The following is a 121,896-nucleotide window of genomic DNA, read 5'->3' as shown; positions in this document are numbered from 1 at the left end:
TGTCTTCATCAACCGCATATCTGGGCACATTGTCTCTCCTCTCACGGTCCAAACACAAGCAGGTTTGGTGCACTTGGAAACTGCCTGAGGTTAGTGAAGTCAATTAATTTTAATGAGTCAAGACCAGTTTTAGTAGTTACATACTGCAGCCTTTATGTGCGTGTGTGTGTGTTCTGTTCTCTCCCTGCACCAATGTGCCAGCAGGCATCTCACAGCATTAGAACTAAGTGGAATACTGATGACTACGGTTTGGATTTTCTACACACTTTGAATCAATTTCTGTAGCATTTCAAGGTTCGCTATTATACTTTTCTACACTATATTTGAACTAGTGTAACCCCACATGGACCTGGGATAAATACACCTGTATCTGTTGTAGTGAATAAACCAATAAATGCATGTATATAAACGAAGGAAATGCCTTTATTGCAGCTCAGTCCATCTCATCCAGGGTCCCTCTGATTGGGGGGGACGGAGAGGCTGATGCGGGTGTGGAGGATGTAGTGGGTTCGAGATGAGAAAGATAATCCGCCTGAGATTCCTCCGCACTATCACAGACCACGTGAGCGGAATACTCAGTGACGGTCCCCGACACAGCTCAGGTCCTCGGTTTATTCGCGCTGCCTCCCCTCCGAACGCTGCCATGGACTCCCGGACCCTCCTCATCCTCTCTCAGCTTCCTTAAAACAAGCATGGATGGTGACGCCCCGAATGTACCCTCTGATCTCTGCCCCCTTTTCTGTTCTATTTTTGTTTTGTTTAGTTTGAGTTAACCGCAGGGGTTTCTTTTTTAAGTGAAACAGTTAAGTAATGGCTTGGCCGTGTATCAGCAGAGTCTGCTGCTTGGCTCGGTTCTGGAATCAGTTCGACAAGTCGGATCTGTCTGTACCGCTCACCATCCAGAACTATTCGGATATCGGGGATCAGGAGGTGCGATCGGTCACCAAACAGGTTTCCACTTCGGAGCGGAATCACTACTCCACCCCCCCGGACCACCGCGCCGGAGCCCAGTCGGCGCTGCACGCAGACGCGCCGTGGAACCGTGGATCTCTCAAGGGGCGGAAGGAGCCCAGTTACAAGCCCCGGGAGGACTACCACCCGCCCGGCGTGCCTTTCACCAGCGTGACCCAGTACAAGCAAGATTTTAAACCCTGGCCCATTCCCAGGAAGGAGAGTTTCCCATGGATTAGTAACGGAGGTGGCAGGGCTGGGAGCGGGTCAGACAGCCCGGGGAACAGTCACACGCAGGACGGCCGGGGGGAGCGAGAGGAGCGGGGCCGGGGGCAGAGGGACCAGCAGGGGACAGAGGAGGTCAAGACCAGCTCGTACAGGTAAGAGGATGTTCCCGCAGCACTTTACTGACCACTGCATGAATCAGACACGTTTATGAATAATTTATCGATTTCCAGAGTGGATTCATGTGAGATAGGGTTCATTAATAATGCTCTTATGAAGTGCTGACGAATGTATAAGCAGTGGAGTTTGCGACATTTGATGTAGGAGGAAGAGATAGATAAAAAGCAAGAAAATGTACTCCAGTGTCAAAGAGAAATGAGTGTGTTTAATGATATGATATAATAAAGAGCCCATTTGGACATACAGAGACATTCAGTGGGCAGGATCAGGATGAAACTAGAGCATGAGGGAGGAAGAATAGGAATGACTAAGAAAAGGAAGGCAAAAAGAAAAAGAAAAGAAATGAGAAAAGCAGGAGAAAGACGAACAGAAGAGAGGAAATAAAAGAAACACTATGTAGTAACGATGTGTATGAATTGTACTTGCACAAGTTATTTTCTATTATTAACCTTTGGTGATTAAGTTTTTGGTGCTGACAGACATTGTCAACTTAAGTCTCATCCTCATTCCTTCATTTTAACATCATCCATGCCACCAAAAAAGCATTAAAAAACACAAAAAACTCCAATATAAACATCTGCACCTCCAAACCACAACCCACAAGCTCTCCTCACTGTCCCTCCACCTTTTCTCCCTGCAGGCAGGAGTACCGGGCATGGACGGGGGCCAGGCCAGCTAAAAGCGCCCGGAAAACTCCTCCGGCTCCCTACGCCAGCCCCGGAACGACGGCCACTACCCACATCTCCCCAGAGACCAGCTACCGGGCTGCTTACAGTGGAGAACATAGCATCCCCTCTGCTGCCTCTAACATCTCCAGCCCCTCTAGCCTGCAGAGCAGCCTGCCCGAGAGGCCCGAGCTCCCCAGAGCAACCAAAAGCGAGGTGAGCTCAGCTACTTCTTAACGCAAAAGGCGGAAATCTTTCATTTTTGAGCCAACAAAGAGGCTTCAAGCTACAGCAGGGACTAAGAATTGATACTCAACACTGCAAATTGCTCCTTTAAAGTAGTTTTCAAGCAAGAGAGCCGACACAAATCTTTTGTCTAGAGGAGCCACGCTGCTCTACTCACCGCACAACAGAGCTGGAGGTTCAAAGAGTTCACAGAAGGAGCCACGGGTTAATACTGCAGCACCGCCCCCCCCCCGAAAGTCATCTCCACTCATCTCCCAGGTGGTGTGTAGCTGCTGGGAGCACCTCAGAGGAATGATACAGCATTATGTCCCCCAAAAATCAGCTCAAAGTGACCCAGCTCTCATAAAAACAGGCCGTGTAGGGTTGCTGTGACCCCAATAGGGCGGCAGCAACCAGAACAAAGGAGTTAGCATCCACATGAGAACCAGACCGAGCAAAAATGCATGAAAATGGGAGCTTTTATTCATGTTTCCCCCCTTTGTCCTGCAAATTTAGTCACAATTTCAAAGAGTGTATATTGATGAAAGAGCCATAACAGCCCTTATCGTCCTATGTGCAGGTTTTGCAGGTCAAATTTATTGGAGGACATAGACTCTATTAATAACATTGGCCCAGTTGGAGTGAGAAGCCAACGTGTTAACAGTTACAGGATAGTTTCTTCCACCTCAGTCATCACCGGCACAGGAGAAGTGAAGCAGAAAGCACCGGCTGTATCCAATTGTATAAGACTAATGATCAGATTTAATGGCCAAGTCTGATATATAGTATTTAAGCTGCTGAAGTCAAAATCAATCTGCTCTCAATGATGAAAGCGTTCAGGCAGCTATGAAAGCCTCCTTATTGCTCAAATCAATCGGTTAAATTGTGCGCTCGTCCACTTTTAACAAACAATCAAATCCACCCCCAGCAGATAAAAGCCTCCTGATTGCATAACACATCGCAAACAATCCACTGATCACAATCCTCCCATCTTCATTTTAATCTTCTGAGATGGTCAAAATGATAGCAAGCTGTCAAGAAAGTGAAATTCCCAGTTTGTCGTCGCTGTACCAATGAAAGCAATCCACAGGGGTGTAACGTTATGAATACGACAACCCGAGGAAAAGGGATTTGCGAGGATGGGCCGTGTAATCCTGCAGTCTGCATCAGGGACAAGCGAGGCAAAATCGTTGACGGGGGAACACGTTTAGCATGCAGAATGTAAACTAGAGCACGCATCCGCCATCCATTGGCAGAATCTTGGTTGTTTTGCAGTCAGCTCAAAGGAAAGATTCCCCCTCGAGAACCCTAACCCTCCCAGGCAACTCTACTTTTCTTAGCTTCTAATTTGAATACAATGTAACAGCAGTGCTGCGCTGTCACAAAGCACAAGACCAAACGCAGAGCAGAGCAGAGCAGAGGAAAAAGATGCTTTGAACTACATAAGGAGGCTTAGACAGTCTGCAGGGAATGGATTCTGAAATTCACATTCCTTCACACTTTTACCTCTTGTTTCTCACTTGCACCCCTCATACACATTCTTCCCCTTCCGTCCATCTACATGCCTCAGTCCAGGCTCCTCTTCCCTTTTCCCACGCTGCCCAGCACCACAGCAGGAGGGCTCCGGTGCTAGGCTGGCAGGGAGGAAAGGGTTCATATGGAGAGCATGAAGGGTGAGAGCGAAGAGAAACAACATGATGAAGTGGAGGGTGATGGAGAACAAAAGAGGGCACGGGGCAGTGAGGATAATTTGATGGATTATATCAGTTAAAAGCATCATGTTCTTCTTTGGGAGAGGCCAGAGGAGAGCCTGTAGGAGTGGGAGGGGGTGAACAGGCAACGCACGCACGCACGCACGCACGCACGCACGCACGCACGCACGCACGCACGCACGCACGCACGCAGTTCTGCTTTAGCAGCATCTACTGAGGCTCTCATCCCACCCACAGTGCTGTATAGCCACATTCAAAGTGCTGCTGAGGCTGCAGACCAACAATCTCAAAAGAGTTCTGCTCTGATTGTCTGATGAAGGTTGCCACAATCTGCAGCAACGCAGCCAAACCGAAATAGCCTGTCCCACTTTCATAGCCACAGCCATTAATTGCTAGAATGAAAGGAAAATGGGGGACTTGTCAATGTTTCGGACCGTTTGTTTGACACAGCTCAGATAGATTGCAGGAAGAACAAAGCATGGAAGTAGTGATGGAAATCAGGCTGCTGGTTCATCCCGACAGGTTTCCTCTCATTTCATGGCTGGTGTGTGAGCCTGATCGCCTCTAAAGCTGCTGTTGACCTCATCCCAAACTAATCCACTCCGTCTCCCTGTGTTCCTTTCTCCCAGGAGCAGCTGGCGAGGACCAAACTCCCTCCGAACCCCTCAGCACTCTTTCAAAGCGGCCGGCGGGTCTTCGACATCTGACATCTGACCATTCCACTTTCGCTCAGTTAAAGGGAGCAACAGGGGAATGTTTTCAGTCCATTCCACAACACCAAATCTATGCAAGGGAATGGATTGTTCTGTTCAAGAGGTCACACACAGACAAACCCCGTTTTACAATCCTCCCTGCCGCTATTCAAAATGAAATGATGCATGTAAGCACAATCTACAGTTTTGAAACAAGCTTCTTCTTGTTTTTGTGCATTTTGTATATATGCGAGTACACTCAGTATGTGAACCCATCGACTGCAAATGATGTCGTTTCACTGAACGTAATCGCCGAGTGTGCAGAAATGACAAGGCCGTGCTTTGTTGGTGAGTGTGTATGCTTTAAGCACTTTGTTGCCCCTTGGTGTCTCTTATCAATTGAAACAGAATATATTATTTATTTTGCTGTTCAGTTAGTTCACTGTTTTGAGAAAGTATTGTCTGGCTTATTTTGTAAATCTGTTCAAGCAAAAATACATAGCAAATATATTATGTAAGTACTATGATAATAAAAGAATACTAGGTTCTTAGCTCTTGTCCTCTTTTGAAACAACAATGCATGTGTAGTGTGTATTTGTATCTGTGTCTGTGTGGGGGAGAGAGAAAGTGTGTGAGAGACAAAAACATAGTCCAGTAATTTAACCAGGCTTCCATTTTGTTTATTATAAGAATATTAATCATATTTTTTGGTTTGCACTCCAACATGAAAATACAACATTTGGGTATTTTCTGCACTGGTTTTGTTTGAACGGGACAAAAGCCGCTCTGCATCTCTCCTCTCTCCTGAGCTGAACAACGGGTCACTGCACCAACACAGCATTGTCTTGTTTGTGTCGGTCAAACAAAACTCACGTAACAGCCAATTAACTTCCATGATGGCCACATCCAGTATCCAGACAAGTTCGCACACACACACACACCACTTTTAGTTCGTTGCGCTTTGATATCGGATTAAAAAAATAAAATGGGATTTGAAGACACCATCTATTTCATACGGGTCGTGTACAGTGCACGTTACATGATAGACACGTTGTGGTGGTCAAATTCAACATTTTAAAAAACCACTTGCGGTGACTTTCAGGACCTGGTTACTGAATGAGACTTTTGACGGATGATTGGGGAGCCACAACAGATTGTTTTCTGTAGCTTATCGTGATCAGCCACCTTATCTTGCTGCCATGAGGGGAAAAAACAGGAAAGCGAATCAGGTCTGCAAACGAGAAACATGACTCAATCCCCATTATGCACAAGCTTTATGTAACAAGAGGTACCTCTGCTTGTTAATGATGAGATACTTCAAAAGGTTACTCACAATGAAAGCTCTCTGGTTGTCAGCAATGACACTTTTGGTAGAATACCACAGTTTGGCACTGACGACTGCTCGTCACATCAATGCGAACTCAGATCAACTCACCGCTGCTGGTGAACTGAGAGCCTGAACGTCCCGGGAAATCAGACAAGAGTTGTTTTCGACATACGGCGGGGACACATGTCTGATGTTGACGTTTCATCTCTGCGACTGAAACAACTTTTCCCCACTGGCTGCCTCGCTGTCTGGCCGGAAACACTTCATCATTAAAATAATCTCATTATGAGGTAAGCTCAAGCACAACAGCCTCCCCAAAATCAAATAATCCAAGTCCCCCAACGCCTCTTTGTCCACATACACAGAGAATAAGACTTATACGTTACAATAGACCCAGAGTATTGTAAACATTTGTTATCCCAGTGCTACAGAGGTTGAGTCTTCTATATGGAGTTAATAAATACAGTGTATTAGTGATTTCTACGCTGTGTCATGCTTTCTCTTCCTCTGCTGTCATGGCTAGCAGGTCAGTTATGCATCGAATCGGTTGTATTGTGCCTCAGTTGTCTTTAGTCGGGTAACCCATGTGTGTGTTGGTGAGGAAATCGCAGGTGGGGATGCTGCCGACCGCCTGGTGGACGTTCATGGCTGTGATCTCTCTCGGAGCCCTGAAAACAGTGCAACAGTATTAGGAAAGTGCGTGACTCAACGACTCGACACACCACACGCTGTAGAATATCCAGCTCTTGCTGGCGCTCTGCGGGGCTGATATTTTTGTGAAGTGGACTGCTGTCTTACATAAGTGGCACACAAAACCTCTGTAGGCAAGGACAGTAGATTTTGTTCTTGTCAAAAATAACTGGAAATGCCTGAATCTGCTAGCACATAGGTGCAGCACCAAAGCTCCTGAGAAAAAGGTTGTAAATTATTTCTCTATGCAAATGTCAAAGCATGCACAGTGTGATTCCTAATTAAGGGGTGTTATTTTGTCGTGTTTTTTTACCAAATGGCAAATGGGAGGCGCTTATGTTCTCAAAAGCAGGGAGGGTTCAATCCCCAGAAGTGCAGCTATATGATGAGATTCGTAGGTGGAGAGTGTCGATGAGACCCTGAGCTGAATCCCTGAAGCCATGCGTTTTAAAAACTATGCAGGGGGCTTGAAACTTCCAATTTGCTACACATTTGGAGCAGTGTGAAAATAAGCTGTGGCCCCATGTGTCAACTGGCTGACGGTGACAGTAAGCGTTGACATGGACAGCTTTGAGCACAGGGGATTTGTTATTACAAATCGCAGAGGAAAAAATCCATTATGTCTACAAGTAAACTTTCCTGCTCTGACAAGCAAGTTTACACTTCCTACAGTAAATGAGGTCGGGTAGTGGAAAGGTTAGGTTTACTGTCAGCATGCAGAATAGAAATACAGAGAAATATAACAAGTTATACAATTCAATTTGAACTTTTTGTTACCGATTTCTTCCAATAATCCACCCTTTTATCGGTCAAACATGGAAAAGCACCCATTATGAAAAGACCTATTCACTCACAAGAGTGGATACAAACCTTTGTGTAATTGCAGTCCTCTTCTGGTTTTGTACTTATCTATTTTATGAGCGCATTTGACATGAAAACAATGGAGCACAAAGCAGATTGCATGTCAGAAGCAAACACAAAGGGGAGTATTCCTGACCTGTTCTGAGGGGATTTGGCATAAGCCCCAGCCAGCGCCTCTCTCAGGATGTCACTGGCAAACTGTTCTGTAGCCTGCAGCATTACACACACACACACACGCACACTAGTCACAAGATGCACAGACTCTAAAAGAGTAAAAGGTGAAAATGCAATAACGTGTATACGTGTCCTAGTATACTCTATATTCATCATCAAGTCAAGGGGATGTTGAGGTAAAGACAAACTATAAGACTGAAAATGGACGACTGGTGTCTACATAGTGACTGACCTTTAAAATCATGGATTCAATCACCGGGGCATACACATTCTTCTCCACCTCGACCGGCTGGAAGGGGACCCCGATCTGAAAAGTGAAGGAATACAGAGACAGAGAGGTGTAATGACAGAAGGACTATTGGAAGTAGCATTGTAGAGGTGAGGCGATAACAATCTACTCATTATATTTGTAAGACGGAACAAAGGCTAAACTAATGCACTGAGGCTGCTTCCTGACCTGCTGAGCCGTCTCGCTGGCAAACTGGGCGGAGGGGCAGGGGCCCAGGAAGAACTTGGGCTCCGAATCTCCTTCTTGCTCCTCCTCTTTGACCTTTAGGTTCTGGCAGGGCGGGGTCACAGTGACGATGTCCACTATTTCATCGTCCGCCTCCTCCGGCTCGGTCTTCAGGAGAGCTTGCATCTGCTCCAGCCGCATCATCAGCTCCTCACAGCCACTCAGTGTTGACGGGCACTCTGTGGACACGTTTGCATGTTAATGTACTATGCAATACAAAAACGGCAAATTAGAAAGAGCACCAGAGCTTCACTCAACACAGCTCACAGCTGCATGGTGGGGACACAACTGTGGAATTTAATGGGTTTTTTAAAACTTTGGCTTAGTTTGCCTCGTCTGCAATCTGACAAGTGATATTTGTGTGTGAGAGAGACATGGTGAGAAAATGAACAGCACAGAGAGTATTGTGTTGTTGGCTCAGTCAGGTTTGTGAGTCACTGAGCTGAGCGGCCTCGTCTCTCACCCTTCAGAGACTAAAGACTGAAATAATTAGGACTCCTTGTGAATACTGGCTGTGTAGAAGACCCCTCACACACCCACCCACCCACCCACCCAAAGCTGTGCATCATCACAAACTCACCCGGTTCGCTGTCGATCTGTGTGAGGATATCCTCGATGGATTCGTCTTCGTTCCTGCGTTGAGGCTCGGGGTCAGGGGGCGTGTAGCCCCTCTGTCTGCACCACTGGACCACTTCTCTGGTCTTAGGGGGAGTGAGGGCCTGCAGACGAGGCGAGCGGTCCAACACATCCTGAACAGCCCGCTTTACTGCCACCGCTCGCTGGAGCTACACACAGAAACATACCAGCATCTATTAGATCAAACTGCACATTAGGTATGCATGTCTCAAAATCATGATCTGATTGTGTTAAGCCATTTTCTGAAATGAGTTCTCAAAATTTCTCTACATTCCAGAATAAGCTACCTATTGGACAACTTTCCTTGTCCTAAGACAGTATAAGGATGTGCCTCCAACCTCCTGTCCCCTTATCTAATTGGGTACCTGCAGATATAAATATCTATGTCTGGGCTTGTCTGAGAACCTCTTTAATCAGAAGAAAAAGTACAACAGACAACCAAGAAGTATATTGTCCTATATAGACTACTGCTGAACCCATAACAGTGATGAGAAGAGACAAACAGACACAGATACATATATGACCAGATAGACAGAAAATATAAGGCAAGCAGAAAGAGTCAGAGTCCCAGTGCTGAACACACAGACAACCAAAGTCCATACAATGTAAATGATCAATGAGTAACGAGCCTGGATAATAAGGGGCGCTAGTGCTGTCAAGGAGATACAGATGAGGGTTAAATATAACTTTCGTTGGGGGCGGCTGCTCTGCAATATGCTCAGTCCTGCTCAACACTTAGGAACCCTGGAAAAACAAGGTGACTGCTGATCCCGTTTTTCTCATATTGTAGAGCATAGACAAGGCACACGCATATACCAATGCATACATTCAACTAAGCTAGCAAGTGTGGTAAAACAGCTGTATGTATTTCCAAGGAAAAGGTAAGACGTGATCATATCAGATCGATTTTCACTATAACTGCCATGGTACATATTTGGACTATAACACCAGGGTCTGAAGCTGAGACACAGACACTTAAAGGATACATTTTAATTTTCATCATCAGGAACAAATCACAGAACATTACCTCTGATGCCCTGCGCTTGCCAATATTCCAAGAATAATACTGCTCCGTTGAAGAGGCACAGAACGGATGGGAATCTTCAGCTGAACGAGCAAACAAGCAAATAATTAAGCAGCTTGATACAGCACATTAGGATTCAGTATTTTCTAGTTTCTATGTTTCCATGGAGATGTTTGTATGCATATATTGAGTTTGTTTTTGAGCCTGGATGATCACTTACTCTTATCAGGCACAATCAGAGGGAACTTCTTCACCACAGCTGTCAGCAGCTGCATCATTGTCTCTATGTGCTCAGTGCTGAAAAGAAGAAAGAAAAGAGTCACGGATAATGCCAGACAACACTGCAATGCTGAACAGGATGAGAAACTGCTTTACAACCCTCATTCAATTTCTGGCAGCAAGACTGTTATTAAAGGGAAGCTTCACTAATCCACATGAGGAGATTAGTAAAGTGGACATGTAAGTAGAGAAGTTGTCAAATCCATAGAAGAAGGGCAACAGGACAATGATTTAACTTTCAGAAGAAACAAAGATTTTCTACACACTGCCTTTCATATTGGATTTGAATTTAAATGAAAAAATTAGACTAAATTCTTGACACTAGACAATGTGTCTCAATGAATTAAGGAAAGTGACACTATGGCTCCTCCTTACTTGATGAATTCGTGCATGGAATTATCCGCCCCCTGCTCCTGCTTGACAGTTGTCGCTACCGAGGCAATGTGGACAGAAGTGGGTATGGGAGTCATCACCGGGGGTGACGGGATGGCTGTGACAGGTGTGCCAGCACCTGGCTCTGTCTTTACTGTGGGCCCAAAGTGACAGCAGGAAGCACACATGAGAAAGATGCATTTAAGTCATATTTTCATTCTACCCTGATTTTAACTACACAATAGTGAGAAATTAAAAGGATGAACTGTGACAGGGAAGAAAGTGGAGCTTGGGAACTTGAGAGGGAGGGAAGGAGTGGGAAGGGGCTGGAGTGAGGATGGACCCCTCTCACCTTGTGCCAGAGGCAGGGCAAGGGAGAGGGAAGCCTGACTGGCAGGACTCGGGGAGGCGCCAGCTGCAGCTGCCCCTGGAGCGGTGGAGAAGGAAGGAGTGCTGGAGACTGAGCCTTTAGACAATACTATACACAGAGGAAAACACACAGGGTGGATCAATGGCTCGTAACGCAAATAAAATGAAGTGGATGAAATATGAGGGGAGGGGTTTCAGTAAAGGACAGAGAATCTCGATCTGATTTACATATTTGTTCCTCAGGAACATCTCTAAGGAACACAGCTTTGAATGCTGTGGTGGTTTGGCAGATATTCCATTTGTGTGGTGATATTACTGGTACCTTTTCCAACAGGCATAATTATGGTCTGCATTCCCCCAGACCCAGTGCCAACTCCCAGCTGTTTGAGCTGGTTGGCAGGGAAGGTCAAGACCGTCTGCTGGGAACTGGAACCTCCAGAATGGATTTTCAGCATCCCTGTACAAAAAAGAAATCCCAGATTTAGAGCACTTGTGGTTTGTTCAATGAAATTCTTGGATCCACATTCAAACCTAGAGACAACTGCACAGTGCAAATAAGGATTCCTCTCTGCCTACCTGAGAGAGTAGCATTCGTCTTCCCTCCTCCCGCCGTCATACCGCTAACTATTGAGGCAGTTGTGACCAATGATGTGCTGGAGCTTTTGGGCACACCCACCACCGTCCCCACTGCTGCTCCCTTGGACATGCTGATGACCGGCATGTTAGTGATGCCCTTGGCAACTGTTACAACAGTGCCTGTTGAACCCGCAGCGCTCTTTGTCATGGCGGCAGAGTTTCCAGCGCCTTTGACCAAAGAAGCGACAGTGCTCTTTGACAAGCTGCTGCCAGCAGCAGCACTGGCGTTCTTCGCTGCATTGATAACTGCTGCTTGGTTGGCTGCCACCAAGAGAGAATGGTGCTGAGACACAGACTTCCCACCATCAGCTGCCTGCAGAGAGCACACAAACGCATCTATCAAACATGGAACACCTGCAAATAAATGCAACCCAGTTTTCTCATCTCAATACTAACAGTGGCTTGTTTATCTCAGAGGGAGCTGCAGGCGGTATTCAGAAGACCCAGGCCGAGTCCCAATCAAAACGACTATTTTGTGAGAACTGGCACAGCTGCCTGGAGGTGTGTGCATCTGCTTCAGTGGTGATTCGTGCACAGAGTGGAGGCAGTGGCTTGTGTCATGATGTCGTGTTAGACTTGAGACATCTGCTCCCCTCTGCTAGACTGGTGGCTTACCTTCTGCTGACCACTGACTGCCTGAGGCATGCTTAATCTCCCCAGGTTGATTTTATGTTTTTGTGCAACACCATGGACAAACCTACTATAAACTCTTCTCATTAGATATAGAGAGCACAGTGGAAGAGAAAATCAACTGTGGATGCTGCTGAAGTGCCATGCCCTGCTCAGCTGCCATCAGTGCACTGATCTGGGGTCAATTTCTTTCTCGCACAGCTAGCATCATACCCTGTTTGCAAGCATTTATTCATTTGGTGCTCAGTTCGAAAAAGGAAAGGCTGTCAGCCCAAATAAGAGGAGGACTGTTTAACTGGCCTGTTGCTGGTTGGCTCCTGTGGTGGCACTGACAGCGCTGGGGGTGGAGCTAGCAGCGGTGATGACTCCGCCTGTCATTCTCAGTGTGGTCGTCCCTGGCTTGGACGAGTGACCTGCTGCTGCTGATACAGTCTTAACGGAGCCATCAGACAACTTCACCTGTGCACCCTGGGAGCCACCTACCACCTGTCAATCACAGACAAACAAAACCGAGTTTTTGATCTGAAAGTATAAAGGGAATCCACAGAAACAAGCTCACCCTGTCCAGGAAACCAGGGAGAAAAGCAAATCAATAACAAATCCAAAGTGACTTTCTACCCAGTTACTTTGACTAGCCCACACATATCCAATATAAACAACACAATGCCGTTTACCACCCATTTCATAATACCGGCTACAGTAACCCACACGAGGTGCTTAGGCAGAATGTGGAGGTCACCTGTAATCACAACTTTGCAAAAGGCCGGAGCATACTTCAGGTCAGAAACAACACCTATGCTACTGGATAAAGGGAAACAGATTGCCACCATATGAGTGTCAGCTGAGTGGGTGAGCACTTTATTGCTACTACCAGGCAGCCATTCAGCTCAACAGCCATGGTGCAGTTAGTACCGGTATGTGTGAAAGTTCGGGAAGCGATTTGGGGACACCAGATGACAATAACTTCAGCGACTACTACTTGAATAATATATGGTAGAAGTTTAAGTGCTTCCTTCCCATCTTGTAACCCACACTGACCTGAGCCAGGATGGCCGCCTTCTGTCCGGCTGTCACCCGGATGGCCTGCTGGGTGGAAGGTGCTGGAGATGATGCTGCATGACTTGCTGAACTGGACTGCTTCCCAGACCCTTGCGCTGGCTGGCCGACAAGAAATGTACCCTGGGTAAAATAAACATACAGGGTGTGGGTGATGACTAATTTACTCTTCAGTTAAATTGCGACGATCTATATCTGGCTTCGTTAACTACATTTGAGTTTAGTCATTTGGCCACAGGTCTAGTCCAGCGAGAACAACAACTGCCAGGAAGGAAAATTGAACAACCGCACATAGGTGCCAAGAGACAAATCACGAATAAGATCAGGCTCAAACTTCACAAAAACTATAATTGTGAAACATGCAAAGCGTGTGGGGAAAAACAGATGTTAACATTTTGTTTCTCTTTTCACATTGCACACCAGGAGAGTGAAGTGGAGAGCAGCTGTGTGTTCGTCTCTGGGAGCCAGTAAAGAAACAGGGGCAGACATAGAAGTGCGGGTCCTGGGGGTTTCCTCCCCGTTGTATAAGCTGATTATCAAGCTTTAGATCCAGATGGCTTTTGTAAATTTTGCCTTACAAATAGATCTAGTTACATTTGTGCATCTGAAATAGCTAACATGAACGTTGATGATGATTTGAATGGTGATGATGTGTCAGAAATGTCAAGAAAATAAAGGTTATTCTATGCACGTTGTTTGTGTTTGTTTGTCATGCAGATCTATTTAAAGTTTGTGAATATAAATAAAAAGCTTAAAAGTGTTGATTAATTGGAAAACTAAATTAAGAAAAAATTATGAATGTACTTACATTAGGCATTGGGGAATACACTGCATGTATGAATGCTCATTAAAATGACCGATCATTACTGGGAAACAGGCCACAGGTCCTTCGTGGAAATTCCGTTGTTAACATAAAGAATGTGACTTGACTCAAGGCTGTTAAATGCATGAGGGCATGTTTCCAACCGCACTGCAAGATCGATGCTGCAGTAATGAACGTGTCTACATAAGACCACACCAGACTCTCAACACAAAACACACTAATTGGATCTTCACGAAGAGATACAGATCCTTTGTAGACAGTAGAAACCCGATCACGCCAAGGGAAAAAAATCAAGACAAGCTTTTACATTAACTACAGCTATGACTATAAGAAGTATAGGTAATGTCAAAAATAAATGTTTCCTTTCCAAAACTAAAACAAACGAAACCGTACAAGTGTATATTCATCTCTAGCATGCGTTTGCATTTAAGTGTTTATGTACTGACCTGTGGGGTCTGTTTAAGGATATAGGATGTGTAGGAGAGGTTGGAGGGCAGACTGCTTGAAGAAGAGGAGGAGGTCTGGGAGCCTCCAGCGCCTGCTGATGAGCTGCTGTGGGACTGCTGACCTAAATTACAGCCACATACACCGCTCAGAAACAATTCCAATATTCGTTATCCTATACAGAAAATCCCCTTTTATTCATTAATTCAAAAAATTATAGATAAAAGTATATTCCACTTAGAAAGCAGAGGCTTACACTGAGTGACCCAAGTACTGGAGCGGAATTTACATCAACTATGCAGGATTTTGTAAAGCCTCTTTAATCTTTCATCGCTATACAATTTGACAGGATGTGAGCTCCATGGGGGATTCTACCGCACTGTGTACAGTAAGTTTACGGCAGCACAAATAGATGACCATGACTTGCTCAATGTGAAGATGTACTGCATTAGCCTAGTTTGCAACTACAACAAAAATGCCTCAAGATGTGGGATTAGTTGAGAAATTAGATTTGTCAAAGTTACTTTTTACTAACTTTATGATGATCTAAAGGCAAAAACATTCTTCACACAACTTTCTGCAACTTGAGGCACAATTCGCAATGTGATGGGAAAGGTTTTTGGCTCGACACTAAGCCAGAAAATATACTGTATGAATATCACATCTGACTTGGCAATTGGTGATGGCTGATTTCATACTGACATCCACGAAAAACAAGCTAGAATGTTTGATTCAACAGAGTTTAAAAGGGTATTTTCATCAAAACTAAGAAACAAAGCTCTTAAAGATGTATGACATGTGCAACCATAACAGCTATTTTAAAATGGCTCATAGTGTGCACATTGAAATTCATCATTGTCAGTGTGTACGTGTTGTGTCTGACCTGCACTGGAGGCCCGTAGGATTGCTCCCTGTGGGATGAGCAGCAACTTGCCCTTCCCTGATGGGTTCTTACTGTTGGTGGTCAAGTAAAGTTTGGTGCCGGGTGGCAGGTTAGCCAGATTAGCCAGGTTGTTGGCTGGCAGCTGAAGAGTTGCCATCACTGAGGATACACACACACACACACACACAAAGAAAATGTAACTTTCCACTCTTTTCTGGAAATGGAAACAATATGCTTATCTGCGTACATACATAGCATAACTTTTATGAAACATAACCTTCACTTTTCATGAAACCAAGTATGATTTACACTTTCATTTGTGTGTGAACTCTGACCTCCACTCTTGCCACTTCCTGAGCCTCCAGCTCCCTTGCTGGCCGCCTGCTGACCAGAGATGCCACTTGCTCCACTGACGATGGCTTTAGCGACTCCCTGAGCCAACACTTGCTTCCCACCCATAACTTTGGAGACGGAGGGGTTTCCCTTGGCGACCAGAATCTGTCCACTGCTGATAGCAACTTGTTTGACTGCAGACTGAAGGGTTGAGCTAACGGGAATGCCTAACATCTAAAATGGGAAGAATTTCAAAAGCAGGTTTTGAATGACAGTGACTGCATGCATTACTCTGTAAAGAATTGGTGTGCATCTGTGTGTGTAAGTGAGAAAGACAGAGAGAATGACCTTGCTAGAAGTGGTTCCTGTGGTCCCTCCTGACTGTTTCTGGGCTGACATGGAGATCATGTGACCTCCCTTCACTGCGACGAACTGGTGTGCTGCTGAAGCAGCAGGTTGCTGCTGATTGCTTACTGTGGAAACCATTTGCTGCTGTGTTGAAACTTCCCCTGGTTCTTGCTTGATAATAACCTGCACAGGAAATTCCCAGTGCTTTTAAAAAAAGGTTCTAGATAATAAAACTCACATTTATGTGTCAAAATTAAGGCCTTTGTTATCTTCTAACAGGCTTCAGAAAGCAGTGGGCAAAATTTGCTACTTTAAAAACAGATGTCATCAATGCTTTTATTCACTTCAACAGAGGAAACCAGAGAATCTAATTGAGTGTTCAACACACACACTCAATCTTCACAAAATCTGATTTAAATTTCAGTGAATGAGGATGTGGGAGGGGATTTCACAGCAGGGCTTTGAGAGACTGGGAGACTAAAACCAAATTCCCTGCAAAGCCCCTACCCTCCTGTCTTCAGAGTGATGCCCCATTTAAATGCCTTGGCACTCATGTCTGCTGAAGATAGCACCCTGGCCTACCATTAGTACCACCACACTGTAATGTAACAGACACTGTGGACGGATACAGAAAGAGCTCTTATGGTGACACCAGCAAGGTTTGACTCACCTTTACACCTGAGGAGAGGAAGGTGCCTGTGTGAACCTTTGGGGCCGGAGAGCGAGTGCCATGGGCAGCAGACTGCTTGGCTGACGAGCTTCCTGTGATGGAATTAACACAAGATCATTAAATAAACATGGAATAATGACTGCAATGGTGACAACAAGGTTATCGTGGTGTTAGGTGACAGTTTCTCAGGGTTACGCGGCATGGGTTTGGAATCAGTGCTGTGGCTGCAATGCATAACCTCAAAGTGCTTTACTTCTTTCTTACGGAAACTTGTTTTAACCCAGGACTGGTGAATCAGCCACAAGACACCCACATTAACCTCATCTAACTTGATAGACCATCATCTGATAGCTCTCTGCCAGATCCGGTTGAACAGTGCATTTATGGAGGATCTGTGGGAGTGGCTGAGTAGGCAGGAGAGTGAGCAATTCAGAGGAAAGAGCTCCTAAGTGGAAGGTGAAATCACGAAGCTACTGTGAGAGAGAGCGCCAACCGCAGCGCACTGACTCTGCTCAATGTTGTCAGAGACTAGCACAGTCAGAGTGCACCAGTGTAACTAAAGCAACTGCAAAAAGACAAAACCTGTTAAGAGGATAATTACACACAGAACCTGATACAAGCGTGGGGTCCCATCCAACCTCCACATTGGATCAAGAAATGAGGGCAGTTTGAGTCACCATGGCAACCACACAGCCATTATCTATGCTGCTGCCTCACCACACGTCATAATTTATGAGCTTTATAAGTCCGCGATAACCTGGACCTACACCCAAGCTACAAATGTAGTGGGGTAGTGTAATTAAGGGGTAGTACATTTATGTTTCTTCTTCAGTGCTTTTACAAGTACACACTTAAAACAAAGGGAGCACTATGCACATAAACAGTGGGTTCCCCCTACCCACATACACGCCACTCATATGGAAACCACACACACAATGTCGACGGATAAACAACATCTGGACCAATCAAATAGTGAATAGGCACAAATTTTACATCTAGTACAACAGCCAGTTGCAGTTAGGGAAACTAGAGCAACGCGCTTTGCTTATCACCTTCAACGAAAACGTTCATGAAAGGGGGGTAGAAGGAAGCACAGCTCAAAGACACAAGAACTTACTGCCGTGAGGTAAGAAGAACAAGAGGAAACCTGTGTGTGGCGCATCATCTGTTGTGCAACAGAAGACGTGTTTCACAGCAATCTTTCTTTTTTATGTGGGAGGCTCAGGTCAGTGTTTCTAACAAACAACGCAGCCACTGGATAGAAGATGTGTACCTGTGGAGGCAGCAGACGTGGAGGACGTGCCAATCACCTGGCCTGGCTTGTCAACAATGATGTAAGGGTTGTTGAGCACCGAAGAGCCTTGTTTGCTATGAACAGGGGTGGAGGTGGTGGGTGTGCGAGGCAGTGGGGAGTGACTAGGGGTGGAGATGGGCGACCCTGAGAGGGAAAAAGACATTGGCATTATGCAACCACAGTGACTAGTGGCTGCTGCATCAACAGTCAAGTGGACATTCAGTCAATCAATAGTGGAATAAATATCAAAAAATGACAGCTAACCAAGTGTGCAAACTATGACTGAATATTAGAAATAGAAATCCAGTCATGTATTTTGAGTCTGGGGTGATGTGGCTCTGGAAGATAGAGAGGTTGTCCAGGGATTGGGGAGGCAGTAGCTCAGTGGGTAGAGCTTCCGCTTGGGAACTGGAGGGTCGCCGGTTCGAGTCCCTGCCAAGGTGCCCCTGAGCAAGGCACCGAACCCTCAATTGCTCCCCCCTCTGCGTAGGGTGGTAATGTAATGTAAGTCGCTTTGGATAAAAGCGTCTGCCAAATGCTCGTAATGTAATGTAATGTAATGGATTGGAAGGTTCCTGGCATTTTTCCAGGCTCCTCCCAGAGAGCCTGTCAAAGTGTTGTTGAGCAAGACACTGAACCCCTGACTGCTCCTGATGTGCAGGTTGGCGCCTTGTATGGTCTGTCTCTGCCATCAATGTGTGAACGGTGTATTTGTTTTAGCAAAGATGGATGGAGAAGAATGGGTGTTTCTTAGTAGTACCTATTTCAACTTAGAATGATAAAATACAGTTAAACAAAATGTCCCATTGTGAGTGAAAAAAACAAAAACCTTTAGGAATACTGTGAAATGGCCAAAATGTACTGGCGGGAGAGAGTTACCTGAGACAATTTTACAGCTCATCGTGATTGGCTGGAATGATTTCCCAGGAGACTCAGCAGGGCTGGGTGGCTGTGCTTGGGGAACAATCTTACAGCTTGCCGTAATAGGCTGAAAGGCAGAGTTACCATGGGAACCTAAAGTGATTCGGTCACTGACTTTGGGTCGTGTCAGGGTGCGTTCGCTGGCGCCAGGAGCTGCGCTGTGTCCCCCAGCAGACCTTACTGCCTCTGCTTTAATGAGACCTGAAGGGAGACCGAGGATATTAATTAGCAAAAAACAATTAAAATCTCACCTGGGACTGAGCATTCTACATAGATAATAAGATAAATATTGACAAAATGTTTTCCTACTGTATCCCTTTTTCAACCTCTCCCTGAGTCTTTGGTGTCTCTTTTTAAGTTAGTTACTTATCTTGCAAATCATTTTTCTTTTGGAGGGGGCTATGCCATTTGTGTGACATTTTCAGGAGCTGTGCTTTCATATATTATCCTGTCATCCTGCTTTGCTTAAGAGATAGAATGGGGTTACCTAGAAACATTATATGAAAATAGTTTTACTAGTAGTAATATCATTTTAAAGCAACTAAGATGAGTTATAGATGTCATTATAAAAGACTGCACTGCATTGAAAGGTGTTTCAAAATGATGTCCAAACCATCCTTGCTTGAGGGAGACGGAATACTACTACAATAAATACTACACCTTTCAACAATTACCAGTGACTTGAATCAACTAAGATACAATGTCAACAAAAATGGAACATTATCAGCTTCATAGATTATACCGACGGCGTTATAATGGTATGTATTGGATTGTACAGGTGTACTGTATATAATAAAGTGGTCACTGAGTAAACAGTTTAAATATGACAATGTTAGTGTGTCTCTACCTTTATCTACACATGAATCGTGGGATGGGGGTGGGCTGGTGCGCCCAAACATTTCAGCCAGAGAAGCAGATGTCAGTGGGCTGGATGCTCTGTGAGAAATCTTAGACGAAGATGGTGGAAGGATGTAGTCCTCGCCTAGAGTGGTCCTATGTAGTTCCACATCCACCACCTGAAACGCACACATATCCGCATCAGAGAAAAGCTCTGGGAGCAGGTGATCACATGGAGTGAACATGCATGACTTACAGTTTCGGCGCCTAGTGTCTGCAGCCCTGTGTATGTTCTGTCCAGCTGCAGGAAAAGAGGAGAGATCAAAATGAAGACTTTTACTGAGAACAAACGATTGAACTGGATATATAAGATTAAGTCAACCAATACATTGTAAACAACTCCTCTTATGACAGTGTTCCTATACTGTATCTATACTTAAATGCATCATAATTTCATGCAACACCCTGTCAGTTGTTTTCAGGTCCTGTCTCATTCATGCATCGTCTGTAATGTGTCTGTAACAATTACTACTGTACTTACTCCTCTGTGTGTACATGGTGTGTGGGCAAATAAGTAAGTGCCGATCATTATAATTTATTGCAATTGCATTTTATGATGGCAGAAGACGTCATCACACCAACAACGCCGTGACAGAACAGGATGTCAGTCAGTCTAAAGAGGAAAACGAGCTGACTATGATGTGGCCTGACCTTTAGCTGGTGGATGATGTCAATACGTTTGTTGCGAGGGTCTTTGAAATGGATCTGTATCCTCACAGGAAACTCCCCCCAGCCTCGCCGTGTTAAATGAAATGGCGGCTCGCTGTGAAGAGATGCATTCAATAGGGATTATGTAAGAACATTAATATACAAATCCGGAAAGGATGCTTCACAATCACTTCATTAGAAATTCAAAGTTCTGACTCAGCTAGAGGTAATAAAGTCCTAAAATCAATGACTTCAAGGTTCCTCTTCGGTCTTTGAAGCTTGGGGGTTTCATCCGCACATAACAAAGACACCTATCACTGCCTGCATTTAAAAGGGTGTGCGTATGTGCATTAATGTGTGTGTTAAGTAAAGCGCGTAGTGCATTTGCTTTTCGTACACGCACTCAACCTCCGCCTTTCCAACAATGATATGACAGGAGTCAGCAAAGAGCAATGGGCCCGTTTCGGGAAGACATAATTCAGTCAGGGCAAGATTATGCTGTTACTGTTGTCAACGTGTCAGCTAATACAACTTGAAGGTCATAGGCAAAATTTAATCCACATTTAGAGCACATAAAACCTCCCACAGCCCTCAAAGCCACAAATGCTCTGTACCTGTAGATGACTTCAACATGAACTGTGCCAAAAATACTAATATACGTTTATCAACCTGAATGTGGCACAAGTCTACTGTGCTTCAGGCCAGGGGTGGGAAACCTCCGGCCCGCGAGACACTCTTTCGATGACGTCATATAAATAATTATACTGTGATTATTATACCCCCGTCACACCGAAAGATCGCAGCGCAAATTAGGAAGTGTGCACCCCCTCCTCCCCCGCCAACAAAAGTTGTGTGTTCAATCGCAGCGCTAATTTCAGTTGCCCCTTAATTTGCTGTTGGCAACATCAAAATGGCCCCCCAATAGGAAAAAGGTTCCCCACCCCTGCTTTAGGGAAAGGCCAGGCCTTTTCGACACGAGTTCTAATGAGTGACATCACCGTGTGCATGAGCTGGGTGTGTACACCCTATTAGTCATGTCTTGTTGCTGTTTAATCTGACTCATTGTGGACTAAAAACATAAGAGTTGACCTAAGTGTGTTGACAGCGTGTTTACAGTGTGCTGACTAAACACTGTGGTTTTCCATCAAAAAACAGGCCAGAGGCAAGACTTATAGAGGCAAGTAGCATCAAATATCCACAAGAGGGCCCTGTATATCACAACATTTATTCACTGCAACCTGTACTGGCACTGTCACTGCAGAGAATGTTATCTACTGGCAATGTTAATTAATTATTTATAATGGCACTTGTGTTTCTAGCAGCTGTTATCTAAAATTGCCACATTAGTCTGTTCCATTTGTTAACAAATGGTTTGATCAAACTTTATTTTAACACAAACCATCTCTCTACCTTCTACCTCTTCCTGTGGTAACCATATAAGAACAACACCTAAGCGCATGACTGACTGAGTGACTCACAAACATTAAAATGTGCACAAACAGAGAGACTGGCACAAACCTGACTTCCACCAAGTCATTAGGCTTGTAGCTGGGATGCAAGAAGAACCAGACTTTCTTCACAAAGTGGTCGATGCTGGGCTCCTTTCTACAGCCTCTGACGTAGACCATCCACTTATGGGTAGATTGGTCATTCTCTTCCCGCTTATCTGGGGGTATGTACCTAAGGGAGATGAGAGAAGAGCAGTGAGGGACAGTAGATATACTGGCTGCCAAACATGGCATAGTTAAGATTGCAAAGCAGGTCTAACTCCTTCCTTGTGTTTCACTAAAAACATTCTTGGAAGAGAAAAAATGGGGTGGAAAAAAAGACTGTGCCTGGGTCACAACAAACAATTTTATGTCAAATTGCAAAGATTATGTCAGAGATAAGCCACATGTGAGTAATTTCCAACATTGTATCTCCATTTATCTATACATGAAGTCTGTAAAGAGAATGAATTCCATTACATTATAGACTCGTTTATAGACAGTTTGAATTTGTACACATCCTGTTTTTCATGAACTGTCTACGAGACTGCACATACCACACTATACAGTAGCACAGGATTTCCCCATTTAGCCCCCACATACACTGCGCAAGAGGTATATGGTCTTTGACAGTGAAGGTTCCTGGAATACATGCCCTTTCAACATGCACTATCTATTCCACTAAACCAAATGGTTTCAAGGAATATGTATCACCTCAGGCTCGGGGGAAAGTACTTTTACACAATGAGGCATTTTCAGCTTAAGTCAAGACTGGGCTTGTAGCTAACCTGGATCTGGTCTGAAGTCAGACTTAACCACGATGGTCTATCAATGGAAAATAGAGGCTGGGCTTTAAAAACACCTGCACACACCTGCAAAAATACTGAGGGGAAATGTGACCATTAAGTGGGACCCAGGTTACAAAAAAATGCTTCCTGAGCTAAGTATCCTTAATATGGAAGGCTACATACTTGGACACATTCCCCACAACGATTGTCTTCTTTGCATAGAGTCTGGAGGACTCATCTCCAGTGGTGTGGTAGGTTACCCTCTGCTCTGCTCCTATGGGTGATGGAACACCAAATGTGTCCTGTAACAAATGGAGATTTGAAGCGGTGATAAATGGAATGAAATGATACATTTAACAACCCATCCATCAAATAATTGATATCCCATTCACGTATCAATAGAACTCACCTTGCCCGTGTTGCGCCCAGGTCTGCGTTCTTGCCTGTTGCCGTCCTCCCTCCACACTCCCTCTACATCCCTCTCTGCTCCCTCTCCTTGCTGTGAGAGAGACTCCGATTCAGAGGGCGCAAGTGAAGGTGTCTCAGAGCCCTGGTTGAGGGGAGAAGAGGAACGGGATGGGGACTCCAAGAACCGCCTGATAGCTGGATGGTTAAGCACTGCAGGGTCACTCTTAGAGGCCTGTTATGACACAAAGCAATAGTAGTTGGGACACCAGACAAAAATAAAATGAGAATGAAGGAGCGAAGTCAGACATTATATAAGGGCAGAGCAAAATAGAAAATGTGAAATTATGCAGTAACTATATCAGAAAAAGTAAAGCTTGCAGAACTTCACCTCTGGAAGCTTGGTCTGCCCCGCATTGGCATAATAATTGGCCACAATACAGGCCCTTAGCTTGTCCATCATCCTCCTGGCTTCATTGAGTCGCTACAAAACAACAGAAAAGTGATGACCCAAATTAACCTTACGGTTGGAATTTGGTTAGATACAAATAAAACAATGCATAGAGAGGAGCAGAAGACACATGTCATCTCACTACCTGGCTTATGACATCTATTTCATGCTCTTTGTTCTTCATCTCCAAAGAAAACTGCTCTCTGATGATGGTCTCAATCTTTTGTACTGTTGCCTCCCGGGCTGTTAAAGTGAGGGCAGGAGAACCAGAATGAGCAGAAGAGAACTACACAAGTAAACACAGTAATGCACAGGCAAAGGCATCATGTACTAACGTATAGCAGGCTGAAAATCACTTTACCATTATGTTCAGCCGCTTTGTTTCTCTTGCTGTCTTGAACCAGAGAGATGTCCTCATAGTCGGGATCATTCCCTTCTATTTTCCTTTTGATTCCCGACATGGCTGCCTGTAAGGAAAACAAAATAACGCTCGTTAGCTCACATACGCGTTGGAGAGCCGGCTAACTGCTAAATGAACTGACTTCAACGGCTAACGTTAGCATTGACCAGCCTGCTATGCTAACATAACACATATGCACAACAACACTTTACACTGTTTAGCATGGTTTCATTTTCAATAATGACATTTTCGAATTAAACAACAAACTATTGTACTCATTGCGTGGTGCGTTCAACCCTCGCGGTTTCTGTACCTTATGCTTGAGAGATCCGTCCGTGCTTCTCGTTCATGTAGCCGGCAGCTCTGCAGCGAGCTAACATTGGCTGCTAACTTAGCATAGTTAGCACAAACATGCAAACAGAGATGTAATTTATCCTGAAAAGCGAACTTACAAGAAAGCGCTGTGGGCCAACGTTTCTTTGTGATGCGTGTGTTTTGATTTACTAACAGCGTAGCTGTATGCAGTGTCTGTTCTACAGGTTTCGGTCTGATAAAATGCTAAATCTCGAGGTGGACATGGAAGCTAAAGCACAGAGGTTGGCCTTGCAGTTTGGTAAAATGGCCGCCAGGATCCACTGTTCTACAAAACAGACACACGGGGGAAATGAGAAGTTAGTATGGAGTCTGACTGTGACTTCCACTTGTATTCTCATCTACATAATGAAGCCCTTTAAAATATAAGCTATGGGCTTGCAGCAAATTTCCACTAAAACAACATTATTCAACAGAGTTATAAATTGTGATTAAATATACCAATTATACCATAATAATTATCATATAATTGAATGCATTTTTAAATGGAATCCCTTCTGGCTTGAGCTGCCTGGCCAAACCTTACATTATTTACTTTGTAATTGGGCCTTTTAAATGCACCAATTAATGAACTGGTTGAACTAACCACTGAAAAAGCCTTCGCCTAAGATAAGATAGAACTTTGTCTATCCAGAGGGAAATAGTTTGCTTCATAAGTAGTATTGCCAGCATAGCTTCATAAATCTTTAAGTTAATTCAACTGCTGTTAGTGCTGCTAATCAATTTATGTTGTGTGGTCTTAACTAGGAAGTGTGTGGGCGAGACCAAATCAACAAAATTAAATAGCATATGTAGCCAGTGCCAAAGGTATTTAAATGTATGCACTGACATTAAGAATTTCTGTGTTTTCCTGTCCCTCTCCTGTCTAAGGTTGTTAACATGGGAACAATCCTGCATTCTCAATGGACCCTCAGTTCTTTGTACATAGTTAATAATCAAAGACATTGTCTCCATATACATCTGTCAGAGCCAAATGTAACCTTTTCTTTGTCTGCGTGTCTACTTTCCTGTGGATAGAATAGTTGTGTTTTTCATGAAACAAAAGTATAATTTGGAACATATAACTCAAAGCATAAACACAAGGCGCCTTTGGAGTTTATGAGCAGCAAGAGTTGCCTTATAAACACTCTTCTCTCACCAACTACTTTTATATTTTGTTCAATGCAAAAACTCAAGACTTAAAACAGCAGCTGTAGCCCAATTGTAATGATTGATGTAATAAAAGAAGCAATTAAAGCAATTATAAACAGATCGTAGAACGATCTTACATTCCTTGTTGGTTAATTCATAATCTGTATAAGTGGGCGGTGAACTGTTGACACATCAGCTGTGAGTTAATCAAGAAACCTCCATTTCCTCCATTTGTCATATGGATAAATGTTTTCTATTCTGAAGTAATGTAAGCATATGAGATACTACACAAGTTTAGGACAGAAAGAAAAACTTTATTGATGCTTCTCGCACACAAGACAACCTTACAGTTCAATGTACTGTCTTATACAAATTCAAATCTTTCTCCCAGCTGGGCAAAGAGCATCAGAGAAGAAAGTGGTATAAAACATCACACACGCACATGATAGGTGAAGTTAATGTGAAAATGAGATTTCATTCGCACGTTACTTTATTCTTTCATTAAGGCACTGGGGGCAACATTCTCCAGTTACCAGGAGAGACCATGAGAATCTATTTGGCATGCATGAACAAGTTACCCATGGATGCTTTTTCAACAATATCACATTTGGAACTTAAACAAATCCACTTTGGCTTATATATGTATTAATAACAATACCCATTCATCAAATTTCCCCTCTCAGTTGTTTAATTTGAGGCATAGCATCCAGCAATCAGAATTACAACAACACTCAGTCCCACAACTCACCACAAGCAAACAAAATAAAGTCACAAGGCACAACAACAGCAACGATTAAACAATGTATGAAGATGAATTACTCAAACAGGACAGTGTCCCTGTCCCCATCGGAGGAAATTCTCAATGAAATTGCAGACACACGCACGCATTCAATCTCTCTCTCTCTCCCCCTGTCACTTTAACTCTTTCTTGCCTGTCCTCCTCCTGTTGGCCTCCGTACTCTGAGAATGTTATTCTGCAAAGGAGTGTGGGTGGGTTTCCAGGAATTTAAAAAAACAAACACAATTTCACTTTTTCAACCCAATTCTGGAGGGCATGACAGCAAGGTCATCCTAATGCTTGAAACATGGTGTAAGCCAAAACATGTGTATGTCATTGTGACTGACAGACTGAGGGGCCATCTCCACTGTTTGGTATGGCATGCTTAGACGGTAACAAACACAGATATTTAGCTTCTCTCGGTCTTCCACTCTTGTCATTATTCCCTTATAACCATCTCTCTTGTTTTTGTTAGCGAAGCAGAGGCACAGCAGGCAGCAACCAACAGGAGGGGCTGACGGGCCCTTTTAGTTCGTCTTACACAGATCGCATGAAAGCAAATAACATTTACTGATACAGTAAAAAAAGAAAAAGAAAAATCATATATACAGTCACATAATTCTACATTAAACAAAAATCTGTCAAAGTGCACATTGGGGCCCTCAGTTACAGAAAAACAAAATGTTCTACTAAGGAACAGATACATTTAAATACAGGTTGAACCTTAGGAAACAACTATATTAAGGTTAACATTTTCACAGCAATATCTCTAATCTGTCGATAACAATTGCAGTGACTTTTACCGACTGTGATCCTAATTGTCCCAAACCCTTCAGAACTGACCAGAAAATACACATACACACAAGGAGAAATCTGTGGTATCTCCAAGATATATCTTTACATGGAAGTGTAGAAGGAGATGGGCCAAGATCAGTGATGGAGAGTTGTGTTAACATTGGAATTTCTTGGGCAAATTCAATAAATTTGACAACTTCCATATAGACCCAACACATTCAGACCAAGTCGGAAAAGTCATATGCATCCATAACATACGTGTACACTGTTTAATCAGAGCAGTCTTCGAGTTTGATCTACAAAGGCTTCTCACATCTATAAAACCACCCACACACCCAATATATCAATAAACTTATCTTGATACCCAACAGACACGTAAACTAAACTATTACCTATTATACCACAAACATTAAATTATAAAAAATGTAAATACAAACAAGTATAATTTAAAAAAGTAAAAAAAACGAAATTGAAAGTATCAGTAATGTGTGTAATAATAATAATGAAGTAAATCCTAAAGCGACATCAACGTACTTTAGATTGTAAGGTGTCAGCTGATGACACCGCAGGAACAGGGATGACAGAAAACACACGGGAAGCAGACCGAGCTGATAGGTGAAGGGATGTGAAGGGAATAGGAAATACAAGGGAAAAGCTGACTGGAAAAGGAAGCAGGAAATGTGGCGTGTTCGTCCTGAGCGCGGCAGAGGACGCGATATTGTAAAATCTTTGGCTATGCTCTAATATTTGGATACAGCCTCTGCTCTTTATCTCTTAACCTCATGTGGCTCTCTTGGTAATTGGTCATGAGCATTTTGTATTTATGATCACTGATACTGTGGATGAAAAGAACAGCTTGCAGACTGTTTACACCTCATCTTTACCAGGTCATTTGTTAGAAACAAGGGGAAGAGTCAAAAAGCAGAGGGCAGTATGTTGTAGCAATTGTGGGCTTTACTATGCATGGAAATATCTGCTGTGGAGTGCAGGACTTGGAATACTTGCTGGCTAAACATCTGTCAGTCAAAGTACAAATTGATGTTCTCCAGCCAGCTCCAACCTGCTTGTTTTGCCTCAAGGCACTGTTACTGTCCAGGAGCACTGATCACTTCAGCTCATCACCAGGGGGAAATGAGATCATGACTATTTTTTCTGCACAACAATAAAAGCACATAGATAAGAAGGCCACTTAATGGTAATAATTAATAATAAAGTCCCTTTCAGTTACATTTACATTACTTTGATGTAGAAAATCCGGGACACAGAGTCATGACTTGTTATGCAGACCATTATAGGCACTTTGTTTTTTTTAAATGTGGACCATCGCTATTTATGCATAGCACATTTCTTCATGTAACAGATATGTCATGATAATTGCCGAACACCGAAAGAGCATCGTTTCCTCATTAAAGCTATAACTAGGGTACATAACAGCAAAAGATCCACACCACTATACCGAGTACCGCTACATCATGCTGAGTGAAAATAAATTTGCTACAAAAGGTACTAAATGACTTTCTGCTAATTCTAAATAACTATGTGAATGTGAGTTTATGTACTGTCCATGTGGGGGCTTGCAGAGCTGAAAGTTGTGTATTCATGCCACACTGTGCGTGTGTCTGCTCGTGTATTCATTCACGGTCACGGCTTGTAGTACTTTTCGTTGTAGCGGTGGATGGTCACGCAGCCATGGTAAGAGATTGGTCGCGGCATGGCAGCGACCCCTGTGATGATTCCTGTCGACGGGTCATAACAGATGATGGTGTCTGTGGCCTCGCCGTTCTCACCTCTGCCGCCAAGGATGAAGATCTTGCCATTACACACTGACATGCCACAGCTCTCCTTCAGGAAGGATGAGAAAGGAATCAGTGATGGCAACTGTATACAACTCCTGCATTCTTGGAGTTGAAACTAAACAGAGTCTGTTCCTAATAAAACAAGTGTGTAAGTATGTGTAATCTATTACCTGCTTGTTGAAGGTGTAAACCACGTGCATCCAGAAATCCTCTGCAGGGTCATAGCAGAATATGGACTTGGTGAGACCACCGCACACATAGATCAAGTTGTTGAGGGACACTGCTGCGATACAGCGCTTGGCGATGGGGATGTTGGCCCTGAGCAGCCAGCTATCCGTCTCTGGATCATAGCACTGAACCTGTGACATAGTGGAGTTGGTTGGTTGTGCCAAAAGAAAAGACCCAATAACATACAAAAACCAATGACAAAAATCTGTTTAGGAGAATGATACATTCCACTTAAACGTCTTTGATATGTACCATGTGGTGGAAAATATGTGGTTGTGCATCCAATTTATGCATCTTCACTCCCCTTGTTCTCCAATCAACATTCCTTTCATTGCGGCTTTTCCTCAATGTAACCACAGTGATTACAGTGTTATGAACAAAACATGTACAGACATTTAATCCAACCAACAAGGACCTTTGGGCTCAATAAAAAAATTATCTTTCAGGAGATAAACAAGTCAAGAACGGGAGTCTTGACTTTCACGTAGAGTCAACCCCCCCGCGAAGGAGACACAGATTGTTTTGCTAACCATTGTCAGCCTGTTCGCGTGTCTGCACTCACATGTTTTTCTCTGCAAACGTCATCAAACACAGGCTATTCTAAGAAACAGAGAAATCTCCTCAATCTAGACTCAGTTCCTGTGGGGGCCATTGTTTGCCATTTACTCCATCAAAGGATCATTAAATATTCCAAGGACTTTGCATGCACGCCTGCATGTTGGCACTGTTGGCGTCACTATAAATGCTAAAATCTAAGTTTCCTGAGAATGACTGATATCTACATTTCCTCCAGCATCTTGATGCTTTAGTCATTCAGCAAACAGCGTCTGTTTAATGAGATCCTCATTGTTATCTCATTGAGAGAACAAGTTTCCATCTATGACTCATCAGTGACTCAGTAAACCTGAAATATCACACGCTTCATAAACTACTGTAGCATGTGAATAATGATTAAGGATAATGACTAAGGCTGTACACCTAGATATGCCTGCTATGGATCAAACTGAAGCGGCATCATTTAGCCCCATGGTTTCAGTGTTGCCAACCGGTCTTGCTTGACTACAGTAGTATACAGTATTAATTGGCGAGGATTTGTTCCGAATAATTTACTTTTTATGTTCTCTGTTTTCCTTTAATGGACATGGGCCTACACATATTTTTAATTATATACTAAAAGCCCTTGGGGACTATATTTGCATTTTAAGCATGAGGCACTGCCATTTCTTTTTTCCATTAAAACCTATATTTGTCTTAGCCCACCAATTATTTAGATGCAGCATGAAAGCAAAGAGGAAATGCTTTGCCATTTTCTGAAGACTTAAGCTGTCATCAGAGACTGTTATAAGTCTGTCATTTGGAAGCACACATCTGTTTCCCACCTTGTCTGAACAAGTGTTGTCGTCTGGCCCTCCTCCGATCACAAAGAGCTTGCCAGCACAACTGACCACAGCTGGAGAGCTGACTGCCTCTTTCATGGGAGCCACTTCTGTCCAGCGGTTGGAGAAGGAGTCATAACATTCCACGCTGCTCAGGCGACTCTGGCCATCATAGCCACCAACAGCATAGACCTGAGAGAGGACACACAGACACGTATGGAATAGTGGATGACAAATTCGACACCTGATAGTCCCTAAAAGCTTATCACGTAAAGCTGGAGACAGTTTTTTTTAAGTCAAATTCTATTATTATTATTATTATTAATGTTATTATTAATTATAGTTATTAACTTGGAGCCAGATGGTTGAATTTAAGGTCACCATGAGTATGAAAAGTCCATTAGGTTAGAATGAAAGATGATGTATTGCTACTTAGAAGTACCACAACAACATAACAATCCACTGGCACCCTGTCCAGTTTTGGCATCCTGCTGGGGAGTATCTTGGGGTTTTACAGTGGGTCCTGCTATACGTAGACTGGTTCTTGGGACTTGCATCACATTGTCAGGTTGTAAGTCCATGTTATCAATGCAGTGTACACACATAACTGCCAAGTTGACTTCGACCCTTGCAAATGGTAGTGACTACTGGCGCGTTGATCTTGTTGACAAAAGATAGATTGACATGCTAACAATTACCTTTCAATTACACATACTACCCTCCTGGATTGTAAATGATTGCCTAGTAGTAAACACATATCGGGAGGAAGTGCTGCTAGGAATGGAATAAAAAAAAATAGGTCAAGGGAAATGAAAAATTTGACTTTACTGATTAACAAAGACTTAAAGGAGATCACGTGCAAGAAATTCACACTGGCAGTAATACTGGTTCAAATGAACACCAGACTACTGATCAACAGGCTGGTTTTATGCAACTGAATACCTTCGGGCTGTTCCTGTCTTCCTCAAAACATACAGCACAAACGTCGAGAGAGTGAGACAGAGAGACAGACAGAAAGGAGAAAAAGGAGAACAAAAATAAAGGAAGAAATGACACGAATATTTACACACTGCACCCGAGTTTGTTGGCAACACTCCCACCTTTCTTAACGGATACAGAGGGAAAACACCTCAACGAACCCATTCACTCAAATCCACAGGTGTGTTTTCAGAGACAACAGCAAACTGATCTTGCCGCCACTAGGACACTTACTCACATAATGGGAGCATAGGCATGTGGAGCAGTTGTAAACAGTTCAATTGAAAATGTTGATGCTGCAGATAAAAACCTGAATACTATGTGGCACAGAGATAAAGGAAATCAAGCGCAGACCATGTATAACAGACGTTAAAGAGAGCTGGGGGGTGTTGGCACTGAATCACGCTTTTGTTTACTTTCACTGCTCCACACTCGCATGACGAGCACACCGCATGGTCCAAATACACCACAGCAAAGCACAATGTGTGGCTATTGCACAAACGCTCATGGGGGGGGGGGGGGGGGGTTGGCATTATGACAGATGAGAACAGTTGCAAAAACAAGAACGAGCGGTGACCTAGTTTTGCTTATACTGTATGGAAAAAAGACAAGTCTAACGGGGCTTAACAGAATACATGTTTGTGTGTGAATAAAAACAAAACCAAATAGTTCTTGTGCCTACTGGGTATGCATATTAGATGAATAATTGAGTAATAGAAATCAACAGTGAGGTCTTTGTGTGCAAGCATTATCATCTGTGCATGCTCATTGCACAAAGCTTGTTGACAACAATGGGGCTTTCTTCCCCATACATGCGACTGAAGTGCGGCACATCAAAAACGGGAAATTATAGGCTGAATGAGGAAATGACTGGGTACACACCACAGCCAGTAGAGGAACGAGAAGAAAGAGGAGGAACCCCAAGAGACACAAACATGTTTAAGATAATCTCTCATCAGTTTGAAAAGTTGAGGAGAAATAGTCCGCAATGTGCTACAACTGTGACGGACAAGACAGACAAAGAGACCCCAGAGAGCTAATATCAAAAAGACTGAACACCTTCCCCTAGACAGAAAAGGTCTCCATCTGCAATAGTGCCAATCATGCCATTGGTTCCAAGTACATGATTAAGCTAAATGTGGGTCTGTCAAATAAATGGAGAGAGAAAGAATTTCAAAAAGAATAAAATAAGCGAAAGATTGAAATGCAGGAGGAGATGGCTGAAAAGCAGAGGACTATACCACATGTGTGTGATAGATAGAGGAAGTGGTCAGAGACAAGAGCTTCTCCTGGGACTTAATGGCTCCAAGGAATGTGTTTTTCAGGAAAGGGGGGGGAGAGAGAGAGAGAGAGAGAGAGAGAGAGAGAGAGAGAGAGAGAGAGAGAGAGAGAGAGAGAGAGAGAGAGAGAGAGAGAGAGAGAGAGAGAGAGAGAGAGAGAGAGAGAGAGAGAGAGAGAGAGAGAGAGAGAGACATATAGATACATTATGTACAAGCACATACAGAAATGTATATGAATAAGAGCCATAGGTACTTAAGCATTTCTGTCCTGAGGGCGTTCAACAACGCATCTTTAGGTCTTTCAAAGTAAGCCAAAGTTTGGCGAGTTCAAACTTGACAGGCTTTCTGTAACGTCCCATCACTGCAAAGCCATGCTGAACTGCAGCCAAATCAGTCTAAGTTGTTTTCAGCACACTTTGATCTATGAGTTTGAGGTTAATTACTGACTTTTCAGACAATGACAATGTTCAGCTGATAACCTCATTGTTTTTGATGATAAATATGAATTTTGTTACTGCAGCTCTATGTGCTTTTTTTGGAAGCCTCAGTCCAACACACACTAGTGTGGCCACAACAGGACTCCAGCAACCAAACAATGTTTGCACAATTGCTGCAGATGACAATGGCTCACTTGTGTCATTTCCTAACTGCAGTGAAAAGTGAATAAAGCATTGTTTTAGCGCAAGCCTCCAGCCCTACTTCTTGTGAAATTATGTCTTTTACTAGAGTGTTTTCTTATACAGATGATGGCAAATGATGACACTTGTGTGGCTGAGTGCTGTTTATGCTTTGCCTGAAAGAAAGTTGGGACACGTTCCACTTTACACTTAACTCATAACAGATATTTAAAGATCTTAAACCTTTCATGACGGATACATGCCATACTATAATCAGTGGTCAACACTTGGTTAAAAGACTATCATAATGCACATAAACACACAATCACATGACATGACTGACTTGAATATCTAGTTTGAAAATGTTACCAGACAAACACTATGTCACTAGAAAGCAGCAAACCAGAGGAAATAAAAATCTACTTTCAAGTCACTGTATCCATGTGTCAGATTATGCCAATGTGTGGATAACCCAGTGGGTGTTCACATACTCATGTAGCTATGTGCGTGATTGAGTGGAGCCAAATGAAGCACGATATGGGCTAGTGAACTGGGCTACTCCTAAACATGGAAGTGTGAGGCAATGGCACGCATCCATTAAACTCTCAAGTGACCTCAAACAGGAATGTCCACCTGGCACCATACAGGCTATGAATAGATGTTGCTGAAGAGCAGAGGAGTGATTCAAGGATCAGTGATCACGCCACATGTAGGCATAAACATTACTCCAACATTACAGACGATCTTGTGGATCAATTGTAACATATGAAAGAAGCAAACAAACAATGATTTCACTCGGCGTGCAAGTACTTAATGGGTGAATCAGCCGGACTGTTCCATTAGGTGCAGGTTTTGTTTATATGCCCGTTTTAAATATCGGCAAACTTCCTACTCGCTGTTGAAGCTTGTTCATGTGTATCCAGGATATGTGAGATGAGGTAGTACAAACCCAAGGAAACAAGGCTGTGCTTCACATACAAGGACAAAGACGTATTGCTCCATGTCACAAGGTGTCCATAAGAGCCAGTGATCAGCAGGAAGCAGACACTGAAAACTCCCACTATAATCTTCTTCTGTCACAGACAAGTAAATGATGGCTAAGACTACTGACTGTCAATCAGCATTATATATGTTGAGCTTCAGCTATGTTTGAAAACACATTCCTTTAAGCTTACAGCTTTAAGTATGAGTAACAGGGATAGAATGGGACTTAAGATTGTGAAAAGGACACAAAAAGTGCCTCTCCTTCACTATGTAAAATGTACAACCCCCAAGTCACAACAAATGTGTGCAATAACATATTGCTGCAGTGTTATGCCAGCCCCCTGTCTACAGTGTCGGTCCAGAAGGGGTTTTTGCATATGTACACACAAGCTACAATATTTGCCCAACTGTCAAACCATACTGGAAGAGTACAGTGTGTCTGTGAGAGAAGGAAATACACCTAATGGGGCCTAGGATTCATTAATATAGCTGAAAGAAATGCGACTGGTTCTGAGGTCAGTCTTTACCTTGCCGAGTAGAACCCCCATCTTGTGTCTCCAGCGGCCTTTGTTGAGAGACGCCACTCTGATCCACAGGTTGAGCTGCGAGTTATACATCCACACATCCCTGCTGTTGATGCGACCACCTATAACACAACAAAGACATGGGTTACACCACTCGCAGTTCAGTTTGAAGCCACTGAGCCGAAAATGTAAAGTAAATCAGTAAAGATTCTTCTTTTAAAATCATGATGACCTCATTAGTCTAAAAACAAACCAACCTAGATCTTGGCAAACATCCAAGTGTAACGTCTTTGGTGTGTTAGTGTCTTATCTAACTTTGACCTTAGCTTTGTCCCCAGGGATCAGAGAGTAAATATGTTTCTCTAAGTAAACACACACACACTATACTATAATTCTTCCAATGAATGCATAGACATTGTTCACAAAACACGCTTTAGGCAACTCTTAGGATACACAGATGCAGACATTCACAATCAGGATCTTAAGTTGGGAACAAAATACAGCCCTCGGCTATGTTTTGCCTCAAACACAAACAGTTTTTCTTCTTTTCCACCCTTTTTATTGCAGCTGTAGAGTGCAACAACATTCAACAGTTAGTCGGCCATTTTAACATGTGACCCAGACACATTTTTAACAAGACCCGACATGACCCCCTTTTTCAACCCTACACACAACCCTAACCCTAACCCACACACACCTGTGAGGAAAGCCAAACTAATCTTTAAAAACACAAATGGGTAAGACTGACCAAGTTTAACGTTGTAGAAGGGGGAATGTAAATACAATGTGATACAATACAGGTCAACCAAGCAAAAGCTATGTTGAAACACAGCAGTCTCAAGATTAAATGTAAAGGGGGAAAGACAGCTCAAAAACAAGGGACGAACAGAAGTGGAATATGAGCTTGTATCTGACAATAAGCTTAGAAGTGTGCTCGAGAGTGTGTTACTTGTGTGGGTGCAGCATAGATACAGACCAGACTCACACACAAACAACAAAGAGAGTGACACAGAGTGTGTTATTTCGCACAGGGACTTAAATTGATTTCACATAAATGATAATAGTTGATATAATACAAAATATGAAAATTAACAAGAGCACTCATGCCTTCAATCACACCTCCCCCTTGATCGACTCGGACTGTCTGATTGCGGAAATCAAGTAGTGTTGTTGTTGTGTTGGTGTCTGCTGTTTTCCAATTGGGTGTTTCCTTTTTACAGATCACATGTTTGATGTTTTGGAGCAACATTAAATGCATAATGAGTAATGAAGGCATAATTACAAAATTGCCAGAGCAAAGGCATCTATGTCTTTGTATTCTAATGCACACAAAGTGGAAATCGTTTCATATTTTTCAAAAAGGTAACCGATTTATGTAATAATTAATAAATAAAAAAAGACAGGAAAATTTGCTACAGTAGAGCACCTTTAAATCATATTTTATGACATACAGAATAGAGAGATAAAAGAGACATGAGAAGGATGTCTGTCTGGAAAGTCAAGGGGCCAGACAGTCTGCTTGCCTTAAGGCTTCTGCTGTTTGAGAATAGTTACATGAAAGGAGGTTGACATATAGATAAACACGCCAAAGATATCCATGCAAATATACATGTAGAATGTTTATGAAACAAACTACTACCTTCCAAAGTGGACTCGTCTCATTTTAAATTTAGTTTATCAAGTTCAACCAGCTCAATAACCATTCATAGGAACCCGGAAGAATTAACTGAAAGGTCCCAGTATGGCTTGTTTGGCAGCTTTGTGACATTTAAACACTGCCTACGTTGCAAGCAGTTTTATTGTCAATTGTAATGATCAAGTTCAATGTGCTCATTTAATTCATAACCTGTGAGGTGGCAAACACATGTTTTGCTGCTTTCAATTCATTCAGTAGAGCCAGCATAGAGCAATTTATTTCATGTTATTGTATATTCTGCCAGTATTATAAAGTAATCAAAGTCAATTCTGTCACTAGAATTCTAGATCGGACAAAGATGATGATTAAAATGTCCGGTGGCCCTGTGTCGAGACAGAAGACGCAGCTAACTGCAGCTGTGTTACAAGGGGTGAAGAGGGGAAGCAGAATGAAAATGGAGCAAAGAGGAGGATATGCCCTGAAGCAATTCCAGGTATTGTTGATACATGAGTTGAGCGTGTATGTGTCTACAGTATGGAGTGAGAGAGAGCGAGTGAGAGAGAGAGAGAGAGCTTTGTTGACTTTTCCAGAGACTGCTTGCGGGTATATTGATAGCACACGTGAGGACTTAGCAGTCCACACATGAAAAAACACACTCTTGCTCAAGGGGAAAACTGTTTTCATTAGATCCCCATATCATTTTTTCCACCTATTTCACCACTTGTTTGTCCCAGGTCTTTCCCTGTAGTCAACTTTGTCAACTTTGCCATGTAGCTAATGAAAATCATGTTGAAACATGAGCAAATCTAATAGGTACATCTTATCCTCCTGTCATATTCCTTCTTCCCTCCTCCCAGACAGCCAAATAGAAATCCATCCTACAGAAAATACATTTGTATCAATGTTTGGCATTGAGCTTTTGGCTTTGGTAGTGACCATTACCCTGCTCTCATTATTCAGCATGGATTTCTCATTCTTTTTTTACATCAAAGGGGGTTTGAGTCACATTTGGAACATGTAGTGTTAAATAAAACACTGAACAATAATGACTTGGAACCACAAATAGATGTTTTGGATGAGAGAAAGGAGATCCTAGAAAGCTCATACAGCCCGGTGACCCTGCAGAGTGGCCAATAAAAACAGAGAGAAAGTTCAACCTGGCCCGCCCTCAGTACTGAGCCAGGAGAGTGCATCCAAATGACGCATATTTTCCTTCAACTTAAGCAGGCCGTGGCTGTAACAAAATAACACCAGCCACCTCAACGCCACCATGGCCTTTCCTGCCAGTCAAGCAAAAAATGTGATTGCAAGTCAGGCACAGAGATGGATAGTGTTCTCATGTGTCCACTCCAAATGCCTTCTTTTCTAGGATGGCACAATTATACAGTGAAAAGGGTCACAGTCCGGTACAGATACATTTTAAAGATATTAACGAAGTCACACATTACCATTAAAGTGTTGCCAGGTAGTGTAGTGTGTTTCTTACCTGACACCAGTATGTCATTGCGAAGGGCGCAGACAGCATACTCTGACTTGGTGAATTCTGGCAGTTTGGCCAGTGATTTCCAATCTCCTGTGACTGGGTCATAGCATTCAGTGTAGGGCAGATTGAAGCCCCCCACCCTCTCACAGCCCCCAACCACCACAATCACCTCAGAGTAGCCCGTCGACCTGCATGGAAAGAAACAGGAAAAAGGGAGGGAGGAGGGAGGAGCGGGGAGAGAGATGGGGGAGATGCACAACACAAATAAAGCAATTGTTATTACCCAAACAAAGTAGATTCTGATATTGGAATGCACTATTGCAACTATGGGGTCTAATCAAGTAACTGTTGTAGGCCCATGCATGTAGCATGAAACCGCATTTAGTTTCTCATTAGACGTTGACATTCATGTCAGGGCTGCAACAGCAGTTTCCTCTGACAAAGGCTTACTTATCTTGAAGGCAAAGTTCAATTCTGAATAGAAGCATCAATCCACGGTACAACAATAACAAACTAGGACTAGGACTGGACTTAAGCTAAATTTCCATGTTGACAATGCTTTCCTAACAGGCTGTTCAAAACATATTCTGTGGATATGATGTCATTTCCTTTGGGGGAATCTAATGAACTGCAGCTTGATTTCTTATTATACCGATTAGAAATCCCGATACTGTATAAAGACTTGTAGCCAATTCTGTGCATGGAAATCCTAGTAAGCTCTGCATACCACTGCCAATGCAGCCCCAAAGTATGTTTTTCTGCGCTCCCACATTCCTCTGTCTGCTTATAAAACGGGATTAAATATGCGTGAGACATGGTGGGATGATCAGGACTGAGACATGTGCTTGTACAGATTTTGGCAGAACATTGCTTTATGCATGTTTGTATCTATTAAAGTGCACATGCCCATGACTGATGAGACTCTAGAGAGAAGAGGGCCCAGACGCAGACACGGAAGCGAGAGAATCAGACATCTGTTTGAAGCAGACGATGATTGGCCCTCAGGGGGAACAGGGCAGACAATGTGGTACTAACTGCCTGCCTGCCTGCCTTACCGATCTGATCAGATTTGCCTGGATACTGACACCATGTGCCTGAAAAACACGTAGCACAGCCTTACTAACTGCCACCCTGTCCTTTTTTAACTGAACCCCTGCTGCTGGTCCAACACAGAAAGAGCAGCTGCTGTTTGCACGTCACGCTGCTGTATGGTCTGTATTGTGTCTTACTCGCAGAGGTTTCAGTCAACACCAGCTTTTGTGCTACAAATATCAAATTATAAACCAGTTCTCTAACAATAAACACCTGAAATAAAAGATCTTCTAGCAATGGGTGTAAAAAAAGGTGAGTACACTAGAAGCTCAAACACACCAGCGAGGTGACTTACACTGCTGGTATGATAACAAGACTCAACACTTCATGATTGCTGCTGCTTGCATCATATTTTTTTTCTTTTCTTTCCAGCAAAAGAGTCTGAGTATGAACATGTTCTCCCTTCTTCTTAATCATACAGTTTGATTTCAGAATAGAGCTACAAAAACAACTCTCTTAGTCACAGGCAGCTTTATCTGTTTGCCAAGTTATGATCTTCTTACGCCCTCCCCTCCTCTGTTTGTCTGACACACACACACACACACACACACACACACACACACACACACACACACACACACACACACACACACACACACACACACACACACACACACACACACACACACACACACACACACACACACACACACACACACACACACACCTGCCAGAGCCATAGGGGATCAAACTGACTAAGCACTTTGAATGATGTGCTTGCTAACGTTAACCCAGTGAACTTAAAGAAGGCCAGAGGCAGATCAAACAAAATGTGTTTCCTTTTCTTCGGGGAAAAAATATCAGTTTTGGATTATATTTATATTTGGATTATTAAGAAAATATGACCGTTTTTGACCTTTTGACTGCAGCACACAAACAATTCTTCCTTTACCTAAACATTGTGTGACTTCATGTGTGTTCTGACCCTGAATTGACTCATGGGGAACTCTCATTGCCCAGCTCTGTTTTTTTGTAAATAAAGAGTTATTTATGGTTCTATCATTGAAAAGCCTCATTCAGAAGACATTTCAGTGGCAACAGATGACTCCGTTTCTTTCTTACTTCACAGAACTATAGCCTATGAATTGACTCTTCCTTGTTTTTTCTTCTTCACCACAGCCTATGATGGGGTATTGTAGTTGCCTACACTACTGTTTGACATCAACCTTTTACATCCCTCTTTCCTTTTCTCTTTCTCTCTCTTCTTTCCCCCCTCTTTTTGTATAAAAACAAATATCCAAAATGTCCAATAACTGTATGAGCACTGTAGTGTCAAATGCTTGCTTCAATAAAAAAATATACAACACTCAAAGATAAGATGGAAAAAAAGGAAGACATTTCAGTGGGTAAAAACTGATGTTACCTGCGTGGGCGGGTTCTGGGTGACATCATCTCGTTGCCCAGCACATGATAGCGCCTGGCCTCATGGAGAAGTTGGTAGCACTCGGGAGCGTTCTGGATAAGCTGGTCTCCCTCCACTGTCTGGACAAAGTAGTTGGGGTGCAACAGTGGCAGGCGCACATGGTGTAGTAGTTCCTTGAGCAAGGGCTTCCTGGGCTCCACAGTGTGGTACACCCATCGCATCACCGACTCAAACACCAACTCCTCCTTTCCAACAGACAGTTCATCGCTGCAAATGTACTCTTCCAGTTCCTCCCTGTGCAGGTCCAGGAACTCCTCATGTTGAGCCACCTCTGCGAAGTTGGCCAGGGCAAAGTTGCGGCAACGACTTGCAAGCTGCTTGAGGGAATGGGCAGCTGCAAAGCGTTGGATACCCAGACAGTTGCACGGGTCCAGCTGGTCCTCCAAGAACTTAGCACAGGCATCACGCAGTGTGTAGATCTGGAAGAGGCTGGAGGTCTCGAAGAGGAACTGGACATTCTCAGTGGTGATCTTTGCACGGCCAGTGTAAACATAGCTGAGGAAGGAGTCCATCGCCTCGGCCAGAATGCCATTTATCTCGACCAGCATCTCACGGCTCTCGCGGTGATCATTGCAGAACATTGCTCTGAAGTAGGAAGAGCATGCAGAGAGCACGGCGCGGTGGCAGGGGAACTCACGGCCCTGCACGCTGATGACCACATCAGTGAACAGGCGGCAATCACGGAACTCATTGAACACCTGGAGGATGGCGTCTGAGTGGGATGCACCAGAGCAGAAGTCCAAGACATCCTGACTGGCCAAAGTTTTGGAATCGTTCTCAAATACCTTGGAAGACAGCAACATGTAACATAAAGAGATTACTATTTGTGACTTTCTTCAGCATAGATGAAACACAGAAGCTAGAAATGCTGGTTTCCTTTGGCGGCACCTTGCGTTTGACAGCTGGTGAGTCCCGTATCCCAGAGTCTTCCCTGTTTAGCCTTCTGCCCAGAATTAAGACCATGGCTGCCACCTTCAAAGTAGATGTTCTCCCAACCTTAAGATGACCTGGGAATAGAATAGACAGCGGATAATTACTTGAAAGAACTTGAAAATGACTGATGATGAAAATGATTGATGCTAACAGTGGCACCCTATCATGTATGGTAAGAGTAAATCACCAGGAAAAGGCTTGTGAATGTAGTAAGTGGATCGTGGGAGTGGGACATGGTGAGATCAATAAATAATCCTAGACCCCACTGGGTTGTTTAAATAGCTTTTGCTGTCTTCCACCATAGTTGCGTAGAAACAATTGTTAAAAGGAATAAAATCTGAGCTGCACACACAATCTGGTCCTCCTGCTCAGTTCATGTGAAACAGTTGTGCCCTGCAGCACAATGAAATGACTGAGGGAAGATGACAAAGGGTTATTGGCGGGTAAAAGGGAAATGGGTTGAGCAACGGTTGAGGGCCGAACCTATATGTCAGTCACGTTTGTTTTGAAGAGTGGGGGAAGGGATCCTGTGAGACAACTAACTACACCATCATGGTCTGAACAACAAACTACAAAGCCAGAGCCAATGATGACCTCAACACATGTGATTAAGATAAGCAGAGCGGGATAAATTAATTTTAGCATCAAAGACATTTAAGACAGAATTCTACAAGTATCAAACTTTATGAACTGATATGATTACTATTGATTTAAAAGTAGAAGAATCACAAAGCTCTTATCTAAGGTCTCTGGGCTCATGAAAATGATGGGTTTGGCCATTGCTTAAGTGAGGAAGTGTTTTGTGATATTTTTTATCTTGGCTCAGAGGAGTCGTCCTGTTCACGTGTGTTGCAGTTTGCTGACAACAGCACCTCCTTGAAAGCAGCTCAGATATGGCAGACAGGTTTGACCAGAGGAGTCTGAGGGATGACGGAACATGTGTTTTCACCAAGAACCACGGGGCCGATCTGACTGTGATACCAATGTATAAGAATAAACAATATACAAGGCTGAAGCTGACGATTATTTTTAATTTGCTATGTGTTATTGTGTGAAGTGCAAGGGATAAATTCCTTGCATAGGCTTCCAGAGAAAAATGTGGCATATTCAAAATTATTGGCTTATTTTGACCAACAACAAACAAATACTTTTTCAGCGCTAAAAAAACAACAACATTTTGACTATTTTGTTAAAAAAATTCCATTGTTTACGTGTTTATTTTATGAGTTGAGACTGGGAATTAAACATTGTATTAGCATAGAGCAAAAAACGTATATCGTTGGCGTGTATGGACAGAAAAAAACAAAAATACAGAAAACAAGAGTGTTCCGGTTTATCAGAAAAACAATCATGCTCAAGTATGTAAGGTTCCCCAGCAACATGCTATCGTAAAATCAATATATATTTCTAAATTCAACAGGCATAATTTCTCACATCCTCTCGTGTTATGGGAAACAGTACCTTATTCAGAAGTTTCCAGATGAGGCTTCCTCTTCAGCTCCAAGTGGATAAAAGTAAAAAAAAAAAAAATAAGACCGTTAATATTAGTCGGTATTCTCTATACAATAAGGTGTCGAATTATTATGTCAAACTACGCAGGCTGTTATTCGGCACAGACATTTTGACTTTGTGGTGTTGTTGGCAAAGACAAAGAGCTCTAACTAACTGTAAACACTGACGCCGTATATACTTGTCAGGCCTGAAAATAAATCCGGCCCCTCCAGCGCAGTCAGCTGGCGGCCGTGGTGCATTCTGGGTAATGTTGTATATAAAGCCGCACTGCTCTTTACTAAGCCTAAAACTGAACATCATTTCCCATGTGCCCCGGGCTCTCCACGTGGCTGTTCTTTGTTTGCAAACAAACTCTACTTTTAGACGAGAAAAAAGTTGAAACCTGAAGTGAGAGCGATTGAGCAACACGAGCAGAGACAATAACATGTCGGTGTTTTTCGTGCACTGATAGTTATGGGCGGTTAGTTTTGAGGCGGTCTTGGCTCTACTTTACCCACAAACGTCATACTTAACACTCAAAATAACAATGAAACCACCATAGGGCATATACAGTACTCCACGTGCCAGCATGAAATGTAGTTGTTTTGTAGTTATGTGTAAAATCAGCCTGATAGTAAACAGCGTGGTATTAAACAAAGAGATGGTGTAATGTGATCCCATCGGGCACGTGAAAGAAGGACGAAACACAACATGCACACGTTTTTTTCAGGTGAGGAGGGAGGAGGAGATTGAATAAAGAATGTCCCAACTTCCTCAATAGCAAAGTATTCGTGAGATCTTTCTGAAAAGCTCCAACACGTGTTCTGTACACAGCTTTGAACTTCGTAGTTTCAGGGAGAATTATACGATTTTTGTAAAATATTTCTCTTATGGACGATCAGTAAGGGAGTATATACACACATAGGTAACAGTTAGTACACATGGCCCAACATGATACATAACCCTGAAGCCTTTTATTATCAATGTGCAAACATGTTCCACATAATGAACTTATTACCAGTTAGAATTATGAGTAAGCAAAAGCTTTCATAGATAGATAGATAGATAGATAGATAGATAGATAGATAGATAGATAGATAGATAGATCCCCTTGGGGAAATTCAGGCAGCTTGCAATCAAACAAAGCCATGTAACCAAAGAGGACACTTCACACAGTTTTTTCAGGATGATGTCAAACAGCAGTAGCTACAGATTGCATTGTAGGCTGTGGCGAAGAAAAAAAAGAAAGGCTAAACAAAGAGAAGATAATTCACCCAAAGACCTAACCCATCCCAGCAGTCACACAACCCCACATTCACACAACCCCATCCTGGCCCGCCTAGGATAGTGAGAAATAGTGAGAAAAAAAGTGAACTGTTCTGTGTTCAGGTTTTTAGTCTGACATAACCTGCAGAGCTGTAAAGTAGGAAAGAAATGGTTGCTCTGATAGAACTTATCAGTGTGACCCTTCATAGTGTACTTGAGGGAGGGGTAAGGGATTTCGATTGCAGAAGCAGGCAGTGTCTAGCAAGCAGAGAGGTGATCTTTTTTTTTTGGGCAGTGTTTATCAATATGATGAGAGGGATGAACCTGCGTTCCCAATATAGTGGACAATATGTTGAAGTAACTGGACCATTAATTGTGCAGCCTGGGGCAGAGAAATAACATGTGGCTTAGGTTGCAGTTAGGATTCGAACATCTATTACATTTGTCCTCTTCTTCTGTGTACATTTCGGCTTATCTAGATTAAGAAAAATGGACCCTGTGTACAACCTTAAACTGGATGAGAGTGCGACGAGCACAGGATGAGACAGTGTGTAGATTGCATATGACTTCGTCCCACCAGTCCATGTCTAGTTGGAGCTCAAACTTAGCCTCCCAGGCGGCCCTTGTTTTGGAATTAGACAGGTCCCCGAGGTCTAGAATGCAGCAATAGATCTTAGAGTGAATCGAGTGGTCCGTGCCAGAAGATCAACTGCCGGAGATTGCAAATGACGGTGGCCTTAAACGTTAGTTTCAAACAACTCTGCCAGTGCTGGTATAAAATCAACCCTGAATATTCTGAGATTGCCAAAAAAGCACTGAAAACCCTGCTTCCATTTCCTACATCGTATCTTTGTGAAGCGGGGTTTTTGCGGTGACAAAGTGAGTGAGTAGACTGGACATAAGGAACACACTTCGGGTGTCGTTGTCTTTCATTGATTGGACCCCCTCGTTGCAGAGACACAAGCTCAGTGCTTCCACTAATTCAGCCTAATTGTAAGTTGTATTTTTTTTAATGCACTATTAATTTTTATTTACAGTATTTATGCCAGTCATATCATTGTGTTTCTTTCTTTATCTATCAAAAATCCTTTTCAACACCGTTGTAGCTGATTCTGAGACAGGCCGGGTAAAAGACACAACAAACCTCTTCCATGCCCTGTAACTGGCTCCTGACGGCATTGAAAGCAGCCCAAGCCGGGGCTTTTCGTCGAGGAACACAGAGATCCTCACGCCCTCTCCTCTCTTTTCTAGCATTTCACTTCCTGCCCTTGTGTTCTTGCCTGCCATGCCCTGATTAGTTTCACCTGTCCTGATTAGTTTCACCTGTCCCTCATTATCCTTCCTTCCCTTGTATAATCAGTCTGTGTTCCAGTTCATCTTTATTCTCTGTATCAAGCTGTGCATTGTTATTCATGCATATGTTTGCTTTCCTGGCTTTTTTAATCTCAGACAAATGCTTCTGACGTTGCCTTTTTGTCTTCCCCCTGTTGGATTTGTTTGCATTTCTCTCGACTGATTACCTGTGTGCCGTACATCCTTTTGGCAAGTAAAGCCTGGTTGTTTAATCTAGTTCCTGTCTCTGAGTCATGCAGTTGAGTCCTTCTTTCCTGTGATTACTCCAGTCGTTACATTTCGGGCCCAATTCGGAGTTGGCAACTTCAATGGGCCTTGTAAACTGAAGAGTGAACACTTTTTGGTCAGTTTTCGAGGGTGAAAGGTCCAGTTGATAGTCATATAAAATTGCGAACATTTGCTGTGACTAAGCTCATTGGACACATAGTTGCTTCAAATTGCTCACTTAGAGCTGTTGTCTGGCACAACACTGTTCCTAAATCAAATGAGTTGATCTGTCAAACAGCTGGTATACATATCCACAACACACCTTCCTGGCTGAGTGATTCTCAGCCAGATCTCCAAGTTGTAAAGGGATTAGTTAATGATTTCCTTTGGCACTGAGTTTTAGGCAAACAAGCTTTAGGAGCAAATGGAGTTAAGTGCTTTGTTACCATGTCCATAAAACCGAAGGTATTAGTTGGGCGCTGCATAGCTTATGCATTATACAATGATATTTGATCACAAAATGATATAACAATTCTATTTTGGTTTATGGTTGCACAAAATAAGATAAGATGACATGAACTTGGAAAGCAAGAACATTCAGCATGTTCTCATTTGGACTTTGTCCCAAGACACCAAATAATCACCCAGGCATCTGCAAAGAAAACAAATACTGTAATGCCACCAAAAACAGGGAAGTGCTTATAAGAATACATCAACATAGAAGGCGGTAAGGACAGTTTCCAGGGAAGTTAAAGTCTTCCTTTTATAGTACATTTCACAACAGCCATGAGATGCACTTTGTAAGACAACAAAGAATGTAATGTACAATAAGTCTCTGAAGTGGACCAAAGAATATGCATAGAATGCATAGAATAAGATATGTTAAGTATATATGACTAAAATTCTATTGATTAAGTTGGTAAGTAAATTTTTGTTTCACTGGGTAATGTGTCTAAATAAGTTCTGATGTGTCTTTATGCTACAGTGACCAGACCGAGTCTCTTGTGTCGATGCAGCAATTGCTGCAGAGTATCAGCGATCTCTCTGTACCTGAGACCGTACAGATAAGGTGCACAGGCCCTGGGCAACAACATGATCACACTCATATTGACTGTGCTGATCCACACACGAACATCATGATTTATTTCCTCCCTCTGGAACAGGAAGAGCTCAGTGGTAAAGATCAATCCAGGGGCGAAGTAGAGCAGGAGGAGAACCCCGTGGGCCAGCAGGGTAACCCGAGCTCTGGAGAAGCGGCTCTGCCAGATGCCCTGGGTCTTAGTTACCATGTAGAGCCGAATGTAGCAGTATAAAATAAGCAGGGCACAGATGGTTGCAGCTACAAAGAAGTAGATGTAGATCCCACTCATGTTCTTGGCTTTCATAAACCCGAGGGAGATGAGGACCAGACACACGGCCACCTTTTCATGGGGATTTTCCCTTTCCAACTCCATCATGATCACCAGAGAGAAAGGGTACATGGCTGCCAACACCCACACCCCTGCCAGAATCCAGCGGGTGCGGGAAGGTGGAAGCAGGTCATGGTAATGGAGAGGCCAGCGGACTGCGGCGTAGGTGTCGGCCACCATAAGAGTGACGGTCAGGACGGCACAGGAGTAGACGGTGATAGTGACGGCTGTCAGTAGCTCACAAACAAACCAGGGCATCTCAGCTCTTACTAAGTTAGAAATCACAGTGGCCAGGTTCAGGATGAGGAAGACGATGTCTGCCATCAGGGTGTTGGCCACCAGCAGGTATCGTGTCTCCTGACGCAAGGCACGGGACAGAAAAATGCAAGTTAGGAGGACAGGGTTGGCTAGCAGGGTGGCCATTGTGACAACAGTGGTGGGGATGAAGAAAAATTCGAGGTGCCACCTACGCAGACTGTCAACCCATTCCTGTGTGAGGTTGCTGACTCTTATGGCTGACGTCATTTTGTATCTCAGTTTCGGAGGTGACACGGATGCTTGAAAGTAATTGTTTCCTGGTTGATGATGATGGGTAGCCTACTTTGATTAGCAGCTTCCTGTGGATAAAAACACAGCCATGAATCAAAACTGTCAAGCAGCACATATTTCAAAATTCATCAGTGGAAACCTTCTGTGTACTTTTAATTTAATTAACTAGGACTGCATCCACAAAGCACATTCCCCTGCAAAGGCAGAATGGTCCTCCAACTATGACTGTCACTTATTAATGAAATTCAACAGGTAATTGATTACGCCATGATCACCTACAATCCCCCACCGACAGTTATTGACACAAATTAACTGACTTCATTGTGGCACCATCAGGTTGGTTGATGTCTCAATTTGTGTAAACTTTTGTGACAGCTGACCAACTTGTTGGGGGAGACACAATAAGAACATTTCAGAAAGGTCTCGAAATGGTGGAAAATCTATTAAGGCAGAAATGGGCATGGCCTATGTAGATGGATACAGGAGAATTTGGATTCTATGACGATACATAGGTTATAACTTTTTGAGATGTCCTGTTCACAGTCAGACACACACGGACAAACATCACCAAAAATAACCTTCTTTGTGGATGTAATTATAGAGGACACACAGAATGGATCACACTAACTAAGAGTTCTATGCTGTGTCTAGCAAACTCTAGCAAAAATCTAGCAAACATGTATTGCCCAACTCTTTGTTAAATGATCCAAACAACATGCCAACATTTACATATTACGGGAGGTACGGATGGACACTGGCTCTTCTCTTGCAAAAGCAAATAACATGCAAAGTATTCAGGACAAAAGGAGGAAAGATTCAATTGAATAACTGAAAATAAACCTACAAAATATGAACACCTGCCTTAATGGTTGGGACTATATTGTTTTGCTTTTAATACACACAATTTCACAACTACCGGCTCTATCAAGTGGCACATCCGCATTTTATGTATAACAATATTAAGAGGAATAATAAAAATTTGATAACTGGAAAAACCTTTAAATACACAGCAAGTTAAACTCTCCTCAAATACAATAAAACTTGAAAATCACTTTTTTGTTCAAATGCACAGACAGACGTAATGACAAATTATTGATTGACCAAAGGTTAATTTTCTTACCTGATGTACGGATCAGAGAAAGCTGGGAGTATTGTTCGTCCATTGGGCTTAATGCTTCTATAAATCAACGGGCGGTTTGTACAACTTGAGTCATCCACTCGCCTTATCTGCTGATGTACACTTTGTTGACACATACAGATAATACAGGGATGCAGCGAGCGACAGCCACTTGTCTGGCACATAGTTACGAGGAGGAGCTTCTGACCTCCTCCTCGCCCCTCTCGTTTGTGCTCTATCAAGGTCCTCTAGACTCCGGTTTAATTTCTAAGAACTCATTTTGAAAATAACCTTGTTGCCTCACGTTTTCCCAATTACACTGCACCAAACACTTAATATGAAGACATACAGTAGCTTGTGTGTGTGTGTGTTTGTGTGTGTGTGTTGATCAGATGTTGACATTATCACACCTCATATCCAGAGGGGGACACTTAGTTAATAATGATGCACAATTTAAACACCAAAGGAGCCTAAACAAGCAGACTTGAATTGAACTGAATCATGTTACTTTTATTGGCATTGTGGGTGGAAAAGGGTGTGGGGATTCAGGGAAGAACAACAAGTTCATTTGCATATCACATGGCTGTGCAGATAAGAATACTTCACAGTCGTTTGTAACTATTATCAGAACAGTTCTTTCTATTATCATATAATGTCCTTCCGTCACTCATTTCTTTCTCTTCTTCATGTATCCACTCTTCCCTGCAAGCTGCTCATCATCTTCATCCTCCTCCTCCTCATCATCATCACTCTCGGCTTCAACGTTGCCATACTGCAGTCTCTCTTCCTGCCATTCTCTTGAAATCAGTCTCTGAAATACATCGTACTCTTCGGCTGTTGCCTTGGCAACATCTGAGAGGAAGGCGTCCTGATTGACATGAAGAATGCTGTCCAATTTGGGGTTGACGATACTCGTCTGTCCTTTCTTGTCTGGGGTTTGGTACTGACCTCTGCGCTCCAGGAAACAGTGTCTGCAGCGAACCTCGTCCAGGGTGAACCGGAACAGCCCGGATTTCACCATCCCTGCCTGTTTGACACCCATTCGGAAGTAAATGTACTGTGGAGAGATTGGAAAATAGAGTTAAATGCAGCAATAACTGCACAAGAACTGTGGACTTGTGAGCATGACAAGAGATTTACAATGTTTTGTCAGGTTTAAGAGAGTCAATAAATCTCTGGTCTAACAAGGGAACCACGCACAAACATGGAAACTGTAGCCTTCCTCTAGATGCTGATTTCTATGCTCTTTGTTTTCATTTCCATAGCCTTTCTATTTATGTCATCTTTATATATATTTATCTTTTTATGATGAAAAAGGTCAACTAGGGCAAATACGATGATCTTGACTCGACAAATATAATCTGCTATGTAGTCGTCCCTAACTGGCTGGAATACATCAACAAACAATTCTATCAATCATACATAATACAACATGATCTCAGGATTTTACCTATATCTCTTGAGGGCCTAAGGTTTAGGGGCAGCTGACAATGTAGGTATATGTAATGTACATAAATACCTGTTATTGCAAAGCAAATAAATACATGTATAACCATCTAGCTCTAACATTAATAAGAGATCTCATCCCTGCGGTGAAACAGGAAATAAACTGAATACCAACACACCTCTAAGTTACTTGGCTCTCTTTAGGACCAAGTGGCAATGCAACCATGGAGCACTTCTGTTGTAATATATATTAAATAAAATACTAACTTTCTACCCAGAATAGTGTCAGTTTTAACTTTTGCCCAACTAGAGGCAACGATCATCGCATCAGTTCAACACTGTTGAGAGGCTGTTTCCACACTTATTTGCCTGTGTTTGTGTGTGCTCTCCATCACAGCTCAAACTACCTATTTCCTGCTGTGCTTTTTTTGTTGTTTTGTTTTATTTTCATTTAATTTCGCTTGGGCACAGCAGAAAAAAACGGATTAAATGACACAATCCAAGTGCACTCCTATGAACATCCACCAGGGGTCAGTAATGCCGAATCAAAGGAACAGCCTCACAAGTATCCGAGCTTGAACCTGACTTTAGATCAATCTAAACTGCAATTGAGTGGTTGTGTGGCGCATCAGAGAAAACACCATCTGGGGCGTCTTTGGGGCAACAAATCATATACATTACATTATATGATTACAATTTAATCGCCATTCAGCCGTAGAGACAGCATCACTCTCAATCGACGTTTACATGCTGACCTGGAACAGGTACTCCAGCTGCCCCTGGTCTTCCTGGACTATGGCCGGACTGTCTCTGAGGATGTCTCTGACCTGTTGGACAGTGAACAGGCACTTCTCTCTGAGGAACAGCACCATGTGTTTTATTGTCTTCACTGGCACAGTCAGGATCTGGGGGTAATGGGCCACCACTCTCTGAAGACTACCTGAGGGGGGAAAGCAACACAGAGCACGTATTCGAGATTATTTAAGTAAATAAGTAAGGTTTCTGGGTTTGATTGGGAGTTGTGGGGGCCGAGTTCAGGCCGCAGCAGGGATAACAAATGTCTCAGCAACGCCACTGCACCCAACTGTCTTCATTATTCCCCCTCACACTGGCTCTATAAAACCAAACAAACCATCATCTCACCTTCAAGCAGACCCAGTTTCCTCAGGTTTCCTATGCGGTGCTGAAGCTGAGACTCCTTCATGTTACACAGTTGGGGACATTTCTCCAGGAGCTTCAGTACACTGGAGGGGTTGAGGCCGAGGACGAACAGGGCCGTGAGGGCGGACAGAGCGTGTTTGCCTCCTCTGGCTGCACTGCACACAGTCTGGACCTGCACTGCCTGCTGGTCTGTGAAGCCCATGTCCAGTAAGGAGTCCTGGGAAAGCTCTGCCGGAGATGGAGTTTGTTCGCGGCTGTCCTGCACCGTCTCTCGGTCGGTTGAGGAGCTTTGAGACCTGGAAGTGACACCCAGGAGCGAAACGGGACATTTCCCTAACAAAACTGGGCTGAACGACCGAAAGGAGGCTTCCTTCAGGGTCCAACGGAGAATGTGTGACATGGAAAACATGGCTGTAAATAGTCACCGGGTCTGCAGATGTGTTAGCAAACATCGGTCATTATGGTAGCCCGCTTATGTCCACCTTCCCTACGCGTTTGGTTAAACACAACTAACTAAATCAAGTACATGACAAAAGTGCACCTTGAAATACCTCGTCTTTATCAGTCCGTCATTAAAATCCGTCCCCCTTGAAACAAATATCAGACGATAAGTGTTCCGGCACTCGCACGTCTCAGGCAGTGTTCAACACTCAACAAAACACAATTGATGTTTGATCCAGTTACATATAACAAAAGTTAAAAAGATAATGGAACGAAAAGGAAAATGAAGGTTGTACTAAAATATTTATTAATGTATAGCAATAAATAGATAAAATATTGTAAATATACTTACAATTATGAATTTCAACATTAAACTTTAAAAACATGCATATAAAACGTACATTTATTAAGTTAAAGCTGGAACAGAATAATATTCCTTCCTTCAATCAAACTAAGTTATAGTTGTCTGGCACATAGTAAGGGGGTGGTAATGTTCACCTTCTGTCCCAGATAAAACTCAAGATTAAGGCCACTTTATGGGTTTTAGCAGCAATCAACTAACAGTTTGAAACTTTAATATCTCAAAATGAATAAAAAAACAAGACGACAGCTGGCATATCATACCATGTGTTCCTGCATTACACTCTACAATGACAAATATATGTGCCTCAGTGCATGTAGCCTCCTATATACCTTGACAATGACGGTCATTATCCTTGATACACATCTTATAGGTAAAGGTCAACTTGACTCTAAAAGACATCAGCTAAAAGCACAAAACTTCACTATCAACAAATGTAGCTTTCAATCGTCATGGAGACATTTTTGGAGCTCAGCTTCCAGGGCCACCATTGACAACCTCTCGTCCTCATCCTCATCAGGAAGGGTCTCATCACCCTCACCTGAGAACAGGTCTTGCTTGAGGTACCCTTTAAGACCGGACTCATAATGCTGTGATGAGACTGTTATCAGGGAGAGAGTCAGAGGTACATATAATTACAGTCACCATTAGTATCATTGTCTTTTATTGAAGTCTTTACTGAATTACTCTAAGTGGGTTAGCAGTTATTCATAGCAGGCCGACCCAGCCTATACTGTATACTCTTTAGTAGAGGAGCATGACATACATTTACAATCTTTAAATGGCTCGTCATAAATTAATTTACCATAGCACTACAATGCTCACCATCACTCTGAGATGCAGGGACGACCTCGGTCCAGCTGTATTCTGACAGTGAAATGTGCTGGCTAATCCAGGACTGCAGCAGCAGGTGGTCCAGAGTCATCCTCCGTTTGGGATCAGGGTTCAGCAGCCCGTACAACACATCAGTCAGGTCTGAGAGAACAAAGACAGAAAAGGCAGCCGGGAGTAATAACAATAGATATCTTTGAAGGCACGAAGAGTAATTTGCTGTATGACAGTGGAAAGTCTCTTTCAGACTGAAGGATGTGGGGTTGCTGTGCAGAGCTTTGTTTCAGCTGTGTACCTGGGGAGAGAGGGAATGGAGGTTTGAGTTTGGCCCTCAGAATCTCCTCCACTCCACAGAAGGGGTTCTCACTGAACAGCAGAGTGTAGAGCAACACTCCCAGAGACCACATCTCAAGCTCGGGACCCTCATAACTAAACAGCAACGTCAATAAGTAACAAGAAGAAAGATAAAAGGAAATGTTATATATATCATTCAACTAGGTTTATAGCTATCAATGTAACAACCTGCAGCAGTGTCTGTAAATGTCTCTTATCTTTACAGGTTCTATACTCTGGCAGCTATGTAATAAAAGATAATGTCTTCAAAGCCAAAGAACTTCAAAAACAGCTCTGACCTACATTTTGCATGTCATTTTTAAAGCTTTGAGAACATTTTCTATCTAGTATCCTATTTCTGGAGAGATCTACACAAAATAACATTCCATTATTCCGGTGTTGTGTACGTACGGATTTCCCTGAAGAACCTCGGGGGAGCAGTACTCCAATGTACCGCAGAAGTTATAGAAGAGCTTCCCAGGAGCCATCATGGAAGCAGAGCCAAAGTCTATCAGTCGGATGTGAAAAAACTTATCGATGATGATATTCTCATCTTTTATGTCTCTGTGAATGATGCTCTTTCCCCTCAGATAGAACACAGATGCCACTAGCTGAGAACAGGAAAAGGACCATCGATATAAACAAGTAAGTTGGGACCACCTGACACTTTGATGTGCAATCTGGTCACATGCAGTTTCTAGGCCGTGTACAGTACCAACCTGTCGAAAGATGTAGCTGGCCAGCGGTTCGTCCAGCCTTGGCTGCATGTCAACAAATTCAAAAAGGTCCAAACCATCTCCGTGTTTCTCCATAACCAGCTGGAAGTAACTCCCATTCTCAAACACCTCCATCACCTGGTAGTGCACATTAGGTGTAGCCAGTCAATCGTATTTGTAAACAAAGTTTGTGAAATGTTGTGCTTCAACAGTTTCACTATGACAACCCTGTTACCTTGACAATGTTATGGTGTTGAACTCGTGTCAGAATGGCAATCTCCTGACTGACCCGGCCCAGCATGGGGTCATCCACCCAGCAGTCACTCACTATCCTGGACTTGTTGATAAACTTCACAATCACCTGTAATTTGTTGGACAAGAGGGCATCATCTCAATTCTATTGCTCCTACATGCCAACATGCAGAAAATGGTGTTACTATATTAGCAAAACTGTTCTCTTACTTCTTGTCCATCAATGCGTTTTAATGCCTTCCAGACAAAACCAAAGGCTCCTTTGCCCACAGCTTTTAGAGGCTGGTACTCTTCTGCAAACTGGCCATCATAGGCTCGAGAGTGCTCCAGATCCATGGTGGAGCGCAGCGCTTCCCCATGACTGGCCTCAAAAATCCTCTGAGGAAAGAAAAGAATAAATAGTGTAGATAAGTATACTTCATATACACTAACAATTAGGAGAACTTATTTAGGTTTATGTTCAAATAAATCATACTAACTAACAAAGTGCTTTACTGACCTCTCCCAAGCTGGCCCCTGATTGGTCGTGTAGTGATCTCTCTGTCTGCAACAGTGCCCACTGTTTGCCATGCCTACTAATCCACACACAGAACAGGGAGCTTCCATCGGCGAGGACAGTCCTGCTCACATCACACTGAACATCTGGAAAGGATCAAATGATAGTCACTAAAATGTAGCTTCTTTGTCTCACCATGTTAGACTTTCATGAGGGAAGTACAATAAGGTACGAACCAACTCTGGTGCCATCTCTGTGGTAAGCGCTTCCTTCATATTGCCCTTCCAGTATCTGAGCCGTGTCTGATGGAGCACTGCTTCCATTCTCGTTTTGTTTCTTAGGGGTAGAGGTGGCAGGAATCTCTGCCAGTGGCTGAATCTCTCCATTTGTTTGCATACAGATGTCCTGGCTCTTCCCAGTATGAATTGTAGAGAGAGCAGCCCACTGATCCTGCTCGTTTTGCTCTTTTTCCTGTTGTTCTTCTTCCACTAAACTGTCACCTGCTTCTACAGCAGCGTTCATACCATCACCGGCCTCTGGTTCTTGGTGGTCAGAGTCTATAATGAATGGGGAGGGTGTACGCAGGAGCTCAGCTGTGTCGCAGGATATCAGGGAGTGTTGGTCATCATCTTCTCCATTGCTTGGGAGCTCTATGCTGCCACTTAGATCCAGGTCAGCTAAGACCTGGGTCACCAGGTCACCATTGGTGTTGAGGTCTAGGTAGTAGCTGCCCGAGTCCACTGTGTGCACCCAGTGATAATTCTCTGTCTGACTTGGATCGGAAGCCCCATGACCAGCAAACTTCTCACAGAAGCCAGAGGAAGACCTGGGACGAGGAATCCCAATAAATCGAAGGAAAAGGAAAAATGCATAGCAGAACACATATATACTGTACACATATTCCAATGGGATTAGTCCACCATAAAGCAAGTGTGATTATTGTCCCACACCAACCCAACATGTGGTGGATTGCACCTAAGTGATTGGAAGTTGTGACCTTATTCAGCATTTATTTGCAGACTTTTCTTGCCCATAAGAAAATAATGTCATAGTTAATTCTATCCATTTAAGACTCCAAATAATATTTAACCTCTGCTTCACCACCCAACAAGATACAGACGAGTGTCCACTCCTCTCACCTGCTCCCCACTGAGATGACTTCAAAGCTGGAGTCCTGGAGGACAGAGAGACATGAGCGATGGTCTTTCCCTACACAGGGGGACGCATGGTCCTTATGAATGGCAGCATCTGGAGAGTGAAGAATAGAACAAAAGATTTGGAAGCTTTGTAATAATAAAAAAGAGAGGAAAGTGCAGTGATAGGTACAGCATACCCGTTATATACACTCACTGATTGGACGATCATTATTCTGAACCTCATTGCCGAGCTGCTGTTCTGGGTTATGGCGTGGGTTCCTGGCAGTTTCTGAGCAGCACGTGTCTTCATATGGAGGTTCCACCAATGAGAATGTTTTGAGGAGTGCCTGCGTGCTGTCTGCATCGTCTAGCTGGACACAGCAGGGAGCAACCTGAGCTGCGGCCTCCAACAGCGTCGTCGTGTCATCGGCTCTGTGCAAACAATAGCTGGATTTCAGTCCAAGAATTCTAATGCAAGTTACTATCATATAAGAATACAATTATCCGTTTGTCAAGGCCATATTCAGTTCAGATGTTCTCAACTAGGATAACGTGATTAACAATACTGATGGCATTGTATAGAAAAGGATAAACAACCACTCTGGCCCTTCATAGTCAACGCAGAAATGTGTGGAAGAATCAGAAACATTATTTCCGCACAAGATTTAAATGTGGAAGGAAAGAATAGGAGGGTTTGGTATGATCAAGAATGTGAGTGGCATTGTAAAAGATATGTTTGCTGCGTGGGAAGCGGAACTTGTTGTATGAAGTGGGAGAGGTTGAGTTTAATGAGATTAAAGGCTCAACCTTAAAGGCGGTTTTAGTGTGATTTAACAAAATCTACACTTGAGTGAGAGGTGGATTTGGAAATCATCTAACGATGAAAGTCAGCCCACAATGGGCTCTTAACTAATTGCAAACAAGAAGAAAAAATGGGCATCAGGTTTAACCTTAACGTTGTCTTTTCCATATTCACTGCGGAAAGTTGGAAAATTGGAAAGTTGACAATGAAATCATGGTTAATTATTTAAAATTAAGAAGTTCAATTTAGTTGGAGTAAATCCATTGTCAATTGATCCAATCTGTTTTAGAACGGACATAAGTTTGGGTGCAATAGGACACGGAGCACAGAGGGGCTGCCACTCACGTAACCATGCGTGTAGAAGAGACGACCGGAGGGGAAAACGCAGCTGTGTCTCCACCCTGTTTCTCCAGCCAAGTGCTGGTTCCAGTGAAGATCCGTCCTCTCCCTGTGGATGTTCTTCCCAACATGGCCTGATGGACCATGGCCATGTCCCCAGCAATCAGGGAGGAGGGATCTAGGATTGAGAAATAGGAGGAGGTGGGGTAAATAAAATCAGACATTATTGGCAAAAAGTAAGAACTCTTCCTTTTTGAAAGAGCCGACAAGTTACGGCATGAAATTCAATGACATCAGCGGCATAATAGGAAACAGTTGTGACGGGCACAATACACCATTGTAAGGTTAAGCAAAAGACACGCAAGATGAGAGCTAACCTTGACTCTGGTTGGGTTTGCTTCTCTCTGAGTGTGTGTGGCTGTGATTGTTCTGATGAGCTGAGGGTTTAGTGCCACTGCAGCAAGGCTCTGTAATGAGCCAGAGGGGAGAGATTCAGCCACAGCTATCAGAAAACCTCTAGAGTTAATCAGTCAGATTTAGAGCCAGATCTGTAACACTGCCAATATGTCACAAACCGTTACAAGAATTCTTACCAGAGTGATTTGATGTTGCTGCATTTTTATCATCCTCTAGTTGAGAATCACAGAACAGGCTGGATCTCCTGCCCGAGTTCCACATCCACCCATAGAAACCAGGCATCAGAAAACAAACGCTCTGTTGATGTTACAAAAGTCAAGTCATTACAGAAATGAAAGAGGGAATGGTCAAACAGCCTGGTTCGGTTGGTGGATTGGCTGACCTTTCTCAGCAAGTCATCCTTACTGTAGCCAAACAGGCTGAGGGCCAGATGGTTGTTAATGCTGTAGATCGAACCATCAGGACGGAGCAGAAGGAGGCCGCTCAGAGGAGCAAACACCCAAACTGTCCCCGAGTACAGCAGCGAGGAGCTGGGGGAGGAGGAAGTGATGTCTGGGAAAAAAACAACTTGTGTTAAATATCTACCATAAAACCTGTGTAGACAAGACATTTTAACCATTAGTAAATAAACCAAAAGCTACCAAAGATGGAGCATAATAGCCTGAATACCATTCTAGTATTCTAGTATCCTTTGTGATGGTTGATGTACTCTAATAGTTGATAGTTTTGGCATACATTGTCACAATTTAGGACCTTTCCCTTACCAGAGGACAGCCCTTTGACATGAGGCTGCTGTCCTGGTGGCGAGGCTGCTGCAGACATGTGAAAGGCAGTAAGTGAGCACGACTGCTTGTCCTGTCTACTGGAGGTTTCCCGACTCTCTCCTGGGGAGTTGCATTCAATCCCACCATTTTGCTGTTGGGGTTTACTGCACTCAACCACTCCCTGAAGTTTGATACACAGTGGGACTGATGTCCCCCTTCTGCTTTTACCACACACTCGCTGAACCCTCAGCATCTGAAGGAAGGAAAAAATACAGATGTTAAGGATTAAGAATGATATTTGATCCTAAAACGTTGTGTACGAAGATTTTGTTTCTGCAGAGAAGTGAGTCAAGTTAGTAAACACAAACTTGAAAGTGGAGCTTAAAAAAGCTTTTCTTAGCCGAGTGAGAGAATATTAGTAGTAAAAGTGCTTACTTTGGGCAATGCAGGACTGTGGAGGGGGATTTGTAAAGAAGGGATTAGCTCCTTGACAGCCATTCCCTTTAACTCCTCTGCATGAGGGTATCCATGAAGATGGGCAAATGCCAGGTCACATGTGAGAATAATGCCCTAGAAAGGAGAAGAAAGAAAAGACAGGGTAACAGATAGTAGTCAGTGCTAATATTGCAAATAAAAAAAATAGGAATGACACATTCTGGATGAGAACTTACATCTTGTGAAAATGACAGAAAAGCTGATACTCTTTCCACTGTCTCCATTGTGACGGCCCAGTGTTCTCCATGTCTGTATGCACACACAGACACCGGCACCTCCCCAGATTGTGTCACAGCATCCAGCTCCAGAGAGAGAAGCAGAAAAAACACATTCATAAACCCGGTCGTGTGAAAGACAATGCAAAGACTGTTCAGTATAATCGTGTATTAATCAAGTATTCAGGATTGGAACATATTTCATACCACTTTTCCTGACAGTGCTGCAACAGTTCCATTCTCTTGCAGAAAGTCTTCAGCCAGTGCTTCTCCTGCAACCTGACTGGTTTTCTTCAAGATATCCGACAGATTCTTTCCAATCAGCTCATTGGCGGTACAATCAAACAGTTTGCAGGCCCGTTCATTGGCTGACAATATCTGAATGAGAGATTGAACATATTCGTAGAGATGCTGTAATAAGAATCCCTCACACAAAGTATCCATGTACTGTACCTCTCGGGTTTGATGGTCTACAGTCAGAACCACTTTAAGTGGGTTGGAGACAGATGGAAGAGCCAACAACCCTAAATCTCCGGAGATGATTTGACTGAAGAGACTGTCCTCTATTTCTGATATAGTGGGCGGGTGTGGCAGGGAGGCAGGTGGGTCTTCAGAGCCGGGATGCAGGCTCGAGATCTGGAGGTTCCTCTCTGCTACAGAACTGCACACGCCCACACGATCACCTGTAAGGACAAACTCTGGATGTAAAACTACCTTTCCCACCCTCATCCTAACAGGACAATAATATGGGACATGTGTACTCACCTGTCAGGGAACCAGGATGACAACGGCTCTGCAGTGCGAGCAGGTGCCTCCTGTGTGCCGGTCTCTGAGCACACGGGAAGGACTTATTCAGGTCAAACTCGTATTCAAGCGAGTCAAAAGAGAGATCGGGCACCACGCAGATTGTGTCTCCTTTGGCGTTTGGGCTCGCTCCAAAATGAGCCTCGGCGGACATTGACATTGCTGCAACCAGATATCCAGCTGGGGACAAACAGACAAAAATACACACCCACACCCACACACGTTGTCGTGTTTCATCTCGATAAGCAAGTAAGGTCACATCTGGAAGTTGGCGTCAGAATTACAGATAAATCTACAAATAATTGTCACTATTTGTAGATTAAACACGTCTCTAGGCTTACCTTAAATATGATAGGTGACTTGTGCGGTGTGTTTAGCAAAGTGGGTGTCCACAAAGAAGACAATAAAGCAGAAGACTTCAGTTGACGCTAGTTGACAAGGAAACGTCACCTCCCACTTCGCTCCGGCAAGCTAGCAGCTCGTATGCTACCCCTGAACGATACGCTGCCCGGAGCAATAGTTCCGAAACGGGAAGCGTGTTGAAGCAATGTGGAATATCGTCGAGACAAACAGCATTTACCGTTATGTTAGCACGACTTCAATCTTCAGTAAAAGTCACTTTTATCACTCGGTTCTGTCCTGAGCTTTGTAAACCGCGGGGTTCGAGCGCGCGCCGTGTTCATTCGAGGAAGTCCCTGGAGCCAATCAAATATGTTGTTTTCAGGTGTTTCCGGGGAATTAACCAATGAGGTTTTCCCTGGAAGAAGAATACGTAAGAGGCTTCTGTTTACATGGAAACCACAGTATGGCCAAAAGTATATAGACACAAATATACGGCTTATTATGTACCAGCAAATGAAAGCGCAGTGAAATGCTATGAGGCTTGGCTCGCGGTATGATCTGGAATTGTCAGGTGTAAATGAAATCGGCACAGTTGGAACACATGAAATTGTTTAATAATTAATCAGGTGCACTTGGAATATGCTGACATAAAACTACTGGTTAATAAAAAGTGACCATGGAGTAAGGACAAATGCAGGCAGAATTATGGTCAATGTGAATGCAAGTTGTAAATTTAAGTCAGATTTCATATTTTCACATGTATTAAGGTTTTAAACAAAACTGCTAATTTAGTGGATATTGTATTGTATTGTAATTAAAACCCCACTATGTAACATTTCGTATTATGTAGCATTTTCGAATTTGTGGGCCGAATGGTTTTACAATATAAACAAACTGTGCCATATGGCCATGGCCACAAGCTGCAAGTGGTGGAGCCTGACGGTGTAAGAGGACGGAGTCACATGAAAAAGAACCTGATTGGGTACCAAATCAAGAGTGAAGGTGAGAGTTGTTAATGGACACAAAACAGATCCTTTCTACTCATAATGACGTTAGTTTGTATCGTTGAAATGTTTTATTTCACATTTAAGAAGGTGCAGTTTGTCAGGCTTTTGAGTTTTGCGACAGTGACGGAAACATAATCAAATGACAATAACACAATGCCAGAGAGCTGTAAACATTACATAGTGCTGCTTTAAGATGAAAGTTTGCAATAGACCATAAAAAAACATTGAATTTCAACCAAATATAGGCTATTAAACAGAAGGTTAAGACTGTGGAGGAATCGTGGAGAAACTGGTTAGAGTTAGAGTTAGAGTTAGAGTTGGTTAGAGTTAGAGTTAGAGTTAGCTCCACCAGTCTAAAATATGAGACATGAGTAACACTTGAGGTATCTCCCCTGTATATTGTGGGGTTTAGGGAGGTTTAAAATCAGTAGGAGGCGCTATAGACACGTTTTTAGGAGAATACTCAATTTATACATTACCAATAGGATGTAATGGGGATTTCAGCAAGCTCTATAAAGAGTATTTATGAAGGTACATACACTAGTGTTGATGTGTAAGTCAAGTAATCATTTGGGCCAAAATCATTTGTCCTTGTAGATCAAAAGTATTTACAGATAATTAGAATACATTTTCACAGGGAAACATATCACATGAGAATTATAAGCTCTTTATTTGCCTGTACAAATCTGATGAACGACACCAAAATGCAGGTTTGAACAAACAGAAGTGACATATATTAGCTCCTGAAACTGTGGAAGTAAAGGGGAGAATTTACGAGTTTGCTCCAGAGGGGCTTGCTTTTCTTTCTATTTAAGATGATTAGTTACATGGCTTTAATAATCAAGGCAACAACCTTCCTTCCAGAAGAATATCTCCATAACTTCGACTTGACAAATGATTTGATCACAACGATTAAACGAGTCAGACATTTTTATCACAGACAAAAGGCTGGCAGATTCCAAATTAAAAGGGGATGAAGGGGCACAGTAGGAAGGTAAACTGTGGTGTATCACAGGAAATGATACTGTATTTTTGCATTGTAAGAGAAAAGATGAACAACAAAAACAGAGCTGAGTGAAATAGATAACAGTCAGTACAGATATTATAAATCATAAATAAATACATTTGAGATGAATTTAGCTCTCTTGGTATTCGCAACAACATTGTGAGCAGAGCTTCAGTTCCTCCAGTACTGAAGCAGTTCATCATGTCGACCTGTCACCTCCAGCGTCAGGGGAGGGGTAACCTACCACACTGACAGTGCCCACTAACTCGCCATCGATTTTGTACCATACATCACTGATCACGGTTCATTGGGTACAGTACAGTTACACTTCATTATGTTACTGAGTTATTACTGCACTGCTGTCAGTGTGTGTGTGATGCTTTGGAGAATAAAGGCCTGTAGATGTTTCTTACTTCACTGACATCCTGTTTTTACTCTAAATCATCCTTTGCAAGAACAGTAACTGGTCCATGCTACTTTCTGTTAGTATGAGCTTGGTCGCAGAATCATCTGTGGAAGATTGATTTCCCAGCTAATAATATAATCTTAAACTGCTTGAAATTTCGGGATAAGCCGCCTCTACAGGGTATTTCAGAGCAGAAGGAAATAGCACAGCAGAAATCATTACTGCTGATCTTCTAAGTGTGGATCGGGCTGGCTCCAATGGTTAGCTGCTGTAGCATGCATGCTTTATCAAGTAGCTCACTTTAGGATAATGAGTACTGGCTGATCTTCATACAGACAAGCCAAGCAGAACATTTACACAGACACAGTCAATCACACACACACACACACACACACACACACACACACACACACACACACACACAGTCATACGCGCACATGAGCAAAGTTGGGCACCTGTTTCTGGTGCCATGGCTGTGAGAAGTGAGCTTTGATAAGCTTTTCAGCATAGTTCTCTAATGTTGGTAGTCCTTTTTACTGTGAGGACGGTTGCCAAGTATATGATCCACTTCTGAGGCAATGCCTGCAGTCATCTTTGGAATTACCTGTTTTGCAAAAATACAAAGAATAAATTAAGTTTTGAGTTATTATAAGCATCATTATATACAGATACTGATGTCCTATGTCCTGTGAATCAAACAATTTATCAGTAACATTTACAAAAGTAAATGGACACCATGGTTCACCACTGGAGAAATTGTCCTCTTAGTTAAAACTACAACATGATATTACAGACAATCCTGTGTCGTTCTAGCTATTTGTCAATACAGAAGTGATTTGTCCAGTTTGTCCTTAAAATCTTTGACAAGCCCTGACCTCAACCTCACCTTTGTGATGTAGTGGAAAGACGACCTTGGCCCGGACTTATTGCACACCGGCATTAGGTGACCTCACTAATGCTCTTGATGGCTTAATGAATGAAAATCCCTGCTGCTGTGTGCAAAAATCTAGTCGACAGTCTGAAATTAAGGCTGTTGCTAAGTGGTTTTGGATGTGGCTGTTCAATATTGACATTATATACTGTACAAATTTTCAATTATCCAAATAATCAGTAGTGACCACCATAAATGACAAATGGGTGTAATATCCAGGTCCACATACTTTTGGCCATATGGTTCATAAGTTTGAAATCATTCTCTGCACCTGAATGGCTCCCAGGTTTTCTGTTAGCTGGGTTGGATTGGAGGATCCCAGCAGCACTGAGCTCACTCCTTCATTCCTTAGGCACCACGCTAAAGAAGAACAACACAATGTCATTGTCTTATATAAGTCTCACATAAGTCAAACATAAGTCAAAACTGTTTCTGACAACTGTTCACAGGAATGACATAGCATCAAATGTGCCATCAGCAGTTAAAGGATGATGCAGTATTTAGTTGTCAAAACTACCTATGGCTAGCTGTGGCAAAGTACAGCTGAGCTTCTCAGCAATATGAGTCAGTTCCTTTAGCTTGGCTTGCTGTTTTCTCCCATCCTCGCTCATTATTTTGTCCCTCAACCACTGGTATGGCTAGAAGGACAGTAAAAGAGGATTCACAAGAGTTATCCACAAAAATCAGGCAGAAATAACTTGACAGTTATATTGTTGGTACAAGACTCGTTGACTGCGGTTGGGAAATGATTGCAATATTTTGCAATAGCAGGGTGGTAAGAAATATAATTCAACCTGCACCTTCATCGCAGCCCTGGAGGACTCTGGAACACCATTTTCATACTTCCCAGTGATGATTCCACAGGCCAAAGGGGACCAAGAAACCACTCCCACACCTGTAAAAGGATGTAACCAGTCAGCACAGGGTACAAAATCTATCACAACTGCAAAGATATGGAGTTAAGTTTGATTTGAGGAGAAACAGCGTGATTTACCTATCTTGTGGTAGAGTTCTGGCAGCTGTGTCTCCACTTTATCCCTCTGGAAGAAGTGATACTCAGCCTGTTCACACACTGGTGGAATGAGATTAAACTGTCTGGCCACAGAGTAGGCTTCCTGAAAGAAGGTGAGGGAGAAATTAATAAAGGGGCAGGACGAGAGAGATGGAATATTTTGGAGTCATTTCAAAAAATTTGTTTGCCCACTGCACGTTTTTGATAATTGCACATATATATTCATGCATAAATACGTTTTTCCTCACGCACCATGATCTCCATTGCAGACCACCGTGATGTCCCCCAGTACATGGACATTCCCTGGTTGATCACATGTGTCATCGCTCTCACTATCTCTGCACATACAAAAAGTCATGTTCACTAAGTAGACAGTGGATGGCGCCAGAATGTCTACTTTTAAAGAGAATGACCAGAATGACAATTCAAAAACTCCAATTATATCAAAGTTAAACAGCAATATTCTCAATTATAACAATTCCACACAAAATCCCATTTCAAAAGGAATAGAGGTGGGTGGCAATTTCATCAGAGAATAACAATAACACATAAGACAACGATCAGGACATTAAAAATGCATTGCCGTGGAAACATGCAGTAGAAAGTATTCAACCTCTCAGCGAGAGAGACTCCTGTTGTGTTTCTTTACCCGTTTGTGAGCAGACGTGGTTTGCAAGGGTCATGTTATTTAACGTGACCGAGTGCTGTGGGGCTAAAATGAAAAGGCTCAGTCAACCTTGGCAGAATGTTGGTGTGCATTTGTACAAATCAAAGCCAGTGTTGCCTTTAGTATTTTGTGTACTTGTGCTTGAGAAAGCAGCAGGGTAGAATTGATGCAATTGTACAAGCATATAATAAAAATGGGAATTATTAAAAGGTACTGTCATTCTACAAAGCAGTAAATTAAAAGAACATTGCCAAAAGCAACAGTGTAACTAATATCTGTCATATGCTGTGCACAAATTACCAATGTAAACATCAATGCAATGAAATCAGCACTACATTTGAACGTTGTAGCTTATAATTCTGCTTAAATTGCATTAGTAAAACATCTGCCACCTTAATTTGATGCAAATTTGTGGAAGCAAAAGAAGATCTGGAGACACTAAGAGAATAGAGGATGAGGAGATTAGGAGATGAGAGTGCAGCATGATTAAAAGAGTGATTCCTTTTCATCAGTACTTCTCTCTCCCTGGACCAAATTGTATCTTGGTGAGAGACAGAGAGCAAGTGTGTGTGGGTGAAGCAGGTGGGAGGGTAGAGGAATAACAGTGCATCTGCTCCGAACAGTAGAAAAGAATGAGGGATACAGAGGTATGTAAGGACAGAGGGACCATGTGAAACCTCTAAAGGCATGCACCCGTTTATACACGTCTGGGAATATAAATAGGCCTTCTCAGTGCAGCAGGAAGGTTAATAACGTAATTCAGTGTAAAATGCATTCTCACCTGCTGGCAAAAGATTATATAATGACAAACTGTCACCCGTCTTGATATAAAGTTCCAACTTATGAGGTTAAAATGAATGATCAGCTGCAACAAATAACACCACTATAGTATTTCTCAGGTGAGATATTCCTTTTCAGCGTACGCCATCAGGACAGCGAACAACACCGCACTCACGCAAACCCACTGCAACATTTCAAGGAGGATGTGGGTGATGTGGGCACACTGTGCACAGGGAGAAGCCGCGTGTATGCAGGCGCACGTGTAGTATACGTATGTGTGTGTGTGTGTGTGTGAACACTGTATGAAAAGTTCAGTATATATATTGAATGTGTTAAGCACATTTGGCACCCCTTGGGAAACTGTCAATAACAGCCTGTCCTTTTGCTTTCCCACAGGAATAACACACCGCCAAACTGAGCAAGCAAATATAGTGCACGTTAACTCACACTGCTGACTATATTACTCAGGCCAGGTGTCTTCTTTTTAATCTGGACCGTGGTACTCCTCCTCTCCTCTAACGCTTCTCCTAATGCATGCACGGACTGCATCAGGGGATGTGAATTGGCATACGTCAATATATTGCACCTCAAGAGATTTGCAGGGGCTTCAGTAGTGCTTTCCAAGTCAGATCTGAGAAAGTTGGAATGAAGATTTTGAATGTGCAGCCAAAAGGAGCAAGTATTGAGTTACTGAGTGGGTGAGGTGATCCTGCTTGCTTGTCTTTATTGCTCGACATTTAAAGAGAGAGGTTATATCCTGACTGGATGCCGGCGTTTGCATATGGTTTGTGTTCCAGAGGCAGCGGTAATAAGATTTTATTTACTATTGAAGAATTGTGGAGTGGAGGGATTGATATAGAAATCAGTTTACGTCCGTCTCTTTTTATTTGTTTTTATTCCCCATTCACTTAGTTTGTGGTATTTACCTACTCAGTTGAACGAACAGATTCAATTTGTTCGGTCAACTACAAATGTTGTTGAGCGGATATCAACATTGGACAGTTTGCAGTCTCTCATGTAGTTATTAAAAATTAATTGTCTGCAGAGGCTTAATGCACAGGGCAGCAATGCTCTTCTTCTACTTGTGCCTTCTCATTGTGTTTGATGTACAGATTTTGGGACGCACCAGCTTGACCTTGAAACCCTGCAAGCAAGATTTCTATAGCCTCATATATAGTCCGCATCTGACAACAGCAACAGTAAAGGCAGTGAAAAGGCAGTCATGGCAAGTACCTGAAGGTTGGACGTTAGCAACACAATTTGGGTCATTATATTGTCATTGCTCTGAATCAAAAGATGAGGAAAGCCAAGAACACGCAGGGGAGACAAAAGAGGCAGACAGAAGATGAAGAGACAGGGTGACAGTAATAAAGTCAGACATGACTGTCATTACATCAGTCTTTTTGTGCCCATGGCGACATAAGTCCCCTTACACAATCAGTCAACACGTGTCTCACAAAATGCATGCACACACACCCCTTTGCCTTCTTCTCATTCCCACTCTCAATGTACAGAAACATGCTTGCAGCAGTCTTTGGTGCTCTGTATTGATGTTGCTTTGTCCTGGTGGGAGAGGCAGATGTTCAATGTGTGGGTGTGTTAATCAATACTTTACACGTGTACAGCTAGTCCCACAGAAAGGCTCACTGAGATGTAGTCATTAAAAACAGCTCACTTTTTACATTAGTTCTCTGTTAAACTGCTGCTCATCTCCAAAGCGAGGTATTTAAAAATGCTTCAGTGACAATGAAAGCTCTTTGATTGTATGTGTGTGCGTGCGTGTGCGTGTGCGTGTAGTAGTAGTCGAGGAAAATGGAAATCCCATCCTGATACAACAATGGAGGAATTTGCATTCAAAATTAGCAGTGAAATGTCCTCAAGCATCCAAACAAACACTGCTCAGCATCGCCCCCATTTGAGTGTGAATCACAATTCTGAAAATTGTTAATACAAGGTTTTGTTTGATGTAATGTCCAATTTTAGAGAGTTTGTCACAAAATAAGGAACATTCTGAAATGATATAATAAAAATATCTAAAACTGGTGATGGAGTCAGACATAATAGACTAGGTTTGGTGTTTTGTAACATGTCTGGTGAAAAACCTTATTCCTCCAGTTTTAGGGATTTTCATGCTTTATGGTCAGTTCCCTTCTGAAGGGAAAATTCTATCTTGATGACACAATGCATTGTGGTGTCTACCTGCAAAGCAACAAGTAACTACAATTTTAAAATGTCAAAAATGTTGAAAGAATTGACAATAATTCCCTCCTTGTGTGCAAGCAGCCTCCTCTGACACACGCGTGCACGCGCGCACACACAAACACACAAACACACACACACACACACACACACACACACACACACACACACACACACACACAAACACACACACACACACACACACACAATGTTAACAGTGACTAACCCTCTACAAAATGATTTATGACAGCGGCCTTGCTCCTCTGTAATGGAGAATGAAGAAACGGGCACCATGCATTACACTGATTTATGGTCCGACTGTGTCTGTGATGCAGGGCTGCCAGAGGTAAAATGCTCTCAGCTGGTGTGTCTTAAGTTTTTCATCAGTCATTTTTTTCTATTCATTCCATCATCCTGTTAGACCACCCAACAATTGATCAACCAATCAGACCAGACTTTGCGCTCAAAGGTAAGCTGAACAGAGAGATGACCTTATCATAAGGTCAGATGGTCCAGCCTGCAGGGTCTGCCTGTCTGTCTCCCATAGTACCACAGACTGCAAGGCTGTGTGTAGGTAAGTATGACAGATTGGCCCTTTTGATGCCAACTGGCTCACACAGAAGTGGGAGTGGGGGGCAAAGGGGGAAGACTGGAAAATATCTTTTCCAATGTTTGGCTGAAGTCCAGCCGTTCAGCCAAACATTCCCTGGGGAAGGAGTGTGTGGGTGAAACGATAGAAGCAGGCCAGGTGTCTGAGGCAGTCACATCAGAAGCGACGCAAATAATGCACAGAGGTAAAATTAGAAACTGTAAATGTACAAAATAAATAAACTGTGACATAGATGTGAAGGAAGACGACCACAGAATAGAGCACACACAGCAGGGACCAGCCCAAAATACACCAGCTTCCCCCTGGGGGGGTCAGATAATCCTGTTTAAGAGGAACAGGGAGAGCTGGGAACGGGTGCAGCTCAGAGACCCTAAGGAAGCTCGTGATCCCGCTGAGAGAGAGAGACAGGTGGACAAAAATAGAAAAAGGGAGACGAGCATGATTGTCAGATGACTCCAAAATTGCACACTGTATGTGTGTGTGTGAGTGATTCTGTGTTTATGCTTGCTCATAAGCATGAAAAAATGAGTTTATATCAGAGGGAAAGGTCAGCAGTCCTCTAAGGGCTACAGTCGTCCCAGTATTTGTCACCTTCTCGTGTTACAGAAAAACAGGCATTGCACCCCTGGTCAGCAATCACTCACCCTCCATGGGAGTGTTGCTGTCTGGCCGGTTGGCAAAAACCACATCAACATACTCCAACTGCATCCGCTGGAGGGAGCCCTTTAAACCTGTGGGGAGACAAAGGAAGAGCAGCTGTGAGGGGTCAGTGCACAAGTATGTAAACAAACAAGTATTTCTAATTTGGAATAGGATTTTTCCACATATCCTGCTTTGGAAGCTGCTTTATACAAGCTTAACAGCTAGTATAAGCCTGTATCATCCTCCAGTTGTTACATTACATTACATTACAATCATTTGGCAGACGCTTTTATCCAAAGCGACTTACATTACATTACCACCCTTCGCAGAGGGGGGAGCAATTGAGGGTTTGGTGCCTTGCTCAGGGGCACCTCGGCAGGGGCTCTAACCGGCAACCCTCCGGTTCCCAAGCGGAAGCACTACCCACTGAGCCACTGCCTCCCTGTTAATGTTAATGTTTCTACAATGCCCAGCAGAACCTATTGCAGACTTATTGCAATATCACTCACTCCTACAGACTCATGTTCTGAGCAAACATCTCATCACACAAATTGGTCTGAATCTACGGAAAAGCATGAACATCTCATTATACTGCAAATCTGCTGGCTATTTAAACAACATCTGCAAGGTAGATACGTGCAGAACAATTTTGAAGCAAATATTTGCATGTAATATTATCCATAGGTGGCAATGTTCTTAACTCAACACGGTAGGCTGTTGATGGGTTAGATTGGAAGGATAAGTTCCTGGGGGGTTCAGTCCCGATCAACATGTTCATGAGCACAGCAAAGTGACAGCTCATCATGTGACTCAAGCCTCCCAGCTGCATCTGGCCCGACACAACTTCTGAATGAACCAGAGCTGTCATGTTCATTATGGTTAATGTTAGAGGAGTTATGGTTCCTGGACTGATTAGTTCAATTTTCAAGCAAATAAAAGTAGATGTCATGCTGAAGGTAACACATTTACTAGGAGAAGCCCTGCTTGAAACAACCATGAATGAAAACAGTTATGAAGATGTTCATAATTGAATCATGAAACAGAATTAAGTAAACATGTTTAAAATAAATTAAATATATCATTACATTGTATTTCCTTCTTCACGTTCTTTAATATGTATTCTTTACTCTGTAACGATGGCCAGGAGGAGGCCAGCCAACAGTCACATTCCAATCCTATTTGCAGTTTGGTATGCACATTTCCTCCTTTCAATTGACTGCAATAAAATCATCAAGGGGACAACATTTTGTGTGTGCACCAAAAGAGTATGATGAATTTAACCAACAGTCTGATCTCAAAGGAGCTTGGAGTCAAATTAAGTTATAACAACACCGTGCAAGTAGTTGCCAACATAAGGAGTGAGCAGTGTAACAATTCATGTTTGTGTTTTTAATGTTATTAGATTTAATGGCAGCAGTTTTGGGTCTGGGTAAATTGTTTTTACTGAGCAATAGGATCCTGGTTGGCTCACAGCAGCTGCTCCTCTCACTCAAATCAAACAAATTAATACCGGATGCAGACGTGTAGCAAGGTTTGGCTACAACCATAAAGCCTTCAACCATCTGTTTTCATCCATTCTTCTTTGTGTGACGGTGTTACAGTTTTGTTCATTGCGTTTTCACGTTTTTTAAAGGTAATGATAATAATACCATAATGGGACAGTATATCACAGCAATTCACAAGTTATAATAGCAATAGCCGACATCACATAAGGATACAACCCATCAACAGCTGGAGGCTCAAACCGCCACTGATAATTACATGTTACAACACCATCTTATTTGGTGCATTATTGCCTACAGAGTGTGATGCACAATGACGAGTTAAAAGGTCAAGCAGATCATTTAAGACCAGGATTAGATCTGCGTCAAACACTGTTCACACCACTATCGCATGTTTTGCAGATCAAAGTGCGGAAAGTCCTGCTTCTGTGCAAACCTTCATCCTCGCCACAGAATTGAACCCTCCTTTGACAGTTGGCAGAGGAACCAAACAAGTCTAAGCTGAGAAGACGATGGGAAAAGAGAGGGCTCAGAGGAAGATTGTACTCATTTCATTTTGCATAGCATCAAGAATTCAACGAAAGTAAAGTACGTTTAAATGGAAGAGAAAGTGACAACAGCATTGTGTGCACCCCCCCACTCACACACAGAGAGGAGCAGAGGAAAGATGAAAGCCGAAAACAGGAGATTGTCACAAAGGAAGACAGGGGAGGAAAGAGAGATGTGAAAAACAGACACTCTGCTCTTCTTCAGCATGTGTGCGTGCGGCAGATTAGTGCCAGTCATCGACATTAATCCCAGCTGTGAGTTTGGCTCTGTCGCTGTTGGCCCGCAGCCGCTCTGGCAACTTATTCCTTCTTCTGTCACCTGCACAGCCACAAACCCAGAAACACCCAACACACACATCCTGATCTGAGCCTGCGTCGTCATCAGGGTTTCGTCTGTGATGGGGATTAGCTGAAGTTTACCGGCTGTGGAAATGTTTCTATTTTTTGACTCAGAGAAAGATGTTCAGTAACAACAACACTCTGCTGTAGAAAACTCAGAGAGCAGTGTCATCCCAGAGTATATCAGTGCTCAACTTTGCTATTGATCATTGAGTTTTGACGCACACATCATTACCACAACTTTGACCAATCAAATGATTCCTGGCCTATGGTGGTGCCCACAACCAGCAGTCATGAAGATGGCATGAGCAGATATTTTGCTACGCCAATTCATTAGTCTGTGGTGACAACACTAGTGCTGACAGGGGCCGTGCACCTCCAGGTGATGCTACCTATCATGGACAGGGAAAAACTGAGCTTGGAGAATTGGCAAAGGCACACTCCTCCCCTCTGTTCTCCACGTTCCACCTCGTTCTCCTTCTCTGACCTTCTCCTGAAATGTCCCCCCCTTTTCAGCACATTCCACTTCTCCTCTTTGGGGGAGTATGTGCTGCAGAGGCTGCAGTAAATGTTAATATTGTGGAGGAGAGCTGAGTCACTGCAGGAGGTGCACTGCGCTATGGACAGGACACTGTGTTGGTTGAGAAGTGGAGGGATTGGATGAAAGGTAAGTTTGAGGGAAAGTCGCTGCTAAAAGAGGGTTGAAGAGGACACAAGGAGAGGAGACAGGATAAGAGCAGAGGAGACTCAAAGTCGGTCCAACACTTTGATGCAACAGTTTCTTGGAGAGAATCCTGCGAAAATACTACAAGCAAACCTAACAAATGCAATGTACTCAAGACGCGTGTTTGATGTAGCATCGACTAAAACAACTTTTAAGATGTGGGCACACATGCTGAGAGAAATCAAAGAGGAAGAAGACACACACGGCCAGGCAGAAAGAAGGGGGAAGAAAGAGATAAAAGAGGGAGATTAGAGGGGTAGAGCAGACCACAGGCTGAAGTGGTGATGGGAAGGACAAAGCGTGGGAGAGCGAATTGACTTGTTACCTTCAATGATGTGTTTCCTGTTGAGGCCTCGTTCTGTTTCTGCTCTGGAAGAAGACAGGGGAAATACAAGTCAAGCATGTCCAAACACACAAACACAAACACACAATTCTTGCATGCATACAAACCCACACCCACCCAATTTGTCTCGTACAAATTAAAGCAGATCAGGGCCCCAAACAAGCATAACAAACCACCTACAACTCTTTGAAGAGAAATACACCCACCTGCAGTGTGCTTGCAGCTATAGAACAAACTGTACAGCTTTTCCATCAGTGGGCAAACACATGGCTGACTGTCTGCCTGTCCTGTCCACCAGTGATTTGGTAATCGCCTCCCTGTGAGCACCACTGTAGGCTCAAACTGGGCTGAAACCATATGTAGCCTGGTTACATGCACTATATGTGGCAGCACATTGAAATGCTGCTCAGACATGAATCATAATTAATCTGCCTCTATAAACCCGTCTTAAGTCTATCACCAACACTCACTCACCCCTCGTCTCATCTGCATTAAATGATTTCGTTTCTGGTTTCCCCCGTTACCTGCATTTCCCATTACATTTCCTCTCTTTCCTCTTTTTCTTTTGTCCTCCCCAGCTTTGCCTGCTATTTGCCTCCACATTGTTTCTCTCTGCCTCCCTCGTTCCTTCTTGCAATGTCACAGAAGTTTACAGTCAGACTGTGAGGCAAATTGCAAGTGTGCTTATATCCATGCTGACATGCTTGACAAGCATCTCGGGCGCTCGCACAACCTGCTTGGCTGCGGTAAAGCTGCTGCTGTAGGATGGATGATACCCAATAGTAAGTAAGTATAGTCCATAGTCTAATAGGATGAAATGTATTTTACACAATCACACCAGCGCCCTACTCTACTGATCTATTTTACATTAGATAGCTCAAAAGAGAGCTAGAATAAGAATGTGAATACACCGGTGTACAACTTTCCTCAGCAAGTCAGCCTCAAGACCTCTATAAACCAAGGATTGAGAGCAGAATAGTCCAACTTGACATGAGAACAAGATGCAACTCTTGTCAGTTTGGAAAGGAGGCAGAGAAAGACTATAGTGTGAAGCGTGTTTGTTGTGAGTGTGTGTGTGATCGTGTTCTTTTGATGTCACAGTTTTTGATCCTATTTCATGCTCACCAGCTGGAATAGAAAGTTTGGTCTATATGGTGATGAAAGTGCTGGGAACATCTGAGACGGAAACAAACATGCTGGTCACACACACACACACACACACACACACACACACACACACACAAACACACACACACACACACACACACACACACACACACACACACACACACACGCACACACACACAAACACACACACACACACACACACACACACACACACACACACACACACACACACACACACACACTTACTTTCCTCCCCAGTATAGCTTGGTTGTGATCACCAGGCTCGATCGCCTGAAGGAAGAAAGACAGAAAAGTACCATGAAATGGGACAACAAAAGAAAAACAAAGCTGCTGGCTGAAATGCTTTTCATCTGTCGCCATCGTCCCTGGGCGAGTCAATCTAATGCCAGAGATTAACAATCAATAAGACGATGTACTTACGTATATTTGCAGTACGGAAGAAAACAACCAAATCCCCAGTCAACTTACAGACACAGTGCAGTTTCATGCTGCACAGTGACACAGTGACAGCGACTGTTTGTAATGGAGATGCACTCGTATTTCTAGACATCCAGCTTATATAGTGTGAGGGATCAGAGAGGGACCCTTTCCTGTGAACCCTAACAAGACAGCCCCTCCACAGCCGAATCCCCACAGCCTCCAATGATTAATAATTTAAAAGGGATCCGGAGTTGAGTTGCAAGACAGTTAGTGAGCTGCAGTGTGACTATAGCTATATTTTCCACAGTGCAGTACTTTACTGCATCAAATGGAAGCCACAGATGTGAGTTAAGTCATGCTTTTTTGTTTAAAACTGTATTTCTGTGGGTATTTTCAGACCTGTAGTTCTGGGGTCCGTGTGCCTTCTGTTCATTTGATTTTCTGCTCAGAAACAAAATTCGAAATTTTACATAAGCAGTCAAATGCAACAATCCAGTATCCATCAGTAAAACAATGCAGAATTGGGATTTAAAAAAAAAATAATTAAGTGAATTGGAGACCATGTGTGTATAACATGTGTGTCTTCTGTTGGCCTCTGTGTTTTCCTGAAAAATAATAAAGTTATCCATTGATTTTCTGATTTTGTTTCAGAATCAGAGGGGAATCCAATGAACAGAAGTTACACATGCAGGGACCTTCTGGCTCACTCACAGTTGTTACTCAAAGGTGGAAGAGAAACCCTGCTCTGACTGAAACCCTCCTAAATAACAACACTATAAATAAACTTAAAGAGAGATTTCAGCTGTTCTGGCTGAGAATTCAAAGACACACACACACCTCCAATCGATCCTTTGACCATAACGCACACATTCAGTAGAGGCACACATTTGTACACACATGAGACAGAACACAATATTAAGCTTCCTCTTGTAAGACGATGACACTATACATTACCTCCAGCACTTTTTCTTGATAATGTTTCCCAAGATTATCTCTGCTCTGTTAGGAAATATACCGGAAACACAAAGAGATGATGAGATTAGACTTCTATAGGGTTGTTATCTGCCACCGAGCTACAGCGTGACCACCTGATTACAAATCTGAATGGCTACAAGATGAAGGATAAAATGCGTCATCCATTGTGCACTGGAAGTTTACTGGCAACCTTGAAATTAATATTCATCCCTACACAACCCCGGCGTGTCCTGCATTATATAACAAGACAGCATCCAGGTCCATAAAGTTAAAGAGAGTGCAAAACATAATGGGGAGTCTCTGGTGATGAATATAATTATGTAAATCACTCAAGAGTCAAGGTTACCACTCATTTTTTGGCAACTGTAGTTGAATTAATATTGACCTGGAGCGAGACCTTGTTAACTCCTATTTCCTGTGGGAAAAGGGAGCGGCTTGCACTGCGTGGAAGTCGGGTAGATATATGATCAGAAGAAGAAGCCACTCACTTCCCTCCGGAGTAGACCTCGGCCGTGTCAAACAGGTTGACCCCACTCTCGTAGGCAATAGTCATCAGCTGCTCTGCCACCTGACACAGGGAAGAAAAAGTTACCCGGAGGGACATCCAAGTATTGGATTAATCATAAATCATAGATTACACCCCCGGAAAGGATGGTTCCCAGAAGAAGCTAAGGTCGGGTGAATTTATGTGCAGGTGCCATATAAATCGTCAGGAAACTGGGTTCTGCTGCTTGTGGATTAAAGTTGTTTACCCCTCATTATGTTTCGCCTCTCAGTTTGACCCAATTCGGGTGCCTGCAGTTTATTCACGGAGAAACACGAAAAGGTCTTTGACGCCTTTCTCATTCTCCTGCTACAATTTTGCTAATCTGTGTCTGGTTTTTGGGTTTACCCTCGACTAATGGCTGCCAAAGAATAGGTACTTATCAGGCAGTGAGGAGCTGTCACCCCTTGAGTGTTTTCCCACCTCAAGGCCGGATCAAGGCCAGGCTGACCCGCTGGTGGAGGTTAATGCTTTAATAAAGAGATGAGGAAGCACACCAGATAACTTGGCTTTGAAGGCCCTGGTGGACCAAAATGCCAAACTGCCTGCTGTAAAACTGACATGATACTGTATTGATCACTGTCTCTCCCTCTGGCACTCCGTATGTTCAATAAAACGGCTCCCACATGTACCACAAAGTTTTAAAGTGAAACAAATGAAAGCTGTAAACCTTCACAGCTACCAATTCTGTTTACTACGTGTGTTTGGTTGTCAAAAACAGCAGAAATTCATTAGCTGATGGTGGAATGATGGATTTGACGTCTTACCTCATCAGAGATCTGACCTCCAAATGTTACCCATGTTCCTTTGGAAGGAAATGTAAAAGTCAATGTTTTGGAGCAAATAAACAATAGAAATCAATATATAAGCCTACGCCCTGCAACCAAAGCTAATTTAGTTGTACATTTATTATTCCATTGACATTTAGGATGGAAATCACAAATGTCAACTGTCACTTTTCATTCCTGAGAGCTTGTAAGAGGAAAGGCCACCATATCATCTATCATTTGCTTTATCAGAGTGTTTTAGTTAGTTTGTTAGTGATTAATTCGTTTCCTGTTATTCATAGAATTACTATTTCAATATAACTAGTGTTTTAATTTAATATAACTGTTATTTTTTACATTCTGTGTGTTCACTGGTTTCCCAACCACTTTGCAGGTCGGGTGCTGAAGGCAATAAGGGCACACACCGCATGCTTCAATCAACACACACACACACACACACACACACACACACACACACACACACACACACACACACACACACACACACACACACACACACACACACACACACACACACACACACATTTTTTTTTCACTCTGAAATAATTACCAAGGTTCAGACTGCCATTGTCTTGTTTTGTTTACACCTCTGTTGTGGGAAACTAAACCTTGATCTGCACATGCCGGTTTCTTCAGATCGAAACCACATAAACACAGGGGAAGTAAAGTGACCAGGAACCCTCCATATGAAAACAGACTCCACTTCAAAACTGGCTTCTGGTCAAGGACGCCTGAGCTACACGATGGCCCTCACAGGTCCTGTGTTCCCATGTGAATAAGATGGACCTCTATTCCTTGTCACTATGAGCTGCTTGATAGATTTCAGTCAAATGGTTGGGTCAGACAGCCATCTTGACAAATGTCACGTCACTCTGCAGGCAACAAGACATGCATGCAGATAAATCTATAATCAGAGTAAATAAGAGTAAACTCAGGCTCAGTTGTCCATTTCTAAGGTGGCGGCAAGGAAGCAACGACTGGCAAAGAATTATTCGCTGGATATTCTAAAACTAAGACTAAGAATATGCAATAGAGGCAGTGAAATGCTGAACGTCTCGCACTGTGTCATCAAATGCTAATGTGGCACTGTTTGATCACCACAGCGAAATTCTCTCTGTGCTCGTCCCCACCCGGCAGTTAAACCTCTGGTGTGGTTGATGTTTGCCATTAGGGGGACTGGAAATCTCCTCCTCCAGATGAGAGATGGCTTCCCTTCTCTGCTCGCTGCACTGCCATGCTGATAAATGTTGGAAAAAAGTCACTGCAAGGCTTATTTACCAATTTGCACATACTCTATCAATACAGGCGCTTCAGGGTCTGCTGGGCCGGGCTGCAGCTTTCGGGCACACACACGCACGCGCACACACACACACACACACACACACACACACACACACACACACACACACACTGTTGTACTTTGGACATCTGTGATAGCTCAGGAACTTGTTTGCAGGATGGGCCTCGATTGATTAAATATTAACACAGAGATTATGAAAACACTGCAAATAGCTTTATACTACCTCCAAGAACGACCCCCATGCATATGAAAGATGCAAGAGGTTTAGAAACGACATCATAAAGTGTAAATGACTACTGCCTTCTGTTTGAGTCCTTTAGGGAGGAATATGCACACAAACACACACACATGCACAGCTGAGTTGAGGTCGCACATGGATGCTAATGAAATCATTAGGCACTTGCCTGGCATCCTAATTAAATGTACTCACCAAGACCCAGACAGGAGACACGCAACCCAGATTTCCCCAAGTTCCTGTGAAGAAACACACACAGAAGAAAATATGAACATATGTTTAAAAACAGCAGTAATATTGATGTTTTATGATGTCATCAGCTAAATTTGATTGAATTTCATTGTATACTTATGGGCATGGACAGATTTCCTTCCTTTTTACCCCCAAAAAGGCAGACTTTGTGTTATTTCTATGTCTGGAAGAGCATAAATTGGTTCCGCTACGGTGGAGTCCAGAGTTGGAGCAGAAATCGATTGTTATCTCAGCCTCAAATATTAGAGGCTCTGATATGTTTTCATTTATCATAGTAAGGCTCAGTTTAAAGTCGAGGCACGCTGGAGGAGGCACAGACCTACAGAGGACCTTGAAGAGTCAAATCCACCTCCAGGTCACACTGCAGCGATGCGGGAGAGTTTGGCACTACTTTGTGATAAATGTTTGCCCTTCGTTTCTCACGTTTACACCTTAATAAATAAAATGTCAACATAGTAGCATTGTATCAAATCCGCATTTAGTCAAGATTATCCCCCCTGTTTGCCTCTAGTCTTATTGCATATCTCCACTTATTCACTCCACAGTGGAAACTGTCCACCCTTGCCCTGCCGTGGTGCGTTCAGTGACACCCAGCTGATCTGTGCTGGCGTCATGGAGCTTCTTTCAGAACCGCCGAAGAGTTGGCGAGGGTTGCGGATCTCCGGCTCACATCTACTATTTAGTAAACAAACAGCGCCACATCCGCTCCTCCAGCTGAGAGGCGCAGTCGTTTGATGACGATGGCAACAAAGAGCAGATTGTCGTCGCTCAGGTAGCCACAGGTGTCTCGCCCCCCTCCCTTAGTATTAAGCAGGTGGAAGGATAGAATGAATTAACACGCTGTGGAACCGTTTACAGCCGCTGCCATGTGAAGGAAAGATGGGAAGCAAACAGCGTGAAATCAAGATATTATTTTATTAAGCAGGAACATCATCCCGACCGAGCATGCAAAAGCAGAACTCCATTGGGGACAAACGCCATCAACACACTTCTTCCTCAGAGGAAAATATTACTTATTTCTTGACACAGATACAACCTCCACTTATACCTAAGGAGAGAAGCTTCTGCTGGATTTGCAACCTCTTACTCAGTACAACAAATGAGGAGAGAAGAAAATGCCAGCAGTCGTTTTCTCCTTCCTGACAACTAATGGCCTCCACCAGTCGAGATGAAGGCAGACTAATCCAACGACATGCAATCTAACACTGCTCTCAGCCAATGCAATTAATTGTCCGACAATGGGGATGCATCTCTCACTGAGGCAGTGGTGTAGCAGCTTCCAAGAGCAAAGGAAACACATAAAAGTCTTTACGTGAAAACATTTAGATTCATATTTTGTGATTGATTCAGTGCGGAAACTATGTTGAGTCATGAGGAAGACATGCAAATGTCACAGAAGAAAACAAACAAGGATCAGATGTGTGTGCAATCACACATTGTGGGTTATATTCTGTTCTGTGGTGTGGCGGAGGTGTTTGGATTTGTAGCCTTGGTCTCTGTGATGTATAATGGAGTGGGAGCTCTGATCCATGGCCATGTGGGGGATGGGCTTTAGGTTAGAAGAGGTGCTAAAGCGACTGAACCGTAGTGTTTGCGCGTTGAAGCAATTTGTCTAGGGTTCTCAGGACAAACCATGTCGATACTGCTGGGGGGGAACCTCTACCCGCTGCCGCTCTCATTGCAACAGCTTAGTATTGCCTAGAATTAATGTCAGTTGTGTAAAAGACTTTTGCCCTAAAGGGGTTCATTCACGCTCATCATCTGCACAATAAACAAGCCTGCAGGCATATTCTATTTCAGACTACAGCCGAGTAGAGAGATGCAAAGTTTGTTTTGGAAAATTGGTAGCTCTGTTTGTGTTAAATACGCAGAGACTATCCTAATTATAGGTGAAAAACAAAGCTCCCCTCTAGCATCCCCAGACATCTCCTTATGTCTACATTCTTCTCTCTGCAGCCATTTTCGGGGAGCTGTGAAGCAGCAGCAGCAGCAGCAGCAGCAGCATTGGCCTTACCTGATCATTAGGCACACAGCCTGAGAGCACACAAGGAGATCTGTGAGGGGGGACGTTTGTTTTTGTGAGGATGCAAAACGCGGGAACCAGATGAGGGCAAAGAGTCAATTCTGTTCATGTTTATTATTCAATTGGTGAAGTGAACAAACGACGGGAAAAAACGTCTTGCACATAAACGACTTTGCAAGTCAGCGACTGTGGCTGTCCCTCATGCTTGGTTGTCCCCAAATGAAGCCTTGAAGTAAAATGACAAATGAGTCATTTGAAGACGCCCCCTCATGCAAACCTGTCACCACTTCTGAGCATCCTGCGAGCTGCTAAAAATACCCACTGAACATCTGGCTGCTTTGCTGCGCTCACATCTTGCGTTACTTCCTCCTTGCAGCAGGGAAATCTTTCATAGAAAGCACCACATGATTTCACCTTCTATTTTATTTCCTGGTGTTGTATTGTGCAGATTATTAAGTGGGAGTTAATATGGTTATGACAATTTAAACGAGGAAAATAATTTCTGTGCTTCCTGGGGATTCAGATAGAGAGAAAATTCCAACACAAGCCAACAACTGCTCTCATGACACACAAATAGAAATGAAAGCCAGCTCCCTGCAGTGTGTGTGAGTGTGTGTCTGTACTGTGTGTTACAAAGCTCCAGGGACTGAACACATACTGTACATTCCTGCTTCTTTGCTTCACCCCTGCATGATTTTAAGTTTGCAAACAAATGCACACACACACACACACACTCACACACACACACACACACACACACACACACACACACACACACACAGACAGACACACAGACACACAGACACACAGACACACACACACACACACACACACCTAATGATGTGTGTCTTTTGCACACAGTCTTTCTACCAGTCCATTAAAAATGCTTGGAATTTCAAGGGTCATTTGACCTCAAATAGGATTGATGACAAATCACATACCGAATGACAACGACTCACCGGGGACACATCATCCAAACAAGAGTCCTGCTGAAAGTGTGAAGACTTGAAATGATTGATTTCATCCTTTGATTGGACTTTGCAAAAAAAAACTCTTATCTCTCTTTTTTTACAGCTCTCTGTGCCTTTCTTTTTTTACTGAATTACTGGGCATGCAGACAAATGCCACATTTGGCCAGAGATGGATTAAACAAAAGGCGTAACGAGGCTCAGGCTCAGGGGCCCAACGGCTCAGGGGGCCCCTAAGTCTGAACTTCATGCGAAATAATACTGCCACTGACTTTATACATGTTTCTTGCCACACAGTTGAGGAGCTTAGTCATTGATATCAACATCAAAGCCCTTAAATGTTCTCTGTAATTCTCACATTGACTTCACTGCACAGAGCCACTGATGGAGGATGTTGCTCAGTAGAAATACAAGGTACTATTCAGTGCAATCAGTGCAAAACAAGAACATTCAGCAGTGTTTTGCAAAATAGAAAGGAGGAAGACTACATGTAGCAAAACCTAGTCTGTACTAAACAAAGAAACAACAGAAGATTACAATGGCACACACTAAACTATATAAAGTGATAAACTGTGTATGATGTGCTTGATTTCAGATGCAGATCAATAAATGCTGTACATTTTATCTGCCTGTGGTAATAAAGGGAGGTGCTGAAGAGTGCTAAGGTTGATTTGTTGTCTGATTATACAAGTCTGGTTATACAGCTTCTACTCCCTCACTGAGTCATTTCAGCCTCTTACTCATTTACATCCATCACTTTTTTAGTTTTTGTCTCAATTGTTATCACTTGTAATTATCACTCATCTTTGTGATTACACTTTGTTTACTAAACCCAAAGTGCAGGTATTGCATTCAAGGAACTAAAGGAATTCAAGGTTATGCTTACGACAAAACATTTTAACTCTGACCTTTAATTAAATGCAAACCTTTCTTGGAGTCGAGAAAATCAAGTACACTATGAGGAACCACACTGATAAATTCTATCAGAGATGGCAACCTTTCCTCTCCCATTTCACAGATCTACAGGCTATGCCAGACCAGTGACTGATTACCAGAACACAGATCAGTTCCTTTATATTTTATTACTTTTTTTTTTTCTTTTTTTTTTCTCTCTCTGTTCCACCCCTATCTCTCGACAGAGAGAGAGATGCGATTTGTACTAGCCTACATTGCTGAATGACATCATCCTGTAAGTTCTGTATGTACCCTATGACATCATTGCAACTCCAGTCCACTTGTACTCTACCTCAGGGTCTATGTATAAAGTTCAACAGCAGGGTAGGGATAACACAACCTTCCTCCCTTCTCTCTCTATCTCTCTCTTCTCTTTCCGCTCTTTCTATATAAAAAAAATGATCTCCAAAATATCCTACACCTGTATGCACAATGTCATGTACAATGTCTGCTTCAATAAAAACAAATTGCAAAAACAAATAAAAATAAAATGCAAACCTCATGCAAATTCTCTTGAACGTTTTAAGCAAAAGATGAAGAAGTTCTCATACTTGTGGACTTGTTTGGTCTTTAGGTGGGGAGTTTGGAGTTGCACACAAAGCAGCTCCTGTTGTGCAACACTCTGCTTCTTTTTATTAGAACACACATAACAGCAGAAATGCCAAGAGCAACAGAAATAAATGATGTTGAAGTATACAGTACCTCTATTTTTATTATAGGGCGACGAAGGCTTTTGAGGTGTAATGGAAAACCAGGCCATAACAATAACTTGAAGATCTGGATGCAAACCACGTATCTGAGCGGGACCAACATGATGGTCTGAGCAGGTGCAGACATGTGTAAAGCCATACAAAGAGCTTCCATATGGACATACTGTATGTATTATTCAAAACCACACGGAGCACCCACACCCAAGCATATCACGTTTTATGGTGCGTTTATTGGCACAGCGGCAGAATAATGTTCATGTTAGAGACAACCTGCAGGTTTCATCATAGCTGCTTTGTGTGCTGGGTCTTATCCTCCAATGACACAAGCTTCAATTCAAAACTTGTTGGAGTTTTTGTCATAAAAATACAAATGTCTGACTAATTGCTGACAAAGTGAAAATGCTGTTTCCACCCAGACTTGCTGCAAAGTGTGTGTGTGAGAACATCAAGCTAAATTATGTATCAAAGTTATTGACTTAAAGGGGAAGTACCTGTATATTGCCTTTGGTTTGAGCGATCAAAAAGAAGTCGGCTTTTTGGGACAAGGGGATCATAATGTAGTATCCAGTACCCCTCACTCAGTGTGCACAGTAGTGCTATAGTAAGGGGAGTTTTATGTATTAAAGGATTCCAAATATAAATAAGAAGATCTGTTTATTATTTTACATGCAGAACTTCCAAATCAGCACCACATATTCATTATCACTTAATATTGAAAACAGCACAAAATTATCCATCAGTTTATTTCAAACTGTTCGGATCTGTTTGCCACTGTTGGTCCAATCTAATAATGCACATTTCCCAATTTAGGTGAGTCAAGATAAATGACCGCCGTGCAAAATTGCGATGAGTTTTGGCTTTAGGTTTGATATCCAAATGGTTTTTTGGGAAGCCTTGCCAAAGACAGTAAAGAAATGTAATTAAACCTCTAAGCCTTGGACACTTTATCCATGACTGCAAAGATGGCATTTGCTCTGGGGCTCCCTCAACAAAATAAATGGTACTGGAATTCTTATAGTTTGCACAAAAACATTCAACGTTGTACAAATATGGAGCAAAACAATGCATATCGGCTGTGGATTACCCTGAAATAACAGATAATTGGCAACAAACTTCATTTTCCTGGTGCTGTTATCGCAAAGTGAGCACAAACATCACATTAAAGCCTCAGTTCTGACTTCCCTCACTACCGAAACACGCAGACACACAGATGCATACACAGCATTGAGTTTCTCTATCTCTGCTGGCCGCTGATAAGCCTCAAAGAAACCAACAGAAGGGATTTGTCGGGCCCATCTGCAGCGTGGCTTTGAACCAGCCAAGCAGAATCTGCCCCAAACCTAATGGATCGTCGAAAGGCCCTTGGCTGCTTCATAGCTGTTACAGACTCACAACCAGGAACCGGAAATTATGAAAAACAATTTATGAGCCCTGCTGCTACAGCACAGTTTGTTAGATGCAGCGGATTTTAGAAGCGGAATATTAAAAACCAGCGGAAAGTTGCAATTTCACAATATTGCAATTAGAAACACCCTATTTTTACATCACCATGACAACTGAAAATGCAGCGGATGGTGGTATTATTAGTCTTCAACGCGCAACATCTTCCGCTTCAACTTGCTACGCTTTCAAATATTCCCAGTGTGGCTGCATGCATGCACACACACAAACACACACACACGCACACGCACGCGCACGCGCACGCGCACGCGCACGCGCACACGCACGCGCACGCGCACGCGCACACACACACACAGACACACACACACGTCATGAAAAGGAGAAAAATAAGAGAAGCCGTACATCTCACAGATTGTGGTGATGGAGATTCCCAGTGAGCTGGCGTCCAAAATAATTTATGCATTAACCAAACAGCTTTCAGCTTTGAGTCAGGAGGGCTTGAAAAGAGGAGAGCGATGAAGAGGATGAATGAGAGGCAGGAGGGAGTGGAAGTGACAGATGAGATCTTTCATCCAATGTTTGCTTATCTGTGCCATGAAAACGGAGGGATTTGCTAAGGGCTTGGATAAAGCTTCACAGTAAACATCTTCCACCTGTTTTCACAAGGAGCTGCAAGAATTAGTAGATCCTCTTGTAACAAATCGCATAAACCACAGTGACACACACACGCACGCACAAACAGCTTTGGGATTTGACCTGCAGTAGTAGAAATCTTGCCCTCCTGAGGCTCTTTCTCTTGTTTTTAGAGTGAAACAAGAAATGATACCAGTTCAGAATGGATCATCTCGCTTAATGGGAAACTCTGTGCTCTCAGTGCTGAATCAGTCAGTACAGTGGAGTAACAAGGCTTGTTTAGTGCTGCTGGGAACAGATTGGAGTTGGCCATTTCAATGTTGTTATGGAAACGAGGGGAGGTATTGTGACAAACACACACTTATCACATTTAGCTATTTTGCATGCAATCTGTCCAGATTCTGTTTATTACCTCTTTTCTATGAACTGACCACTTTTCTCATTCTTTTCTCTCCCTATTGTGCGTTTTTTTTTCCAACTCTCAGTCTTTCTCACTCCCGTTCCTATTCATCCCGCGTCTGTCCTGCTTTCTCTCCGTCTCTGATGATGTCACCCTCTTCCCAGGAGTAATAATGTAAGGTGAAAGCTACTATTTTATAGCAGCGGTCTGGGTTAAGAACCCACTCACTGAGATAAGGGAGCATTGTTTACTTGGCCCGGCCTTGTCACAAACTCCCACCCACACACACACACACACAAACACACACACACACTACTGCACGGCCCTGCGCTGTCACATTTTAACAATGCACTGTGTGATCGCAGCCACTTATTCACAACTAAACTCAGCTTTGATCCAGTCAGGTAGATGCTAATGCACGTATGCATACCTGGTGACTTAACAGGTCAAAGAAAATCTAAATAAATGTAAGAAAATATGCCATTTGCAGTTAAAACATTTCATTCATAACTTCTATAACTTGTTTATCTTTTGAGGTACATGCATGAACTTAGATTCAGTGTTGGTGTGAAGATTCACTGTAACTATAAAAGACTAGATGAAATATCTATATATGGCAAGAGAAAATCCCTTGTTCCTCTCTGCAAAAATTTCCACTATGACCACTGAAACAGTTGTTTATTATTATTATTCAGTCCCATGGGGCAGCAGATTAGGAGCAATGAAGACCCACAACCCACTGACACACTCGTATATCTCCACGTACAAACTGTAATTCTCTCACACACAATCTAACAGTGGTTCTTGTGAAGTAGATTGATGGCTGAAGGGTTAATTAAGTGTTTGATCTTATCCTGAGCAGATGATAAGAAAGAACATTAAGCCTAAACCTGAACAGCTCAAAGCGTTGCAGATACCAGCCTGCCACAGTTGTAGCATAATTAACAATTGATTAAATCAGCGTTTCCAATAACGTTACCATCTCGTACAGATTTATCTTAACACACTTCACCTCCCTCGCGTCCTCTAATGAACTTCCACTGCAGCTCCTTTGTCAAACTCAGGACACTTTCTCACATTGTGTTCTGTTGTTTTGAGTGTATTTTCCATGTGGTTCAATGACATCATCCCTCCACATCCGCTTTATCAGAAGGCAAATAACTTATCTAAACCAAACACAGCTTCTCCCGTCCACCCCCCCCCCCCTCTCACAGATCGTCTACATACCGGTACTTCATGCCCGTGAGCTTGGCGGTGGACTCCTTGAGGTTGTGGTGGTAGCGGTGGGTGAAGGAGCCCAGGCTGCGGGCTATCAGGGCCACGGTGCGGAAGCGAGCGCGGGCATGGCTGGCTGTGCTGGGGCTGGTGGCGTTTTGCTTGTTGTGCTCGCCGTTACGCGGGGCCTTCAGCCCGTGGTCTGTGCATGCAAAGGACACCTGCATGGCTGCTGGCGGTCCACAAAGGCCTCTAGAATCGCTCCAACGCTGCTTCGTTTGTGCTCTCCAAGCAGGTCAGACTTTCTGGTTTTGATTTATTGGAAGTTGAGAGTCACAAATCCGGGACAACTCTGCCAGATGCTGCTGACTCTCACATAGACGTGCCGGGAGTGCGTGAGGTCGCTCAGTGTCTTTTGAAGTAAAATCTCACACCGACGTTCACTCAAGAGAGTCCTGCTGCTGTCAGTCGCTCCACCTGGAAATGTGACAGGAGAGGATGGAGAAGGAGGAGGAGGAATGAAGGAGAGAGGGTAACAAATGAGTTGCACAAAGAGTTGCCCGGTGAGAAGCGAACTGAGGAAAGAACCCCAAAAATGTGTGTGAATGTGTCACATAGGCGTTAAAGGGCTGTGAAGAGACATTTCCCTGCTGTCAAGAAAGAAGACAGGCCTCAAGTCAGTGGACACATTTTTTTTAAGACTTTTTTTTTCCCATTTTAACACCTGCTCACATCTCTACACCTGCTTGGCAACATGAAGAATGAGAGCAGTTCTGCCCCAGTTGCTTCAGCCGTTCGCTCATATCTCTCTTCCTCCTTCCGCGTCTACACGGTTTTATCGTCTCTGTTCGTTTCTTCAATGTTTATTTTTTTGGGCGACCCAGGAGCTTATGTCCGGCTGCCAAAAGTTATGGATGCGTGGGGAGTCATTCATGCCCTCAGACCTTGGATAAGCCTCTTAACTCTCCACACCTGGAGTGAGGAGAGTAACACTGCACCACATTGTTCACTGTCTACACACACAAACACACACACACACACACACACACAACAACAAAACACACAGACAGCCTCTCACACATCTAGGAAACACGGCCATGCTTTAATGAGGAGAGATACTCCTTCAAACAAATATGACATAGGCTGATCACAACACGAATCTTGACTCATAAAAGTGTTCTTACGTGGAATGAGCTGCACGTTCTTTGAGGAGGAGAGGTGAAACGCAATCAGGCTGTTGGTTAATCTGTTCCCTCCTGCAAATTTAAGAGGAATCCCGCAAGCTGAAGTTCCACAGTGATCCGCATCCCATCAGAAGCAGCAAGAGTATTTCCGCCAGTTGTTCTCTGGACTGGTGACGAGTCTTGTCCCGACTCCAAAGTCCTTGCAGAAGTAAGAGAGCTTATGGTCCCCGCATCAGAAAAGCTCTGTTTGGTGAAGAGGAATGGCAACAGACGAGCAAAGAGGAGGAGGAGGAGGAGGAGGAGAGGAGAGGATGCATTGTACCTCTCTTCAGGGAGAAGAGGACAGATGCAGAGGGAGTGAGGAGGCGAGGAGCAGCGCGTAGTTGAGTGGGGAGTATGAGCCGGGCACTGAATGAGGAGGAGACACAGTGTGTATGGGCTACTGGCTCTGAATGGCTGGCTGAAAGAACCGCAGCATTATTCTTCACGATGGTGAGAGAGAGAGAGAGAGGGAGAGAGAGAGGGAGGGAGAGAGAGAGGGGGAGAGAGAGAGAGAGGGAGGAAGAGAGAGGGAGGGAGAGAGTCCATTCTGAATGAAACCATCATCATCATTATGTTCCATTGTAACTGTGCAATTAAAGTATTTGGCACCAACTTCAAACGGTTGTGCCGGTGACATATTTTGGTTTCCCTCCATGTTAGGTTCAGGTTACATTTCACTCCCATAATATAGAAGAACTAAACTGATAAAAGCACTTCAGAGTGGACAACAATGTCGACTACAGATCAGCCTGAGAGGCGCGTTGGAACAGGCATAAACCAGGCAGCGCGGCGTCTTTCCTCTCCCGCCCCCTCACGCCCCCTCCCCCCCCTCCTCACTCCCACCCCCACTGAGAAGCAATGTGACAATGCAGGATTTCATACTTCATTGAGCATCCACACGCCTTGTGGGCAACACAGTTTTATTTATATCCTTTGCGATTGCGTTTGATAAACAAAGACAGATGCAGGAGTCAGCTCTGCAGGGCAGGCAGCCAGCATTGTTGATGCAGGGAGGGGGGGCAGGGGGGGCACTTTCTGGGTCAGTAGTAGCAGGAAATGGGGGGGGGGGGGGGGATTCAGCCATTCGTATGACCTAAAAGATAAGTCAAGGATGTAATATTGTCATCTGTCTTGGTTTCTTTGTTTTGTTTTTACTAAGTTATGTCAGGAGGGAAGAAAGAACACGTTGAGTTTTGTTGCATCAACGAATCCATGAATTAATTAATTTATGAATGATTTCTTTGCTAGACGCACTGATCTCATTGAAGATGAACAGACATATTTATTTCATCATCAATAGGTGCTAGAAACATGAACCAATCACTACTGTTCAGCTGAAATGATGCTGATTCAGCGCAAATGTTGTTCCCATATAGTTACAGATATAGATAGATATAGATTCAGAAAAAAATAACACATTAATTGTAGCCTGTATATTATAAGAACAATGGAAAATCTTGCTCTAGCTTTTTTGCTAAAAAAAAAACAAATTACTACAGAGCTACAGAATCTGTAGTAATTTCTAACACACTGTGAACAAAATCCATCGTTAGTGTGTTGTGATATCTACAGCCGCCTGTCAGGTCAGACATGTTTGGGTTTGATGGTGTTCTGCGACACACTACAGAGGTTTTGCACAGACGGAGGTAGGCAAATGTTCCTCTAATGTCATCAGCACCTCCAAGGCTCAAACTTCCTTCCTGTCGATCCCATTTAAAAGTGTGTCAGTCAAATGCGTCAAGTAGAACTGTTACATTCTAGGCTGGAATCCCCACTGGGCTGCAATGCTGTTACCTTTAGGCTAACTTTACCTTAATTGCTTCCTTAAGAATCTATAATTGAATTCTGAAACTTTGCCCTTAAGACACAAACCTGAATCCCTGCAAACCTGACCCTAACCTCACCCTGCGCTTGAACATTTGTCAGCATTGCTTAGCAACAACCTGCATTTCTTCTTTCCTTGCTTAAACAGATCATACACTCTTAAAAACTAGATTACATGCCACATAATTACAGCCCAGTAAACATTTTCCTGCATGATTTTAAGATTTTGACGCCCTTTTTGACATTATCTTCAAAGAGCTATTCAGTGTCTAATAGTTGGTTTTCCTTATCAGCATCAAGCTCCCGTGGAGAAAATGAGAGATAATGAAGGGGGGAAACCTTTCCAAGCTCTCTGTGACGTCGCTGCTGCAGCAGTCTCACTCTACATTCTACACACTGCTCACACACTTCTCTCTCTCTATTATCTCCTCTCTCATCGCTGCTTCCGATTTCTTTCCAGCCCCTCGCTTGCATCTCCTCTGCGATAAATCACAATATAACACGACTCTCTCATGGCCAACTCCACTCCAGTCCTTCGTTTTCCTTATGCTACAGTTGAGCCTAGGAGCGTAAGTCATTATGATGCACTGCACGTACACAAGAGAGCAAGAATAGATTGTTTAATGTGTCCTAATAGGGTGGTGCTCACTCTGCTGACTGTGAGCCATAACTGCCACCGTTATTAAACACTACACATTTCACTTTGAAGCAGCAAACATATATGAAATACTGATGCTTGGCTGAATTTGAGAGAACGGACCATCATCATCATCATCATCATCATCACACAGCTGTCTTCCTTCATCAGCAGCACCAACACTATCACATCATGTTCTCACCATTATCATCATCATCGTCAACACCACCAGTGTGACATTAAGCATCATCACCTTCAGCATTAATGTCCCAATACAACTCTATCCAGTTTTGCCACACCATCATTTCCCCTTTGAAATGACAATATTGAAGAATGCTGACATCTTAATGGAAACAGCTCTTGGCTCTTGACCTTATACCTGATGTCTGCCCAGCAGGCGTATGGACTCATAGCTGTGACACTGAATGATAGAGGGGTGCTGATGTGTCACCTCATCTAGGGCCATTTATTTTTAATGATGACGCCCTCAGTGAGATTCATCATTAGCAGCAGTAGTATCAAATGTAAAAGTATCTTCACTGTGCAAATGTCCAAAGCCAAAGATGCAAGCTTTGTATGCAACAGTGTGGAAAACAACTTGAATCTATAAATGTGATTTTGGAGTTAAATCATTTTTTTGTAATGGAAGAATTACTGTTAGAAAACGGCAACATACTAATTTCACATCATGTTAGATGTAATGTCTTTTCTCTAAGTAATTACAGCTGTAAGAAACTACAAAATATCAAAAAAATCTCTGATCTATGAAATCTAGTTCAAAATACTGAGGTAGAAAATAGATATAATACTGTAACATAAACAATAATTACAAAAGCAGCAGCAAATTCTGTCAGAGTGGACGACCGTGACCCGCGAACAAGTGGCACTCACACACAAACAGAATGAGCGCTTAAAACACACTCTCGGCAATAACAGAGAGAAACAATAACAGAACTCACTCCAGCTCTGTTGTCACTGTAAACCTGTCACATTGAAAGAAACGACACACAGCAGTTAATCTGGAAAATGTGATGGATTTGAAGATATTTCCCATTTCTTCCTGCTAGATGTGGAGGTCTGCGTCATTAGTGATTCAAATTCAACTTCTTCCACTTTTGCGTGACATTGAAGCCTGCCAAAGTCACTTAGGACATGACGCTGTGTCCTCTTGTGGCCTTGTGTGCATTTCATTCATGTCAAGTCTAATTACAGAGGTGAAAAGTGCTGGAGCAGACTGTGAAGGACTCTTCCCAATCAGGAGACGATGAAAGCTTTCAACATTTACCAGACTAGAGACCCTGCTGAGCTAAGTTAAACTTTAATTCTTTATAAATTATACACAGTGGAATTGAAAAACATGATACAGTAGATCTGAGTTCATATTTATATACCATAACTACTTGGAAATTGGATAAACGTATTTGCAATTCATTGTTTAACATGAACACGATATGTCAGTAGAAATGCAATGCTGCTGTGATAAACATCCCAAAATGATGCAAAATGATGCAACACCTCCATCTACAAACTTTCCATCAACAACACGTGATAGAAAACGGCTCAACATCCTGAATTTAGAGCAATAACTCTTCAGAGTAGAGCCTACCTGTAGACCATAGCAATTGGAGTGGCAGTCCCCTGAAACAAATGGCAATGCACTTGAAGCAGCTCATCCAAATTCTGGTGCTCTCGTTGTCTGCTGACTGCGATGCCTCCCTGAAGGCAGCTGGTGGCAATGGCAGGGTGTACCTTGGTCCCTGCCCCCGACTTCTGACCAGAGGAACTGACATGGCGTTCCTGCTTCTGCCCTCTCGGCCTGGGCGCAGGGATGTCACTGCAAGCTGCTTTGAGATACATGTTTCAATCAATCTGCCCACAGGCTGACAGGAGACCCTCTTTTTTGTAAGCAAATCTCTCTCAATAGACTTGGACAGAATCTGGCCTTGTCAGTACAATTCAACCCCGGTCACGTGGTACTACAGAGAATATCCGTATTTGCTTGCTGAAGAGTACTTCTTGTGCCTTGGCCCCACAAGGTGACTTAGAGTTCCATAGATATATCAAAGTAAGTCCGGCGGTCGTACTATTATTGACACTTTCAAAGGAGATAGCAGAGAGGTGCCAGGTCCGTCTCCCTGTGCCAAACCTGTGATGTCAATTTTATTCTGGGATGATTGACAAATTGGACAACAAAGGCAGCTTGTGTTTGAGCTCGTAGTGGCTCCAGCAAGAGAAGCCTGTTTGTCGGTGACGGAAGCTGAACAAATCCGTTGGATATATCTGAGACATGAATCCAAGTTCCAGAAGAGAACACAGTCAGGACGGGTAACATGTAGGACAACAGCAATGGCGCTACAAGCTTATCTACTGTTTTTAAACGGCAAAGTTATGTCTCAACTTAATGTGTTATCCCATAAACACATGACCACAAGACAGAAATAGGAATACATTGAATTGATGTAATTTAAAAAAACGTTTTTTTCGAGTGCAGGAAATATACTTTCAAGCATTTTAACCATGTGCTTATGTACAATTACTGAAACTGTATTGATTTCCTTCAGGTGACAAAGAGGTTAATCAACTGTCAAACTCAAATCGATCAAATGAACAGTTTTTGTGACTTGGATTTCAAACAAATTAACTCTTTAACAATTTGTGTTGGAGTGGGTAAATGTATTTAAAGTTTAAATGAAATGTGTGTTCATTTCATTCAATTATAATTTACACAATAATTTAATATTTATTATTCAAACATATTTTAATAAATGTTTAAAAGACCCAATTTGAATTCACCAAAATATTGTATTATTATTATTACTTATTGAATATATCTACCTATGTATACATTCAGTATACACCATGGACAGCAGAGCTTACATAACGCCAGCAGACCCTCCTGTCTGTCAGCTGTAGTTGTCTGCCCTCTTGTGGACAAAGAATAAAACAACCAGATCTTTTTTTTTCTTCTTCTCACTCTTGCATATGAACCCTACAGGTTATATTTGTGCATATATACTTTTATCCAGCATATCAAAAGAAACATGCAACCTATGACACACGCACACACACGACACTCAACACGTTTTTGAGGACCTGAGTGTGTGACAGTAGACTCAAAATGGAGATAACATCTTGGATGAACATGTGGGAGTTGAGATCCCCTCTGTGCGTTTGCAGTGTCCTCCCACTCAGTGTGCAGTGTGAGAGGAAGACGCAGGCAGAGCATTTAGTCTATTTCAGTCCCTGGATATGTCTTTTCTTCATCGTTCCCTACAAGAACCAGAGTGACTCATGCACACTTCTACTCCTGCACTCAGTAAGACATTGATGCTGGGGGAAAAAAAATCAGACCTTCAATGTGGAAAGCGGCTGATCGCTTACAATACACTGACTTACGTAATGTTTGTTGGTATGAAATACAAAGATTTATACTTTGTAAAAGCCAGGGACACACCAATTTGAAGTTGATAGATAGAAATACTGAGATTTTACAGATCAAAGAGTAAATGTGTGTGCAGAAACTTATTCACAAGCAAGTCAGAGAGAGACAGCAGGGGGAGAGGGAGACAGACGTAGCAGGGAAAGAGACAAAGACAGTGATAGAAAGACAGTCATGGACAAGTTCTGTTTCACTCTTGCACCACCATCTTCATCAATGTGAGCATTGCTGTCTAACTTGGCCTCACATCCAAGAACATGTATTCCTGTGCACAAGTTGACTTTTAGGATGTGACTCCTTGGTTTGTCTCTATCACCATCTAGTGGTAACCGAGGACAAACAATCTGCTAACACACCCAAACTGAGGCCAAACATACCGTCCTTGGAAGAGGTAATAAGATAAATACTAAGTGAGGGGATCTGCATGTCTCAGATGGAATTCTGTTTAGATACACACTTCCACACTGAACTGTTTCAGCGTTTACTCACAGTTCCACACAGTATCATTTCAAAATCCCGAATTATACAGGTCGTAAGACGCAAGCAGTTTCTTTCTTACGTTCGCGTTCTCTCACATGATAATCCATTCATAATCCTGGGGTCAGACTGAGTGTGTGTACTGTATAAGTGCATTGTCAACTGTCACACTGATCTTCTGTTCGTGCGGTGTAGTGGATTTAAGAATGATATAAACTCAATAGAGCATCAGGGAAAGCAGGTTAGGTGATTTGGGAATGGTGGCTGCAGTGGTTGGGAGGTGACAATATTTTGAGAGAAAGGACTTGTGGGGAAACTCGATCAGTGTGAGACAGACGTGTCTTCCTCAGCCTGCCTGTCCAAACTGTTCATTGATAAACAGCCGTAGCAGTCAGGGTCATATGGTACCACTGGATTCGCCACTCAAATCACATCACATGGAGCCATTGCAATGCACCACAGCCACACAAATTAAATCTATTCATCCTTTTTTATATTCTCTCTCTCTCTCTCTCTCTCTCTCTCTCTCCCTCCATTGTTCTTTGTGAGCTTTGGCTCGGGATGAAAACGTGTGCCATGTCAGGGATTCCTGACTAAGGCTTGGCTGTCAACTGTCACTTTCATCACAGTGTAAAACCTTTTATTTCATAACGATTAAGTGGAAACTGTTTGTTTCAACATTTGAATGCATGAAGACGCAACACAGGAAGTGCAACACACATCCACTCTTCCTTTCCTCTGAACACTAAAACAGCTATTGTGTCTGCTCTAGGTTTTCGGGTATTGATGGTATAATTTAGTGAAATATCCAGAGAAAGTCCAGAAGTACCAGTGAAGAACCATAGTTTAGTGTTATAGTTGTGGGAAACTCTTGTATCTCCTTTCTTGGTTATATACTTAATATACATAAGATGAGTTTTAGAAAGAGGTTGGGTGTGTTTTAATTAATGTGGTGTTTTACACAAGTTTTACAATATGGACAAACCAGATGACAAGATTGTGGCTTCACGATCACTTTGTTTTTTTTAAAAAGTGGCAAAAATGTGTGAAATTGGAAAGAAATAACTAAATAAGAGCTTTTCCTTTCTTTCTATGTCAGGCTCAGGACTTATTAGTCGACCCTTGTGTGAATATCTATGCATGTTAGAGGCGAGCAGCTTCAATTCGGCTCCTATATCCCACTGCATCTGATTATGTTGGTATTATTGATGTCACAAGGTGTTCAGATGTGGCCTTTCTGTGTATGCGTGTGTAGCATGTCTGTGTGCAGTATAAGAGCGTGTCATGGCGTGTTAGAAAGAGTCTGAGGTTGACTGGATCCAGGACGCTCCTCCGTGCTGATGCACATCGCAAATCATATGACTGAAGCCCTGCAGGCGTGGAACACATTAGAGATTCGTGGTCTAAAGGAATTGCGCGTGAGGAGAAAGACGGGTCCAGATAAACGCTGCTCAACCTTTAATTCACCCGAGCCCTGCAGACACACAACATCATGACACACGTACACTACATACATGATGAATGTGTCACTCTGTTGATCAGCATCACTCTGTCATCACCCTCAGCCGTTTTCAACAGACAAATGTGCTCAGACACTCCTTGAAAAACAAGCAGATTCCACATATAATCACTTTATATATGGATACATTCGTTAAACAACCAATAGGAGCTCGTTTTATAAAGAAGCACGCGTACCTTCTGGTGCTGATTTCAATTTGTTGGTTTGACTGAAAGGGTGGGTGGTTGGAAATACAGATGAACAAATGTTGTCTGGGATAATAAGCATGAAATGGAAGATTTGTACTGCAGTTATCTCTTCCAGCAATGTAGGGGGAGATTTGGAAACCCCCCCTTGTTTATGTTGAGCATTTATAAGTTTCTGACACACATAAATCAGCAAAAGTGCACACACAGCAGAAGATGAACATGGGAAGCACAGAGAGCCCGTTTGCTCTGTGTGCGTTTTTGTCACTCCATTAAAGCACAAATAAATATGACTACACATTGTTTCTTGGTGTTTCAAACTGTGTAATGATCCAAAATGTCCGCACTCAAATAGTAATAAACTTAACAAGCGACCATTGAGATAATAATTCTTTTGTCATCCCTGTCATTGCTGTCTAATTTGAAAATACTGGTAAGATAGAAACAGAAAATAGAAAATGCAATTCAGCTGTTTGGACTGATGTGTGTGATGACTTTTGTTCAAAAAGAAGCAAATAATGTCAAAAGACGACATTTGGTTTCACACTAGGCAGACAGCTGAGGAATGGAGAAGCTAACAGTGGGGAGGAAGGTACAGTTGTTGACAAAATTCCAGGAATCTGTAATGACTGAGCAGTTCTGCAGCTCTTTGGCTGAGTGAGTTGAACGCACAGCTACAGCAGCCAGTCATTATGAAAACAAAGTCGACCTGCTGATCACACAGGTCAACCCTTTCTTATCATAAATGTATAATTGTGCAAACACATACATTAGGGTTATCTGACCTGGGCTCTGTGAGGTTAGGGGGGACACTTTCAGGGGAGCACCTCATTGGCCAGCCTGACCAACGGCTCACAAATGGCGGTCTATGTATGGAGGATTGAACTTGGCTGCGGGCACAAAAAGGCCTCTCTGTCCTACACTCCACAGCCGAGAAAACATGCGGCGGCAAGAGGGAAACGGCTCTCCCCTGCTAAACACACTTACTGGAAACCCTGCCCACTACCCAAACAACTGGACTGAGAGGTTTTCTATTCGCCTCGGCCATGCCCGTTGACTTTAACACTGAAGACCAAAGGCTATTCATCATCATACTGTATGGTCACTTGTACGTATGAGAATCAAACACATCCACGTCTATTATCATGTGACAAGGGATGATTGAGTCAAGTCACAGGCATCCACTTCCTTTCTGAGAGGGAAGCAGAAATAAATAGTTCCTATCAATGATTAATTCAAAATGACACTAATAGGAAAGTAAAGTGTTTTCAGCACAGAAACAAACACAAAGACTAGATTTACATAAAATGCATTTTGTATTCCAAGTGGATGGCAGATTTGTCCAAGGTGAAGATTACAGTTAAGTCAAAATGTCACATTATAGAAAAGGAAATCTAGACAATACAGTCATGGCTTGTCATTCAGTGAATCTAAATCCCAGGTTAGAATGATTCTGTTGTTCTCTCAGCGGACCAGTACCTCTAGAAATGGCCTGACTTTGACTAGAAACAGTAGATCTGTTGCAAGCATCCTGACTGCAAAACTGTAAAAATAGGAAGAGACTTTTTTTTTTCTCACTTTGACACCAAATGAAACGACAACGTTGAGTGAAAACTGCTATAAAGTTCTGATTGCCATCAAGACGCACTGCAGAGAAGAAGGGCTCATCAGTTGGCACAGTCACAGGAGTTCTCTTAGGAAGGCACTTGACATGGGGTTGTGGATCCCCCATGCAGCGACAGAGATGCACTAAGGTCCTTGTTTGTGCACACGGGGGGAAGGAACACAAGTGCAAGTTTCATGAAAAATCCACTTTCACCCGACCAGAGAGGGTAAATATGTAAGTGTAACACAACTCCAACACAGTCCACAGCTTGAAATACAGTATCAAAGTGGGAGGGTTGATGCCTTTTTGGGTCCTACTTGTTTCCTTGGAGATTTTGTGGCGTTTCAGGGTTGGATTTGAGTTATGATTGATCTATAACATAGCAAATAGGGAATATTTTGTACTTTTCCAACACCCTAAAAGTGACAAACCTCAGATCCACCTGAGGATTTGCCATCTCCAAGATCACCAAACCCAGTAGAACTCAACCGATGATGACACATCTGTTTCCATGAGCAAAAACGAGACAATGCGCATTCTTAGGTTTCACAATAAGACATTCCCACTGAGGCACATTTCCAGATAAGTGTCATATACAAAGCTATTTAAAAAAAAAAATCCCAAAACATTCAAGTACTTTGTCATGTAAACACTTTCCAGACTATTACACATAATCGATTGTTGTCGTGGATTTTCTTTGTGTGCGAAAAGACAACAGTGTGAGGAGAAAATACTTGCAATAAAAGAAAAAAGCCTGCGGTCAATGCAGAGAGAGAGCATGACGACTTATTAATATAGAAACGGAGGCTTTAGAAATGCAGTGTTTGTACATGTTTACAGCAACACACAGGAGCAACACTGATCGGAGCTGCTGGGGACGGTTGAATAGTTCATCTGCCTCACTATTTCCGCGAAGAGTTCGTCGACTGATCCTTTATTTTTGGCAGAGGTTTCCATAAACGGGCAGTTCCAGTCCTGGGCCAGCGCCTTGCCTTCCCCGGAAGAGACCTCTCTCTCCCCCTCCAGGTCCACCTTGTTTCCGACCAGGATCATGGGCACCCTCTCGTATCGCTTCACCCGGATGATCTGATCTCTCATCGGCTTGATGTCCTGGAAGCTCTGCTGGTTGACCAGGCTGTAAACCAAAATAAAGCCCTGGCCGTTCTTGATGTACAGATCTCGCATGGAGGCGAACTGCTCGGTCCCCGCCGTGTCCAGGATCTCCAGCACAGACGGAGAGGAGTCCACCTCGATCTCCTTCCTGTAGAAATCCTCTATCGTGGGGTCGTATTTCTCTATGAAGGATCCCGTCACGAATTGGACAGTCAGTGCCGATTTGCCGACTCCGCCCGATCCCAAAACAACCACTTTGTACTCCCTCATGGCTGTGGAGAAAAAGCAGACACCTCCTTTCCACGAAGCCTCCTCTTCCCCACCCGCTGGCCGCCCCGATGTTTTCAAACCGTGCTGGCCGGGTAGGCAGCCCTCTGGTTCGGATAGGAGTGAAATCCCTCGCCGGCAAATCCTCCCACGCGAGTCTTTAACAGCCACGGATTACCGATCAGAGGAAAATGAGCGTCCGCGGACATTAGAACCGCGAATTAAAGCACATTTTGATTGCACGTATTGTGCAATGGTGCTGGGAAGCGTGATCGCTTCTCCCTTCTTGCATGGCGTTTCCTGCCCACATCCTCAGCGCGTCAAGAGCGCACAGAGGCTCAGTTCCGTTTTCTTAAAGGCGCAGTCACAGAGACCACATGACCCCACGCTGTGTCTGTGTGCGTGACCTCTGTCCTCAAACTGACAGACATGACCGTCGCTTTCAGCAAGATGCTTTCGACCTGCTGCAACCACAGTCATATGTTAAAATAAAAATTGTTATGTGGTTATTCGTTAAAGCAGATCTATATGAGTTTGGCGCCCTCTAGCGTTGCGTTGTTGTCATTTGTTCACGTTTACGTTACTGCTGCAAAAGTTCGCCTACGCCTAAAACCCTTAAACCTACTGCAAGTATACTGTAGTACCCTATGATCATTCTTGCACAAAATTGTTCTTGATTGTTCAATGATTATGTTTATTGACACAAATTGTTTTATGGTTCAGTAGTCAGTGAAGTATAAGAGTATATGTCAAACAGCTGCAAGGAACAATTCAACAATGAAACTGAACGTCATTGCGCAAGATCTCAACTGCCATACCAGCAGAGATCCAGAACACCCTGAGGTGCCGCTTGGGCTGTGGCTCTACTCTGGGCATGTTCCTGGTGTCTGAGCTCCTCCTCAGACTGAGCCTAAAGGTGAATCAACACACCTCATGAGGGAAACCATCGACAGAGAGCTTAATTTTTCGGTGTCTATGCACCCCATGACCCAAAGATACTTTAACTCCATCTCTGTGCAGCAAGTCACTCCACACCTGGAAGTGATAATCCACTGTTTTGCAGCAGAGTTGGAGGATCTGGTGGGGCTTGAACGCATCCCAACTGGTTCACACTCAAGTCCAAACCACCCAGTCCACGTTGAAGGTTGCAGACTGAACTACATGACCTACAATCTTGTCATACATATAATCAGTTATGACCTACATAATGCATACTTTCTTTAAAAATGCCTTCAGTGAAACCACTTCTCCACGCCTCTCAACAGATCTGCTCCAGAATCAGTCTTGATGACACTATACCCTCAAGGTGACGATTATTAGATGTTCATGTTCAGAAAAGATACTGAATTGAGTGCCCCAGGTTGTCCCCATCACATCAAAAGTGGGCCAAGTAATTCCAAGGATTTTGTGCTGCACCATGAAGCAGATGTGAGGTTTCCAGGCATCAATGTCCTTTGTAATATTTCACTCAAACAAATGGTGTTTCAATAAAGATTTAGAGGCAGACACATAGCTGTTGCATGAGCAAATCAAATATTGTTTTATTCAGATTTTTTTCATCCATACAGCAAGAGTCAATTATGGCAACAATAAAATGTGCATAAACAAATCTGAAGACAGAATAGTACATTATTGTGTGGCAACTATTAGCAAATATGTAATTGGTGGTTGCACTTACAAGTAAAAAGCAGTCAAAGCGAACACGTGCCCCCAGCAGGGAAGAGAAGCCTGGCTCGCACCAGGAGACTGAACATGTGGTTTGGAGGAAATGGTGCTTTGGTTCAATAGCGACTATACAGCGGCGACTAAGTCAGAAACATGCTGACTTTGACCGGTGACTCTTACATTCAAGAATAATTTGCCAATATGCATTTGGTGAGGCTTCACCTGCTGAGTGCACAGCTATGATAGCAGGAAACGTTTCCTGTGAGTCAGTGTTGACTGTAATTACATGGCTATGAAAAGTATCTGGGGTGAATGAGTGCTGATATTTTGTCATCCTTTAAATAACACGGTTGCTTGGAGAATTGTTTTTTTTAATCACACAAGATTAAGATGACTCATTTGAAGTATTATTTTCCCCCACTGTGGATGTTATCTACTGTATGTATAATTGGAAAAACATATTACTGTGTATTTTGTAATCTGAATGTGTTACCTTTCCTTACATATCTATGCAGTTCCTTTTACATGCAGTCAAATCAAACTAATAGAATACCAATTTTCATGTATCAACTGTACCATGGGAGCAGCAATACTGCATGACCAAGTCCAACAACTGACATATGGACATTGTTTTTGATATGTCATCCTACAAGAGGGGCGGGAGCCAGTCTGACACGGGGACATGTGCTCCCCTACGACATTCCCTGGCAATATGAGCCACTGATAAAATAAGCCAAAAAGCGCATAGCTTTTCTCTGAATGCATTGGCCAAGAAACTAGTGCCCTTCTTTGCAAGCAATTTTTTTAGCTGGTCTTCTAATTTAAGAATTTAAATTAATCTAACAAAATTCCTTATAATTATAGATCTTTTTTATTCAAAATAATATCTCAATATGATACATGTTTTTTCTCTGTTCATTTGACTATATACAGAAGTGCAAAAAGTCAACCTTCGTCCCTTAGGTTAGAACTCATCATCTGCAGCATTACTGACTTCACCGATCTGGAAAAGTCTCGCTTAATCTCTCCTAATCTCACTATCCACCCAACATCCAAAAACCCGTCAATCTCACTGCTCATTTTGGCCTGACATTCAGGGCAAACTTAAGAAATATTCAAACAAAAGTACATATCTTTTTTGAAATGGATACAGTAGAAAATAATTTTTACTCTAAAACATGGACAATCTATATTTCATCGCAATATATTTTCAAACATGACTTTTGACATGTTACAAGGAAAATCGAAGTTTGTTAAAACATAAGTGTATTTTTTTGTCTGATGTCATTCCTTGTATCAAAAAAAAGTCAAACAAAATTAGTTGATAATGTAACATCAACTGAAAAAGACATCCAGCTATATGAACGAAGTGAATATTTAAAACTGACTCAACACATTATCATTTATATGGTTTGAAAAAGTTATGAATGTCATACTACCTCAAAATCTACAACGGCTATATCAATGTTGTCAAGTAATATATAGTAAGGCAAAAAAATCTACAACTACATACCTCAGATAGATTCAAATCCTTAAGTAGTACATAACACATAAGTTCAATGAAATTTAAGAGTAATTGTTACTTTTACATAGAGAAAAAGAGAACAAACAAAAGATCTAAAGCGGCATGTACTGTATGTGAACTATAAAACATCATTGGTGTTCTTTACCTGCATGGTGATTGAAGGTACATTTGATTGGGCTGGGACCCATTAATTGTAATCTAAGGCTTTGTAAGGTACATTACAATCGGTAAAGACACACTACACACCTCTGCAAAGAAAAAACTGAAAAGGGAAGTGATGGTAGAACTGACGGTTAAAGTAAAGATAAACTTAGATTTCCCCCTAATTGTTTAAACCTCTTCGGACACGCTTTTGTGAATACGATTGAGAGAAGTACTGTGCTTTGGTTTCCATATTCCGATCTGCAAGAGAGTGAGAACCTCTGTGTTTTGTGAGAGGAAATGCAAGTCGACACAAGTAACGTGTTGTATTTCCTCCGAAACGAAAGTTGACGTGGGGATGGATTGGTGAGTTGGAGCAGGGTGACCAAACAATCATTCAAGTGCACGTGTGGTTTCAAAGACCCAATTTTGTTGTCGCTCTCTCTCTCCCCCCTCCCCACACGCGGCTCCACAGTGCTTCTTACAGACACGGTTTTAGAGTGGCTCCTCTTTCAAAAAGTTGAAACAAGGTCACACAATTTGAACTGAAGCTACACTTTCTCTTTAGCAGGCTTTAGAGTCAATGGACTTGAGAAACAACTTGATCTCAAAAGACAAAAACCAACGCTTAGATAAATTTATGCAAAGAAAAAGAGGTCAAACTAAAACCTTTAAAACAACCCTCCTTTCATCTATTTCAATAAGAGAAAAGCATTTTTTTTTGGCGAGAAACCCATTCCTAAATCTAACGCAGGGAAAAAAAAGTAACACTCACAATGGAGATGCTGCAAACAAAACAATATAAAAACAACCATAGAAAACTTTCACCTTCGGTAAACAAATAACACTGCTGAGATAACACTCTGGTTTGAGCTGTATGGCCTTGAAGGCACATGACAAGTTGAGAAATGCTAGCCTGGCTGTGCTTTCAAGGTACACAGGTATGTTGGTTTACCCAGAACATTCATACGTCCAAGACCCCCATTTCAACATCTAGTTTCACTAGTAGCCGTACAAACACAATACTGTACATGCCTAATTCTTTTGGCGAGTAAAATTCCTGTTGTATCATCATTGTGCCTTTCTGATTTCCATTTTTCAAATTCAAGGTGCATGTTTGTATTTCACTTGTAAACGATGAAATATGGCTATCAATTAAAATAATAATAAAGCAGAACAAATAAAAAGGAAATAAAAATCTTGGTCTACAAACGTACCAGCACTGTTTGTCGCTAAACGCAACCATGATCTTGACCTTCTGTGAGTGTAGTAATAATAATAATAAGAAGAAGAAGATGAAATTTGAAGAATTTGAGCTTTCAGACACAAGAAGTGTGATGTGAGCATTCCCACCGACGCTCTGGCACCGAGATGTCCCCCTTTCTCTCGCTGGATGGCCAATTTGACAACAAGGAGGTGGGTGAGGTTGGCTTTTCTTTGATATTGATATGTGGGAGGATGGCACAGACGCGGGTGGCACCCTCGATGTTTAAACTTGTGGTGAGACCATCGTTGTGGGCCGGCTGAGAGATGGCAGACCCTCCTTGTCCCATTGCTTGACATTCTGAAGGTTATGTACATAAAGGCTGAACTCTTTTGGCTTGGACGGTGCCAGCACACATTCGTTTGATCTGTAAGACAGATCGGATCCACATTACATTTCGAAATTCCAACATCAAACACACCAAAGCATTAGTCAATCTAAAAATCTGAGAGGGGGCGAAGAAAAAGGAACTCACTGTTCTCGAGAGGAACTACATTTGAGTCAAGTACTTGTGACTACTCAGATGATCTGCAGATATTATTGGAATCTGTTAATAGAAAAACAGAAATCAAAATGGTGCATCTCAAACCTTAAACATACAGATCATTGCACCACATCCTCTGAAAACAAGACAAGCTGATTAGCGGAAAAAGTATTCAAAACAGAGAAGCGTTTTGGTTGTAGTTGTGCCTCAGTTCATTCCGGCAAGTCTCAAATCACATGTGCTATTAAAATTAAAACATCCATTGCAGGATAATAGGGGGGAAGGAGGGGGAGGTCAAAGGGAAGGGGGGAAATGAGGGATTGCAGAGGGCAAGTGTCAGTGAGGTGGCTCCCCCATGCAAATCCAAGTCCTCCATGATGTTGACCTGCACGGCTCCAAAGAAGTATGAGCCTGAGCCTGAGCCTGAACCACCAAACACTTTAATCCATCATCATTTATCTATCTGTATATTTTGTATTTGTAAGGCTGTTATTTAAGATTGAGACCCTTTCTTGACTATGATGCATGGTAAAGCTGCATGACGTGCTTGGAAGCAGCAGCAGAGGGGGGAGGAAAAAAAGGAAAAAGGATAAAAACAAAAAAACAAAAGCCAAGCACCAAATGGTACAGAGAGCAACTGTTGCACAAGCTGTGCAAACGGCTACAAAATGGGGAAGAAACTACCTCATACATACCAATTGCATGTATTCGTTGGTAGTCAACTTTGATAAGGAAGAGTCCTCAAAAGGAGAAAGGACAAAAATGGAGGTTACAACAGGGTCAAACATTAAATGTACATTATACAGTTTTATCCTCCATAAAGACAGACACTCTCAAGAGACAAGGCTTCGGTTTTAGCTGAACTATACATGACTGAATGTTGGATAACAAAGTGTAGGCCAACAAGAGGGAGTACCGCCTTTATCTCCAGACACAAGCATCCCCACATCATTCATGTGCACTGAGGTGATATGAGAGAGAGAGAGAGAGAGAGAGAGAGAGAGAGAGAGAGAGAGAGAGAGAGAGGAGGAGAGAGAGAGAGAGAGAGAGAGAGAGAGAGAGAGAGAGAGAGAGAGAGAGAGAGAGAGAGAGAGAGAGAGATAGGCTGTAGTGGTGCAAACCTGATTGGCGGAGGCGGTTGCGAAGGGAACGCTTGTGGCAGATGTGGCCCCTGCAGACACACCGCCAGTACCACCGTGCATCATGGGAACTTTTTGGAGGGAAAATCATGTAAGCAAACAAAAACAAAAAAAAATACACACAGAGATGCAGTGTATAGCCACATACATACCAGGCAAATTGGGAAGGTGAGAGAGAGAGAGAGAGGGTGAGAGAGAGAGAGAGAGAGGGTGGAGAGAGAGAGAGAGAGAGAGAGAGAGAGAGAGAGAGAGAGAGAGGGTGAGAGGGTGAGAGAGAGAGAGAGAGAGAGAGAGAGAGAGAGAGAGAGAGATTCCATGTAACTGGTTCCCTTTCTTCCTTCTGCCAGCACTGCAACTATAGCAGCAGTCACTCACTTCCACATTTGTATGAAACAATTAATAACAACAGCCCACAGACAGACAGATGGCTGTGAATAATAATAATGATAATAATATAGAATATCTACATAATGAAAAGCTATGGTGTGAAAGATACGGACGATGTCATTAAGGCAGAAGGAAATAAGGGGGAAGGTTAAAATTGAACTCTCTTGCTCTGTGTGTGTGTTTAAAAGGGTTTCAACAGGTATCAGATTAGACCAGCCAGAAGCCAAGTTAAGAGCGAGCACGACAATGAAATGTGGGGTTGTCAAGGAATATACAACATTAACATTTTTACAAAATAAAACACAAAGTCAAGTTAAAACCAGACTTTGAGAACAATTACAGGTTATACAGGCAACATTTTACTCTCGCTGCATTCTAATATTGTCACGTATCCAAAAGTGTGACTCTCAAGACACCAGAGGACAAAAATAATAACAACTGTGTCCGAAACTAATCAACGATAACCCTGCTGGTTAGATTTTGATGATGTGTGAGTCACAGACAAAAGATTACACATAAACTGAGGAAGGAAAGCTGGAACCTACCAACACTGGCTGCAGGTGTCATGCACAATATTGAGCCTGCCGATCATGCAGTGCAACAGGAAGTGGATTGGATAGGGGAGAGAAATCAAAACAGCCCGTCACAAGGTTCGTTAGAGTGAGGGGAGAGATAAGGTGGGAAACAAAAGGTTAATATCTCTTGGACACAGTCATCGATGTGATTGGAAAAGGCGAGGTAGTGAACTCATCACAAGGCAATCAGTGATTCAAACGACACAGTCTGGATCTTAACTTGTGTCTGAGGTGTGATGTGTATGAATGTGTATTACACCATGAGTGACAGTGGTTATAAGGATGTGACTCTCATGTGAGAAACATTATAGACACAATGTGAACAGAAGCCCAAGTGAGGCAAAGTTTACAGTTAACCACATCGCCCAGCTCAAGCCAAAGCCCCACCTGATAACCTACAGATACACTGGAGCTGTATAAAGGTAACAGTAGGCAGAGGCTCTAATCCCAGGGTTCATACAGATTTTTAACCAATGAATATAAACTAAACTTCCAATCCTTAACTGTTAAATTTGTTTCTACCCTTTCTACCCATTGAAAAAGGAAACGTGTTGTCTGGACCACGCTTGACAAAACCTTGTAGATTCTATTCTAATCTAAATTCTTTTGGGAAGTTGAGATATACATTAATATCTAAATCAAATTTTATAATTAGGATGTTTACTGTGACATTTTACTAAACACATCTTTGCTTGGCATCTTCCGTCCGCACTGTAGGCGTAATTGTGCGAGACGGCATTGTGTTCTTCATCAGCACTATCTTGACTCTCATCCAATTATAACCTAATAGAATTGATAATCATCAGAATGAGAACAATTTAAACAATCTATCAAAATCCCATGACTTTTGTGTTTAATTGTTTTCCACCACACGATGTCTAAATCCCATGACCGTATGAACCCTGTCACCCATTCTAAACCCAGAGTGGCCATGCAGTGCCATACAAAGCATTATACAACAGAGCTACACATTATGAACTACACATCCACACACACTCAATGCACAATCGTGTGCTGCTGGGCGACACACCAGCTGGTTTCCAGGATCAGCACATACTCAATCAGAAAAGAGGAGCTAATCAGTGAAACACAATATCAGCTGGTGAAGTTGGGCTGGACTGAACGAAAAACTGTCCTGGACAGCAATCTACCACTGTGTGTTTGCCCAACCGCAGCCAAGCAGGAGCCAGGTTAATGTGATCCGGGCATCCTCTCCGGCCCGTTCAGAGCGCTAGCAGTGGTTGGTGTTAGAGCCGTACCTGATGGGAGGAAAGCAGCCTGCTGCTGAAACTGCATGTTGGCCAGGGCCTGTTGGTACTGGAGCATACCAGTGTTAAACGCGGCAGAGGCTCCATTGGCCTTCTCCAGGGCTGCCCGCTTTGGCAGCGGAGCCATGACATTAGGGGCGAGGCCCTGCCCGGCCGGAAGGAGAGGGAGAGAGAGAAAGAGAGAGAGAGAGAGGTGCATGAAGGAGAGAGACAGAGAGGGTGTGTTGGAAAGAGGCAAAAACGGGAAAGAAAACAAAAATAAGATACATAGGTTAGAGGACATCATCAAAACAGCATCAAAACATCGTTGTGTGTACAACAATATCATCAGTAGCAAGCAAGCAGCAGTCTGACACAAATACTACACAAGCAGGAGCATGGTGCCTACTGGAGCTACTGGCTAACAAGCAATCATGTCTATCAGTTCATTACTTTACAAGCTTCCTTATATCATTAAATCGTACTTCTGGGCTGGACTAACTGCAACAGAGGCAAGCATTAACTTTTGAAACAATAAGGCTGCTAACAAGAGGTGGAACAGGTAGGAAGCACAGAGATAGGGAGGCTGCACTGCTAGCTCCATGATAAACTGTGTAAGCAATGTTTAAGTGATGGTTCACTCTCAGACACGATTTAAAAATGGGCCCAAGCCAAGGCGGTGAAGTTGGTTATTGAACATATATCACATCAGTCAGTTAATGTATACCGTTAAATGAGACGTGTACAGATTTGCTCTTGGCATGAGGCCATTCTGGAGGTCTGAATATCAGTGAGAAGATTTGATGATGGAGTGAACAATCATTTGAACTGTAATAATCTGTCATGGTGGGATTACTACAGACTGTTCCTTTTAACCCCACCCGTATCCATCTGACATGCACTAGCGACACACACACATGCGGTACAACTGATAGAGCTGCTACACAACACTGACACCTGACACTGGACGTAAAGACTGAAGCCATGCCACCATTGAAAAAGCTTCTACTTCCCTAACCCTCGCTGACATTAGTTAGATACGCTAAAGGTGATGAATTGATTGTGGCTTCCGACACAAATTCCGCATTCAAATCTGTGTTTCAGGTGATCTTTTGCGCTTTTTTATGGTCCTGGATAAGACCCATGACCCTTTAAAGAAGCCACAATCATTTTATCACTGGCAATAATGACAGAGCAACAGGAGGAGAAACAGACTGCACAGAGACAACGACAACAAAAATAGCTAGGTATCTTTGGTTAAAACACTGCTCTACAACAAAGCCACATGCCAAGCTAAAAGGTGAAAGGTCATAGTACCAGGTCAAAGGTTGCGTCGAGGGGTCGCTTCAGTGATTTGACAGCCGACTGAGTCTTAATTAGCAGGCAGCGAGCACATGATGGCAATGGGCCAATGGGGTTCAAGCGCATTAACATAAACCAGCAAGCAGAGGTGCATCATGGGGGCAGCAGTGCAGTTTGGGTATAGGTGAGAAAAAACAAAAACAAATAAAAACAAATCATTGGAATGCAATATACAAGGGGATAACAGGACTAAGGCATGCACAGTGTCGACACTAGCTCTACTGCAGTTACATGATCATCAATAATCAATGATAACTATCAATCTACATTAGTTACTGACACACAAAGATGGATGAATACAGCGACACAGAATCATTCATCGTTTGCTTTAAAGGGGGATTGTTGCTATGCGTGGAGGACACTATGGATCCCCGTTGAGTGGGGCTGCACTATTGTTGTTACTGCGGCGGGACAATCTGTTGCACACCCAAAGCACAATGGAAACCCATTTACTGATGTTAAGAGGAAAAGAAGTAACAGGTAGGAAGCACATGAACCATAATGTTACAAGTAAGACCGTCAGAGAGAGAAAGAGAGAGAGAGAGAGAGAGAGAGAGAGAGAGAGAGAGAGGGGGAGAAGTGACGCTCGCTGCTAAAGGCCTGACGTGAGGTTAACGAGGAACGACACAATGATTTTGTCCACGCAAGTGAAGTTAAAGACGTCATTGTTCGCTCCTTCTCCACGTCACCGTCTTTTTTCCCAAATCAACATGCAGGATTTTTGGTTGAACAAAACTCGACCTGGCAAAAGCACAAACTGAGACACTTTCAAATATCACAAACCCCTGACTTGTAACTGTGCTGATGCAAATGAATCACGTTCTCAAAAAAGCATCTTAGCCTAGTTTTTTTCATGTGCGTGCGTGTGTAAATGTGTGTGTATTTGTGTGTGTGTGTGTTTGTGAATGAGACCGCTCACCATGGCCGCGGCTGCCGTGGCCTGGTTCACCTGGTGCTGGGCGGCCTTGATTTTGGCCTGCAGATGGGCCGGGGGGTGGAAGTACTTGCACTTTTCCCGAGAGCACCGGCCCTTGATGTAGTCCATGCACACGGTCACCGTGTTGTCGTTTGTGTCGATCATGGTGCTGTCGGCCGGATGGGCGAAGCGACAGTCGTTTTCGCCCCGGGAGCAGTTGCCTCTCTGGTACTCCCGACACACCTACACACAGGACGAGTTCGGCTTTGAGTATCATGAATCCAACACGACTCCTGCTTTCACTTTTAGAATAGAATACAGTAGAATATGTTCAAGGAAATTGAAAGTGAACTCCTTCTCTGGGCAAAAGCTTTAAATATTATAAGCCTCTAAAATAAATGTTAATCATAAGAATAAATTAACAAAGTTTAACAGTTTTCTTTACAGTTGGTGAGCGAGAGGCTTATCGCCACATCACATGACTGGCCGTGTTTACTGAGCTGAAATGCAAACATCTCAACTTCCTCATGGCAAAAATCCATTCACACCAAATACAGGAACTTACCAAACAGTTCCTATTTAAACTACATTCATGCCTTTATTCGTTCCTTTATATAATTCCTGTGCTTGGTGTAAATGGGGATTTACTTAAACATTTGCATTTTTACACAATAAAGGTGTCATTTTGGGAAGATCAAACTTATGACTTTGACAGGCAAGTGTGTGTGTGTGTGAGACACCAGAGGGCAGCATCTTCACTTGCGAGTTCACTGGCATCACTGGCTTCCTCTCTGACTTGGGTCTCAGTGTGTGTGAGAGCAGCAGAATACACTGTTAACAACTGTTAGATTTTTAAGTTCCCTGTTTGTTTTGCCTGAAAAGAGGAAGTCTATTCTAAAAACACCCTGTCGCAACAATGACATTTTGAGGATGCCGCTTTACAGAGCTGCTTTTTGATCGTGTACATTGCTTTGGAGAGCTGACTTTGTTGCCTGGTGGCGTATTTTGTGTATTCCAGTACAATCATGCATACAGAGGAGAAAGAAGCTGTGAGATGCTGCAGCAGATGTCGTGTTTTCAGTAAAGGGCAAAGCTCTGACACGGTTTTGACAGTTGCAGACTGCTACTGCTGTGCTATCTGTGTCATGATAGTTATCACAATTGTTCTCTCCATTTACACTTACGAGCATCTGAAGCCTTTTCTGTGAGGATTGTATTTTATTTTAATTGGCTTATCTCAGCAGCTGCTATGAATATAATGATTCAGTGCTCTCATATACACTTTAAGTACAATAAACAGTGGTTCTGTTCTTATGCTTGTTAAACCACTTGTTAATAACTCTTTTCTTGTTTACATACAGACCCTAGATGACACTGCTCCCATTAGGAATGAAGCAAATCGTCCGGCAAAGTGTATTCCAGTTTCCGACGCACCACATTGTGAGGAAACAAAGCGTTAAGAAGACTCCATCTGTACAAATACCTCAAGTCTGTCTGTTCTCAGCAGCTTCTGGGCTGCGGCGGCGGCGGCGTTGGGGACCTGGCCCACAGAGGGGCTGGAGGCCATGAGCACGGGGGTGCTTGGCATGATCTCTTGGGGCATCAGGCCTGGTGACACGGGGCTCAGGTAGGGGTTAAAGGCGGCGGCCGCAGCTGCTGCCGCACTGGCGTTGGTGGCCAGGCCCGGCGCCACCGAGAACATGGGCTGTGTATCAGAAGACAGCATAAAATAAAGACAAGCGCACAGGAGGAAAGTTGGATAAAATGTTTGCGTTAAGCAAAAATTGCAGGAGGAAGGGAGCGACGACGCAAGGAGCCATGGAGACACTGAGGGAGCCATATCTGTATTAGAGTGTGCGCTTCATCTCACCGTGAGCAGTACCTGCGGTATGTTCATACGTGTGTATCCTCTCACCATAGGTGGTAGCTGTGTGCCGGGCATCATGGCATTGGCGAGCTGCATCTGCTGTGCCAGCATGGCCATGTTCTTCTGTTGGATCAGGTTGTTCCTGCCATTGATCTCCAGCTGGGTCTTTAGGTGTGGAGGGGGGTGCAGGTACTTGCAGTTCTCCCTGGAACAACGACCCTACGGAAGGAATCAAACTACAGGTTAGGTCACACTCCCATCGACATTTGGTCTCTCTGAAACATCCGAGAACATGTGATGCACTGAATCCGCCAGGGAGAAGTTGTGTTGAGAGAGTTTACACAATGTCAGGACTACTTTTGATAAATCAATGAATAATGCATACTTTATACATTAAAACAAAATCATCATCTTACTATAAGCTTATTTTAATAGGCCCACTGTGTTGAGGATTAAGCCTGATCAAATAAAGAGCTAAGAAGATAAAATGCATCTGCCAAAGGGAATCATCACAACAAGTAGCTCTGATTTTTGGGTCATTTCTAACGAGGCATCCATTTCACATATTGTTACATTGCAATGATATGTTGTCAAAGATGTATAATAGAATGTGTGTGTGTGAGTGTGTGTGTGTGTGTAAGAGAGTTATGGGCGATCGGGGGGTTGGAGTGTGTGCCAAATGAAAGTGTGCTACCTTGTTTATTGCTAACTCAATACCATACGCTCAAACTCGCATTAGGTCTGAGCTGAGTCTTGCACTAATTGTTACCAGCTTGTTATTTCTGTCAATCCCAGCAGGGACGAGTGTGTGTGTGTGTGTGCGTGTGCGTGTGCGTGCGTGTGCGCGTGCGCGTGCGTGCGTGTGTGTGTGTGAGACAGCCCCAGGAGGTCAGCACTGGCTTGGCATTATGATAGCACTCTCCAGACATTCAGCTTAGCTCGAACGTCGAACAGCAGCTATAAATATGGTGGACTCATATGATCTATATGGGGGGGGGGATCCCACACTCGGGGGGTCAGGTTCATGTAACAGGTGGCAGACACGTCACACAGACAGACATAAGACACACTCACTCACACACAAACACAAGTGGTCACTTGGGCAGTTTGCATTTCCTCTCAGCCCCGCAGCACAGCTGAGCTGACCGTAGCAGCCTTCGCTTTCCCTTGCTGACAGAGCCAAGCCCCCCCTCCCCCCCACCCCACCCCCACCCCGGGATAGACTTGACTTCATTCCCTCTCTCCTGTCTCCTTTACTTTTACTGACACTAAAGCTGCAGACAGGTGCAAGGCAGGAAGGAGGGAGGGAGGGAGGGAGGGAGGGGGGGGTTAATGGCTTGGGGCCCCTCGTTGGGATTCTTTGTTGGGTTTTTTTTTTATAGCAATTAGTGGCATGTTGCATGTTTTGACTTATTCTACAATGTGCAGAAAGGAGCAAGTTTGAGTGAATGGGGCAACTCACATGTCTCCAACTTACAAATAGGAGTTGTTACGTATCTGTGTGTGTGTGTGTGTGTGTGTGTGCGTGTGCGTGAGAGAAAGAGAGCAAGAGAGTTGCCTTAGGTTCAACTTGTCAAAGCTTGAGACAGACACACTCGGCCAAATGCTCAAACCTCACTCAACCCTCTAATCTCTGCTCTTCCCCTGCCTGTTCCCGTATATTGCGTTACATTACAAGGGCAGTAACTGCGCATATAGTGAAACTTTACACCAAACATATTGACACGGATAGCACTTAGATTTTAAGTGTAGCTCAGGTCATAACTTTTGACCTTTGCGGTAGCGTACAATGTGCTGTGGGTGTACTGCTGCTGTTTGTCTCTGAGAGGCAAAGAGACACACGATCACAAGATGATGACTGGGATAAGGACAACGTGTCCATGGCAAATGATGGTTGATCTCCGTGTCTGTTTAACCTCTCTGAACTTTATTTTAAAAACGTTTCAAGTAGCCTATTATAGCTGGAAACGTGCATAATAATGACGCATTAGGGAGACGTTTCCATCTCATGTAATGGACGGAAGGTTGTTTTAACATATAGCAGGGAAAGCACAGGTGCGACTCATAACGTTTGATGTCTCTGTTCCATTTAGGTATGCCAGTAAGCCGGGTCAGTGAGCCAGCATGCACAAAAGCAATGTCCTGAAAACCTAAATGGAATGCGGCCCTTATTATGTTATTAGCCAAGCCTGGGTTTGACAGGTGGAATATGTCTGCTGGGGGAAACGATCTATGGTGCAGCTGTACAAATGTGCCATTAATGTTTAATATTCCTCTCACTATGTGTCTAATACCTTTATTGAAGTGTGACAGTTTTGTACTTATAAAGGAAATGTATATATGTTAATATATATGTATATGTAAAAAGGGGGACTTAAATAGAGTAAAGTTACATTTGACACAACACTTTCCACACAGCTCTCCTGTTAACATAAAACACAGCCTTGGTTGTACGCCAACCGTGTGTGCCTGCTATTCAGAAGCATTTTGACACTGACAATGCTGAGAGCTGTGCGTGCGTGTGTGTGTGTGAGGGGGGGGGGGGGGGTAAGTGGGTGAGCGTGTCGTTCAAAGTGTGTGAGACGAGGGGTAGCTGAAAGCAGGTTCAAAAAGCACTCGTCCAGAGAATGACAATGGTATGCAGCGAAGGAGGGGCCAAATAGCGTGTGTGTGACATGTATATGCGAGTGTGGTCTGTGTGTGTAAAAGGGGATTGTGTTGCATTTACCTCATCTGACCCCTTCTGCTGGCCGCTGGATTCACCAATGCGGCAGTGTGTGTGTGTGTGTGTGTGTGTGTGTGTGTGTGTGTGTGTGTGTGTGTGTGTGTGTGTGCGTGAGTCTGTGCAGTTTATGATGAAGAAACATATGGCTTTACTCAAAACATTTAGATTCATTACCCTGCCAAATCACGCAGAAAACGGGCTTCAACCCAACACTGGCAGCCATTTTGAATACAAAAATCTGGTCCCGTAAGGAGAAACGTCGGGCCACATGAGAGGGAGAGAGAGAGAGCCAGTGGGGTTCTGGAGCAAGAGCATGGCTGCGTCGGGGAAATTGTAGAACTTGCGGAAGAAGTGATTAGTGTGGGGCGCCGACCACACGGAAGAAGGAGGGCGAGAGACCGAGGGGGAGAGACAGAGAGAGAGAGAGAGAGAGAGAGAGAGAGAGAGAGAGAGAGAGAGAGAGAGACGGGGTGAGGGAGGACGAGAGATAGAGAGCGATGGAGATGCAGAGGGAGGGACGGAGGGGGAGGAAGTCATCCCCTCTCACATGATGTTCGTGGCCGTTACTGTGACATCAGCGGCCTTGAGGAGCAGCTAGAGACGGTGTCCACGGCAACGGAGCAGCTTGACACTCCCTCTCTAACAACACTGCGATTCCTGGAATTTTCCTGATTCCTGGCAGATACACGCAAGCATAACGGCGCCAAACACCTTCTCTCTCTCCGTGGCCTGCTCTTCATCCCATCTCTTACACTCATCACTACATTGTGAAGCAGACAATCGTCTAGGCAGATGAATGATATCAACACACGTCTTCAATATTCCTTATTGTTCCTCGGCTATTCTGATCTTCATTGAGGGTTTCCAAACTGGAACGGAAAAAATTAATCTGATTCTCCAGACATGATTTAAATGTAATTGTGAGAATAATAAGAGGATGTGTGTGCGGGGAGGCGAATAAAATGCTGCAAATACAATTTTTCAAGGCATTGTGGGGAAAATACCTGCTGAGAATGTGATTAGTGAATAGACTGAGTTGTCGCTGTTCTGTGCTTATGATGGAAATAATGAAAACACTGAAGCGCACCGTTTCGGAGAGATTCAATCCTGCCGCCGTTATTCCACAGTATCACCGCAGCCTGGTAGGTGAACTAACACAATTGTCTTTATTGTCCGAGGCGTGTTTTACAGCAACGATTGACATATTTCATTATTACACCATCGGTGCAGAAACAGCACGATGTATGTGAACAAAGGAAAAAATTGGATTGGATCAATGTAAATACAAATAATGTCGAGGAAACATTTTTGCAGTGGTTCACAAACTGTTATACGTGGCCGTGTCCGCGGTACTTGAAGAGCCCCCTTGTGGTAGAATCAACAAATAAATTCAAAAATATAATAAGAATGAAGGCAGAAAATGATGATGACGCTAAATTATTACGACCCTCGCTTGGTTATATAAAATTTTATGTGCAAATTGCTTTTTCGTTGTTCTGTTGAACTTTTTCCCTCCATTCAAGCTGTGGATCATATTTACAACATTCCTCCTGCTGAGATCTGACGAGCCAAACTCCAGGCCACAGTGTTTGTGCAATAATCTCACTGGCTACTGTGCAGTCTGATTGATGATGGGCTGTTACAGCATGTCCCACCCTGATTGCTCGCTCCCCTCTCTCTGTCACACACACACACACACGCCCTGCTTTTGTTACTGTGCAGGATTTAAACAAACAATGAATCAGCGTGCAAAGAATGCTGGGCGGGGCTGCATCCCATCCTTTTGGGGGGAAGACATGAAGCATGAAGTAAGATGTATTAGTGTGTGTGTGTGTGTGTGTGTGTGTGTGTGTGTGTGTGTGTGTGTGTGTGTGTGTGTGTGTGTGTGTGTGTGTGTGTGAGAGAGAGAGGGAGACAGATGTGTGAGAGAGAGGATAAGTGAGTCACAGGGAAAAGGTGACTCTGTCTAATGGTAAAATATATCCAACAAACTGTCAATGAACATTTGCTGTGCGTCTCACAACACGCCACCTTAGTAAAGGATCGAGAATGGCCAAAAGCAAGCGAGAGAATTAACTCACACCGGTTGTCATCAGACACGTCTGCCACCCGTTTGAGGCGTCACGCCACTCACCCTCAACATGCAAAAATATCACAGTTTTACTCTCCTGTGATGCCTTTGAAGCCTCTGTGCTCCAGTTGTGGTGTGAAAGCTGCACTGTTTTCTGCACTAACGTTCCAGTAGGTTCTGTCTAAACATACACGCAGATGAAAGCCCTTTCTCTTCACACACACACACACTTTGAATGAAGCTTTGTTCTGCCGCAGAGGAGCAGGCCTGGCGGTTGGTCTCTTTGTCTACTCTGTACTCAAATATAGCATGAGATAAAACACATAACTTAACCCGTATGTGAACTCTATGCTTCTCTTACTGTATATGCAGCAAAGCATTGTTACATACAGAAATCTACACACTGACAATTACATATTTGATTTTATAATTATAATAATTATAATATATACTATAATACAATAAAGCTTCATTTTTGCTTGGTGCTTTACCTTAGGTAGCATGTTGTAACACATGTCTTAGCTCTTTTTGTCCTTTTAGCTCTTACCCAACAACACACACACACACACACACACTTAGATTAATCCAAGCCCAGTGAGCAACTGTTTGGCCAACATCCGAGTGTGTGTTTTGCAATCAGCAGGTGTTGCCAACTCTGGCAGTAGGAGGGCTCCTTAAAGGCGACAGTGCTTAAAACCAGCCGTTTTCACTCATGTTGCACAGAGGAGCAAAATAAGCACATGAAAATCTGTGTAACAAAAGTTTGTTTGTTTTAAATTATCAACTTAGCACCAGACATTATATATTCTCTTCACTTTATTGTTCATTTATAACGTCAATGCTGTACATTGACTTAATAATGATGCATTGATATTATTGAAACTCTTTATTCACCTAGGTGGCCTTATTTGGTGCAGCTTTATTTCTGTGCGTTTCTACAATAGCTTGCATCTCTATATCAGACAGAACACAAACTCTCCCAAACACACCCTTATGGCTCTACCTCCCTGCTAGGGCTCCACACACTGCAGAGCTCAGCGGTGTCTGCGGTCAGAGAGTTGATGTGACCAGTGGGCTTATGGAGATATGGAGGAGGGAGGGAGTGTTAATCTACGATAATAGTTATGAAATGCCCCCAGTGACGCATTACTGCCCCCGACGAACAATGTAGGAGAGAAGGAAAGGATTACAGGCTACAGCAGAGCGACACCACAGACCACAGAGTGATAAGGTCAGACAGATAACAGCAGACACGTCGGGAACATTTGGGAGGATGGATTCACATCTGAATGTTTGGAAAACTTTGCTGATGATTCTATTTGATACATAAACATAAAAGCATGTGACTGGCACAGTAGTAGACACCCACATATCCACACACACACACACACACACACGCACACACACTACAGAACAAGTTATTCACACTTGAGAGGGTGTTGGTTTTTATAAATGCCCCAGGTCAGAAGTCACGTACACCAGAGTCCTGGATCCAAACTTAGACCTCTCTGTTTGTTTTCCCTGACATGTCTCCTCCTCTCTCTTTTCACACAAACACACTTTCATGTGACTTTATTCCCACCACTTTCTTTACAACCTGGGTTCAATACGGTGGCACGGAGCTAGCCAGGTTAGTTCTGTATGTTTCGTTGTCAAAAATAGAGCGATAGCACAAGTAGCCATGTGAGCAGCGGTGCGTTACGAAAGCCATTCAGTGCTTGCGGGGCGAGTACGTGGCGCGACCTGTGAATGCTCATCTAATCATCCTCAAGCTCCACCTCCCAGTGGGAGAGAGCGAGAGGAGTCACAGCGCAGAAATCAAACGCGCCCCTCGGCAGCGAGGTGTCAATAATGACACCACGGCTTCAGAAATGACTGATCCCCACCCCACAGTGTGACAGAATCAGAGCTGAGGGGAATTACGGCGCAAGACTCATCTTGTAGTGTTCTTAACAAATGAATAGCAAGTGTCAATGTGCATTTATAGTAAATACTGTAGGGGAAAAATAACAAGTGAAAATGAAAGCTATAAATCAAAACAGCACAGTTGAAAGTAAAATTGTTATGGACTGTGATCTAATGTGCACAGCTGCATGGCTCTGCTGCCAACACACCTAAATGGAATGCAGCCATTATTAATAGTTAAGCTTGTGTTTGACGAGTTGAAGTCTCTATCAAGATAAAGATATATATTAAGAGTTTAGCAATATAACTAATTGGAAAGTAAAAATTTTCATAACTGTAATTTGAGCTTTATTGCTGTTAGTTTTGAGAAGTACTGCAATGTTAACATTACTGTCATCCAAAACCTGTAAAAACATCAGTATGTCCCAATTGTTGGTTGTAATCTTGAATGTGACTATTTGATGAAGTGCTAATGTAAAATGTTGAGAGAGAGATGTGATTTGTTGTTTTCCACTTGTGAAAAAGCCTGTCCAGTATTCGTTTAAGTATTTAGTATTTGTTAATCTCACAAGGACCTCAACAATGAGGAGGCAGCGCATCTCCTGGGCACTGCCGAGGTGAGCCCTTGAGCAAGGCACCTAACACCCAAATTGCTCCTGGGCGCCTGCAAGGGGCAGCCCCCCTCACTCTGCATCTCTCCATCATCATCAACTTGTGTACGGACCATTTGTTTTATGGGCTGTCTGCATGCTGTGTGTTTCCTAACCCGTGTACAAGTGATGCATGTAGAACATGACCAAGTGAGGAAAAATCATTTCCCCTAGGAGATCAATAAAGTACGTTTCTTTCTTTTCTTTCTTTCTAATGGACATTTGGATACGGGTGACTTATTAACTCGCCCGGTCACAGACTGACACCTGAAAGAGGAAGTAACCACACTGGTGAGTTAGTTAGTGATCATACTGTATAAGGCAACATTTTTTGTCCAAAGGTGACAAAGAAAAACCCTTTGACTCAGATGAGGAAAGTGTTTTCGTGCGTGTTTTCTCTCTTTATGTCTCATGCATCTCTCATTCAGACCACGTACGTCCTTGTTTCTATCGCTTTAGAGCAGCAGCTTAGCAATGCATCTTAAAAAAGTCACAGGATGAAAGAAAAAAAATCTTCCCAGTCATGTCGTCCCTCCTCTTCTCCCCCTCTTTTTGCCTTTTTACTCCTTTCTTTGATCCACGGTTTCTCGTCTCCCTCTCCGCCTCTTTCCAGCACCCCCACGGAATTTACATTCCCCGCATTTCTGTCACACCTGGATTCTAGGAAGCAGCAAAACGCACGCTGACGATTCATTTGATTTGCAGATTTAACAAATTTAATCTGGCATGCATTAGGATGATCTGATCCCGCAGACTGTTCCTTCCCACAGCTCTGTCAACTGGCCTAATCCTGTTTCTGCATATGATTACCACTTTCTAATTCCACATTCAAATACACGTCGATCCCTTTCTCCCCCTATCTCTGCAAAAAAAGGACTCACTTTATCAAGGGATTTAGCCTCATTAAATCTTTCCTACAGGAATTCCTTGCCTGATATTTTAGATTCTTGACATGGTGGAAAAAGGCAGGGAAAGCCAGAATCCTGCAATAGGATTTGATTTGAATGTTGATAATCATGGTTCCATTGGTTTGACAGGTCTAGACACCTTGATGCTGAGAAGGAATGTGCGTGAGACAAAAAGAGAGAGAGAGAGAGAGAGAGAGAGAGAGCTAGATGGACAACTACATTTGCCTTTCACTTTTATGTCTTTCCCAACCTCCACCAGCGGGAATCCCACCCTGAAACGTCTGGCATCGTCTCCCTGGAGCAGCAGGAGACGGACCGATAAGGACCGATGAAGACCCAAGCGATGGAACAATGAGCGTGAGGGAGGAGCCGCTTAAGTGTTGAGAGAGTCGAGCTAAGTGAAAAGCTGTGCCCTCAAGCGCCACTCTCACCTGTCTAATGGGAGGATAATGGGCCGCGCTTGGCTGTTTGCATGCGAAAGAGACAGAGGAATGGTATGTGAAGGACAGAAGAGAAAGGAAAAGTTGTTAACCCCTTAGAGAGAGAAATGCGAGCAATGAGGACACGTTCTGCATGCATACCGTCTTTCTGAAGACGTTGACGAATGTTTTTGTTACAATATTGTGTAAAAAAACCTCATTGGCCCTCACAGTTTGTTGCCTCGTTCAAGCCGATTCAATAAACTCCCGCAGGAAAAAAACGAAATTGCGCAAAACCCGGTGATGCAAACCAGTCGACATCACTTAAATCTGTTGGAAAATTTATGCTACTGCGTGCGAGTGCAGGTTCTCATTCGGGTGAAGCCAACAAACCTCCAGGCGGGGTTTTCTGAGGTTTGATGGTATGTGTGTATGTTATTTCAGTGAGGCAAGGAGAGAGGAGAGAGCGAGAGAAAGCGAGAAAGAGAGAGAGAGCTAATCATTGTATCAGTGATGCTATGAAGGGGCCCAGTGTGACGACGGGACAGCGGTGGCTGACACCGAGAAGAAAGACCGGCTGTTGTTGTTGATGTTGATGTGCCGTCACATAAGCTCACAGACGAAAAAACGCACAGCCGCGCCGATCTGAAACAAGGATGCACACATCATGGCATCAGGCAGCTGAAGAATGTCTCTCTGTGTGTTTCTCTGCCAGTGCGTGTAGGCTTGGACTACACTGTTCCAGACACAACCGAGAAAAGGAAAGAAGGCCAAGAGCAGCTCGATCAAAAGCAGAGGACAGATGAAGAAAATTCATCTCACCAAAATAAAAGCCCCTTTTATGTACGTTTTAAACCTCCTGCCTTTAAAACTGTGAGCCAAACAGAAGCTCCCTACTTATAAGAGCTGCGTATAATGGATGCTTCAATCAATGCCCTGCCAACTTCAGGTAGAAGCAGACATTGCGGATGCACTCAATCTCTCATTTATAATCCAGTTAGAATGGAGATTCCATGCTCAGGCTGCAGGGGGATGATGCATGGAGACGGCGTCTAATCTGGATGATACGGCGTCCTAACTGCAGATTAACTCGACGTTACCGAACAAAACCTAAGGGCTCGCCAGTGTGATGGCACCTTCATCCCGAGAGCGTGTTTTGTCACGGTCAGATCCAGACTCAGTAATGACGGGCGCAGGTGTCCCATTTTCCTTTCTCTCCTGTGTGAGCCACTTTTGTGCGAGCCAGTGAAACAAACAGTTGCGCGGGAGCTCACTTGTGATCCGTTTACTTTGGGGTACGGATCTTCTTTGAGCCTGGATTCTTTACGCCCATCTGCAGCTGCTGTGCACACTAAACAGCGCGTGGAGATTCAATAACATCAGAGGCGCTTGTTGAAAAGCTCCATAGGTAATTTAACCCTCAGGTGTGTTCATAGTCATGTTTAACATGTATATTTACTCTGCATGCACAATATGTTCGGCCATATGTTC

The 121,896-nt window shown here is 43.1% G+C and overlaps 9 protein-coding genes across 32 annotated transcripts in view; 1 reads left to right on the top strand and 8 right to left on the bottom strand.

Moving 5' to 3' along the window:
* The first annotated feature begins 635 nt into the window (after positions 1-635).
* On the top strand, positions 636-5,141 carry map6d1 (MAP6 domain containing 1). Its single transcript, XM_076145055.1, has 3 exons — positions 636-1,331; positions 1,997-2,237; positions 4,588-5,141. Exons 1-3 carry the CDS (start codon positions 811-813, stop codon positions 4,663-4,665), a joined length of 840 nt encoding a protein of 279 aa, XP_076001170.1. The 5' UTR covers positions 636-810; the 3' UTR covers positions 4,666-5,141.
* A 177-nt stretch (positions 5,142-5,318) lies between these two features.
* On the bottom strand, positions 5,319-24,610 carry yeats2 (YEATS domain containing 2). Of its 4 annotated transcripts, none has more exons than XM_076144805.1 (30): positions 24,324-24,610; positions 23,972-24,077; positions 23,756-23,853; positions 23,551-23,643; positions 23,164-23,394; positions 22,938-23,056; positions 21,998-22,159; positions 20,483-20,594; positions 20,028-20,072; positions 19,782-19,950; positions 18,893-19,135; positions 17,993-18,157; positions 16,720-16,811; positions 16,050-16,232; positions 15,704-15,935; positions 15,369-15,527; positions 14,488-14,609; positions 13,201-13,341; positions 12,459-12,648; positions 11,473-11,841; positions 11,219-11,353; positions 10,880-11,005; positions 10,531-10,681; positions 10,097-10,173; positions 9,880-9,959; positions 8,797-9,001; positions 8,160-8,395; positions 7,935-8,009; positions 7,665-7,738; positions 5,319-6,645 (listed from the first exon to the last, which is right to left on the bottom strand). In XM_076144805.1, the coding sequence occupies exons 2-30, from the start codon at positions 24,069-24,071 to the stop codon at positions 6,537-6,539; spliced, it is 4,293 nt and encodes a 1,430-aa protein (XP_076000920.1). In that variant the 5' UTR covers positions 24,072-24,077; positions 24,324-24,610; the 3' UTR covers positions 5,319-6,536. The 4 variants fall into 4 exon arrangements, with proteins under 4 accessions (XP_076000920.1, XP_076000921.1, XP_076000922.1 ...); XM_076144806.1 differs by having other exon boundaries at positions 10,880-10,954; XM_076144807.1 differs by lacking the exon at positions 10,880-11,005.
* A 1,207-nt stretch (positions 24,611-25,817) lies between these two features.
* Positions 25,818-43,137, bottom strand: klhl24a (kelch-like family member 24a). Of its 2 annotated transcripts, none has more exons than XM_076144596.1 (8): positions 42,898-43,137; positions 41,392-41,510; positions 40,444-41,288; positions 37,992-38,176; positions 34,873-34,991; positions 30,490-30,678; positions 29,053-29,241; positions 25,818-28,928 (listed from the first exon to the last, which is right to left on the bottom strand). In XM_076144596.1, exons 2-8 carry the CDS (start codon positions 41,464-41,466, stop codon positions 28,728-28,730), a joined length of 1,803 nt encoding a protein of 600 aa, XP_076000711.1. In that variant the 5' UTR covers positions 41,467-41,510; positions 42,898-43,137; the 3' UTR covers positions 25,818-28,727. The 2 variants fall into 2 exon arrangements, with proteins under 2 accessions (XP_076000711.1, XP_076000709.1); XM_076144594.1 differs by having other exon boundaries at positions 41,392-41,499.
* A 3,444-nt stretch (positions 43,138-46,581) lies between these two features.
* LOC142994305 (putative G-protein coupled receptor 148) lies at positions 46,582-47,768 on the bottom strand. Its single transcript, XM_076145073.1, has one exon. The coding sequence runs from the start codon at positions 47,685-47,687 to the stop codon at positions 46,728-46,730; it is 960 nt and encodes a 319-aa protein (XP_076001188.1). The 5' UTR covers positions 47,688-47,768; the 3' UTR covers positions 46,582-46,727.
* A 1,534-nt stretch (positions 47,769-49,302) lies between these two features.
* Positions 49,303-52,015, bottom strand: mterf4 (mitochondrial transcription termination factor 4). Its single transcript, XM_076144448.1, has 3 exons — positions 51,418-52,015; positions 51,030-51,214; positions 49,303-49,885 (listed from the first exon to the last, which is right to left on the bottom strand). The coding sequence occupies exons 1-3, from the start codon at positions 51,842-51,844 to the stop codon at positions 49,496-49,498; spliced, it is 1,002 nt and encodes a 333-aa protein (XP_076000563.1). The 5' UTR covers positions 51,845-52,015; the 3' UTR covers positions 49,303-49,495.
* A 189-nt stretch (positions 52,016-52,204) lies between these two features.
* pask (PAS domain containing serine/threonine kinase) lies at positions 52,205-60,498 on the bottom strand. Its single transcript, XM_076144497.1, has 22 exons — positions 60,179-60,498; positions 59,799-60,017; positions 59,487-59,716; positions 59,241-59,411; positions 58,995-59,120; positions 58,759-58,893; positions 58,324-58,576; positions 57,942-58,111; positions 57,736-57,856; positions 57,520-57,609; positions 57,149-57,320; positions 56,216-56,433; positions 56,005-56,113; positions 55,102-55,691; positions 54,869-55,011; positions 54,580-54,747; positions 54,353-54,478; positions 54,121-54,255; positions 53,813-54,012; positions 53,364-53,497; positions 53,063-53,212; positions 52,205-52,838 (listed from the first exon to the last, which is right to left on the bottom strand). Exons 2-22 carry the CDS (start codon positions 59,995-59,997, stop codon positions 52,681-52,683), a joined length of 3,798 nt encoding a protein of 1,265 aa, XP_076000612.1. The 5' UTR covers positions 59,998-60,017; positions 60,179-60,498; the 3' UTR covers positions 52,205-52,680.
* A 2,614-nt stretch (positions 60,499-63,112) lies between these two features.
* kcnab1b (potassium voltage-gated channel subfamily A regulatory beta subunit 1b) lies at positions 63,113-92,406 on the bottom strand. Of its 2 annotated transcripts, none has more exons than XM_076144520.1 (14): positions 92,156-92,406; positions 78,502-78,545; positions 76,751-76,788; positions 75,928-76,007; positions 75,419-75,463; positions 74,270-74,314; positions 72,878-72,921; positions 69,442-69,528; positions 64,794-64,879; positions 64,524-64,644; positions 64,330-64,424; positions 64,047-64,167; positions 63,801-63,889; positions 63,113-63,202 (listed from the first exon to the last, which is right to left on the bottom strand). In XM_076144520.1, the coding sequence occupies exons 1-14, from the start codon at positions 92,404-92,406 to the stop codon at positions 63,113-63,115; spliced, it is 1,236 nt and encodes a 411-aa protein (XP_076000635.1). The 2 variants fall into 2 exon arrangements, with proteins under 2 accessions (XP_076000635.1, XP_076000637.1); XM_076144522.1 differs by lacking the exon at positions 92,156-92,406 and adding an exon at positions 86,875-87,089.
* A 5,056-nt stretch (positions 92,407-97,462) lies between these two features.
* On the bottom strand, positions 97,463-99,487 carry LOC142993938 (ras-related protein Rap-2b-like). The gene has a single exon (XM_076144523.1). The coding sequence runs from the start codon at positions 99,156-99,158 to the stop codon at positions 98,610-98,612; it is 549 nt and encodes a 182-aa protein (XP_076000638.1). The 5' UTR covers positions 99,159-99,487; the 3' UTR covers positions 97,463-98,609.
* Positions 99,488-100,669: 1,182 nt separating this feature from the next.
* The window catches only part of mbnl1 (muscleblind-like splicing regulator 1), a 41,320-nt gene continuing 20,093 nt past the window's right edge, over positions 100,670-121,896 (bottom strand). For 5 of the 19 annotated variants that reach the window (XM_076144503.1, XM_076144501.1, XM_076144500.1 and 2 more), the window contains exons 3-12: positions 111,731-111,946; positions 111,344-111,565; positions 109,864-110,103; positions 108,900-108,953; positions 107,595-107,748; positions 106,306-106,341; positions 105,356-105,444; positions 104,930-104,974; positions 104,226-104,297; positions 100,670-104,117 (exon numbers count right to left, since the gene is read on the bottom strand). In XM_076144503.1, the coding sequence (XP_076000618.1) occupies positions 104,241-104,297; positions 104,930-104,974; positions 105,356-105,444; positions 106,306-106,341; positions 107,595-107,748; positions 108,900-108,953; positions 109,864-110,103; positions 111,344-111,565; positions 111,731-111,946 (1,113 nt within the window). In that variant the 3' untranslated portion in view covers positions 100,670-104,117; positions 104,226-104,240. The remainder of the gene's footprint in view (positions 104,118-104,225; positions 104,298-104,929; positions 104,975-105,355; positions 105,445-106,305; positions 106,342-107,594; positions 107,749-108,899; positions 108,954-109,863; positions 110,104-111,343; positions 111,566-111,730; positions 111,947-121,896) is intronic. The other 14 variants (XM_076144505.1, XM_076144506.1, XM_076144508.1 and 11 more) reach the window with 14 other exon arrangements.

Source organism: Genypterus blacodes, unplaced genomic scaffold, assembly GCF_046128005.1.
Source record: "Genypterus blacodes isolate CSIRO-AG114 ecotype Tasmania unplaced genomic scaffold, CSIRO-AGI_Gbla_v1 ptg000029l_1, whole genome shotgun sequence".
Lineage (NCBI taxonomy): Eukaryota > Metazoa > Chordata > Actinopteri > Ophidiiformes > Ophidiidae > Genypterus > Genypterus blacodes.
Note: the sequence above shows the minus strand (reverse complement) of the source record. Positions and strands in the feature narration are given on the sequence as shown.

Excerpts from the sequence above, each read along its gene's own strand:
- klhl24a (XM_076144596.1), bottom strand. The coding sequence starts at position 41,466 with ATGGTCTTAATTCTGGGCAGAAGGCTAAACAGGGAAGACTCTGGGATA. Across the intron at positions 41,289-41,391 it reads CACCAGCTGTCAAACGCAAG|GTATTTGAGAACGATTCCAA; the intron begins GTGCCGCCAAAG and ends CTGTCTTCCAAG. Across the intron at positions 28,929-29,052 it reads TTTACACCTTCAACAAGCAG|GAGAGCTGTGGCATGTCAGT; the intron begins GTAATAGATTAC and ends TCCTTCCTGAAG.
- LOC142993938 (XM_076144523.1), bottom strand. The coding sequence starts at position 99,158 with ATGAGGGAGTACAAAGTGGTTGTTTTGGGATCGGGCGGAGTCGGCAAA.
- LOC142994305 (XM_076145073.1), bottom strand. The coding sequence starts at position 47,687 with ATGACGTCAGCCATAAGAGTCAGCAACCTCACACAGGAATGGGTTGAC.
- kcnab1b (XM_076144520.1), bottom strand. The coding sequence starts at position 92,406 with ATGTATCTCAAAGCAGCTTGCAGTGACATCCCTGCGCCCAGGCCGAGA. Across the intron at positions 76,789-78,501 it reads TGTCTCCTGTCTGGGTCTTG|GAACATGGGTAACATTTGGA; the intron begins GTGAGTACATTT and ends TTCCTTCCAAAG. Across the intron at positions 74,315-75,418 it reads ATCAAGAAAAAGTGCTGGAG|GCGATCGAGCCTGGTGATCA; the intron begins GTAATGTATAGT and ends TTCTTCCTTCAG.
- map6d1 (XM_076145055.1), top strand. The coding sequence starts at position 811 with ATGGCTTGGCCGTGTATCAGCAGAGTCTGCTGCTTGGCTCGGTTCTGG. Across the intron at positions 1,332-1,996 it reads GTCAAGACCAGCTCGTACAG|GCAGGAGTACCGGGCATGGA; the intron begins GTAAGAGGATGT and ends TTCTCCCTGCAG. Across the intron at positions 2,238-4,587 it reads CCAGAGCAACCAAAAGCGAG|GAGCAGCTGGCGAGGACCAA; the intron begins GTGAGCTCAGCT and ends CCTTTCTCCCAG.
- pask (XM_076144497.1), bottom strand. The coding sequence starts at position 59,997 with ATGTCAATGTCCGCCGAGGCTCATTTTGGAGCGAGCCCAAACGCCAAA. Across the intron at positions 59,412-59,486 it reads TAGACCATCAAACCCGAGAG|ATATTGTCAGCCAATGAACG; the intron begins GTACAGTACATG and ends TCTCTCATTCAG. Across the intron at positions 53,213-53,363 it reads TCCATTCCCTCTCTCCCCAG|ACCTGACTGATGTGTTGTAC; the intron begins GTACACAGCTGA and ends TTGTTCTCTCAG.
- yeats2 (XM_076144805.1), bottom strand. The coding sequence starts at position 24,071 with ATGTCGGGAATCAAAAGGAAAATAGAAGGGAATGATCCCGACTATGAG. Across the intron at positions 23,057-23,163 it reads CTGGGCGCAACACGGGCAAG|GACACATTTGGTGTTCCATC; the intron begins GTGAGTTCTATT and ends CATTTGTTACAG. Across the intron at positions 11,842-12,458 it reads AGCCAACCAGCAACAGGCCA|CTGATGGTGGGAAGTCTGTG; the intron begins GTTAAACAGTCC and ends CTCTGCAGGCAG.
- mterf4 (XM_076144448.1), bottom strand. The coding sequence starts at position 51,844 with ATGTTTTCCATGTCACACATTCTCCGTTGGACCCTGAAGGAAGCCTCC. Across the intron at positions 51,215-51,417 it reads GAAACTGGGTCTGCTTGAAG|GTAGTCTTCAGAGAGTGGTG; the intron begins GTGAGATGATGG and ends TTCCCCCCTCAG. Across the intron at positions 49,886-51,029 it reads AGCTGGAGTACCTGTTCCAG|TACATTTACTTCCGAATGGG; the intron begins GTCAGCATGTAA and ends ATCTCTCCACAG.